Source organism: Rhinatrema bivittatum, chromosome 8 (genome assembly GCF_901001135.1).
Source record: "Rhinatrema bivittatum chromosome 8, aRhiBiv1.1, whole genome shotgun sequence".
NCBI lineage: Eukaryota > Metazoa > Chordata > Amphibia > Gymnophiona > Rhinatrematidae > Rhinatrema > Rhinatrema bivittatum.
The window spans coordinates 170775742-170919920 of record NC_042622.1 but is presented as its reverse complement, the minus strand read 5'-3'; the positions used below and the strand labels follow the sequence as shown (position 1 = coordinate 170919920).

At 49.2% G+C, this 144179-nt stretch overlaps 1 protein-coding gene and 1 long non-coding RNA gene across 2 annotated transcripts; one reads left to right on the top strand and one right to left on the bottom strand.

Moving 5' to 3' along the window:
* Positions 1–36962: 36962 nt before the first annotated feature.
* ASPA (aspartoacylase) lies at positions 36963–120649 on the top strand. Its single transcript, XM_029611356.1, has 6 exons — positions 36963–37379; positions 44101–44296; positions 65009–65102; positions 65768–65875; positions 93662–93771; positions 119465–120649. The coding sequence occupies exons 1-6, from the start codon at positions 37138–37140 to the stop codon at positions 119660–119662; spliced, it is 948 nt and encodes a 315-aa protein (XP_029467216.1). The 5' UTR covers positions 36963–37137; the 3' UTR covers positions 119663–120649.
* LOC115096569 lies at positions 67144–86705 on the bottom strand. Its single transcript, XR_003858105.1, has 3 exons — positions 86409–86705; positions 72791–72932; positions 67144–67276 (listed from the first exon to the last, which is right to left on the bottom strand). It is a non-coding gene; the product is annotated as an uncharacterized LOC115096569 (long non-coding RNA).
* Positions 120650–144179: the final 23530 nt, after the last annotated feature.

Sequence of the window (144179 nt, the reverse complement as noted above, 5' to 3'; positions counted from 1 at the left end):
GGTTAGAGATTCAGGTAGAAATAGGGAATTTAGATTAAAATCTTTTACTAATTGTAAAAGCATAGGTGTAGTGTATGTGGTACAGTGGACCTCATTTACCAATTTCACATGGGTACCGCCTGCGTTAATAAAAGGGGCGTTCCCATGCAAATGAGGCACTTTCCGCGCAGCAGGGATTCCCTGTACGTACCAGGATCAGTCCAGACTGCTGGGTTATGCCTCCCCTCCAGCAGATGGAGTCAGAGAAAAGCTGAAAAGCACCCCCTAGATATACCGGTGTGCCACCTGCGATCCCTCAGTATTTTCTCTGACTCCAGCAGATTGAGAGGCATAACCTGCGGTCCTGTTCTTGTTAGGATTTTCTTCTGGGAATCTGCAGGTTTTTCACCTATTTAATGTTTCACTGACTAGATCAACTGGTTTCTCCCTTATTTGGGGTTTTTCATGTAAAAAAAAAAAAAAAGATGTATGTTTAGTTTATTTTTTGGTGTTCTCAGCGCAGCGTGGAGGCAAGTTTGCTGGCAGGCATAGAGGGCACTGCCCTCAGACTTTCCCGGAGCTAGTGTGTCCCAGTAGGCAGGGGGCCGGTCACCCCCCCCCCCCCCCCAGTGGTACTATTCCAGAGTTTAATTCTCTGAAGGGGCTTGGAGTTTCTCTATTCAAAAAAAAAAAAAAAAAAAAGAGCCACTTAAGCCCTGTTGGGGACAGGCAGTGAGCTTCGTATTGCAGCCCTGGCCTGCCATGCTTGCTACTGCGGACTCCGGAGGGGATGGCTGGTTCACCCGGCGCGTAATAACTTTGAGGGCACTTACTTGCTCAGTTTTGGCACGCTTTTCTTCTCGCTGCATCGGGCGGCCCCTTCATGCCGCGATCTTCGGCCTACACGGCCTGCGGGGGGAGAGGGGGGCGGGAGCGCGACTCTCCCAAGAGAGTCTCTGCTCCCGATGTCTTCCCGGGGACGAGGGACCCTCTCGGGGGCCGAGCGCTGCCTGCAGCGGGTCTTCTCTCCCCTCGGCAGCGCGGCAAAGGAGAGTGCCGGGCTCCTGGTCTTCGGCCCTGCCTCCCATAGAGAGGGGGGCGACGGCCATCTTGGACACGCGGCAGGCAAAGGATTCAGCGTCGGAGGAGGAAGACTCCCCTCCTCCTTCACCACCTGACTTGAGTCCGCAGAGCACGCCCGATTTGGAGGCTCATCGGCCTCTCCCCTCCCTCCCGGCCCGAGGGGACAAGTTGAAAAGGTCAGTTCCTTTTTCCTCGAAGTTTGTGCTGCTAATGCACAAAGCTTTTTTAGAGGCAGAAGCAGGTTGGGAGGCGGAAGGTCCCTCTCCACCAAAGATCCCCAAGGCAGCTTTGGATCTGGGGAAAGCTGGGACTCGTTGCCCTCGCCCGCAGGGGGGTGCCGGAGGTCCGGAGGCACCGGATCTCACTCCGGACTCTCCGGGTGCGCCCGGAGTGGATGTTGCTGATGGGCAGGGACCTGTGGAAGGAGATGACCCTCAGGTGCTCCGAATGTTTGGTAAGGACGAGCTAAGCTTTTTAATCCTTCATGTCTTGAAGGAGTTGGAAATCACGGCTCCGCACCAGGAAGCTGACACTTCCACGGGGGATGTAGCTATGGCGGGCCTGCGGGCCCCTCCACAAACTTTTCCCTTCCATTCCAAGGTGTTCCAGATTGTGTCTAAGAAATGGGAGCTTCCAGAAGCCTCCTTGCGGGTTAGCAGGGCTATGGACAAGCTGTATCCCCTGCCGGCTGAATCCTTGGAACTTCTCAAGACCCCCTCGGTGGATTTGGCGGTCACGACCGTGGTTAAGCACACTACCATCCCAGTCACGGGGGGGATAGCGTTGAAGGATCTCCAAGATCAGCAGTTGGAGATCTTATTGAAGCGCATCTTTGAGGTTGCGGCATTAGGGGTCCGGGCGGCGGCTTGTAGCAGTCTCGTGCAGAGGGCCAATCTTCGTTGGGTCCAGCAACTGCTTACAGCACAGGAGCTTCCACCGGGCGAAGCGGAGCAGGCCAACTGCATGGAGGCTGCGGTCGCCTACACAGCGGATGCTTTATATGATTTGCTGTGGACCTCAGTTCGCATTATGTCTTCTGCAGTTTCCACCAGACGGCTGCTTTGGCTCCGTCGCTGGTCGGCGGATGCTTCCTCTAAGGCATGTTTATGTTCTTTTCCCTTCAGGGGTAAGTTGTTTGGAGATGAGCCGGATCAGCTCATCAAGGACCTAGGAGACAATAAAGTTTATAAATTGCCTGCAGATAAGCCCCAGAGCTCGTTTTCGGGGTCAGCGCTGGTTCCGTATGGTGGGATGGTTCCCTTCCCCAAAAACAGCAAGCGGCAAGGTCCCAGTCTTGGACTCCTTCCTTTCGCGGCAGGCGGCCCCAGCATTTGGGATCCTCGCAAGGTTTTACCCCCAACAAGACTGCTGCTCAATGAAGGCACGCAGGCCCATTCCTCCTTTCCGCTCATCGGGGGTCAGTTGTCCCGGTATTGGGAGGAATGGGTCAAGATAACTTCGGATCAGTGGGTCCTCGACGTGGTTCGTCATGGTTACGAATTGGATTTTGCTCGTCCCCTCCGGGATCTTTTTATGACATCACCCTGCGGTCCTCCGGAGAAGCAACGGGTTATCGCCCAAACCTTGGACCGATTGCAGTCACTGGGGACGGTATTGCCGGTCCCACTGGCCAAGCACAGGACTGGCCGGTATTCCATATATTTCGTGGTTCCAAAGAAGGAAGGCGCATTTCGGCCAATCTTGGATTTAAAGCGGGTAAACAAGGCTTTACGCGTTCCCCATCAATCGTCTGGAGACCAGAGCGGTACGTCTGGCTTTACGTCACCTCCTCCTGATGTTACGCAGTCGAGCGGTGAGAGTGCTTTCGGACAACGCGACCGCGGTGGCGTATATAAATCGGCAAGGAGGCACAAGAAGTCGTCCGGTGGCGACCAAGGCATCGTTGTTGATGGCCTGGGCAGAACGTCATTTATCCCTGTTAGCGGCCACCCATATTGCAGGCGTGGACAACATTCAGGCGGATTATCTCAGTCGGCAACGCCTAGACCCAGGAGAGTGGGAGCTGTCGGCCGAGGCGATGTTTCTCATAACCCAGCGTTGGGGGGTTCCGCGCTTGGACTTGATGGCGTCTCGACTAAATGCAAAGGCGGCGCGTTTCTTCAGCCGGAGGCGGGAGCACGGATCAGAAGGAGTGGATGCACTTGTGCTTCCGTGGCCTCCTCACATCCTCCTCTACGTGTTCCCTCCGTGGCCCCTAGTGGGAAAGGTGTTAAGGCGCATAGAATCCCATCGGGGACTCGTGATTCTCGTGGCTCCGAATGGCCAAGGCACCCGTGGTTCGCGGATCTTGTCAATCTGGCGGTGGACGGACCATTGCGCCTAGGTCATCTTCCGAATCTCCTTCGGCAGAGTCTGGTATTTTTCGATCTGGCAGATCGCTTTTGTCTGGCGGCTTGGCTTATGAGCGGAGGCAGTTGAGGAAGAAAGGTTACCCAGAAGCGGTCATTTCCACTCTCCTTCGGGCGTGTAGGTCTTCAACTACGCTTACTTATGCGAGAGTTTGGAAGGTCTTTGACTCCTGGTGTGGTGTCTTAAAGATCTCGCCACGACGGTCTTCTGTGGGGCATATCCTTACGTTTTTGCAGGATGGTTTGAAGAAGGGATTGGCCTACAGTTCACTTAGAGTTCAGGTAGTGGCTCTGAGTTGCTTGAGAGGTAAGATTGAAGGTTTCTCTCTTCCGTGCCACCCGGATGTTGCGCGTTTTTTGCGTGGAGTTAAGAACTTGCGTCCTCCTGTGAGGGTTCCCTGTCCTTCTTGGAACTTGAATTTGGTGCTCCGTGGTCTATGCGCGGCCCCTTTTGAGCCTATTAAGAGGGCCTCGCTGAAGGATTTAACTCTCAAAATGGTATCCTTAGTGGCCATTGCGTCTGTGCGTCGTGTTTCGGAGCTGCAGGCTCTTTCATGCAGGGAACCATTCTTGCGTATTTCTGAGTCGAGAGTCTCCTTCCTTCTTGCCAAAGGTGGTTTCAACCTTTCATGTTAATCAAACGGTGGAATTGCCTTCCTTTTCGGAGGAGGAGCTCCAGTCTTCTCAAGGTCGGGACTTGAGGCGTTTGGATGTCCGTCGTGTGCTCCTGAGGTATTTGGAAGTGACTAATGAGTTTCGGAGGTCGGATCACCTGTTTGTGTTGTGGAATGGCCCCAAAAAGGGCCTTCAGGCATCCAAGACGACTATCGCTCGGTGGTTGAAGACAGCAATCGCATCCACATACATTGGTTGCGGTAAGGCTGTTCCGGATGGGTTGAAGGCTCACTCTCTACGTTCTCAGGCGACTTCGTGGGCTGAAAGCCAGTTGGTTTCTTGCCAGGAGATTTGCAGAGCAGCAAATCCTTGCATACGTTTGCAAGACATTATCGCTTGGATGTACGTGGTCCGTCGTCTGAGTCCTTTGGGAGCAGCGTAATTCGAGCGGGACTCTCGGGGTCCCACCCCATCTAAGGCGGCTCGGGTACATCCCAGCAGTCTGGACTGATCCTGGTACGTACAGGGAAAGGAAAATTAGTTTCTTACCTGATCATTTTTGTTCCTGTAGTACCAAGGATCAGTCCAGACGCCCGCCCAAGTCATTTTTATGAGTCATTTTTATGAGAGTCCGCTCGTGTTTTCTACAGGTTCGGTTCACTCTGTGGCAGAGGTCTACTGTTTACAGGTTATACTTACAAGTGATGCGGCAGTTTAAACGGTAAGTTGTTTAGATTTGGTTTCTAGTTTTCTATATAGGTTGACAGGGCTATTTTCTGTCTTTCAGAGATGTTACTACTTGATCTGGTCAGTGGTGGTATCAAAAAAAAAAAAAAAAAGGGGGGGTTGTCGGCGGAAGTGATTATTTAGTTCCTTCTGCTTTGATATCGCATATACTGAGGGATCGCAGGTGGCACACTAGTATATCTAGGGGGTGCTTTTCAGCTTTTCTCTCACTCCATCTGCTGGAGGGGAGGCATAACCCAGCAGTCTGAACTGATCCTTGGTACTACAGGAACAAAAATTATCAGGTAAGAAACTAATTTTCCTTTTTTCGCGTCCCGCGACGGTTTCGCAAATCGCGAAAATGTTTTCGCAATTCGCGTTAAAATCAATGGAAAATCAGCGCGCTGCGCGATCTTTTCGCAGCTAGCAGTAAAACGTGAAACCAAGTACCGCGTCCCGCGATAATGTGACATGTATAAAAGGTCACTTCCTGCCCCTCCTCCTTTGAGGGTTTGGAAGGAGTTTTGGAGAGGAGGTAGGTGTTGGAGGTATAGAGTTTTGGAGGAGTTAGGAATTTGATTACTGAGTGCGCTCTCTTGTTATATTCACTGTTGTCATCTGTTTCCCTTTATCTGTGTCTTGTGTAATCTGTGTTGGAGTGAAAGATTGTCAGTTCCCTGTTTGTCCCTATCTGTGTGGAGGAGGAGGAGGAAGAGGAGTGTGGTAGTGGTAGTGGTGGTGCTGGTGAGAAGGAGGAGGAGTGTGGTGGTGGTGGTGGTGCCGGTGAGGAGGAGGAGGAGTGCGGTGGTGGTGGTGGTGCTGGTGTTGAAGAGTGCGGTGGTGGTGGTGGTGCTAGTGGTGAGGATTGTGGTGGTGGCAAGGAGGAGTGTGGTGGAGGATGGAGCGTGACAGGAGTGGGAGGAGAGGACAGAAGAGGGGAGTTGAGAGTAGGGGGAGGGAGAGGGGGAGGGAGGAAGAGGGACCTAGTGGTAGGTGTCTGAGGAGTAGGAGCAGGGACAGGGGTAGTGGGAGAGATAGGCAGGAGGGAAGTGATAGGAGGGTGGGGGAGGGGGAAAGGGTGAGGCAGGAGAGAATGATGGGAAGAGGTAGGGCTAGACAGGCAGGGCAGAGGGGAAGGGAGCAGGAAGAGCAGGGTCAGGTGGGGGGGGGGGGGGGGGGGGGAAGAAGGGAGTGGGGAATCCGGTGGGTTACACAGCTGACCCGCCACTTCCAGCTCCACACTGCATCCACCACCCAGGCATCCAACAGTCTGACAGCAGCAATCTCGACACAAAACACAATATTGCTGCAAATTCTGCAGTGGATTATGGAGCAGCGGGCGTCATCGTCCACAACCTCCACACCCCAACCAAATCCCTTAGGGTCCCGAGGCCGCAGGGGCCGTCCCCCCAAGAACATGCCACCTCCCACAGGACCAGCAGGACGTGGCAAGGGGCCCTGAGGGGACCATCATACACCTGAAACTGGGTAGCTCACTCACTCCCACCCGCCACTGGGATGGCCATCCCGCAGACTTGCAGTGCCGCCGAGATGGAAGAGGATGCATCACTGCCTGCTCCCCGCAGACTTGCAGTGCCGCTCAGATGGAAGAGGATGCATCACTGCCTGCTCCCCGCAGACTTGCAGTGCCGCCCAGATGGAAGAGGATGCATCACTGCCTGCTCCCCGCAGACTTGCAGTGCCACCGAGATGGAGGTGGATGCATCACTGCCTGCTCCCCGCAGACTTGCAGTGCCGCCCAGATGGAAGAGGATGCATCACTGCCTGCTCCCCGCAGACTTGCAGTGCCGGCCAGATGGAAGAGGATACATCATGCAAAGCAGATGAGGCGCCACCTCCCACCCACCTGGTCAGCTGGCCCACCTGCATCTGCTGCGCCACTCTGCTGTGTGCCACCTGCATCCGCTGCGCCTCTCTGCTGTGTGCCACCTGCATCCGCTGCGCCACTCTGCTGTGGGGTGCAGTCTGTTCTCAAGAGCTGCAACTTCTGCCTGTGTGCTGTGGGATGACTTGTGTGCTCAAGGGCTGTCAAGGGTGGTTGTGGGGTGCGTTCTGTGCCTCATGGCTCCAAATGGCACTTGGGCTGTGTCGTCCTGGGCCTCCTCCTGCTGCCATGCCGCTGCTGTGTCGTCCTGGGCCTCCTCCTGCTGCCATGCCACTACTGTGTCGTCCTGAGCCTTCACTGCTGTTGCCATGCCGCTGCTGTGTCGTCCTGAGCCTTCACTGCTGTCGCCACACCCTTCATGTGTTCCCCTGCTGCCTACATGCTGCACTGCAGGATATCTTTTCTGCTGGCTGTACTTTCCCTCTGCTGGCGGGCCTCTCAGGCATTCCCCTTTCAGTGCACTCTTTCAACATGGACCGCCTGGGGCCCGGACTTTCACTCTGCTGGCGGGCCTCTCAGGCACTCCCCTTTCAGTGCACTCTTTCAACATGGACCGCCTGGGGCCCGGACTTTCACTCTGCTGGCGGGCCTCTCAGGCTCTCCCCTTTCAGTGCACCCTTTCAACATGGACTGCCTGGGGTCTATGCCAGTCAACACATTGTATACTGACCAGCGGTAATCTATGTATTGCAGTATCCAAGCTATTGGGGTGCCACTTCCTGTTTCTCTGTTCCTAGGTAATCATACTTTGCCAGTACTGATAACACCCACTACCTGCATATGTGTACATACTGCTTATGCTGGAGTGATGTAACATGTCATTATGGTGGAGTGATTTAACATGTGGCTTATGGTGGAGTGATTTAACATGTCATTATTTCGACGTTAAATAGTTAAATTGTATATATTATATTATATTTATCTATTACTATGTTAAATTGTCACCCGGTTATATTGTCCCATCTGTTCTATGGTTCTATGTAAAGCCCCTCTCTCTGTTGGGCAGTTCATCGTTTTATGTAAACCGGAGTGATTTGTAATTCTCACAAGAACTTCGGTATATAAAAATTAAAAATAAATAAATAAATGTAGCACGGAATTGGATCACTTTGGATCTATTAGCTATCTAGTACTTGCAGATAATGACTACCTAGGAAGTTCTAATGTATGCTTAAACTGCTGACCTAATACTTCACTATACCCTGCAGAATGTTGTCAGGAATAAATATCCTGTTTAGCCTGCCACCTGTTGTGTCCTCTTTATGTTCCTAATGTGCCCTTGGTGTACACCCGCCACACCTTGCATGCTGCATCACACGTTGCACCAATGCAGAGTTTCCCAACTGCCCCCTGTCTGCGGTTCAATATAGCAACATCTGCACCTGCCATTGACATACCTTACGGTTAGGTTCATGTACTAGGAGGGTGCTAAGAGGGACCCTGCAGAGTAAACATTAGGGGAGTACATGAAATGTCCCTCACAGTAGAAGAGGTACTGTTCCTCAGTACAGGGAATGCACAGTAAGGAAGCGTTCTGATGTATGCCTGCTCTCATGATCTGTGTGGAAAGGGGAAGGGGTGGGCAGCAGTCTATTACAATTGCAGTGCTCATGTCAGGCAGTGTTGGCGGTGAGGGGTCCAGACACGTATTTCTTACCAGTGTTCAGTATTATAGCTATCTCTGCCTGACAAACACCACATATGTGAGCCTAACCAAGTTAGCTTCCTTGATTGGTCTCTCACATGTGCAGGTAAACAGAAGATGTCTTCCACCAATGCTGGGTGACTGACAGACAGGTTGCCAACCTCTGGTGCTATGCAGGACATCCATGATAGTGGTGGCTCAAGCATACGCTTAATTTCCAGGCGCCATTGGCATACAATAGTGTGTAGCCATTCTCATCTGCACATGCTAAGCATGTACCCTGTGCATACTGATATATCAGTCTACAGCCCCACCATGGCAGCATGTCCATGGATTCGTTGTGTGGCAGGGAAGGTTTCCTATAGTTACTGTCTTAGCCTTAAGGTTGTGGGCCACTGAAAGGTGAGGCATGGGAAGGGTTATGTTGCTATCTGCATGCCGTGTATTAAAGGAGTTGCACAGACTGTCAGCGGCCAGGTAACTAGGCTGATGCTAGTCGTACGGAGAGGTGAAGATATTAATGCTAATGTGTCATACTCGTTTACATGGTGCAACCGGTGTAAGGCATGCTCAACAGACCTTAAGTGTGTTGATCTGGTTTCCATGTATACACAGATGTGGTGACTGCTGGTGTGCAGTCAGTGTTAATCACCAGTATATTAATTTGATGGCCAGAAAAGGGCAAGGGTTGCAAGAAGTGGTCACCATCCGTTGTGACACACATCCCTCCGGTGCCATCTTCCAGCTGTGGGGTGTGCATGGACCCTTTATAATGTTGGCCACGTCCACCATGTGAACACTGTCTGACGGCCAACACTGTGTGGTCCACAGTCCTACAGTGTCTTCACATATTTCACCTCGCCACACACACATATACAAGCCACTCTCCAAGGTTAACTGTCATTGTTGATAGCACATGTTGTTTGGACAACCAGTACAGTCTAGTGACAGGTATCTGTCAGTGTTGACAAATATTCGTTATACTTTACTGACTATTAACAGAACAACAATCATTTACATGCTGCAGAACCCCAGTGGACTTTCCTCTCTACAGGTGTGCAGTTCCGAAGGTTACAGGTAACCAATGTTGCTCACACATCATTATCAGCAGAGTATTAGTGTTTCCACATACTGTCTGACCTGTGTCACTATCACGTATTATACCCACCTCACCCCTGTTGTTCTACATACTCTGTCTTGAAGCTCCTGTACCTGCAAGCCTTTCTTGAGGGATATCATGTGAATGGGACGTATACCCTCCCAACGGAGCGATATGGGTGCATCTATGTCACTCGGAGGGATATGTAGGCCCATGGCTGGCCCATATTCCCTCTATTGTTGCACACAGCTCAGTTAGCAGTGACTGGAAAAACCACTGTCCGTCAGCTCCTGTGGCAATCATAGTTGGGCAGCGAGCTAAAGGGGTCTTCTCCACATATAGCCTATCAGGCATTGCCACAGGTCATACAGTATGTGGAAACACTAATATTCTGCTGATAATGATGTGTGAGCAACATTGGTTACCTGTAACCTTCTGAACAGCACACCTGTAGGGAGGAAAGTCCACTGGGGTTCTGCAGCATGTAAATGATTGTTGTTCTGTTAATAGTCAGTAAAGTATACCAAATATTTGTATCACCGGGTGTCACACACATGTGTACTCAATTATGAGTAGGTTTGTGCGGCCGTGGAGGACACAATCCCTGACAGATGGTCTGCCACTGTAAGTGGACATCCGGAAGCTCACAGCCGTCTACCTCTTGCCATACATGGTGTAAGGTGTTGCCTAGATGTCCAGCCCACTGTGTGGCCTGTGTACGTAGTGGTTCACAGGCCAGGTGCAACACTGAACACTGCAATGCTGTTTGTCAACACCCTTAGGCACATCTTGCTTCCCTGGCACATTCCCTGTACGTAGCCGGATCAGTCCAGACCATGGGTTAAGCCCCCGTTCCAGCAGGTGGAGACAGACCAGAGTTCTGAGGCTAGCCCATATAAGGACAGAACCTACCCAGGAACCCTCAGTATTCGTCTGTCTCCAGCAGGTGGAACATCTCACCCTTGGTTCCCTGTTTAGCTTGCCCTCTGGGTTTTTTCTTCTTTCTTAAGGGCAAGCTCACGCAAGTACCTTTTTAATTTGCTTTCTTAAATATCTAAAAATAAATAAATAAAAAAAGAGAAATTTTCTTTGTTTGTGTTTAGGGTAGACACTTTTGTCTCCCTCGCTCTTGGGGTTCCTAGAGGGGCTTTGCCCCTTGATATTTATCAGCCTAGGTTCCCTTCCCGGTGACCTGTGTGGGTGATACTGGTGGTGCCAGTCCCTCTCCCCACTTACCTGCTGCTGTGCCCCGAGATGCCCATTCCTCGGTTGTGCCTTTCAGGGACGAGTTACATTCCCCTGACTCTGTGATTTAAAATAAAATATTTCCTACTTTAAACTACTCAGAGACTTTTTTATTTATTTATTTTTAGTTTTTCTATACCGAAGTTCCTGTACGGATACAGATCACACCGGTTTACATAATAACAACAAAATTCGCTTAGGAGCGTTACATATAACAAATAACAAAGAAGGCATAAAAATATGAAAAGAATTTTAACTTAATATATAGTAAGCAGTACATATTCTATCATATCAATTAACTTCTCATAAATATGTATCGGTGGAAAGCTTTGGAGAGGTGGGTGGGAAACAATGTGTGAGCCAATTACAGTAGAAAGAGAGGGGGAATAAACAGTCAGAGGTTGCAAGAAATAGGAGACTATAAAGGCTGGAATCTGGAGTATGGGAAGAATAGCATTAGGAGTCCGGGAAGGCTAGGCTGAATAGCCATGTTTTAAGTCTTTTTTTGAAGGAAGATGGACACTGTTCTTGCCTGAGGTCTGGTGGTAATGTGTTCCATTGATGAGGTCCTGCTGTCGAGGTCCTGCTGTAACCTCTTTCTTAGGGCTGAGGGCCCTAAGAAAGAAAGAAACTATACAGTTTCTTTCTTTTGATTAATAAAAAAAAAAAAAAAAGGAAACGTAAAGTGCAGCAGTTTTTATTTTGGTGAGGAGAGAGCGGGGTTCAATCTCCTGCCTTCCTCCTCTGGGGCTCCCAGCTCAGCTGATTTTAATTACATCGCGGCTCCCTCCTCATGCCGCGGCCACTCTGTTGTATTGCCTGTGGAGAGTCGGCCTCCCGACTCTCCCGCGAGGGTGTTTGTTCTAGGTGCCTTTCTGGGGGTGAAGGCTCCTCTTTCGATTCGCCAGCAATTCAACCACGGGGAAGGACTCCCCGACGTGCTGCCAAGCTGTTTCCGTCCCTGGATCGTGCGGCTGCGGCGGCCATTTTAAATTTTTCTGATCCTTCTCTTCCTGCTTCTTCGGGAGCAGGAGACTCAATTCCTTTACTTTTTCCCCCCAATTTGAGCCCAGTTCACTCTCGGGGTGCTGGCTCTGACCCCCCTCATCTCCCCCCCCCCCCCCCCCGCAAAAAATTCGGCCCGGGCCCATTTTCATCAGAATTTGTTCTGTTAATGCATGAGTCTTATCTGGCCAATCTGCAAAGGGAGGTGGACCCCCCTCCTGTTGTTCCCCCCCCTCCAATCCCTCCTAATTTTCCTAGGCCTTCCCCCAAGGTGGGTTTGGACCCTCAGAGCCCTGTTAGGGTTCGCTTAGTCCCTGGAGCCCCCCTCCCGCATCGGACCCACCTCCCCTGCCTTCTTTGGACCCACTTGATGTTGGGGATGATGATGATTCCACTCCCCCCCCCCCTTAGAGGGTGATGATCCGTGTGTCCTGCGTTTATTTCGGCGGGAAGAGTTGGAGCCTCTTATTCCCTTCATTCTTCAAGAACTGGGAATTGATGCCCCCCCCCACAGATGATTCTGTGGCAGCAGCGATGACACCAAACGCGGACCCGGTCCTGGCGGGACTTAGGGCCTTACAGCGTACTTTCCCTTTTCATCCTATGCATTGCTTGCTCCTCCTCAGGGAATGGGAATCTCCAGAGACGGGTCTTCGCGTTGGGAGAGCTATGGATAAACTCTACCCGCTCCCTGAGGACTGCCTGGACATGTTAAAAATTCCCAAAGTGGATTCTTCTGTCACCGCTGTGACAAAGCGCACTACCATCCCGTTGGTGGATGCTACAGCATTACGGGATGTACAGGACCGTAAACTTGAATTTTATTTAAAACGCATTTTTGAAGTCTTAGCTCTTGGTGTCCGGGCGACAATTTGCAGCAGTCTCATGCAGCAGGCAAGCCTTAGGTGGATGCAGCAGTTACTCAGCACCCAGGACCTCCCGTCTGCAGAGGCTGAGCAAGCTGAACGTTTGGAGGGTGCTATAGCCTATGGTGCGGATGCACTATATGATTTGCTTCGGGCTCAAGCTAAAGCTATGGTTTCAGTGGTATCTGCCAGACGTCTTCTCTGGTTGCGCAATTGGTCTGCTGATGCTTCTTCTAAGGCTCGATTGGGTAATCTTCCTTTTAAGGGCAAGTTGCTTTTTGGTGAGGACCTGGAACAGCTTATTCAGTCCTTGGGGGAAAACAAGGTCCATAAGCTGCCAGAGGACCGTCCCAAACAGTCGAAGTCTTTTTTCCCGACTCGTTCTTGCTTCAGGGGGAATCGCCGATATGTTAACAGAGCCCGTGGATCCTTCCCCAGGGGAGGGGTATCCAGGTCACAGTCTTGGTTCCATTCCTTTCGTGGCCGTCGAGGTTTCCAAAATGGCCATCAGCAGTCCACCACCTCTAAATCAGCTCCCCAATGAGATTCGGCCAGTCCATTCCTCCGCACGAAACTTAGGTGGGCTTCTTTCTATGTTTCTCGAGGAGTGGGCCAAAATCACTTCCGACCTCTGGGTCCTTGATGTGATAGAGCACGGCTACGCATTCGATTTTGCCAGACACCTGCCGATCTCTACATCGTTTCCCCTTGCAGCCGTTCCAAGCGGCCTGCAGTTTGTCACACCTTGTTGAATCTTCAGGAATTGGGGCAATCATTCCGGTTCCGGTACACGAAAGGGGCGCCGGCCAATATTCAATTTATTTCGTTGTTCCCAAAAAGGACGATTCTTTCCGTCCCATTCTGGATCTCAAAAGGGTCAATCAGGCCCTCAGTGTTCCCCGTTTCAAAATGGAAACCCTGCGGGTGGTAATTGCAGCGGTTCGTCCCGGGGAATTTCTCGCTTCCCTAGATGTGAAGGAGGCTTATTTTCATATCCCCATTCATCAGGAACATCAGAAATTCCTTCGTTTTCAGATCCTAGGTCAGCACTTCCAGTTTCGGGCTCTCCCGTTCGGTCTCGCCACTGCTCCCTGCACCTTTACCAAGATCATGGTAGTCGTTGCAGCAGCTCTTTACCGGGAAGGGATTTTGGTCCATCCTTAGCTGGACGATTGGTTGATCAGGGCCAAGTCTGTCTCTCTCTGCGCACACGCGTACTTTTGTTCGCGCACCAGGCGCAAACAAGAGTACGCGGGATTTTAATAGATACGCCAATTAACCTTGTATATTGGTTCTTTTTGTAACGCTGCCTGTTTGACTCTCCTCTCCTCTTCTTTGTATATCACCCAGTTAACCTCTCCCCTGTTCATTGTAATTTCCTTTCCTTTCTCAGTTATTTGTAAACCGACATGATGTGTCCTACGAATGCCGGTATAAAAAAGTTTTTAAATAAATAAATAAATAAATACGCGCGTAGCCGCGCGTATCCATTAAAATCTGGGGTCGGTGCGCGCAAGGCTGCCCAAAATCAGCAGCCTGCGTGCGCCGAGCCGCACAGCCTGCCTCCGTTCCCTCCGAGGCCGCGCCGAAATCGGAGCGGCCTCGGAGGGAACTTTCCTTCCACCCCCCCGCACCTTCCCTTCCCTTCCCTTCCCCTACCTAACCCCCCCCCCCCCCCCCCGGCCCTATCTAACCTCCCCCCTAACTTTGCGCGCGCCGGGCCGGCTGCCACACTCCATGTTCAGGTCCGGGGGCTAGTCTGGAGGCCGCGGCCACGCCCCCGGAATGCCCCCGGGCCGAAACCACGCCCCCGAAACGGTGCGTCACTCCCGGCACGCCTCCGAAACGCCCCCCGACATGCCCCTTCATGCAAGCCCCGGGACTTATGCGCGTCCCGGGGCTTGCGCGCGCCGCAGAGCCTATGCAAAATAGGCTCGGCCCCTATATTTTCATCTGTTGTGGGAAATCTTGGTTTTTGTATTGATTCTGACATGTATTTTTCAGATTTGGACTGTTTTGAAATCTAGCGTTTTTAAGCTCAAACTGCTGCATTACTTATAATATGTACTTTCTAGATCAGATTTTCAAACAATTGATTATGGTAACTCTCTATATTTGGGTATTCCAAATTGTCATTTGGAAGTACTGCAATCACTGTAGAATTCAGCTGTGAGATTCATGGTGGTGGTGGTGGGGGGTCTGTTCGCACCCGTGTTACCCCAATGTTATGCTTGCTTCATTTGCTACCAGTTAGATAATTAGTACAGTCTAAGTTGCTCTGCTTAGTAATCAAAGAGTTTGTTTTAGGTAAATTGGCTTGCTTGGTAGAATTGCTCAGTTTATATTTACCTCCTGATAAATTGCTGTCCTCAGGTAAACAAACATTTATTACAAGTACCCTCTCCTTTGTAGTCTTCACACTCTCAAGCTTTTTCTTTCATTGGCTCACAAAGATGGAATGAGTTGCCAGAAGAGTTGTGTATTTGCACAAATTATGTCCATTTTAGGAAGCTATTAAAACATTTTTATTTCCTCAAGCTTTGAGTTGTTAATTTTGTAGTTTGTGTGCCGTGGTGGTTTGTTTCTTTTAGTTTTTGTTTTAATGATGATTTATATATGTATTGGAGTCTGCTCAGCACATTGTTATCTTATCAACAGAATATAAAAATTGTGAAATAATAAAATATTCTTCTGCGTTTCCCATTCAAAATTAAGATAAAGTTTAAAGTCAATATTGCTAGAGCAGCTATGGCAATTTATTTTGTTTTTGTACTTAAAGTTTAATGTTTTTAAAATGTTTTATACTTAAGTGATCATAGATCACGTTGCGACATTTGTGCTTAATGATTTATATTACTGCATTAATTCAACTGGATTTAACACCTGAAAGGTTTGGAGTCATGGTCATGATGGGAAAGATTTTGACCTCACTCAATACTTTTTCAGTTTTCTGAGTTTGTTGGGACCTCATATTGTGCCTAACAATGCATATCAACTGTATGCCTACTCCATGGGGTTTGAAAATTGCCCTGACAGTGTTTAATTTACAGAACATGGTACACACTATTTATGTTTGGTTAGTAAAATTAGTAATGGGCAATGGAGAGTTAAAATTCCTCTGAAAGTTAAGGTCATAAGGGCACTAAAGAGATCTCTATTGCTCAACCACCTTATTTTCTCTAGTAAGGATTTTCATACCAGGCATATCAATTGACTGGTGGAGGAAGGAGGGTTTAGCCTTGTGGTCTCTCCCAGTAGTTCTTCCTTTCTTCTTCTAACTCAATTAGAACTAGTGCTGGTGCAGCAAGCCTTCATTCACAACTACCTGAGGATTTTTCTCCTACTTTAATAGATGCCTCCTCCCATCTTCCCACGCTTCCTAATCTATTCATTGCAACAGCAGTCCTGAGACCAAGAACCTGTATCATGGGCTCTAAATTCAGCCAAGTAGTATCAGTCTTATTAATTACCTCTCCTCCTCCCCCAAAGGGCTGTGATTGCTGTTTGCACAGAATCCACAACCCCAGGCAACCCAAGTTACAAAAGACCCAGGTACCTACTGGCACTTTCTGAATGGCAGTGCACAGCATTGCCAGTCAAGTACTTTGTTGGCTCAATACAGGCATGGCACAAAGGAGTAGCCTAGAGGTTAGAGCAATGGGCTATTAACCTGCTGCTACTCATTATGACCTTCAGAGTAAGAGCCCCCTGGGGACAGGAAAATACCTGAATGTCATCTGCTTTGAAGTGGCTGAAAGGTAGAATATAAATCAAATAATAAATAATTCTATATCTTGAGTTTTCAGTAAGTTGAGTGTACTCAAGTAATTATTTACATTAAGGTGTTGCGAGGTTAAAGAGCAGCTTGAGCAGAGTTGCTTTTCCTCTACTTCCTGTAGAAGTGCTGAGCTGTTCAAACTCCAGAAAAAGATTCAAAGGGCATGCAGTTAGTGATGATAATATGTAAATAGATTTGGCAGAATTACAACAGTGACTCAAAAGACAGTGCATGCTTTGACAGAAAAAGTTCCAGTTGTGTTCTCCAAAGTAATTATTTTCATTCAATATGAAGTCTTCCATTGTAGTGCATTAAAGGGGTAATTTTGTGTAAGTTACATGCCCTAAGTCCCACCAAATCTACCCTACACAATTACATCTGTTAAAATGTGCACAAATTTCTCAGGAATCCTTTTTAAAATACAAAAGTATGTATGTAAGTGAAATTCCTTCACAACCTTGCCCCCGGGAACACTTCTGCACAGTCCAGATAAATTTATGTGTGAGTTTCCCCACATATTTGCTGGATACATGCATTAATTTAGTCTTATATCAGGTGGGCAATTTTATAAAAGCACTGCTTTACCCGCAGAAATGCTTTTGAAATTAACCCCAACCAAGAGACCTAACCCACCCTCCCCCAACCCCGCATCTCCAAGAACACAGTCCTCGGCAACTGCCATCACCTGCAAGTGAAAACAGTCCCCCAAACCCACAGCCCCCCACCCCCCCATCTCTCTCACCCCCCCCCCCCTTCCGTCAAACTCAGCATACATTGTCCTGGTCTCCTTCCCCTCCCTTGCCTCCTCCCCCCTCCCCCTCTTTCCTCCAAGCTGCCCTCACCCCCCTGTCAAAACAGCTCCTTGTAAACTCCTCTTAAGCTATGAATCTAACCCGCTCCTAACCTATGTTCCCATTTTTGCAAGCCCCCAATTTTCCTGAACCCATGTACAATATGTATTATAAACTAGTTCCTTGTTAACTGTTCTAAGTTATACTGTAAAATAAGCAGCTCATGTATTATATTAAGCGCCACAGGTATTATAAGTAGTTCCTTGTTAACCGTTCTAAGTTATACTGTAAAAATAAGCAGCCCATGTCTTATTTACTGTTCAGTTTTATGTGAACCGATGTGATATCTAGATCAAATGTCGGTATATAAAACCAAACAAACAAATAGATAAATAAAATGTTATGTCTAAGGTTCTGATTCACAGATGGTAACTTTCAAATGGCACTCAGCCAGATACCTGTCAGTTTTATATTTTGCGCGCACATGTTATAAAAAAACCTCTGGTCTGCCTAATTTTAAGCTTGTGCGTGCACAGCCATATAATGTCTGGTTTGAGCCACGTAAGTAAAAGACTTTTATAACAGGCGCGCATCCATGCCATGACCAGATTCACCAGTTCATCTACAAGTTTGCCCAGACTATAGCTATGTTCTCCAAACCCCTGGTTCTTTAGCCTGTACTCCCCCAGTTAACCCAGACCCCTCAAACACCTCAGAGATGTCTAGAAATTGTTTTATTAAGACTTATATCTCCTCTAAAGCAGAAATCAATTTGTGGTCAAATATACCTGGGCACGCACTCAGGTGTGTAAGTATTTGTGCGCACATCTCTTGGCATTGCCACGGAATGCCCATGTCCCACCCACATTCCTCCCCTTTTTTTTCCCCGATGGGAGATATTCACACATCAGGACTTGTGCACGCACATGGACAGTTCATAAAATCCGGTGGACACGCGCATGTCTTACATGTGCACCCAGCTCCGATTTTGTTGCGCACCTGGCTTTTAAAATTCACCTTTAAGGCTTCCATTCTGATTCTATGGGAAATAGCTTTATGAATCTGGCCCCCTAACTGCATTGTACAGTGTCTTTGTAGATTTATTACTGTACATATTTTGGTGCAGAGAAACTTCCCCATGCCTGAGAAATGGTTTAAGATATGGGACTCCTTATAAAGTGTTTTCTCCTTTCTTAAAAGTCATTCCCTGTACGTACCGGATCAGTCCAGACTCCTGGGTTTTGCCTCCGCACCAGCAGGTGGAGACAGAGCCAAACTTGTCAGGCTCCGCATAAATACCAGGGTGCCACCCACAGCCTGTCAGTATATCTCTGTCTCCAGCAGGTGCTTAACCCACAGTCTCTACTGATCTGGATTGGTTTGTTAGGAGAGGAAGGGATTTAGTATCTAAGTTGTTTATTCCTTCTATCCTGTTAGTAAAGTTTATAAAAAAAAGTGAAGATAATTTTTTCTTCAGAACAGATGTTACTTGGATGGGTCTGAGCCTCCCAGGGGGTTGCCAGGTCCCGAGGGGATCATCCCCCCTGGTTGCCAGGCGGCTGTGGCTTAGGGTCGAGGACCCTGTAGGTGAGAACCGGCCCAGCAGGGGTGATACCGGGGAGCCCGGCTCACTCACCCCAACCAGGCCATTTCAGCACTCGCCGAGGGACAGCGTCGCTTAAAAAAAAAAAAAAGAAAGAAAGAAAGGTAAGCAGGTTTCCTTTGCTTCTTGCGGCGGTGGTCCGACGGCATTTTTTCCTTCTCCTCTGGGCCGGGCTGTGTTCAGACAGATATTTTTGGTTGCTTTTGCTAGCGAGGCAGCGCGGGCCGACCCACGATGCCACGTGGCTCGGCCTGCGGGTCGGTGCACGCGCGGCTGTCCAGGGATGGGCTTTGTTCAAGCACCATCCCTGGCGACGAGGGATGGTAGTGAAGCGGGGCACCATGGCCGTGGCAGTCGGGCCTTCCTCCGCGCCTCCCCCCAAGTCAGTGCAACCAAGTGCGGCAAGAGCCGCCATTTTGGCGCCAGGCCCATTATCGATCCCGATCGTGGCGGGGCTATCGGGGGGGGGAGAAATTCGCCGCCCCCCCCCCCCCTGTCCCCTCAGTGGTCCCTCCCGCGACCAGCCTCACCTGCGGGACCCTCGGGGAACGGAGCAGGGGACATCACTGGTTCAGATTCGGACGTCTCCTGCTCCTCTTTTTCTTCAGAGTTCATTTGGGCCATGCACAGGGCCTTTAAGGCCCGTAAGACACGCAAACGATCCTCAGCGTCGGCAAGTGGACCCGAGGGGCCAGATACAGCGAATAAGGTACGCCCCCGGCAGGGGGCCCCAACCGAAGCACCGCGGGCAAAGAGGTCCCTGAGGGCCCTTCCCCCACAGGAGGATCCGGATACATCGGAGGATACATCAGACCAGGAGGACTTGGAGGGTCCGTCCCCACACCCAAGGGGGGTCCGTCCCCACACCCAAGGGGGGTAGAGGGAGACGGGGACCCATTGCCAGCTCCCAAGCGACAGAGTCAGGCTTCCGAGGGCGAGGAGCCCAGGGTCATCCGGCTATTCCGTAGGGACGAACTGGGACCCTTCCTTCCCGCCATCCTGGAGGAGTTAGGGATCGCCACTCCTCCAGAAGAGTCTCGGATAGGCTCATGGATCCAGTGTTGTTGGGCCTGAGCGGCCCCCCTACGACCTTCCTCTTCCATTTTTCAGCTACGGATTTGCTGTTTCGGGAATGGGACACCCCGGACTTGGGGTTAAAGGTCTCGAAGGCGATGGACAAGCTTTACCCATTACCGGAGGACGCCTTGGAAGTCCTGCGTGTTCCTAAGGTGGACGCAGCTGTGTCAGCGGTCACGAAGCGCATTACCATCCCAGTCACGGGTACCACAGCTCTGAGGGATCGCCAGGATCGGAAGTTGGAGATTCAGTTGAAGAAGATCTTTGAGGTCTCGGCCCTAGGGGCCTGGGCAGCAATTTGTAGTAATTTTGCGCTCAGAGCCGGGCTAAGCTGGGTCCAACAGCTCCTGGCCAATGAGGGTCTGTCGGAAGAGGAAGCTCGACAGGCCAGACGCCTGGAGGCGGTAGTGGCCTACAGTGCGGACGCCCTCTATAATCTGTTGCGAACCTCTGCACTCTCCATGGTCTTGGCCATCTCCGCGAGGCGGCTTCTGTGGTTGTGGAACTGGTCGGCAGACGGTGCGTCCAAGTCCAAACTGGGCTCCTTGCCGTTTAAGGGTAAGCTGCTGTTCGGAAAGGAGTTGGATGATATGATTCAGCTACTGGGGGAGAATAAAGGCTATCGTCTTCCAGAGGACAGATCACGTTCCAGGTCCTCCTTCTCCTCTAGGTCTTGTTTCAGGGTAAAATCGGAGGACTTGCACCTCGCGCCCAAGTACTCCTCTTCCTTTCGCTCGGGGGGGGGGGGGGGGGAACGTCAGCAGACTCAGTCCTTTTGGGGCAGGCGTTTTGGCAGGCCTAGTTCCTCCCAGTCCTCTTCCAGTGTTAAGCCCGCACAATAATGTATGGACGGCTCATTGCTCGGTACTCAGGGTAGGGGGCAGATTGTCTCTCTTCTACGAGGAATGGGCCAGGATCACGTCAGATCAATGGATACTTTTGGTAATAAAACACGGCTACGCCTTAGATTTTGCGCGCTAGCCCCATCCACGATTCTTCCCTTCTCCTTGCAGAAATGCAGACAAGCGCCGAGCGGTCCGACTGCCCTTGGACAGGTTGCTCGTTTTGGGAGCAATCGTGCAGGTCCCGCCTCAGGAACAACGAAGAGGACAGTACTCCATTTATTTCGTAGTGCCAAAGAAGGACGGAGCTTTCCGACCCATACTGGATCTCAAGGGTGTCAACAGATGTCTGTGGATCCCATGCTTTCGCATGGAGACGTTACGGTCCGTCATAGCATCCCGGGAGGATTACCAAAGACATCTCCGGTTCTACGTCCTGGGGAAGCACTATCAGTTCCAGGCCTTGCCCTTTGGGCTGGCCACAGCTCCCCGAACCTTCACCAAGATCATGGTGGTCATAGTGGCACAGCTTCGGAGGAAAGGATTGCTGGTACACCCATACTTGGACGATTGGTTGATTCAGGTGAAGTCCGAGTCCCTCTGTCGGTCAGCGATCACTTGAGTAATGCAGTTGTTGCATTCCCTAGGCTGGGTGGTGAACAGTGCGAAGAGTCATCTCATTCCCTCTCAGTCTCTGGAGTTTTTGGGAGCGCTGTTCGATACTCGCCAAGGGGTGGTCTTTCTTTCGGAGCGTTGCTGCAATTGCAGGGGCAGGTGTGGTCTTTACTCCTGAAACAACCGCCGACAGTTTGGGATTATCTACAGATGATAGGTTCCATGGCTTCAAAACTGGCCCTGGTCTTTCGCGCACATGCGACCCTTACAGTCTGCGTTGCTCTCCCGTTGGAGCCCGGTGTCAGAACAATTTTATCTCCCCTTACCATTGACAAGGCCGGCTTGTCTCAGCCTCGGGTGGTGGCTCTCCCCGACCAACCTTCTCCGGGGAGTGCCCCTTGTGACTCCCGAATGGACGGTGGTCACCACGGATGCGAGCCTCCACGGTTGGGGGTGTGTCTACGGAAGTCGGTTCAAGGCAGCTGGTCCGTGACCGAGGCGCACTGGTTGATCAATCGGCCGGAGACCAGGGCGGTACGTCTGGCTTTGCAGGCATTTCATTCCCTGATCCGGGGAAAGTCGGTCAGGGTCCTCTTGGACAACGCGACAACGGTGGCCTACATCAACCGTCAAGGGGGAACCAGAAGTCAACCGGTGGCCCTCGAGGCCTGCCTGCTGTTCCAGTTGGCGGAGCGGCACCTGTCCAGTATAGCGGCGTCCCATATAGCAGAGGTCGACGATATTCACGCCGACTTCTTGAGCCGCCATCATCTCGACCCAGGAGAGTGGTAACTGTCAGACAAGGCCTTCCAACTCATCTGCGACAGATGGGGCACGCCGGCCATGAATCTGATGGTGACATTTCAGAATGCCAAGGCCCCAAGGTTTTTTGCCCGCCGAAGAGAACCGGGGGCAGAAGGGGTGGACACCCTGGCGTTACCATGGCCCGCCTCGATTCTTCTGTATGTCTTTCCTCCTTGGCCCCTGATTGGCAGGATACTTTGGCGCATCGAAGTTCATCCGTCCGAGGTCATTCTGGTGGCTCCCGAATGGCCACGACGGCCTTGGTTTGCGGATCTCCTCAACCAAGCTGTGGAGCGACCGCTGCAGTTTCAGAACCTTACGGATCTCATCCATCAGGGACCCGTGTGTTTGATCAGGTAGATCGCTTTTGTCTAGCGGCATGGCTTTTGAAAGGCGTCGTCTGAAGAGCAAAGGCTATTCTGACGCGGTGGTTTCTACTTTGTTGAGATCGCGTAAGAAGTCAACGCTGCCAATAAACCTTGGCGGCGTTTCTCCCCCCCAACTACCACATCTACACGGGGCTAACCTTCAGACGGCCAACACAACAACCTCCACTATAACAGACATTCAGCCTCTCTACAACAGCTCTACAACAGCCTCACATTAACAGTCCCTGCGGACCTACTCTCTTCATACTCTCAGCCAATCCTCTACCATCCCCTTCCAGCTACCATCCTATACCTCCATTCTTGTCCACCACTCCTGCCAGCTCGACTATACAGAATCATCCAGTTTTCCCAATCCCGATGCTACAACACTGCCTATCATCGATAGGGAAATCAACCAGGCAAGCCCAACACCGCAATGTAAAAACCCTCACTCCGATTCTGATTACACCGATCACCCAACTCCTAGGCTTCACTCTATTTTCTCTATCCTTATTCAATGCGCAATCATTAACTAAGAAATCACTGATCCTTAGTGACTATCTCACCGACGCTAACCCGGATATATGCGCAATAACTGAAACATGGCTTAAGCCGTCAGACACGACTATAATAAACCAACTACCTACGCTGACCTATGACATCTTCTCCCTTCCCAGACAGATAAAAAGGGGAGGGGGAATTCTTTTAGCAACCAAAAAAGATTTAAGATTCTCTCAACACCCATTCAATTCAAACTCTAAACTAGAATTTGGCTTGTTCACATCAGACCAACTTGAAATCCTCCTTGTCTATGCCCCTCCGGGCCTCCTGGAAACAGATGCCACCCCCATGGTGGAAATAACCACAACTCTCCTCAACTTGGACGCTCCAGCAATAATCTTAGGAGACTTTAACCTGCACGTAGACAACCCCACACGTTCAACTAGTTGTGAAGCCCTTCTCACAGCCCTCTCAGCAATGGGATTCAAACAGATAGTGAACAAAGCTACACACAAAGCCGGTCACACGCTGGACCTTATCTTTGTCAACAAAGGCATCAAGCCTGCATCTCTCCTCAATTGCAAGAAAGTTCCTTGGTCAGACCACACTGTTATCTCTACTTCATTCTCACTGAAAGAAACCAACACCCCCATGTACCCTCACCCTCATTTCCTTACAGAAAATCATGCTCCTCAGAAGACCTTAATAATCTCCTGGCCTCACAACTTCCCCTTATAGACCTCACCGATGCGAACACTGCTCTCCGTTCCTGGAACGACACCACAGAATTTATAGCTAACAAGCTCTGTCCACTAGCAACAAAAAGATCTCACTCAAACGCTTCCAAAAGACAACCATAGTTCACTAATGAACTTAGAAAGCTAAAACAAAGTTTAAGACAGAAAGAGAGCAAATGGCGCAAAGCCCCATGCGCCAGTACACTTTCCGCCTACAAATTTACCCTACACCAATACAAGTTCTCAAACTTAAGATCAAAAAGGGACTTTTACGCGTCTAAGATCCATAACCTGGTCTTCGACGCCAAAGCTCTCTTTGCTTACGTATCTAGCCTTACACAAATCAACCCCCCAGAAATTCCCAGCAATCTAGCTCAAACCAAAGCAGAAGAACTTGCTCTATTTTTCCGAAACAAAATTACCAGCCTTCTAACACAGCTGCCCTCCAACACCTCCTCCCACTCGACTTCACTTCATCCCTCCTTCAAAACCATCCGTCTTGAAGCTTTCGAACCCATCTCTTCCACGGAGATACAAGTAGTATTATGGAGAATGAAACCTTCCTCTCATCCTGCGGACCACATCCCCACCAAACTCCTCTTGACAATTCCTGACTCCATCTCCAAAACACTGGCGGACATCATTAATTGCTCTCTTTCCCAAGGATTCTACCCAGATGACCTCAAACTGGCTTCACTCAAACCCCTACTAAAAAAAACCTAATCTTGATCCTAAAGACCCTAATAACTTCCGCCCGATCGCCAACCTTCCCTTCATAGCAAAGATTATGGAAAAATTAGTGAACACTCAACTATCGGACTACATAGAAGATAACAAACTCCTATTCCCCTCCCAATACGGGTTCCGCAAAGCTATAAGCACAGAATCTCTCCTCATTTCCCTGACAGACTACCTCATCATGGGCCTCGACAAAGGTCAATCTTTCTTACTGATTCTACTGGACCTTTCGGCAGCTTTTGACACTGTCAATCACTCCATCCTCATAAACCAGTTAGCTTCCATAGGAATTACCGGCACCGCACTTAATTGGTTTAAAACTTTCCTCAACAATAGAGGCTACAAGGTTAAAATCTAAAACAAAGAATCATCACGCTATGACTCAACCGTAGGAGTCCCACAGGGTTCCTCCCTGTCTCCTACGCTCTTTAACATCTATCTTTTACCGCTATGCCAGCTCCTCACCAGCCTCAATCTAAAACATTTTCTATACGCAGATGATATTCAGATCCTGATCCCCATTAAAGACACCTACTCGAAAACACTAGATCATTGGGAAAACTGCCACCAAGAAATCAAACGCCTCCTCACCAGCCTAAACCTAGTATTAAATTCCACCAAGACCGAATTCCTGCTAATCTCTCCAGAGAACAGTAACATCACCTCTACTCATCCAGGCAACCCACCAACCACTCAAGTGAGAGACCTAGGAGTGATAATTGACAACTGGATGAACTTGAAAGCTTATATTAACAAAACTACCAAAGACTGTTTCCACAAACTCCAAGTGCTGAAAAGGATAAGACCTCTCTTCCACTCTCAGGATTTCAGAACGATCCTTCAGGCAATTGTTTTCTCAAAGATAGATTATTGCAATTCTATCTTACTGGGTCTCCCTTCCTCCTATACCAAACCACTTCAGATGGTACAAAATGCGGCAGCACAAATACTGACAAACACCAGGAGGAGAGACCACATCACTCCAATCCTAAAAAGCCTACATTGGCTGCCAGTTCACTATAGAATCATCTACAAGTCCATTTCCTTTATATACAAAATCATCCATCAACAAGCAACAATTGACCTGCAAATACCTCTCCTCTTACACATCTCCTCAAGACCCACCAAAGATGCATACAGAGGATCTCTCCAGGTACCCCCAACCAAAGCCACTATACATATTACCTTAAGAGACAGGGCCCTCTCTACAGCTGGTCCACTATTATGGAACTCCATCCCTCCCGATCACAGACAGGAGCCCTGCCTCCCAACCTTCAGGAAGAGACTTAAGACTTGGCTGTTCAAACAAGCATTCCCGGACTCCAACTAATGTCCCACAACATCAACATTCATAACACAGCCAGCTCAATTTCAGCTCTTTGTAATTATTTTTAACTACTGTTAACCTTTTCTTTTTTCCCTCCTCTCCAAGTTTATTCTTCCTTGTTATTTGTAACTGCTTTCTTCTGCACTATAGTTCTTGTTTGAAGTTTACTATGCACCCCTGTTTAACTGTAAACCAGCATGATGAGAGTATATCATGAATGCCGGTATATAAAAACCTTAAATAATTAAATAAACTTCATTGGCGTACGTACACGTGTGGAAGGTCTTCGAATCGTAGTGCGTTGAGCATTCAATTCATGCTACCCGGGCATCCGTTTCAGCTATTTTGGCTTTTCTGTGGTTCTCTGAGGGTGCAAGTAGCGGCTCTTGGTTGGTTTCGGGGGTCTCTCGAAGGAAGGCCCCTGGTGGCGCATCCCGATGTGAACCGTTTTCTGAAGGGGGCATCTCAGCTGCGTCCGCCCTTGAAGTTTCCTTGTCCTTCCTGGAATCTGAATGTGGTTCTCAAGGCTCTGTGTGCTCCTCCTTTCGAGCCTCTAAAAAGGGCAACCCTTAAGGACCTTACTTTAAAGACGGTGTTCCTGGTGGCAATTTTGTCTGCCAGACAAGTGTCAGAGCTTCAGGCTTTGTCCTGTAGGGAGCCTTTCTTGCGGATCTCGGAAGCAGGGGTTACGCTGCGCATGGTTCCCTCATTTCTCCCGAAAGTGGTTTCTTCGTTTCACTTGAATCAGTCGGTGGATCTTCCTGCCTTTGGGGATCTTCCGAGGGCGGATTCAGTGTCAAGGGAGCTGAAGAAGTTGGATGTCCGTAGATCTCTTCTACTGTACTTGGAGGTGACTAATGACTTTTGATTAACGGATCACTTTTTTGTGCTCTGTCAGGGTCCAAAAAGGGGTAATATGGCTTCCAAGACCACCATTTCTCGCTGGTTGAAGGAGACCATAGGTTCCTCATATTTACTCTGTGGTAAACCTGTCCCGCAGGGTCTCAAGGCCCATTCAACGCGTTCCCAGGCAGCTTCCTGGGCGGAGTGTATGCAGATTTCTCCGCAGGAGATCTGCAGAGCTGCAACTTGGAAATCCTTGCATACATTTGCGCGTCATTATCATCTGGATGTCCAGGGTTCACGGGAAGGCAATTTTGGAGCAGGCGTTTTAAGAGCAGGCCTCTCCGGATCCCATCCCAAGTAATCTCAGCTCTGGTACATCCCAGGAGTCTGGACGGATCCGGTACGTACAGGGAAAAGAAAATTAGGTCTTATCTCCGATAATTTTCGTTCTTGTAGTACCAAGGATCAGTCCAGAGTCCCGCCCTCAATAATTTCTCAGTTTCGGAGAGTCCACTGGTTTGTTAATTGCGAGGATATTGGGGGATTTCTTTACACAGATCAGTTGCTATATGCTTGGTTCTCTTTTGGAGCAGGTTGCTATATGCTTGGTTCTCTTTTGGAGCAGGTCAGTGAGCCCAGGGTTCTCCAGTTAATCTCCTGGGGGTTTTTAGTTAGTGTTCAGTTCAGGGTTTTCTGCTTTGATATTACGTTATACTGACAGGCTGTGGGTGGCACCCTGGTATATATGCAGAGCCTGACAAGTTTGGCTCTGTCTCCACCTGCTGGTGCAGAGGCAAAACCCAGGAGTCTGGACTGATCCTTGGTTCTACAGGAACGAAAATTATCGAAGGTAAGACCTAATTTTTTTTTAGTCAGCGTATGTCTAGTAGCCCTGTAGAAAAGATAAGTTTGAGGAGGTACTCACTGGTACTGTGTAGGATTCGTGGACCCTTGGGCCGATCGGAACTGAAGGATGAATTGCTGAAGGTGGTTGCAGCAGTGGCCCCGACCGGGAGGCGGCAAGGACAGACTCGTGGATGGCCGAAGGAGGGACTCTGGAAGCCCTATGCGACCAAGGGCCTTGGCGAGGAAGAAGGAGACGATGGAGCTGGAGCAGCAGTGGGAAGATCTTCGCCCTGGAAGCCGATCCTCCCCCGAGAGGAGCTCGTAGGAGTTCGGCCGCTGGGACTTAGGAGATTCACCCTGGAAGCCGGAATTCCCCCAGGAGGAGCCCGTAGGAACCCGGCCGCTGGGACTTAGGAGGGCCCGCGGGGGCCGAGTCAGATGGAGTCCAAGGTTGAGTGCCGGAGGGACGTCGCTCGCCAGTCCAGAGTCAAGAACCAAAGGATCACCGTCAGCCAGTCCGAGGTCAGGAGCCAAAGAGTCAACGTAAGCCGGTCCGGGATCAGAAGCCAGAGAATCACCGTAAGCCAGTCCGGGGTCAGGAGCCAAAGAGTCAACGTAAGCCAGTCCGGGGTCAGAAGCCAAGCAGAGCCAAATGACACAGGAACGCAGCAACTGGAGACAGGGAAACCCTGGGAACCTCGTTGCAAGGCAGAGAAGAGGGGCAACTGCAGGGCTTAAGTAGCCCTGCAGCGTCTGACGTCATAGGAGGCAGTCCCCGACTTTTCCCGCGCTGGCCCCTTTAAATCGGAGGCAGAGGCGCGCGCGTGCGCCTAGGGGGCGGGACCAGCCACCGCGGGACGCCGGCTGCTCCGGCGAGGTGGAAACGCGGCGGTAGGGAAGCCTGCAGGCCCGGGTGAGGTCGGCCGACGGGGCTGCGGTGGCGGAGGTCCCTGGAGGCCCGAGGAACGCGGGCTGGTGCCGGGGCCGCGAGCGGGTAGGCGCCGATCCCGGGGCCAACCCGGGATCGCAACAGTACCCCCCCTCCTACGCCCCCTCCCGGGGGGCCGCGGCTTGTCCGGGTGCCTGGAATGAAACTGGCGAAGGAGGTCCTTATCCAGGATGTGTGACGAGGGCACCCACGAATTCTCCTCAGGACCATACCCCTCCCAGGAAAGGAGGTATTCCCAGTGATGGCGATGGAACCGGACATCCAACACCTCCTTAACCGTGTACGTGGCTCCAGGATCAGAAGCGACATTAGTGGGCTCCGGAGGCAAAGGCCGAAAGCGAGAGAAAACCACCGGCTTGAGGAGAGAGACATGGAAGACGTCATGTATCCGCAGGGTAGAGGGAAGACGTAGGCGGTGGGAAACCGCGCCTACGCGTTCGGCTACTCGGAAGGGTCCAATGTAGCGAGGCGCTAGCCTCATGGAAGGGATCCTGAGCTGGATGTTCTTAGTACTGAGCCATACCTTTGATCCGGGCAGAAACACTGGAGCGGGTCGCCGGGACTTATCCGCGTAGGCTTTGAACCGGGCGGCGGCGCGGTGGAGCTTTTCTTGTGTGGTGTGCCAGAGCTGATGAATCTGGTTGGCCATCAGTTGCGCCGCTGGCGAGGAGGTAGACCCTGGTAACGGTAGCGGAGGCTTGGGAACCTTTCCATAAACCAGCTGGAAGGGAGACTGTAGCGTGGCGGAGTGTCGATGGCGATTGTAAGAGAACTCGGCCCACGGAAGAAGAGCAACCCAGTTGTCCTGCTGCTCCCCTACAAAGGCTTGGAGGAATGCTTTCAGAGTTCGATTCGTGCGTTCAACTTGGCCATTGCCCTGGGGATGAAACGCCGTGGTCAAGTCTAGTTGAACCCCGAATTTCCTGCAGAGCACCCGCCAGTATTTCGCCGTGAATTGGGGCCCTCGGTCCGAGGCAATATGTAGAGGCAAACCATGCAGTCGGAAGATATGCTGGATAAATAGTTCTGCTAACTCAGGAGCCGTCGGTAACTTGGCAAGTGGCACAAAATGAGCCATCTTCGAGAAGCGGTCAACAGTGACCCAAACCACAGTCTTACCCTGGGACGGGGGCAACTCTACCACGAAATCCGTGGAGATGTGAGTCCACGGTTCCGTGGGTACAGGGAGTGGCTGGAGGAGACCCCAGGGGCGGCCTGGTAACGGCTTTTGCTGCGCGCACGTGGGACAAGACTGGACATAAAGACGAACGTCCTCTTTTACCCGGGGCCACCAATAGAACTCGGTTAGTAGCTCGAGAGTCCGGGCGATCCCGGGATGGCCAGCCGTCAGCGAGTCATGTGCCCAAGCTAGGACCCTCTTCCTTGAGCGGACAGGAACCACCGTCTTTCCTGCGGGTGCAAGTTCGGTGGCAGACAATTGGACCCTCGCCGGATCCAGAATGTACTGAGGGGTCTCAGCGGTGTCCTCAGGCTCAGTGGTGCGTGAGAGGGCATCTGCCCTAATATTCTTGGCCGCCGGTCGGTATCGAAGGGAGAAGTTAACCGACTGAAAAAGAGGGACCAGCGTGCCTGTCGGGGATTGAGCCTCTGTGCTTGGGACAAATACTCCAAATTTTTGTGGTCCGTATACACTATGATTGGATGTTGAGCCCCCTCCAGCCACTGGCGCCATTCTTCGAAGGCCAGTTTAATTGCCAGTAGTTCCTTGTCCCCGATACCGTAGTTCTTCTCGGCAGGCGAAAACTTACGGGAGAAGTAGGAACATGGCCGCGCTCTACCGTCCTTGGAGATCTGGGACAGGACGGCCCCCACCGCCACGTTGGAGGCATCCACCTCTACTATGAACGGGCGTACGGGATCCGGGTGTCGGAGACAGGTGTCTTGAAGGAAGGCCTCCTTAAGATCCGGGAAGGCCTGCACGGCGGTGGGAGTCCAGTTTCGGGCATCGGCACCCTTGCGTGTGAGGGCTGTTAGAGGGGCCACCAAGGTGGAGTACTGCGGGATAAAGTGGCGGTAAAAGTTGGCGAAGCCTAAGAAACGCTGGAGCGCCTTTATTCCCATCGGTTGTGGCCAGTTCCGGATAGCGGCGACTTTATCGGGATCCATGCGGAAGCCGGTCGAAGAGACGATGTACCCCAGGAAGGGCAACGATTCTTCCTCGAACTGGCATTTCTCCAGCTTGGCATACAGGCGGTTCTCTCTTAGCTTTAGCAAAACCTGGCGCCCATGTTGACGATGTTCCTCAAGGTCCCGGGAGTAAATCAACACGTCGTCCAGGTAGACAATGACTGAGGTGTACAGGAGGTCGCAAAGCACCTCGTTCATTAAGTTTTGGAATACGGCTGGGGCGTTGCAGAGACCAAATGGCATGACGAGGTACTCATAATGGCCGTCCCTGGTGTTAAAGGCGGTCTTCCACTCGTCTCCCGGCCGGATTCGTACAAGGTTATACGCCCCTCTAAGGTCTAGTTTGGTGAAGATGCGGGCCCCCTGCAGACGATCCAGGAGTTCCGGAATCAGAGGCAACGGATAACGGTCTTGTCGGGTGATCTGGTTCAGGCCCCGGTAATCGATACAGGGCCGAAGAGACCCATCCTTTTTGCCCACAAAGAAGAAACCGGCTCCTGCTGGGGAATTGGATGGTCTTATAAACCCTCGGTCTAGATTCTCCTTAATATAGGCAGAGATGGCCTTGGTCTCCGGCAGGGACAGAGGATAGACTCTACCACGAGGTGGCGTGGTATCCGGCAGCAACTCAATCGCATAATCGAAGGGACGATGCTCAGATAACAGTTCAGCTTTTTCTTTAGAGAAGACATCCCGGAAGGCCTGGTACTGTGGTGGCACCGTCAGCGGGGCTGCCAGAAGCGGAAGTGTCTGAAGCGGGCGAGCGGGAAGACAACGATGAGAGCAGGCTGGCCCCCATGACGTGATCTGAAGCGAGTGCCAGTCTATCACTGGAGAATGTTTCCTTAGCCAGGGCAGTCCTAGGATGAGCGGGTGAATGGATTTCTCGAGGATGAGGAAAGAGATCTCCTCCTTATGAAGAAGCCCAACCTGAAGCTGGAGAGGGTGCGTACGGGTGGTGATGGACCCTGGAAGGGGAATCCCCTGGATAGATGATACTCGCAAAGGTGGCTCCTGAGGCGAGACCTTGAGTTGTAGTTGTTGTACCAGATCTCGGAGGATAAAATTCCCCCCGGACCCGGAGTCGAGCAGTGCCAGGGTATCGAACCCTCCTCCAGGAAGACAGAGTCTCGCCGGGACGGTACATGGGGAGTTCGGAGAGGTACTGCCTAGAGTCAGCTCCCCACTAGACTCTAGGTTTGGCCATTTCCCGGACGCTCTGTACAGCGAGCCAGAAAGTGCCCCTTACCACCGCAATAGAGACATAACCCCTGCGAGCGTCGAAGCCTCCGTTCTTCGGCCGAGAGAGGACCCCGGCCCAATTGCATGGGTTCTTCAGGCGGAAGGGCAGCTGCCGCAGGAGGTGAAGCTCGGACCCGAGGTGGCGTGGTTCGACGAGCAGCCGGCCCCTGGACGGGCCTTCGCTCCCGGAAGCGGCGCTGGATGCGTCGGTCCACTCGTCCAGCCAGTTCTACGAGCCCTTGGAGGTCATCCGGAAGGTCCCGAGCCGCGAGTTCGTCCTGGAGCCGTGGGGAAAGACCCTCCAGGAATATCCCATGCAGGCTGTCCTCCCCCTAGGCCAATTCGGTGGCAAGGGTCTGGAACTCCATCGCGTATTCCTCTAGGGGGCGATTGCCTTGTCTCAGCTGGAGGAGTTCTGAGGCAGCTGTAGAGGCACGAGACGGTTCGTCAAAAATCCTCCGGAAGGCCTTGACGAACTGTACGAGGTTATTCAGTCGGGAGTCTTGGCGCTCCCAAAGGGAAGAAGCCCAAGCCAGGGGTCTCCCGTCCAGGAGAGAAATAATGTAGGTCGTCTTGACCCGGTCTGTAGAGAACTGCGCAGGCAGAAGGTCAAAGCGGATATAGCATTGGTTGAGGAATCCCCGACACGCCTTCGGATCTCCAGAGTACCGTGGCGGTGATGGCATCTGTACCGGGGCAGGGGAACCCACATTGGCCTGAGACGAGGATGCTGAGGGGCGAGCTGCGGAGGCCCCTTCCACATGATCCGCCAGGCGTTGAACGGTCGACATCAAGGTATCGAGGCAGGACTGTTGTTGTTGCAGCTTCTGGGCTATGCCTGGAATAGCCTTGAGGCCGGCAAGGTCCGCCGGGTCCATGGCCTTGCAATCTGTAGGATTCGTGGACCCTTGGGCCGATCGGAACCGAAGGATGAATTGCTGAAGGTGGTTGCAGCAGTGGCCCCGACCGGGAGGCGGCAAGGACAGACTCGTGGATGGCCGAAGGAGGGACTCTGGAAGCCCTATGCGACCAAGGGCCTTGGCGAGGAAGAAGGAGACGCTGGAGCAGCAGTGGGAAGATCTTCGCCCTGGAAGCCGATCCTCCCCCGAGAGGAGCTCGTAGGAGTTCGGCCACTGGGACTTAGGAGACTCACCCTGGAAGCCGGAGTTCCCCCAGGAGGAGCCCGTAGGAACCCGGCCGCTGGGACTTAGGAGGGCCCGCGGGGGCCGAGTCAGATGGAGTCCAAGGTTGAGTGCCGGAGGGACGTCGCTCGCCAGTCCAGAGTCAAGAACCAAAGGATCACCGTCAGCCAGTCCGAGGTCAGGAGCCAAAGAGTCAACGTAAGCCGGTCCGGGATCAGAAGCCAGAGAATCACCGTAAGCCAGTCCGGGGTCAGGAGCCAAAGAGTCAACGTAAGCCAGTCCGGGGTCAGAAGCCAAGCAGAGCCAAACGACACAGGAACGCAGCAACTGGAGACAGGGAAACCCTGGGAACCTCGTTGCAAGGCAGAGAAGAGGGGCAACTGCAGGGCTTAAGTAGCCCTGCAGCGTCTGACGTCATAGGAGGCAGTCCCCGACTTTTCCCGCGCTGGCCCCTTTAAATCGGAGGCAGAGGCGCGCGCGTGCGCCTAGGGGGCGGGACCAGCCACCGCGGGACGCCGGCTGCTCCGGCGAGGTGGAAACGCGGCGGTAGGGAAGCTTGCAGGCCCGGGTGAGGTCGGCCGACGTCGGGGCTGCGGTGGCGGAGGTCCCTGGAGGCCCGAGGAACGCGGGCTGGTGCCGGGGCCGCGAGCGGGTAGGCGCCGATCCCGGGGCCGATCCGGGATCGCAACATACTGAGTATTATCACTTTTTCCTTCACTTGCTTGATTTGCCCTGTGGTCCCTCAAAAAAAAAATTCCACATGCATCCTGCATGTGAGTACTGGTACCTTTTTTCCAGAAAGAAAGCATTGATAAATATCACAACTATATTTGTTTCCTTTTTTGACAATTTTTATGACCATATCACTGTTGATTATTTCATATCCCGTATGAGATTTTAGTGATTTATTTGATTTTATTACCTACGATATTAATAGTTTAGGTTTTTCTTTCTTTTACAGTACGTACTTTTTATTTTTTGTTTGAAATATGAGCATGAGTTTATTATTAATACATAAGAGGTTCTTAATTTTTGTTGCTTAATTTATTACATTTTATTCACTCTTGATTTTAATTTCCTTTATTGTTCTTTTATAACATTGATATCTTTGTTATAATTCATTGATTTATTTGTAAACCAATGTGACAGTTATTCCAAACACCGGTATATAAAAACTTAAATAAATAAATAGTAATAGCAGTTGGTGTCTAAATGGAATGGAAGATAGAGAGGGACTGAATTTTGGATCTTGCTCTACAACTGGATTTTAACAACTTAAAAAAGCAAGGTTAAACTAAGACTTTGATCAGAAAGAATTATGGGGTACATTTTAAAAAACAGTGCGCGCGCGTACTTTTGTTTGCGCAACCGGCGCGAACAAAAGTATGCCAGATTTTAAAAGATACGCGCGTAGCCACACGTATCTTAAAATCCGGGGTCGGCACACGCAAGGCTGCGCAAAACCGGCAGCCTGCATGCGCCGAGCCACGCAGCCTGCCTCCGTTCCCTCCGAGGCCGTTCTGAAATCGGAGCGGCCTCGGAGGGAACTTTTTTTGTCCCCCCCAACCTTTCCCTCCCTTCCCCTATCTAACCCCCCCCCAGCCCTACCTTGTTCGATGGAGTTACGCGCGCCGGCTGGCCAGGCCCCGACACAGGCCGCTGTGTCGGGGCACTCGGCCATGCCCCCGGACCGCCCCGGATTGCAGACACGCCCCCGGACACCCCCCCGCACCGCAGACACGCCCTCCCGGACCGCCCATTTTAGCAAGCTCTGGGACTTAAGCGCGTCCCGGGGCTTGCTAAAATGGGCCCTGCGCGTGTAAATCCCAGGAGGATTTACGCGCGCAGGGCTTTTAAAATCTACCCCTAATTGTATTTTTCAGTTTCATAAAATTGGAGAGACCTTGATTAGAAAGACGTAATTGTATTTTTCAGTTTTATAAAATTGGAGTGTGACTTCAAATATGTAGCATTTTAAATGTATACATTTTTGAATGTTTTTGTTGTGTTGAAGATCCAGACAGAGCTAAAGAATGTGGCTTTGAAAGTTTCATTACTATAGTTAATATTGCAGAGGAAGCAGGGTCAGAGTCCTCCCTATCTGTGTGACTCATTCCTTCAGAAACATGTCTCCTACTGTTGCAGATGGAAGGCAGACAGCAGCAGGAGCAACACAGGGACCAGAGTTATACGTCAGACAGTGCTGGGTTTTCAGTGGGGGGCCACCTCCTCCATATAGCTACTACATAGCAGCTGCCTTGAACATGAACAGCTATAATGTGGTGCCCATTTGGTTTGCTGAAATCAGATTCCTAGATAATTTTCACATTCCACATTAGTACCTCCTAACTATAAGGTTTTTCTATCTAACATTTTAAAATAATCAACTATAATATAATATAGTCTGTAGTAATTTACCTCAACAAAAAAACCTTTAAATGATCCTTGTAGTATAAGATATAGAAAAATATTTTACACATTTTTAGAACATTTATGTAAAATTTTTGGCACAAAATTAAAATAAATTTTGCAGGCTATGTTTTAGGCAAATAGACTAAGGGCTAGATTTTAAAAGCCCTGTGCGCCGGCGGCCTATTTTGCATAGGCCGCCGGCGCGCGCAAAGCCCCGGGACGCGCGTAAGTCCCGGGGCTTTGTAAGAGGGGCGGGAGGGGACAACAAAGGTAGGGGGGGATTTAGGTAGGGCTGGGGGGTGGGTTAGATAGGGGAAGGTGGGGGGATGTGGAAGGAAAGTTCCCTCCGAGGCCGCTCCGATTTCGGAGCGGCCTCGGAGGGAGCGGAGGCAGGCTGCGTGGCTCGGCGCACGCAGGCTGCCGATTTTGCGCAGCCTTGCGGTGCCGACCCCGATTTTATAAGATAGGCGCGGCTATGCGCCTATCTTATAAAATCCGGCGTACTTTTGTTTGCGCCGGTTGCACGAACAAAAGTACGCGCGCGCATACTTATTTAAGATCTACCTCTATGTTTTCATTTATATTCCACCTTTTGATGCTTCAAAGCAGATCGCATTCAGGTACTGCCTATCCTCAAATGCTCACAATCTAAGGTATTTTCCCATAGACACAGAATGGGAGAAAAGTCAAATAGGTGAATTTTCAAAGGAGTTACATGTGTAAATGTAACTACTATCGGAACAATTTTCAGAAGTCATTTACTCAAGTAAAGTGCCCTTACGCGAGTAAATCCTATGGACAATTCGATGGCATACATTTTAGCAATTTTCAAAAGGCTGCTTAGTGGAGTAAAACCCAGTTTTACATATGTAAATGCTTTTTAAAACCAGGCCCTTAGTGAATCAGGCAGTAAATTTGTACCTGAGGCAATAGAGGGTCAAGTGACTTGCCCAAGGTCACAAGGATTCCTCCACTCTGTATGCAAAATGCTGAATTATTTGTGTTTAAAACTGGGAAGAGAATATGCATAATATGTAATTTGCACAGTCTGATTATAATAAATGTAATATAAGTAAAATTCATCCCTGTGGGAGGTACATGATATCTGAAAAATATGACATTTGACAAGGTAACTCTAGTTTTAGTTGATGATTGTTGTTCCTACAGCATATGATGTTTTTAGCAGAAGGGCTCAGAACAATTTAAATATCCTGTTCCTGCCCCAGCACCTCTAAGAATTTAGTGAAAAAAGCTTTAGAGTCTAACTTTTGCCTTTCATTATCCTTTGCCCTTTTCACATTTTTCACTCTGCATGTAAGAATGCAGATTACTAACAATATGATATGAATGACTTTGAGGTGTAACATTTATTCCTTGCATAGATTCATTCATTAGTTTACAATAATAGAGATTAGGAATTCATTTCAGCTACAGTAAAGAAATATAGCTATTAATTTACAGAGAAAATGCATGTTAAGCAAGTAATGATGGCAGTGCACTGTATAGTCCCTCTGATTAACATAAAAAGTATAGGAGGCGCGTCTGCACATGGTTCTGTAACTTTGACTAATGTGTGTACATTACTACCCAAACATGGTAAGGGAAGGGCTGGCTTCCAGTAGGAGTGCCACTTTGGTAACGCCCATGCACAGTGACGAAATCTCCCAAGAGTTGTTAGACAACTGTAAACATGCTGTAGTTCACTTCTGACTTTGGCAGAGCAGTCTGTTGGAGAGAAATCCGTACCTTTTTGTTTCTGATGTCTCCCAGAAGCAGTCGTTCAAGACCATTGCTGGTTTGGTTTGCAACACTTCCTTAAAGACCCGTAGTGCGATGGCCTCCTGCCATGCTGATCACGAGCTCGCTCCTGTGCGAAGGGTTGCTATCTTTGGAGGGACTCATGGTAATGAGTTGTCTGGAGTGATGCTGGTTAAGTACTGGCTAGAGAATGGAGCCGAGATCCAAAGAGCAGGCATGGAGGTGAGACCTTTTCTCACCAATCCAAGAGCAGTGCAGAAATGTACTCGGTATATTGACTGTGACCTGAACAGAGTGTTTGACACTGAAAATCTTAGGTAAGAAATACTCTTCTTTCAGATATTGTTTTAATGTCAAAAATGCTAATTTCTTTGAGTGCTACGAGATGACAAATATTTATGTGCATCAGAATTTTATAATGTCAGTGTGGGGGTTATTTTCAAAGCCATTTACCCACATAAAGCCCAGTTTTATGGGTGCATATGGCTGTTATAAAATTGACCTGCGCTCAGTGTATGTTAAAGCACACATGTAACTCGTTTCTTTTGTGCACTTTTTCCACGTACTGAGGACAGGTGTTCTGGGAGGCAGCAAGTGGCACTTGCATTATTTTAGGTTTTAAAAAGTTTGCACACATAACTTACTCCCTGCAAAGAGGAAGTATAATTTTACACCAGTGAATGTGTGTGTGCACTCAGCCAATTACTCGACGAGTTTCAAAGTGAATTTATACATGCAAATTTGCTTTGGTCTGTGTGCAATGTACACTAGGGATGTGAATCGTTTTCTGACGATTTAAAACAATCGTCAGATATATTTTAAATTGTCAGAAATCGTTAAGAGTCGCGATACAATAGAAATTCCCCCGATTTATCGTGAAAAATCGTAAATCGGGGGAGGGGGAGGGCGGGGAAAACCGGCACCCCTAAACCCACCTCGACCCTATAAAACGAATCCCTTACCTTCCCCCACCCTCCCGAACCCCCCCCAAAGCTTTTTACGAGTACCTAGTGGTCCAGTGGGGGCATGGGGACCGATCTCCCGCTCTCGGTCCATCGGCGCCATTTTGGCTGCCACTCAAAAATGGCGTCGATGGCCCGATAAAAAAAAAACCCACCCGACCCTTTAGAAACTACCCCTAAGCTTCCCCCACCCTCCCGAGCCCTGCAAAACATTTTAAAATTACCTGCTGGTCTAGTGGTGGTCCCGGGAGCGATCTCCCGTTCTCGGGCCGTCGGCTGCCACTCATAAAGATAGCGCCGATGGTCCTTTGCCCTTACCATATGACAAGGTACCTGTGCCATTGGCCGACCCCTGTCACATGGTAGGAGCACTGGCTGGCCGGCGCCATCTTTAAAGATGGCTGCCAATGGCATCGTAAAGATGGCCGCCGCCATCTTTAAAGATGGCCGCCGCTGTATTTAAAGATGGCGCCGGCCATCCAGTGCTCCTACCATGTGACAGGAGCTGGCCAAAGGCACGGATACCCTGTCACATGGTAAGGGCAAAGGGCCATCGGCGCCATCTTTATGAGTGGCAGCCGACGGCCCGAGAACGGGAGATCGTTCCAGGGACCACCACTAGACCACCAGGTAATTTTAAAATGTTTTGGGGGGCTCGGGAGGGTGGGGGAAGCTAAGGGGTCGTTTTTAAAGGGTCGGGTGGGTTTTTTTTTTTATCGGGCCATCGGCGCCATTTTTGAGTGGCAGCCAAAATAGCGCCGATGGCCCGAGAGCGGGAGATCGGTCCCCGCGCCCCCACTGGACCACCAGGTAATCGTAAAAAGTTTTGGGGGGGGGGGGTTTGGGGGGGGGGGGGAAGGTAAGGGGTTAATTTTAAAGGGTCGGGCCTCACTAAAAAAAAATAACGATGTGAATCGGAACCAATTCCGATTCACATCACCCACGATCAGATTTTTTCCCCCCTCTAGCCGAACCCGATCGTTAAGACGATCGGGCACACGATTCACATCTCTAATGTACACACAGAGGGTGATGTTCAGATGATAGATAGCTAGATAAGTAGGCCTTATCCAGCTATCTAGCAACAATTGAATATCCGGTTATATTCAGCAGCCACTCTGTTAGCCCGATAAGTTGTGGGTGGGCAATGGGTGGATTGGAACAGCGCTATTTATAGTAATATTCAGCCTTAGATGGATAACTTATCCATCTAAGTAGCAATTTCTATGGGGATATTCAGCAGCATTTTTCTGCTGCTGAATAACCCATCTAAGCCAGATTTGTCAATCCGGTTAACTTAGATAATCAGCTATCTTTTGAATATCTACCCCCTCCCCCGAGTTGACTCTCTATGAAGGTAATTTTATAATTTTATAATAGCTTAGGGATATAGATATATGATAGAGGTGTCTAAAATCATGAGAGGTCTAGAACCGATGGATGTGAATCCGTTATTTAGTCTTTCAGATAATAGAAAGACTAGGGGGCACTCCATGAAGGTAGCATGTGGCTCATTTAAAACTAATCGAAGAAAGTTCTTCACTCAACGCACAATTAAACTCTGGAATTTGTTGCCAGAGGATGTGGTTAATGCAGTTAGTGTAGCTGTGTTTAAAAAAGGATTGGATAAGTTCTTGGAGGAGAAGTCCATTACCTGCTATTAATTAAGTTGACAAATAATAACCACCGCTATTACTAGCAATGGTAACATGAAATAGACTTAGTTTTTGGGTACTTGCCAGGTTCTTATGGCCTGGATTGGCCACTGTTGGAGACAGGATGATGGGCTTGATGGACCCTTGGTCTGACCCAGTATGGCATGTTCTTATATTCTTATGTAGGGAGGGCCATACTTTGTTTATCCTAAATTTTCAAGGCAGACTTACGTACATAAAATGAGGTGACAGAAATAAGTCTGGGAGCCGGGACCAAAACCCCCAATCTGTTCTGACTACCTTCCTCCAGTTTGATCATGGCACGAAATTATACAAGTCTCAACAAGATTAATTCTTGACTTTTCCACTATTACTGTCCCTTTTACCTTGTTCACCCAACTGACAGACCCTGCTTAAAATGTTACGATTTATTGCAACAAGTTTTTTATCTGACTCAGTTACTGTTAAATGTTTACTGTCAAATGTAATTGGTTGTTGTACATGTAAACCAGGGTGAAGGCACCTAGCCATACCTCGGTATAAAAAAACCTTTAAATAAAATAAATAAATAAATAATTGGCAGTACAAGTTGCAGCTTTATTCAAACAACAATATATATATATCAGTTAAAAAAGTTGTACCCGAGCTGTGTAATCAGTACCGGGGGTATGTCCCCAATTTTTGCCACCCACCGTGAAACCGAGCAAGGCCACGATCCTCTCCAGCCAGCCTCTTGCCTTGCTACCAAGCAAGTGAGTCACACGTCTGAAGCATAACCAAACCCTCCATTCGCCATAAAGGTGTTCCCTTGTCAGCCACCACTATCTTGTTACCACTATTAGCTCGGGTACCTGCCCTTGCTGTGACAATATAAATGACAAGTTATCGTCTAACAAACATTGCATTTTGTCAAGAAAAAATGACTGTATACAAGGACTGGCTACCCCCATGCAACTGAGGAAAAATCATACCCAAACTCCACCAAGCTTTAAACATCAGACATTTAGCAAAATGTTATATAATTATATGAAACCATATGGGTGGGTGGGGAAAAGAAGGGAAAGCGCGCTGGACCATGGATTAAATAGCGCTCAAGGTGTCATCATACCTGCACCAGCATCCCCCACTGCTCAAGTCATCCATTGCTCCCAAAACATCACTGGCACGCTGGGCAACGAAGGAGGCCAAAGCCATCAGAATGTATCAGTGTGGAGAGGGAGTCCTGATGACACCCATGCCCGTCCCCAGGTTGGTTGCGGGGCTCCATGCACGAGCCCGCACATTTTTAGGTAGATTTACTTCGAATTTAAGAATGTTTGCTAAACAGAAAGTTCAGTTAGATTCTGAGCAATATGATTGGTATTCTTGGAAGATAATGTTTATGCTGCCTTTTTTTTTATAATACATAAATTAAAGTATTTAGCTTCTCATAGTCTTCACAGTGGATAAGATATTTATTGTCAGTGGATAACCCTGGCACATTAACTATTGGCTAATGCCCTATCCATTATGGATAATTGCTCAAGTCCTCCAAAAATTTTTTAGGAGGGTTACTGCAAATCTAAAAAGATCATGTTACCTGCAGTAATTCCTGAAGAGATTGTAGTGTGTCCTATTCCTGTCAAACTGCTACAAGCCCAGATGGCACTCAGGGATGTCTGTTTGTTTTTTCTAAAAATCTTACTTCTTCCCTTGCACCTCACACCAGAGAACCATCATGCACAGCCTCCAGTATTTTTCTCAGTTCCATCCCAATTGCATCTCTTTTGTGTATGCCAAGATCTGTAATGATCTCTTGTAGTTAAAAAAGCAGGATGCAGCTCTCAAACTCATTTTTATTGTCTGATATGATGTTATAAGCTGCTCTGGATCCTTTTAGGAGGAGGGTGGAATAGAAAAATGTAATGTGAATATGAACATAAATAAACACTGCAGTAACCATAGGAAGCCATTATTTTGGAAGGAGGAGTAGTCCAGTGGTTAGAGCAGCAGACTGAAAACTAGGGAAGCCAGGGTTCAAATTCTGCTGATGCTTCTTGTTTCTTTGGCCAAGTCACTTCACTCTTTATTGTTTTAGGAACAAACTTAGGGCCCGATTTATTAAAGCTTTTTCTTCCATTCTGTGTCTATGAGAAAAAAAAAACTTTGTAAATTATACTGTTAGATTGTAAAACTTCTGGGAACAGAGAACCCCAGGGTTCTGAAAAAACAAAAAAAAATTAAATTTAAGACCTATTACTAGTAATTTAAATTCTATTATTAAAATCGTTCATAGTATCTGAGAATTGGAGGGTGGCCTATGTAACTCCGATATTTAAAAAGGGCTCCAGGGGTGATCTGGAAAACTATAGACTCGTGAGCCTGACTTCAATGCCAGGAAAAATAGTGGAAACTATTCTAAAGAACAAACTCATGGTTTAATGGGACACAGCCAGCATGAATTTAACCAAGGGAAGTCTTGCTTCTCAAGTCTGCTACATTTTTTTGAAGGAATTAATAAAAATGGGGCAGATTTTTCTTCTTACGCGCGCGGGGTACATTTGTGCATGCTACCCTGCGCGCACAAATATACACCCGTGCGCATATTATAAAATCCAGGGTCAGTGCGTGCAAGGGGGTGCACACTTGTGCACCTTGCATGCGCCGAGCCCTAGGGGAGGCCCAGAGGCTTTCCCAGTTCCCTCCGAGGCCGCTTCCTTCCCGTATCTAACCCTCCCCCCAGCCTTACCTAAATCCCCCCCCCCTACCTTTTGTCGCTGCCAGTGCGCGAACCTCCAGCAAGGCCACTGTGCTGGAGGATTCGGGATCGCCCCTGGAATGCCCATTTTTGAAAGCCCCGGGACATACATGCATTCCGGGGCTTGCGCGCACTGCCAAGCCTATGCAAAATAGGCTCAGCGCATGCAGGGGTAGATTTGCAGATAACACAAAATTATTCAGAGTAGTTAAATCACAAGTGGATTGTGATAAATTGAAAGAGGACCTTGTGAGACTGGAAGATTGGGCATCCAAATGGCAGATGAAATTTAATGTGGACAAGTGCAAGGTGATGCATATAGAGAAAAATAACCCATGCTGTAGTTACACGATTTTAGATTTCATATTAGGAGTTCCACCCAAGAAAAAGATCTAGGCGTCATAATGGATAATGCATTGAAATTGTCAGCTCAGGGTGTGGTAGCAGTCAAAAAAGCAAACAGAATGTTAGGAATTCTAAGAAGGGAGTGGTGAATAAGACAGAGAATGTTATAAAGCCTCTGTATCGCTCCATGGTGAGAACACATCTTGAATACTGTGTGCAATTGTGGTTGCTGCATCTCAAAAAAGATATAGTTGCACTGGAGAAGGCTCAGAGAAGGGCAACCAAAATGATAAAGGACATGGAAGGCTTCCCTATGAAGAAAGGCTAAAGAGGTTAGGACTGTTCAGCTTGGAGATGAGATAGCTGAGGGGATATATGATAGAGGTCTATAAAATCATGAAGGGATTTGAATGGGTAAATGTGATTCGGTTATTTACTCTCAGATAATACAAGGACTAGGGGGAACTCCATGAAGTTATCAAGTAGAACATTTAAAACAAATTACTACTTTTACATATCAGAGAAAATTCTTTCACTCAATGCACAATTAAGCTCTGGAATTCATTGGGGCACTTTGATTCAGGGAGAGTTAACTCCTCTTGTTAGAATTTATCACTTATAAGGTCTAAAATTCTTTAAATGATGTCAATTTTACAATGAATATTCCTGAATGTTTCTGTAACACCACCACCCAAACCCCAACCTACCTCCCGAAAACTCACCCCAAATCAAAGTGTCCCCTTAGAATGGTGCATATATTGAGTGTCAGGCTGAACTCGCCCTCTCTCACTTGAGATGAGTATTTTAAAACCCATGCACATACTTTATAAAATAGTGTGTATCTTTGCGCACGGCGAGATATGCACATTTATTGGGATCTATTTAATGTTTGGGTTCTTGTAACCTGGATTGGTCACTGTTGGAAATAGGATGCTGAGCTTGATGGATCAGAACTTTGAAAATACAGTGGGCGTGTGTAAGCTGACTTGTGCGCTCATCCCCTAGTTGATGCACACTCCAGGCATTTAAAATTCACTTTTTTGATTTATTTTCCATTCTGTATCAACAAGAAAAAAGTTTAGTAGATAAGTCTAAGTTTTAAAACACATGCTGGTCCCCAAACCATAGCTTCCTATGACAAATTATTTATTTATTTATTTATTTTTATTTTTTCTATACCGATGTTCCTGTATACAATACATATCGCACCGGTTTTAATACATATTACAGGGTTTAAAAAAATATACAACAGTTGCCTTTTAATTCTATATTCCATAAAGAAATATCCAAGAGAAAACTGGTCTGGTTAATTATTGTCTTTTTTAACCAATGTTAATAGTAAACAAGTGACTGAAGATATGTTGTACGAGGTAAGAAGGGCCCAGGAAATCAATTCAATATTTGGCCCCAAAGGTAGTGATGATGCCTATGACCTTATATTTGATCTACACAACACAACTTCTAACATGGGTGGCACTCTTATTCTTGAAGATTCAAATGATGACTTCACAATCCAGATGTTTCATTATATCAAGGTAAAGTAAGAACTTATCTAAAGTACTTGTCCAATTTACAGCTGTTTTTGTACTGGAGGAATACTCGCAGAGAAACAGCAAAGGGAATTGCTCAAAAGTCAGACCTCAGAGTTCCCCTTTTTGCTACAGTAATCTTTGGCTTTATTTTGTTGAATAAATCTATGGTTTACTGCAGGGGTCGGGAACCCGTGGCTCGCGAGCCAGATATGGCTCTTTTGAGGGCTGCATCTGGCTCGCAGACAAGTGTCGCCATACTTCGCGGTTCCCCGCTGACCCAGCTGCTCCCCGGTCCTCCGCCGCCCGGGCTTAAAATGCTGTCAGCCCGGGCGGAACACGGCAGGACAGCTGGAGTCAGCGGCACCGGCGTTCTCTCTTCTCCCCCCCGCGGCCCGGAAGAGGAAGTGGAGAGCATCGGGTGCCTGCGCGGGAAGAAGAGACTACACTAGCGTGGTCTCTTCTTCCGCGCAGGCACCCGATGCTCACCACTTCCTCTTCCGGGCCGCGGGGGGGAGGAGAAGAGAGCACGCCGACTGGAGTCATCCGGGTGCCTGCGCGGGAGTCATCGGGTGTCAGCCGGGTGCCAGTGCTGGAGTCATTGGGTGCCTGCGCGGGTCTTCCCGCGCAGGCACCCGATGCTCTCCACTTCCTCTTCCGGGCCGCGGGAAGAAGAGAGCACGCCGGTGCTCTCTTCTTCCCGCGGCCCGGAAGAGGAAGTGGAGAGCATCGGGTGCCTGCGCGGGAAGACCCGCGCAGGCACGCTAGTGTCCAACGGGAAGAAAACTGCAGCGCGGCTCGGAGGAAAATGAAAATCTTCAACCGCGGCCGATGGGACTCCGCCTTCGCCTCCGCGAGGGCTGAAAATGAAGGAGGTTAGCGTTGGGAGGTGGCTGCTGCTGCCGCGAGTTCCCGGGGGGGGGGGGGGGGGGAAGGGAGAGAGAGAGTGAATGAATGAGCGAGCAAGCATGTGTGTTTGAGATCCTGTGTGTGTGAGTGAGAGATTGCATGTATGTGAATGATTGAGAGCCTGTATATGTGAAAGAGAGTATGTCTGTGATTGAGATCCTGCCTGTGAGAGAGAGAGCATGAATGTAAGTTTACCATTGGGAACCTGTATGTGTAAGTTTGTAATTGAAAACCTGTTTGTTTGAAAGAGTATGTGTGTATGATTGAGATCCTTTGTGTGTGAGAGAGATCATGTGTATGTATGATTAAGAGCCTGTGTGTATAAGTAAGAGAGAGATCATGTGTGTCTGTGTCTGATTGACAGCTGGTTTAGGTGATGGAGCATGTGAGTATGTGATTGAGAGCCTGTGTTTAAATGAGAGAGAGAGACCATGTGTGTCTGTGTGATTGAGAGCTGATTTAGGTGAGGGAGCATGTGAGTATGTGATTGAGAGCCTGTGTTTAAATGAGAGAGAGAGACCATGTGTGTATGTGTGTGATTGAGAGCTGATTTAGGTGAGGGAGCATGTGAGTATGTGATTGAGAGCCTGTGTGTAAATGAGAGAAAGAGAGGACATGTTTGTAAGCATGTGAATGAGAGTCTGTGTGTGAGAGAAAAAGACAGCATGTATTTATGTGATTGAAAGCCTGTGTGTGTGTAAGCGTGAAAAGATAGACAGCATGTGTGTAAATGTGTAATTAAGAGCCTATATAAGTGAGAGAGAAAAAACATTTGTATATGTGAGTGACTGAGAGCATGTGTGTATAGGTGTGTCATTGAGAGCCAGTGTGAGAGAGAGCGCTGGTATGTGACTGAGAGAGGAGAAAGTTCCAAGCAAACCACCCCACCTCCTGCTAATTCAGAACAATCTCAGGACACCTGGATATCAAACGTTCCCAGGTATGCAGAGCAAAAAAATTTTTGTATCCTTATTATTTTTCATTACTGGATCTTTGTGTCTGCTATTTTGAAATATTTTGTTGGTATCTGGAAATGTTTTATATGAGTTTTTAATTATTGGATATTCCACTCATCAGCTGTTTCGAAATATGTTCTTTTTGTTAGTACAGTTTTACTGCTGATGATTTTATATTTCTTGATTTGTTTTATAAGGATGTGTGATGTTTCTTTTTTCCTTTGTTACACTGCATACAGAGACTCTGGCTTGTTGCAGTTTCCAATTCAGTTTTTGTCTGCATGCTTCTTGTTATGCGTTTTGGTCTCTTTATTCTATGTTAGGTGAGGGACAGCACGTGATTCAGGTGAGGTTTTCTGCTGGCGTGTAGTTTCTGTGTAGGACTCTATAGCAGCCTGACTTGGTCCGTTTTCCTAATAGGAGATGTATTGGTGTCTTAAGGCCTGGTGTAATATTTTCAGAGACTTATTGTACTTTAAAAGTGTGATCTTACATAAAATGCACACATTTACTTGTATTTAGTTTTAAACATATTGTATGGCTCTCATGGAATTACATTTTAAAATATGTGGCGTTTATGGCTCTCTCAGCCAAAAAGGTTCCTGACCCCTGGTTTACTGTATAACTGCTTCCATTTCAAAGTGCTGAGCCAACAAATGTGCAGGTGTGTTACTTCGCCAATTTTGATTTGATTTTTTTTTAATATCCCACTTTTCGGCACTTCAAAGCGGATTACATTCAGGTACTTTAGGAATTTCTTAGACAAAGGTCTTTCTCATTGGCTTATTTTGCCTTGTGTGTGCCTGTCTTCTTTAGCTTGTGTCATGTGGGAGGGAATGTAGGTGAGATTGAACTGCAGATAAGAGTTTGCATCTGCTCAGCAGTGGAAGTGAGGTTGCAGTATAGGCTAATAGATTGCAAGGCACTTTCTATATATATTTCCCCACTAGTGTATGTTTTGTATGTTTATGAGGTCATTTTCAAAGCTATATCAGGGTAACACAGTGCTTTTCTCCCAGGACAAGCAGGATGGTGGTCCTCACATGTGGGTGACATCAGGATGGAGCCCAGTTACGGAACACTGAGCATGCCCCTCACCCTGCATCCAGCAGGGGTCCCCCTTCAGTCTCTTTTTTTCCGCGCAGCAGTAGCCTCGTGGATCTTGGAACTCTGAGAATTTCGCAACTTTTTCCTCATGGAAATTAACTTTGAAAATGTAAAATTTTTACCCTATCCCGGGATCCCCCATCGACCACTGATACCCATTGATGCCGGTAAGTTTACCTCATCCCTCGCGGTCGGTTCCTGGCAGTCCATTTTCATCGGTGCCTGATGGCCACCGACCGTGCGCTGCCTATATTTTAAAAAAATTATGGCAACCGGGTTCCGTAAGTGCCCAAGCACGATGTGGATTACGGACCCTCACGATGTGTGTGTTTTATGTTTAGCACCGTTCACAATGTCCAACAGTGCACTAACTGTGCCCAAATGACGCCAAAAGGCCGCAGGGCCTGCTTGGAAAAGATGGAGCTTCTCTTTAAGCGAGTATCTCCATCTAATCCAGCTAAAGCAACACAGAGTCGTAAGTCCTCATCGACTCCGTCGAAGTCTCAGCAACATCGAGTCAATGACTTTCCTTCACCATCCTCAGTACGTTCGAAGGCATCAACGTCTTCTTCTTCGGTGCCGGAGAAGATCCAGACGGAGCATCGAGAGAACCAACGTTACCGAGACATTTCGATTGATGCCTCCACCAGCAAGCCATTGACATCGAAGGAACCACCGACAAAGAAGTCCCGGGGAGAAGGGGCCCCATCCCCTTCTGAACCCAGGACATTGAGGTGTTCCCCACTGGCATCGGTGCTGGGAGCCGAGACTCCACTAATACATGTGGACCCTCTGGCAATGCCTTCTGAGCCTCCACCCCCAATAGCTGTGCCACCGATGCCAGCTTCTAGGGAGGAATTGGACAGGATAGTCCAAGAGGCAGTTCTCCAGGCACTTCGAGGATTCCAGTCTCCACCGGCACCAATGCCTACCATGCTGGCATGCTGGCTCCGTTGTTTGACCGTCTCGATGTCCTTATTGGTGCATTGCCATCTGCACTGCTTCCTGCCATGCCATTGGCACCTCCGAGATCACCGATACCGATATCCTCCGATGAGGAACAGAATTTACTGATGCCGGAGCCAGTTCCAGGACCATCAGGTCTCCTGCCATCCCGACGTCCATCAAAAGCACCGATGCCATTGATGCCTTCATCGCCTCCATCCTTTCCATCGGTGCCACCTCGACATCCGGTTGGATTTGGACTAATACCTCCATCTAAACGCCCTCAAGATGCTGGAGATGCACCTTATGATCCATGGGGTGATTCCTCTGACACTCAAGACTCGGATGAGATCCTGTCAGAGCCTTCACCCCCAGAAGATCTTACATTTGCTAACTTCATCAAGGAGATGGATGAAACCATCCCTTTTAAATTACAAATGGAGGAGGATGCCAGGCACAAAATGCTAGAGGTGCTACAATTTGTCGATGTACCTAAAGAGGTTATGGCAGTTCCAATTCATAAGGGGCTCCTTGATCTGCTACAACGCAACTGGGAACACCCAGGCACAGTTCCACCAATAAATAGAAAAACTGATGCCATCTACTTAGCCAAGGCAGCACTGGGGTTTCAAAAAAGCCAACATTCCAACCAATCTGTTGTTGAGTCTGCTCAGAAAAGGTTCAAAAGATCTTGACCTCATACTTCTGCCCCTCCAGCTAAAGAACAAAAGTCCTTGGACTTTTTTGGACACAGTTTTCCATGGCTCCATGCTATTGACATGGATAGCAGCTTATCAGCTTTATATGATGTAATACTCCAGGAATCTTTGGAAAAAGGTCCAGGAATTTTCTGAAAGCCTACCGGATGAGTATCAAGAAGGCCTTAACTCCATCCTTCAGAAAGGTCTAGATGCTGAAAAGCATGAAGCAAGGGCAGCATATGATGTTTTTGACACTGCCTCAAGAGTGCCAGGCGCTGGGCATGGCTCAAATTGGACCTATGCCAGGAAGTCCAAGAGAGGTTATCAGACCTTCCATGTACCAGAGATAATTTGGTGACAAAATCCAAGAGACAGTTACACAATTAAAACACCATCATGACACTTTGCGTCAACTCTCTTCTCTTCCTTTGGAATTTCCAGCCAAGGCCAAAAGGTCTTTCAGACGTGATCCTAGAAAATTTTCCTATAAACATCGGTACTATCCGCCTCCGTCCCATGCTCGGCAGACCAGAGCTTCCCAGAGAGGCCAGCCTAGACAACCCAGGGCTCCAAAAGCCCAACAGGCCCGCAGGTGGGTCCATCATCGGGTTTTTGACTTTTCTACAGAGCAGAAGCCAACCTTCAAATTTCCACCATTCCAGTAGGAGGGCGCTTGTACATTTTCCACAACATATGGCGCACAATTACTACAGACCAGTGAGTCCTTTCTGTGGTGAACCAGGGTTACCATCTAAACTTCCTCACCCTACCACCCAACTCCTCTCCTTGTCCGGTGGTAGCTTCCATCAGTCACTCTCTGCTTCTCGAGACAAAGCTCTTGACTTATGCACTCCAACGCCGTGGAACCGGTGCCTCGACTGCAGTGGGGTCAGGGGTTCTACTCTCGGTATTTTCTAATACCAAAAGAATCAGGAGGCATTCGTCCTATTTTAGACCTGCGTGCCCTAAACAAGCACCTTTGCAGAGAAAAGTTCAGAATGGTAACCCTGTCTCCTACAACAAGGAGATTGGCTCTGCTCTCTAGATCTCCAAGAGGCCTATGCCCACATTGCCATATACCCACCTCATTGGAAATATCTAAGGTTTGTAGTAGGCCACCATCATTACCAGTACCGGGTGCTACCATTCGGACTAGCGTCAGCACCCCAGGTATTTACGAAATGCCTCGCAGTCGTCGCAGCTCATCTCCAACAGAACGTTCACATTTATCCATATCTAGACGATTGGCTCAGAGGCCCATCCTGGCAGGAGGTGCTCCACTCCCTCCATTTCACCATCCGCCTACTTAGGATTCCTAATCAATTACCAAAAATCACATCTGTCTCCTTCACGCACCCTTTCATTCATAGGAGCAGATCTAAACACTCTCCAAGCCAAAACGTTCCTCCCAAACAACCGAGCTTGCTCATTAACAACCTTGGCCAAAGAGGTGCAGACGCATCAAACAACCACAGCTCGTCTTCTGCTAATCCTCTTGGGTCACATGGCATCTACAGTTCATGTCACGCCAATAGCTTGACTGGCCATGAGGATAACACAGTGGACTTTAAAGTCCCAGTGGTCCCAGTCAAGTCAACCCATGTCCCACATTGTCCAAGTCACCAGCCAGCTATGTCTCTCACTAGCTTGGTGGACAAGGGAGTCCAATCTTCAGACAGGATTACCCTTCCAGTCGCCAGAACCTCAAGTTACTCTAACAGATGCATCCAATCTGGGTTGGGGAGCACATGTCAACAACCTCCAAATCTAGTGAACCTGGTCCAAACAAGAAGCAAAGCACAAGATACATTTCCTGGAGCTTCGAGCAATTCGATATGCCCTACTGGCTTTTCTCGATTGCCTCTCCAACAAGGTAGTTTTAATTCAGACCGACAACCAGGCAGCGATGTGGTACCTCAACAAGCAAGGGGGCACAGGCTCCTTCCTTCTATGCCAGGAGGCGGCACAGATCTGGGCCTGGGCTCTCTCCCACTCCATGCTACTAAGAGTGACATACCTGGCAGGCGTGGACAATATGATAGCGGACAACCTCAGACGAACCTTTCATCCCCACGAATGGTCCCTGGACCCCACTGTAACAAACAAAATTTTCCACAAGTGGGGCCGCACACATAGACCTCTTTTCATCAGTTCACAACCACAAAGTGGACAACTTCTGCTCTCTACACCACAGCCACAACACACCACCCCGAGATGCCTTCACCCACTCGTGGACAATGGGTCTTCTGTATGCCTATCCTCCACTTGTCAGCAAGCTTCTCGTGAAGTTACGACAGGACAGAGGCACAATGATCCTCATAGCCCCTCACTGGCCATGTCAGGTTTGGTTCCCCATCCTCCGCAATCTCAGTCCAGCAACCAATTCGCCTGGGCACAGATCCAACCCTGATAACTCAGAACGGGTGGTTGCGTCATCCGAACCTTCGTGCCCTATCTCTGACAGCTTGGGTGTTGAAAGGTTAATCCTGCAATCTCTCAACCTCTCTGACAGTGTGTCCCAGGTCCTCGTAGCTTCACGAAAGCCTTCTACTAGGAGATCATATTGTTCCAAATGGAAAAGATTCTCCATATGGTGCGCTACTAAGGAAATAGATCCTTTTTCCTGTCCCATTCCAAAGTTCCTGGACTATCTTTGGTATCTCTCGGAAGCTGGCCTACAGACTTCCTCCATCTGTGTACACAGCGCCATTTCAGCTTACCACAAAGATATAGGAGATGCCCTGATCTCAGTGCAACCCCTGGTTGGGCACTTTATGAGAGGATTGCTACAACTAAAGCCTCCATTGCATCCTCCTGTTCCAATGTGGGACCTTAATGTTGTTCTAGCACGACTCATGCGACTGCCATTCGAGCCTCTGCATTCCTGCGAGCTTCGACACCTCACTTGGAAAGTACTCTAACACATCAGCTCGCAGAGTTAGTGAACTACATGCACTGGTAACATACCCACCATATACCAGATTCCTTCAAGATCATGTGGTACTCTGCACACACCCTAATTCCCTGTATCTACCTGGATCAGTCCAGACCATGGGTTGAGCCTCCTGTTCAGCAGATGGAGACAAACCAAAACTGTGAGGGTATCCTATATCAGGACAGAGCCTACCCTACACCCCTTCAGTATTCGTCTGTCTCCAGCAGGTGCAGGCAGCTGAACCTATGGTTCCCTTTCTTCTTGTTCCCTTAGTTTTCCCCGAGGGGATTTTCTTTACTTTTGGTCTGGATCAAGCAAGTATTAAATTCTTGTTTAAAGAAAAAAAAGGTACGAGCAGGGCTATATTTGTTACTAGGGATGTGAATCGTTTTTGAATGATTAAAATTATCGTCAGAGAATTTTAAAATCGTCCTAAATCGTCAGAGTGCACGATACAATACAAATGCCCCCGATTTATCGTCATAAATCATCCTAAATCGTTAAATAGGGCACGGGAATTATTTGGGGGAGGGCGGGAAAACCGGCACACCAAAACAACCCCTAAACCCACCCCGACCCTTTAAAACCAATTCCTTACCCTCCCCCACCCTCCCGAACCCCCCCAAAATGTTAAATTACCTGGTGGTCCAATGGGGGGGGTCCCGGCGCGATCTCCCGCTCTCGGGCCATCGGCGCCATTTTGGCTGCCACTAATTAAAATGGCGCCGTTGGCCCGATAAAAAAAAAAACCCACCCGACTCTTTAAATCGACCCCCTTAGCCTCCCCTACCCTCCCGACCCCCCCAAAACCTTTTAACATTATCTTGTGGTCCAGGGGGGCCTCTGGGGACGATTTCCCGTTCCCAGGCATCAGCTGCGCTAAAATAAAATGGCGCCGATGCCCCTTTGCCCTTACCATGTGACAGGGTATCCATGCCATTGGCCGGCCCCTGTCACATGGTAGGAGCACTGGATGGCCGGCGCCATCTTTACTCATCAGCCACTCTATAATAGGGGCTGATGAGTAAAGATGGCCGGCCATCCAGTGCTCCTATCATGTGACAGGGGCCGGCCAATGGCACGGATACCCTGTCACATGGTAAGGGCAAAGGGGCATCGGCGCCATTTTTTTTTAGCGCAGCTGATGCCTGGGAACGGGAAATCGGCCCCCGAGGCCCCCCTGGACCACCAGGTAATGTTAAAAGGTTTCGGGGGGGTTGGGAGAGTGGGGGAGGCTAAGGGGGGTCGATTTAAAGGATCGGGTGGGGTGTTTTTTTAGCGGCGCGGGCCTCCCTAAAAAAAAAATTAGCGATGTGAATAGGAATCGGAAACGATTCCAATTCACATATCTTAACGATCAGATTTCCCTCCCCCCCCCCCCACCAGCCGAACCTGATCGTTAAGACGATCTGGCACACAATTCACATCTCTATTTGTTACTTGTATTTGTTACTTTAAGAACTGTGGACAGCTCTGGCTGCGTGCAGAGTTCAGTCGCTGCCTCTGCTAACCGACGTCAGCCCTGCACAGTTCAGCTGTTTTACTTTAGCGATTTTTTTTTCTTCAGCGCTGATGCCCCATTCCAGCACCTATAAAGCATGTGGAGAGTCTGCCACACGTTTTTCCCGCGGAGGCCTCTGTTCAGGGTGCCTACCGGGTGGGGAGGGTCCCTCATCAGTCCCCTCGCCCACAGCGACCCGGGGGCGAGTTTCCCGCCGCGTGGCCAGGCCGTTCCCGGCCCAGAAAACCACAGGAACAGCGGCCATCTTGGAAGCAGGCTCAAATGCAGAATCGGATGTGCAGGAGGAAGGTGAGCCCGATTTTTTAGTTTCTCCTCTGGATTTGAGCCCCCCTCATGCCCCGGAGGGGGTGCCTGACCTTTCCCTAACCCCCTCCTACCCCTCCCCCCCGGGAAGTCTAAGTCTTAAGAACATAAGAACATAAGAAAATGCCATACTGGGTCAGACCAAGGGTCCATCAAGCCCAGCATCCTGTTTCCAACAGTGGCCAATCCAGGCCATAAGAACCTGGCAAGTACCCAAAAACTAAGGGGCGGATTTTCATACTCCGCGAATAGGCCTACTTTTGTTTGCGCTCCAGGCGCAAACAAAAGTACACTGGATTTTAGTAGATACGCGCGGAGCCGCGCGTATCTGCTAAAAACCTGGATCGGCGCGCGCAAGGCTATCGATTTTGTATAGCCGGCGCGCGCCGAGCCGCACAGCCTACCCCCGTTCCCTCCGAGGCCGCTCCGAAATCGGAGCGGCCTCGGAGGGAACTTCCTTTTGCCCTCCCCTCACCTTCCCCTCCCTTCCCCTACCTAACCCACCCACCCGGCCCTGTCTAAGCCCCCCCCTTACCTTTGTCGGGGGATTTACGCCTCCCAGAGGGAGGCGTAAATCCCCGCGCGTGAGCGGGCCTCCTGCGCGCCGGGACGCGACCTGGGGGCGGGTCCGGAGGGCGCGGCCACGCCCCCGGGCCCGCCCCCGGAACGCTCCCGACACGCCCCGAAAACACCGCGCGGTTCGGGCCCTCCCCCGACACGCCCCCCGACACGCCCCCCCCGAAAACCCTGGGACTTACGCGAGTCCCGGGGCTCTGCGCACGCCGGTAGGCCTATGTAAAATAGGCTTACCGGCGCGCAGGGCCCTGCTCGCCTAAATCCGCCCGGTTTTGGGCGGATTTAGGCGAGCAGGGCTCTGAAAATCCGCCCCTAAGTCTATTCCATGTAACCATTGCTAATGGCAGTGGCTATTCTCTAAGTGAGCTTAATAGCAGGTAATGGACTTCTCCTCCAAGAACTTTTCCAATCCTTTTTTAAACATAGCTATACTAACTGCACTAACCACATCCTCTGGCAACAAATTCCAGAGTTTAATTGTGCGTTGAGTAAAAAAGAACTTTCTCCGATTAGTTTTAAATGTGCCCCATGCTAACTTCATGGAGTGCCCCCTAGTCTTTCTACTATCCGAAAGAGTAAATAACCGATTCACATCTACCCGTTCTAGACCTCTCATGATTTTAAACACCTCTATCATATCCCCCCTCAGTCGTCTCTTCTCCAAGCTGAAAAGTCCTAACCTCTTTAGTCTTTCCTCATAGGGGAGTTGTTCCATTCCCCTTATCATTTTGGTAGCCCTTCTCTGTACCTTCTCCATCGCAATTATATCTTTTTTGAGATGCGGCGACCAGAATTGTACACAGTATTCAAGGTGCGGTCTCACCATGGAGCGATACAGAGGCATTATGACATTTTCTGTTTTATTCATCATTCCTTTTCTAATAATTCCCAACATTCTGTTTGCTTTTTTGACTGCCGCAGCACACTGCACCGATGATTTCAATGTGTTATCCACTATGACACCTAGATCTCTTTCTTGGGTGGTAGCACCTAATATGGAACCTAACATTGTGTAACTATAGCATGGGCTATTTTTCCCTATATGCATCACCTTGCACTTATCCACATTAAATTTCATCTGCCATTTCGATACCCAATTTTCCAGTCTCACAAGGTCTTCCTGCAATTTATCACAATCTGCTTGTGATTGAACTACTCTGAACAATTTTGTGTCATCTGCAAATTTGATTATCTCACTCGTCGTATTTCTTTCCAGATCATTTATAAATATATTGAACAGTAAGGGTCCCAATACAGATCCCTGAGGCACTCCACTGTCCACTCCCTTCCACTGAGAAAATTGCCCATTCAATCCTACTCTCTGTTTCCTGTCTTTTAGCCAGTTTGCAATCCACGAAAGGACATCGCCACCTATCCCATGACTTTTTACTTTTCCTAGAAGCCTCTCATGAGGAACTTTGTCAAACGCCTTCTGAAAATCCAAGTATACTATATCTACCGGTTCACCTTTATCCACATGTTTATTAACTCCTTCAAAAAAGTGAAGCAGATTTGTGAGGCAAGACTTGCCCTGGGTAAAGCCATGCTGACTTTGTTTCTCCGCGGAGTTTGTGCTTCTTATGCACATGTCTTATTTAGCCAGCTTACAGCAGGAGGAAGATCCATCCCTGGACCCCTCCCCCACCAAAAAACCAGCAAATTTCTCCTCCACAACCTCCGAAGGTGCCGGAGGGCTAGGGTTCGGTTAGGGTGGTCCCAGGGGTCCCGCTGCCTCCGGATCCACCACCGGTCCATATTCCAGATCCGGATGTTGACCTGCTGCTTCCTAACCCCCCCCCCTCGAGGGGGACGATCCTCGGGTGCTATGCTTATTTCAAAAGGAGGAACTAGAACTGCTCATGCCCTTCATTTTGCAGGAACTGGGAATTGAGTTGCCCCCGGTGGATACGGTTACGGCCGCAATGCCTGCCAACATGGACCCGGTCCTGGCGGGACTTAGGGCTCTTCCATGTACTTTTCCTTTTCACCCTATGCATAAGCTGATGCTCCTTAGGGAATGGGAGTCCCCTGAGGCGGGACTCCGAGTGGGGAGGGCTATGGACAAGCTCTACCCCCTTCCTGAGGACTGCTTGAATCTACTTAAAATGCCCAAGGTAGATTCCTCTCTCACAGCGATGAGGGCTCTAAATGATGTCCAGGACCGCAAGTTGGAATTTTACCTCAAATGCATATTTGAGTTCCTGTCCTTGGGAGTTCAGGTGACAATCTGCGACAGTCTCATGCAGCGGGCAAGCCTCAGGTGGGTTCAACAATTACTCAGCACCCAAGACCTCCCGTCTGCAGAGGCGGAGCTGGTGGATCACTTGGAGGGAGCGATTGCTTATGGGGCGGATGCCCTTTATGATCTTCTGCGAGTGCAAGCCAAGGCACTGGTCTTCGTGGACTCGGCCAGGCGCCTCCTCTGGCTGAGAAATTGGTCTGCGGACGCCTCTTCCAATGCGCAGTTGGGAATCCTTCCCTTCAAGGGCCAGTTGCTTTTTGGTGAGGACCTAGAGCAACTTATCAAATCCCTGGGAGAAAATAAGGTTCATAAGTTGCCGGAGGACCGCCCGAAAAAGTCTAAGTCCTTCTTACCCTCTCGCACTAGATTTAGGGGGCAAGGCCATTTTTCCACCAGGGCAAGGGGCTTGTTCCCCAGGGGTAATGCTTCCCGATCTCAATCCTGGCCTCATTCCTTTCGGGGACGTCGGCCTTTCAGGGATAGTAGCCAGCAACACTCGGTCACCAAGTCCTCCTCTCAGTGAGATGGGGCCGGCTCATTCCTCTGTTCGAGACTTAGATGGACGATTATCTCAGTTTCTTGGGGAATGAGCCACCATAAGGATGGACCAGTGGGTCCTAGAGGTGATAGAAAAAGGCTACGCGTTAGAATTTGCTCGAGACCTACTGGATCTTCACCTGATCTCCCCCTGCTGAAGTCAAAAGAGGCCTGCGGTCAAACAAACAGTGCGCAGGCTGCTGGAACTGGGGGCTATAGTCCTAATCCCAGTGGAAGAACAAGGATCAGGCCAATATTCCATCTATTTCATCGTGCCCAAGAAGGAAGGCTCCTTTCGTCCAATTTTGGATCTCAAGCACGTCAACCGGGCTCTTAAGGTTCCCCATTTTCGGATGGAAACCTTGAGGGTGGTGATAGCGGCAGTTCGATCCGCGGAATTCTTGGCCTCGCTCGATCTGAGCGAGGCCTACTTACACATCCCGATTTGCTGCGATCACCAGCAGTACCTTCGGTTCGAGATACTGGGCCAACATTTTCAGTTTTGAGCACTCCCCTTCGGCTTGCCCGACACCGTGCACTTTCACCAAGGTAATGGTAGTGGCGGCCACCCTGTGTCGAGATGGAGTCCTAGTCCATCCTTACCTGGACAATTGGCTCATCTGGGCCAAATCAAAGTCTCTTTGCCAGCTGGTGGTCAGCAAAGTCCTGTCATGTGTCATCAACTTTCCCAAGAGCAAGCTTCAACCCTCCCAGACATTGGAATTCCTGGGGGCGCGATTCGCCACTCGAGTAGGCAAGGTGTTTCTTCTGGAGGACTGATCGCTCAAACTCAGGGGCCAAGTGCGCAATTTTCTCTCTCTTGCCTGCCAACGGCCTGGGATTATCTCCAGGTTCTGGGGTCCATGGCCTCCACCATCTATCTGGTCCCCTGGGCTTTTGTGCATATGCGTCTGTTACAGAAAGCCTTGCTATCCCGCTGGAAACCAGTATCTGAACAGTTTCAGACGCCCCTGCCGCTCTTCGAGTCTACTGTCGCAGAACTGCAGTGGTGGCTATTGCCTGCCCGTCTTCAGAAGGGGATGTCCCTTCTGACACCGCAGTGGATCGTGGTAACAGTGGATGCCAGCCTCTCCAGCTGGGGAGCTGTATGCCAGACCCAGTCTGCTCAGGGGTCTCCGACCCAATCTCGCAGGCACATCAAGCGACTGGAAGCTTGAGCGGGCCGACTGGCTCTCAAGGCCTTCCTTCCCCTACTCCTCCACAAGGTGGTACGGGTCCTGTCAGACAATTCCACCACTGTAGCCTACATCAATCGACAAGGGGGCACCAGGAGTCGCCTAGTTGCTCTGGAAGTCAGCAGGCTCTTCGCATGGGCGGAACATCACCTAGAGTGCGTAGCGGTGTCCCATATTGTGGGGAAGGAGAATGTTCAAGCAGATTTCCTCAGTCGCCAGAGGTTAGATCCAGGCGAGTGGGAAATGTCAGATGCAGCGATGAACCTGATCATCCGCAGGTGGGGTCCCCCTCACTTGGATCTGATGGCCACTATGACCAATGCGAAAGCTCCTCAGTTCTTCAGCCACAGATGAGAACATTGCGCAGAAGGGGTGGATGCCCTGGTCCTTCCCTGGCCCCGCAACATTCTTCTGCACGTGTTCTCTCCCTGGCCGTTAGTGGGCAGTGCTCCGAAGAATCAAACTTCATCACGGGCCTGACATTCTAGTGGCTCCGGAATGGCCTCGCAGACCATGGTTTGCGGACCTCGTGAATCTGGCCACGGATGGTCCCCAACGCCTCAGTCATATTTCCCATCTTCTTCAGCAGGGTCCCTTATTTTTTGATCAGGCGGATCGCTTCTGTCTAGTGGCCTGGCTTTAGAACGGCAGAGATTGAGAAAGAAGGGATGTAAGTAAGAAGTTATATCGACTCTATTGTGGGCCAGGAAGCCGACTACCCCGCTTGCTTATGTCCGAGTATGGAAGATTTTTGAAAATGCGTGTGTTGCCTCAGGTATCTCGGCTTGTAAGGCTCGGCTTGTAAGGCTTGTACGTTTCCCAGGTCCTTTTTCTCCAGAACAGTCTCGCCAAGGGGTTGTTGTTCAGTTCCTTGCGAGTGTAGGTCTCCGCTCTCGGTTCCCTCTTAGGCACCATTGATGGTTATTCAATGGCAGCTCATCCGGATGTCGTCCGTTTCCTCAAGGGAGCCAAGCACTTGAATCCTCCCGTCCGGGTTACTTGTCCTTCGTGGAGTCATAACTTGGTTCTCTGGGTTCTCTGCGAAGCTCCTTTTGAGCCCTTAAGGAGGGCTATGCTCAAGGATTTGACTCTCAAAACCGTCTTCTTGGTGTCCATTTGTTCAGCCAGAAGAATCTCAGAGCTCCAAGCATTGTCGTGCAGACAGCCTTTTCTATGTTTCTCAGATTCAGGTCGTGTCTTCTTTTCATGTCAATCAGTCCATGGAACTTCCGGCTTTTTCTTTGTCAGAAGTAGCAAATACAGCTGGGGTGATCTGCGGTGCCTCGATATGAAACGGGTCTTGCTGCGTTACAAATGAGTTCCGGGTCTCTGACCACTTGTTTGTTCTGTGGAGTGGGCCAAATAAAGGGGTAGATTTTCAAAAAATGCGCGTTCGCGTACTTTTGTTGGCGCACCAGTCGCAAACTTTTGTGACTGGCGCGTATCTGCTAAAATCCAGGATCGGCGCGCGCAAGGCTGCCGATTTTGGACAGCCGGCGCGCGCCAAGCCGCACAGCCTGCCTCCGTTCCCTCCAAGGCCGCTCCGAAATCAGAGCGGCCTCGGAGGGAACTCGCTTTCGCCCTCCCCTCACCTTCCCCTCCCTTCCTCTATCTAACCCACCCCCCCGGCCCTATCTAAACCCCCCCCTACCTTTGTCCGGGGATTTACGCCTCCCGGAGGGAGAAGTAAATCCCCGCGTGCCAGTGGGCCGCTAGCGTGCCGAGACGCGACCTGGGGGCGGTTCCGGTGGGCGCGGCCTCGCCCCCGGACCGCCCCGGGCCGAAACCATGCCCCGGGCCCGCCCCCGAAACGCCGTGTCTCGCCCCCAAAACGCCGCGTCGATCGGCCCCGCCCCCGACACGCCCCCGACAAAAAACCCCGGGACTTACACGAGTCCCGGGGCTCTGCGCGCGCCGGCAGGCCTATGGAAAATAGGCGCGCAAGGCCCTGCTCGCGTAAATCCGGGCGGATTTATACGAGCAGGGCTTTTAAAATCCGCCCCAAAGGTAATAAGGCTTCCAAGGCCACTATCGCACGTTGGCTAAAGGAGGCCATTGCGTCGGCTTACATCTGTAAGGGTCGGCCCGTGCTGGAAGGCTTAAAAGCTCATTCCTTAAGGTCTCAGGCTAATTCTTGGGCGGAGAGTCAATCGGTCTCTCCGCAGGAAATATGTAGGACATCTACTTGGAAATCCCTGCATACTTTTACTCGTCATTACCGTCTGGATGTGCAGGCTCCAGTTTTGGCTCCTTCGGGCGGCAGGTTCTTCGAGCGGGACTCTCTCGGTCCCAACCTGTTTAGGGAAGCTTTGGTACATCCCACGGTCTGGACTGATCCGGGCACGTACAGGGAAAGGAAAATTGGTTCTTACCTGCTAATTTTCGTTCCTGTAGTACCACGGATCAGTCCAGACACCTGCCCGTACTAGATCTGATACGTCCGCTCGAATGTTCTGTCTTTTTCTACAGGTTTTCTCAATTATCTGATTTGTTATCTACTATTACTAAAGGCACCGGAAGCATCTAACAGATGAAAATAAAAATTGTATGCAAGAGCGTTTTTATTCATACAGAATCCTTTCAATTGTTTACTTGTTCAATTTGTTAGTTTTTTCTTATTGCTTGCTTGATCTTTGGGAAGTTATATCTGCTTTGAAAGTACTTTATACTGAAGGGGTGTAGGGCAGGCTCAGTCCTGATATAGGATACCCTCACAGTTTTGGTCTGTCTCTACCTGCTGGACAGGAGGCTCCACCCACGGTCTGGACTGATCCGTGGTATTACAGGAACGAAAATTAGCAGGTAAGAACCAATTTTCCTATTCTTGCCAAAAGTAGTGTCAGATTACACTTGAATCAATCAATAATACTTCCCACCTGTTTTCCAAAGCCTCACACACAACCAGGTGAGCGGGCTCTGCATTCCTTGGACTGTAAACGTGCTCTTGCCTTTTATTTGGACCACACTGCAACCCATAGGAAGTCCACCCAACTGTTTGTCTCCTTTGATAAAAACAAATTGGGAGCTTTGGTGGGCAAACAGACCCTGTCCACCTGGCTGGCAGACTATCTCCTTCTGCTACCAAAAAGCAGGCCTTCCGCTACAAGAACGCATGAGAGCGCATTCAGTAGGAGCTATGGCAACGTCAGTAGCACACCTACGTTCTGTACCTCTTGCTGACATCTGCAAAGCTGCAACATGGAGTTCTCTTCATACTTTTGCAGCTCATTACTGTCTCAACAAGGCTGGCAGGCAAGATTCCATCGTCAGCCAGTCTGTCCTGCATAATTTGTTTCCAGTTTAATAACCCAACTTCCTTCCAGTGATCCAACATGAAATTCAGGCTGCCCTCTTAACAAAAACCACCCCAGTTGTTGTGCCTGTTGCACGTCGTTGGGTGTTTTTGGCTTATATTCGGGCATCCTGTAGCTCGCTACTCACCCACATGTGAGGACTACCATCCTGCTTGTCCTGGGAGAAAGCAGAGTTGCTTACCTGTAACAGGTGTTCTCCCAAAACAGCAGGATTTTAGTCCTCATGAAACCCGCTTGCCACCCCATGGAGTTGGGTTCGCTTACGTTTTCTTATTTTATTTTTCGCTCGTACTTTTTACTACAAACAAGACTGAAGGGGGACCTCTGCTGGATGCAGGGTTAAGGGCATGCTCAGTGTGCCAGTCAAAGTTTCTAGAAACTTTGACAAAAGTGTTCTGTGATTGGGCTCCATCCTGATGATGTCACCTACATGTGAGGACTAACGTCCTGCTGTCCTGGGAGAACACCTGTTACAGGTAAGCAATTTTGCTTTCCTGCAGAAATGGCCTTTTAGAAAATTGCCTTCTCTGTAGGGCCGATGCAATAAAAATGCACCGAAAGTGGGCGCTGAGGGTTCAGCGCCATTTTCCTAATGCACGCCCAGGTACCTTTCCTGGGGGCACCATGCAATATTTAAATTAGGGGTTGCACTGCCAAGAAGGCGCTAGGGTCGATTGTGCGCTGCTAGTGCCTCCTTGGCAGTGGGAGCCCAGAAGAGGTCGGCTGTCCATGGGTTAAAAAAAATCAGATGCTGAATTTATCGGTGTCCATTTTCCTAACCGGTGTATAGCCACGGGTTCGGAAAATGGATGCTGGTTAACTGAGCATCCATTTCCCTAACTTGACCACCAGCACTCTTTTTTTTGTTTAATTTTTTTTTTAATTTTAAACTTTTGTTCCTCTGACTTAATATTGTCATGATATTAAGTCGGAAGATGTACAGAAAAGCAGTATTTTCTGTACAATGTTTTGGGGTGCTCAGAAATTAATGCCTGATCTGGGCAGGCGCTAACTTCTGAGTGTAAAAATGTGCAGATTGGACACACATTTGTTTTTGCATGTGGGGTGAATAACTAATAGCCTCATCAAGATGCATTTGCATGTGATGAGCGCTTTTAGTTTTGCGGTGTGTTGGACGCGCGTTGTGGAGGCGCTAATCCCCTTATAGTATAAGGGGCTCTGGGTGCGCCTACAAAAAGTGCGGCCAACTGTGGGTTAAACAACGTGCTCGGCTGAGCACACTGTTTTGCATTGGCCTCTGTATGGGTAAACTTACACACAGGGAGGATAACTTTCAAACAACTACATGTGGTACGTATTTGCGTTTATGTGGCCGCACATACTTTTACCATAATATTTTATAACATGTACATATCACATATGTGCATATAGGTGCAGATTTTCAAAGGGTTAAGCGCGCAACATATGCACGTAACCCCTGAAAAGCTGCCCTATGCGCGCCGAGCCTACCTTGCATAGGCTCGGTGGCGCGCGCAAGCCCCAGGACGCGCGTATGTCCCGGGGCTTCGAAAAAGGGGCGGGAAGGGGGCAAGTCTGGGGGCGGGACTGAGGCCTCCTTCGTTGCGGCTGTGCCGGGGAATGGCGCGCCGGCAGCTGGCCAGTGCGCGCAAGTTAACTTCTGCAACAAAGGTCAGGATGGGGGTTTAGGTAGGGCTGTTGGGCGGGTTAGGTAGGGGAAGGTGGAGGGTGGTGGAGGGAACTGGGAAAGCCATCTGGGCTCCCTTAGGGCTTGGCGCACACAAGGTACGCAAGTGTGCACCCCCTTGCACGCGCCGACCCTGGATTTTATAACATGCGCATGGCAGCGCGTGCATGTTATAAGATCAGGCGTAGATTTGTTCGCGCCGGGTTGCGCAAACAAATCTACGCCCACGCGTATCTTTTAAGTTCTGGCCCATAAAATACACATGTTATCACGCAACATACATGTGTATGTAGGCCAGCACGTGAATACATGCAATGCATTGAAAAAATGTATTTCAATGCATTGAATGCACATACTTTACCCACTCATTTTTAAAATATACATGCATATATTTTCCATGCAAAAATAAAGTACAATTTACTCGTGTGAAATTACCAGTTTAACAATTAGTCCATCAGTTCACCCAGTCTTTCTCCCTGTCATCGAGGTCCTCCTGGTTCTTCAGCCTCAACTCCATCAGTTCACCTAGCCCTCTAATCCAATCAGTACTACACAATAACCATGTTCGTTATCACTTACACCAGATAATTAGCAGGTGTAAAAATAAGTGAGTAAATTGGAAAATATACACAGGCAAGTGTCTTTTAAAATTGCAACTTAGGATGGTAACTTTCAAACAGCTGTGCAGGCATACATGTCCATGTGTGTGCCGGCTCACCCCAGTGGATGTGACCATTTTATAACATACACGCATATATGTGCACATGGTATAAATTCAGCTGTACACGCATGCATAATTTTATATGGACGCCTGCATATGTACGCAATTGCTGGTTCTACAGTGTTAGTGGAGAGGGTTTTAAAAACAACCTGTGCTGACGCAATAGCCCCTGTTCCCAGTTTGTCCAGTTAATGGATCGAATTTCCTAATCCCTCCTGCTATTTAGCCTCCCTTTTAACCCAGACCCTTAAAACCCCACTGACTTGCCTAGTTGTTTTTATTTTAATACTTACACACCATCCATAGCAGAAGTAAAGTTACGCGGTAGGGGACCCTGGCACACTTGTGACTGTAAATACTTTGCACAGATTTCAAGGCAACTTTCTGGAAATGTTCTGCTCATGCTCTGCTCAGACATCGCTCCATTTTGAAACTTTTTGATTTGTGCGTGTACCGGGAGATATGCACATACTCGCAATCTTTTTAAAATCTGCACAGTGTGCGCCAGCCCCTGGCACATGTATCTCCCAGCTTTGGAATGTGTAGGGCATTTAAAAATCAACCTTTTTGCGCATAACTGTTGGCCCCACCTCCTCTTTTTTTATGTGTGTATATATGTGTGTGCAAAAGTGAAAATACATGTGTATTTTGGACTGTTCTAAAATACAGAATACATGAGTAGCGGCTTCTTACTCACGTATCTGCCAATTTTTACACATGTAACATTTTGAAAATTCACCTTTAAGAGTAACTACCTACAGTGAGAAGAGCCATTCCCAGGGCTGGGATAGGGAGGACTTTGCACATGTGCACATTCTTTTTCTCAGAGAAATTAGGAGGTGTAAATGTGTGCGGTACTTTTCCTGGGATAATTTTCAAAGTGAAAGTAGGTGCATATTTTCACTTTGAAAATTGGTGCAAAATTCACAGAAAAAAATTTACCTGTGGAATTTGTACCAATCCAGTCAGAAAGTTACCCCCTTGAAGTACTGTTATGCCATTTGTGATGCTCATGTGAATATATATTCTTTTATTGCTAAAGCAAAATGCATTTTAAATGATAGAAAAACTTTACCAATTTTTCCTAGCTTGCTTTGTCCCCAGCATCTTGTCCTGTGTTACTGATTGAACATCCCAACCTGAAATATGCAACAACTCGATCTGTAGGAAAGCATCCTGTTGGTAAGCAGACATGAATATCATTATCATCCCTTTGGCTATGTTGTTAGAATATGAGCACCCTTTTGCTTTCTGCAAGGCCCCATATTGCATTTGATACATCTTCATATTGTGGAACTACAGTGAAGATATGAATTCTTCATATAGGTCTAGCTTGGCTTATATGGCTGCCCAAATTTTTGAAAAGGAATGGGTGAATGGAAAAATGTGGAAGACAGAGCTGTGATGTCAATTTGTTGCTCACAAATCTTTTACAATGGAAACATGCCATGTAAAAGTGGACTCAATGTGATGCCCACATTACAGCTTTTGGAAATATGGCAAACTTCATTGTTTGTATGTCATGATACCTTTTATTGTATTAACATTAGAATAATCTGCAAGTTCTCATGTCCATACAGCTCCTGTATTCAGATATCAAAGGATTTTCTCCTTCAGGTGTCTTTGGAAGAAGGGACCTGTGTGATCTTTAACACACATTTATTACAAGGTCTATGGAGTGTTCTAATATGACCCAATAAAAGGTTTCTCAACCTACCAAAAATCCAGTTTTATCCAAGACCAATAAGGCTTCTAGAGGTTCACCTTACTGAACTATGGTGAAAAAAGACATAATTTATTCTACACACGATTCTACTGATGCTGTTTTTTTCATCCTCTGAACACAGGTATAGAAGTTGGTCCCCAACCCCAAGGAGTAATCAGAGCTGATATTTTGGACAACATGAGGAGGATTATCAAACATGCCTTAGATTTTGTGCAACTATTTAATTGGGGTAGGTGACAAGTAAGAATAGTCTTTTATGTGGAAGATCTAGGTTTGCTCCCCGAGTTGGCCAGGGCTGGGGATGCTGCAGAAGGTTGGAAGAGGGTGTCCTAAATATTGCTTAATGGTGGCACTTAATGGCTGGATCTAGAGTGCAGCAACTCTCATGGCGATGGCTGAACTAGGGAAGGTATAAAAATAAAGGGGGTAGATATTGAGAAGCCAGCCAGCTTACTGGGAGATTTTTCAAAATGTTATAAACAGAGTGGAAATATGGCAAGTTAAGCGCTGAGATAAAGGCATGGCAATATACACACACACACACACACACACACAGGCTTCCTGTAGCTGCCACTTTGAGGGTGTATCGAGGCGTGAGTTAGAGGAGAAGATGAGTTGTAGTTTAGTGGATTAGGAGTTCTTATAGTGATTTCTCCCAGGACAAGCAGGATGATAGTCCTCATGGATGGGTGACATCAGATGGAGCATGCCACTAACCCCATAGCCACAAGGGGGTCCCCTTCAGTCTCCTTTTCCCCCATCTCGGGGTCCCCCTTCGCGAATTGATTCCTCTGGTGTTCAGTAGGTATTTTTTCACATTGTTGCGGTCGGTTCCCAAGCGTCTACCTGCTGGTGGCCACCAATCATGTGCCACCTTATTTCAATGGGCCCAAAAAACAAAGAGGAAGACTCTAGAAAAGCCGTGAGGAATAAAACAAAGAATAGCCGGAAGTCCTTCTAAATTCTTTTATTAATTGCCCGACTCTAGGCCTGAGTTTCGCCCATCCAGGGGCTGCTTCAGGGGCTATAAAAAATGATAAATAATAAATAGTAATTAAATAATACAAACAATTATATAATTTAAAAAGATTAAAAATCAAAATAAAATATAATTAAAAACACAAACGCAAGAACAGCTCAACTTAGACATTAAAATTAAATAGTAGTGAAACAATAAAAAACCAGTTCAATTCTGAGAACAGGATAAAGGAGGACATAAAGGCAAAAAATAACAGCAAGATAAAATCACAAAAGGCCTTAATGATATCAACCCAAATCATTTAAACCAAATCAATTAAATGCGTCTAGCAACTTCATAGAAGAAACATACCTTATTAGAATCTAGACTGGCATGTTCATAAGTGTGCTTTATCCATGGAGAATCATCATGGACTTAAATGTAAAAAGTATTATTAGTATAAAAATAATATTAACAATAATTAAAAAAGAAGATAACGAAAGGATAACAGTATTGTAAATTATAATTACCTCGCATAACCGCAATCACAATCACTGGGCTCTCTTGTTCATACTGTCCAATTTACTGCACAAATGGTTTGTATCTTTCAACACCAAAGATTCTCAATTATGGTTAGAACAACCTCAGATGGGAGTGTATATATGTTAAAACCTAAAATGGGTGATCAACATTGTCAGTGGGTGACCAGCATTCTCAATCTTCTAACCGTATTAGAAAATAAATGACTAATAATAAACCAACGTATGTGCCACGGGTATAGTTATTAAGAGTGGTATGCTACTGCATTTGAATGTAGCCATACGTGCTCAGTATATAATGTTTTATTAAAACAATATATTTTAATTGCTGACCTGACATGAAAAAGAGTACTGAATATCATAGTTAGAGACAGCACAACCACTTGTATATTAATGATAATAAGTTAAAATATAAATAAATGATCTTCGCTAACCCAAAATACATATTACGAAGCTCTCAAAGGCAATTGTTTGACCGTGATGATATTTTTACTATAGTGCAGGAAAACAAAGTGAAGTAGTTTGACGACACTAATGGTAATATATTTAACAATAAATATCCTCTGTGTACATTAAATTACTGACTAACCTTTTAGTAATTAAACAATTAAATAATCGTATATAAATAGTCATTTCCAGTTTTATGCCGTGCCCGAAGCAAATAGTGACAGATTGGGTGCACTGTCAGCGCTATGCAAGAACCCTTTGTATATAACTTATTCACCTTATTTCAATGGCAACCGGTTTTAGGAAGTGTCCGCAGACTATATCCATCACAGACCCACACAAAGTCTGTGTTCTGTGTCTCCAGCCTTCCCACGATGTCCCAGTTGTGCTCAGATGACCCCCAAAGGCCGGTGCGCCCGCCTGGACAAGATGGAGCACTTGTTTGGTTCCAAGCAATCGATTCCAGTACCGGGTACGTCAAGTTGCGGGGATCGATCTGACTCAGGACCTTCGCCGCTCCACCACAATGATCCAGGGGCAGGAGATCACCCCTCACTGGCATCAGGACATTTGAAGGCTTCTGGATCGGATCGTCTTCCTCTGCGTCGGAGAAGGACCTGGCCAAGCACCATGGGAAACCAACACCAGCACTGACGGTCTTCACTGTCCAGTGCTGGCACCGACACCAGAGGTGTTTTGGCCTCAGTGGAACCCCCTCCAAAGAGGCCCTGAGGGGAGGAGGCTAAGTCCTCCTCCAAGCCCGGGAGCCCAGGGCGTTCCTCACCGATATCGGTATCAGGCACTAAGCCTCTGCAGACTCCCATGGATGCTCCCGTGATGCCCAGCCTGCCTCCTCCCAGGTCAGTATTGTCCACACCCACATTTAGAGAGGAGTTGGACTAAGTGGTTCAACAGGCAGAGCTAAATGCCCTTCAGGGTCTCCAGCAGCCACAGACACTGGCCCCCATACTGGAATCTGAACTGGCACCCTCCATATTGGCACCTCTGCTGGAAAGGCTGGACCTGCTGCTCGGCGCCTGCTCCTGAAGTGGCTGGGTCACAAGGCGTCATCGGTATGCATCACCCCAATGGCCCACCTGGCCTTAAGGGTTTCACAGTGACCTCTGCAGTCTCAGTGGCACCAAGCCTCTCAAGAACTCTCTACACTGATCCAGATAACTGATGGGCACAGGAATCCAACCTGAGTGTCACATTTCCACCAGTCTGTGAACTCCCAACTCCGTCGTTTCCAGGGTCCAGTCCCTGAAAGAGCTTTCCAGGCCACTTGAAAACTCAATTAGAAGTTATATGTAACTTTCCTTTACAAATCCCCAGGCAGGGTTTGAACTCTCCCAGTCTGGTTGGAAGGCCAATGCCCTCCCCACTGAACTAGCAGGTGAGCCAACAGCTGTCCTCAGCCAGTTCTCCTTTAAATCTTTGCCTCTGCTTTTTTTTCAGTCTTAGAGAAAGATCCTTGCAGAGATTCCATAGGTTTTTATAAAGTCCAAAAGTCTCACCCCAAGGGCCTAACTGCCACCTCCCACTGTATCTCTGGGATATTTAGCTTACCCCCAATAGATACAACCACCCTGCTGGCAGTCTCTCAAAATAATATCTTTTTAGGTAGGTACATCTGGATAGTTAACAACATCTTTATCTACCAGCTCACCTTCCTGGAAGTCCCACCAGCCGTCCATCTTCCATCTAAGCCGAAGCACCAAAGTTCCAGTCCATTAGAGTAGCCAGTAGCATGTTCCTTCTCCTTCAGTCCCCAGCAGGAGACTAAAACTGCTGGGTTAGGGAGTCTCTTTTATACTTTGTAAACTCCTCCTCCTCTGCTAGCTGATTGGCTCAGGAAGTTCCACCCTCACTTTGGCCCTCCCCTTGAAGCCAAGGATTGGTCTCTATAGCTCCACCCTTAACTTCCCACACCTGTGGTTCCTCTGTCTTTGTAACATCTGGGGGAAGGAACCAGGGGATGTCCTTAGCGTGGTGTTGCTGTGTTTTCCTTCCCCCCTTCTCTTGGATCTTTGGTTCAGGGGCTTTTAACTGACCTCTCGGGTTTGGAACATAGACCCCGTCACACTGAGCAAGGGACTTCCTTTTCAGCCCCTGGCTGCTCAGATGATCCCTATCATGGATGCTCCATCCTAGGCTTGGGGGCCCATGTCAATGGCCTCTGCATGCAAGGGGTGTGGTTGAGGGGAGGTGCCAGATAAACGTCCTGGAACTCCAAGTGATGCGGTATGCACGCTACGCATTCCAGGACTACCTGTCCAACAGGGTCATCTTGATCCAGATAGACAACCAAGTGGCCATGTGGCACGTGAATAAACGGGGGCACAGGCTCTTATCTCCTCTGTCAAGAGGCAGCACAGATTTGGGCCTGGGCCCTGTCACGTTCCATGCTCCTGCATGTGATCTACCTGGCAGGGATGGAGAATGTGGTAGCGGACCTCCTCAGTCAGATATTCCACCCCCATGTGTGGTCCCTCAACCCCACTGTGGTGGACAAGATCTTCTGCCGGTGGGGTCAGCCGGACATGGATCTCTTCGCGACCTCACAGAACCACAAGGTGAACCGCTTCTGTATACCCTCCAATTCCGCTCATAGGCAAGACACTCGTGAAGCTACAACAGAACCGAGGCTCCATGATCCTCAAAGCCCCGTATTGGCCACTTGGGCACCTTGCCCGACCTCATCACACAGGATCAGGGCAGGCTATGCCACCCGAACCTCCAGTCAATGGCCCTCATGGCCTGGATGTTGAAAAGCTAGTGCTGCAGTCCCTCAACCTTTCGGACAATGTCTCACAAGTCCTGGTAGCTTTGCGTAAGCCTTCCACGCAGAAGTCCTACCAAGCAAAGTGGAGGAGGTTCTCATCCTGGTGTGTGGAACAGGGTCTTGACCCTTTCACTTGCCCAACACTTAGGCTTTTGGACTACCTCTGGCGTCTCTCGGAGTCTGGGCTACAGACTACCTCAATCTGGGTACATCTGAGTGCCATCAGTGCCTTCCACTATGGAGTGGGTGACACTCCGGTCTCGGTGCAGCCCTTAGTGGGACGTTTCATGAGAAGCTTACTTCAACTGAAGCCTCCACTACATCCTCCTTTTTTGGCCTGGGACCTCAATATGGTGCTGGCATGGCTCATGCAGCCTCCGTTTGAGCCCCTGCGCTCCTGCGAGTTGAAGCCTCATCTGGAAGGTCATCTTCCTAGTGGCAGTTACTTCTGCTCGCAGAGTCAGTGAACTGCAGGCCCTAGTGACCTTCCAGGTTATATGAGGTTCTTCCATGACAGGGTGGTATTGCACACTCACCCTAAGTTCCTGCCAAAGGTGGTGACTAACTTTCACCTGAATCTGTTCATCATGTTGCCCACCTTTTTCTCGAGGCTGCACTTTCACCCAGGTGAGCGGGCTCTGCACACCTTGAACTGCAAGCTTGCTCTTTCCACCCAACAAAGAGTTGGGTGGACTGCCCACAGGCAGTCCACCCAACTCTTTGTCTCCTTTGACAAGAATAGACATGGAATTGCGGTGGGCAAGCAGACCCTGTCCAATTGGTTGGCGGTCTGTATTGTTTTCTATTATGAGCAAGTGGGCATTCTGCTCGGAGGCCGAGTGAAAGCTCACTCAGTAAGGGCCATGGCAGCGTCAGTAGCACACTTCCAGGCAGTCCCTATTGCTGAAATCTGTAAGGCCGCGACATGGAGTTCCCTCCACACCTTCGCAGCCCATTACTGTCTGGCAAGGATGGTCGACAGGACAGCATCTTTGGCCAGTCTGTCCTCCGCAACCTATTCCCATTGTGAGAACCCAACTCTCCCTACCTAGGTTCAGTCATCCCAGTTGTTGCCAACAGCACCCCTGTTGTTGTGCCTGTTGCACGTTATTGGGTGCCAGTTGGCTCAGTGTGTTCCGGGGGCAGCCTGCAGCTTGGTATTCACCCATCTGTGAGGACTACCATCCTGCTTGTCCTGGGAGCAAGCAGAGTTGCTTACTTGTAACAGGTGTTCTCCCAGGATAGCAGGATGTTAGTCCTCAGGAAACCCGCCCGCCACCCCGTAGAGTTGGGTTCGTCTGCGTTTTGTTATTTTATTTTTTCGCTTGTTCTTTCTGCTGTGATACGAGACTGAAGGGGGACCCCGTGTGGCTATGGGGTTAGTGGTATCCTGGGCATGTTCAGTGTGCCAGTCAAAGTTTCTAGAAAAGTATTACGTGATGGGCTCCATCTGATGATGTCACCCATCTATGAGGACTAACATCCTGCTGTCCTGGGAGAACACTGTTGCAGGTAAGCAACTCTGCTTTCTGAATGCGTTGTCCTGTTCTTTACTGTTTTTCCTTGTGTTTACCTTTACCTTTCTCTTTTGTCTATCTGTGTGTGACAATTTTTGTATGTCTATCTAGTTTGTCACTGTCTTTTTGTGTGGAGGAGGGAGGAAGAGTGGTGGTGGGGGAGTGAGGAGGTGTGCAGAGTGGAGGAGTTTGGAGTAAGAAGAGGTAAGGTGGAAGAGTGAGGAGTGCGGAGGAATAGTAGTGATGGTGGTCGTGCAGAGGACTGAGGAGGCAAGATGGTTGTGTAGAGAATGGAGTGTGAGAAGCTGGGGAAAGAGAAGAGGAGAGGTGTGAGGAGAGGAGGAGGGAGGACGAGGGCAAGAGTGCTAGGAGAAGGAAGAGAAGGAGTAGGAGTAGAGACAGGGACAGAGACAGGAGTAGAGATAGGGAAGGGGGAAGGGATAGGAGAAGGCGGGAGGGGAAGGGGATAGGCAGGCGAGTCCGGTAGGAGGCAGACAACAGGGTAGGGATAGACAGCAAGGGCAGAGGGGAGGGGAGTTAGTAGGTCAGGGCCAGGAGCGGGGGAGGAAGGGAGGGGAAATGGGAGTGGGAGCAAGAGTCAGGAAAGGGAGGACACCTCTCTGGAGGGGGAAGTGGCACCCCATTCAGGCAGGCAAGCAACAGGGGGTGTTAGTCTGAGGGCCTTGAAATTCAGTGTCCAGGAGTCCTGGAGAATTACGCCATGCTGTTTGGCAACTGGGTGGCCAAGACCTCAAAGGTCTCCAAGAACCAGATCTGGTATACCACCTGCTCACCAGGCGCAGCGGCATGAGGCACAGTGGTTAGCAGCTGGCCCACAGATACAGGGACATAAAAGCCCAATTCAAGATAAAGGTGGGCAACAGAAATAAATACCTACCAAACCGGAGGAGAAGCCTCGTGTCCTGTTGTCCTCACACCGATGGAGGTGCACCTCATGGAACGTCTGGGACCAGATGTCTTCGAGGGCATGGCTGAGCAACTGGACACCACTTGAGCCGCAGCAGGTAAGCTCACCTCACCTGTAAATAGCAATGCTGCAACAGTTGGTAACATCATATGGCATAAGATGCTCACATTGATCGAGATACTAAGTGCACCTCTAATGCCAAATGCTACATGTCAACTTTGCCCATTGATACTTATGTCTTCTTCTTTGTTTCCACAGCTCTAACCCACGAAGCTGCCAGTCCCGGCCATCAAGGCCCAGGAACCAGCTCAAACATTATGTTGCGTTGGAGGTGGACCCTTAGCTCGAGGTGGGGTTGACGCTACCTACAGGGCAAGCCCTATGGGTCCCCACTGTCGGGAGGCGGAGCTGGCTGGAAGATGGAGGCCGACTGGAGCTTCGCCAATACCAGTCCACGTTCCCCGCAGGTTGAGCCCTTGGGTGCCGGGGCCGGCTGGTCTTAGGCGGGCCTCCATCAGACGACTCCCAGTTGAAGAAGTGGTTGGTTACCAGGGACCAGCAGAGGAATCAGGTGGACCGAAGCAGGTTCAGACGAGGCAGGGATCCAGAGACACGAGCGCCAAGGAGGGCCAGGAACAAAGATGAGTGACGCCCGGGTAAAAGTAGGCTGGAGCCTGAGAGGCCAAGTCCAGGAAGATACTGAAAGGCATAGTGAAGAACAGGCTGGTGTCAGGGCAGGCAGCTGAATAGGCGAGGTACGGAGTTCAGCAAAGTGAAGGTGAGGTACGGAGTTCAGCAGAGCGAGGGTCAAAAGCCAGGGTTTAGTCCAAAGCATAGTCCAAAATGTAGCAAAGATCAAAACCAGAGATCAGTCCTGAGAGTGGTCCAGATGTAGCAAGGGTCAAAGCCGGAGGTCAGTCCTGAGCATGGTCCAACACGTAGCAAGGGTCAAGCCAGTGATCAATCCAAGCAAGGCTAGGAAGGGACCAGGAACAAGTCAGGAACAGGAACCAGGAACAAAGTCAGGATCAAGCAACGAGCACACGACAAGCATGGAGACCTGTTGCCAAGGCGAGGAACTAGTGGTGGATCTTGCCTTAAGTAGCAGGACCCAGTGACATCATCATCCGGGGCCACGGGTTAGTTTCTCGCCACGGCCTCTTTAAAAGACGGCAACAGAGTGTGTGCCTAGAGGGCAGCAGGACGCTTGATGGCGGATCTCCCTGCGGGAGACGTGGGGAGACCCACCGGGAGCTGGGGAGGTCTGCGGTGGAGCCAGGAACAGCCGAGGAGGCAATGGAGGCTCGGGATCGTAGGCGGCTGCCCACAGCCGCGAGAGAGGATGGGCCAGGACTGGAAGCTGAGCACCGGAGGTGAGTAGGCCCGGTTGCGGGCCTGCCGCGGACAGGACACACAACACATTACAGCTGTACTGTAGCTATTGGGGTGCCACTTACGCTTTCTATGGTCTTTGCTGCAATCATGATTGTGCCAAAAGGATAAGATGCTAAGCCTGGTTATGTAATGTTGCCATTTCTATAAATGTATGTACTGGTCTACACTCATTGTGCTATTAATTTCAATTACAATGTCATGTGCTATATGAAATCTTTTCCTTGCTGATTGTGATTACCAAAGACTTTGACTTACTTTGAATCTGTTGATGACAATTGTTGTGTAATAAAGTGGTCACAGGTTAAGAAAAAGCACTTTTTGGTTGTGTCTTTTTATTGTGTGGTTTTTCTCTTAAGGGTTGAGTAGGTCAAAGGTGTGGCCACCACATGACCTTGCTTGCTCGAGTGCCCTTATACATTCCAATTAGGCATTTATCTGGCCACCCAGATCATAGAGCCACTCCATGAAGTTAGCATGGGGCACATTTAAAACTAATCGGAGAAAGTTCTTTTTTACTCAATGCACAATTAAACTCTGGAATTTGTTGCCAGAGGATGTGGTTAGTGCAGTTAGTATAGCTGTGTTTAAAAAAGGATTGGATAAGTTCTTGGAGGAGAAGTCTATTACCTGCTATTAAGTTCACTTAGAGAATAGCCACTGCCATTAGCAACGGTAACATGGAATAGACTTAGTTTTTGGGTACTTGCCAGGTTCTTATGGCCTGGATTGGCCACTATTGGAAACAGGATGCTGGGCTAGATGGACCCTTGATCTGACCCAGTATGCCATTTTCTTATGTTCTTATGTTCTGGTGTCCCCTTGCGGGCCACCGCAGAAACAGCAGGTGGTTCTGCAGACTCTAGCACGTTTGAAGGCGCTGGGAGCAGTTGTGCCAGTTCCTCCATCAGAACGTCGGACCGGTCGTTACTCTATATATTTCGAGGTGCCCAAGAAGGACAGAACCTTCCAGCCAATTTTGGATCTCAAGCAAGTCAACAAGGCCTTACGGGTACCTTGTTTTTGTATGGAAACGTTAAGATCGGTTATTGCGGCGGTCCACAAAGGAGAGTTTTTGGCTTCTTTGGATCTGACGGAAGCTTATCTCCACATCAGAATCCAAAAGCACCACCAGCAGTTTCTGAGGTTCATGATTATGGGCCAACATTACCAGTTTTGTAATGTTGTAATGGCGACTGCTCCCCGCGTGTTCACCAAGGTGCTGGTGGTGGTCGCTGCGAGCTTGAGACGAGAAGGGATACTAGTTCATCCCTACTTGGACGACTGGCTCATCCGGGCGAAGTCGGAGGAACTCTGCAAGGCGGTGGTTCGTACGGTTGTGTCTTGTCTTCATTCCTTGGGCTGGATGGTCAATTATTCAAAGAGTCAGGTGACAGAGTTAAGAACATAAGAACATAAGAAAATGCCATACTGGGTCAGACCAAGGGTCCATCAAGCCCAGCATCCTGTTTCCAACAGTGGCCAATCCAGGCCATAAGAACCTGGCAAGTACCCAAAAACTAAGTCTATTCCATGTAACCATTGCTAATGGCAGTGGCTATTCTCTAAGTGAACTTAATAGCAGGTAATGGACTTCTCCTCCAAGAACTTTTCCAATCCTTTTTTAAACATAGCTATACTAACTGCACTAACCACATCCTCTGGCAACAAATTCCAGAGTTTAATTGTGCGTTGAGTAAAAAAGAACTTTCTCCGATTAGTTTTAAATGTGCCCCATGCTAACTTCATGGAGTGCCCCCTAGTCTTTCTACTATCCGAAAGAGTAAATAACCGATTCACATCTACCCATTCTAGACCTCTCATGATTTTAAACACCTCTATCATATCCCCCCTCAGTCGTCTTTTCTCCAAGCTGAAAAGTCCTAACCTCTTTAGTCTTTCCTCATAGGGAATTTGTTCCATTCTCCTTATCATTTTGGTAGCCTTTCTCTGTACCTTCTCCATCGCAATTATATCTTTTTTGAGATGCGGCGACCAGAATTGTACACAGTATTCAAGGTGCGGTCTCACCATGGAGCGATACAGAGGCATTATGACATTTTCCGTTTTATTCACCATTCCCTTTCTAATAATTCCCAACATTCTGTTTACTTTTTTGACTGCCGCAGCACACTGTACCGACAATTTCAATGTGTTATCCACTATGACACCTAGATCTCTTTCTTGGGTTGTAGCACCTAATATGGAACCCAACATTGTGTAATTATAGCATGGGTTGTTTTTCCCTATATGCATCACCTTGCACTTATCCACATTAAATTTCATCTGCCATTTGGATGCCCAATTTTCCAGTCTCACAAGGTCTTCCTGCAATTTATCACAATCTGCTTGTGATTTAACTACTCTGAACAATTTTGTGTCATCTGCAAATTTGATTATCTCACTCGTATTTCTTTCCAGATCATTTATAAATATATTGAAAAGTAAGGGTCCCAATACAGATCCCTGAGGCACTCCACTGTCCACTCCCTTCCACTGAGAAAATTGCCCATTTAATCCTACTCTCTGTTTCCTGTCTTTTAGCCAGTTTGCAATCCACGAAAGGACATCGCCACCTATCCCATGACTTTTTACTTTTCCTAGAAGCCTCTCATGAGGAACTTTGTCAAACGCCTTCTGAAAATCCAAGTATACTATATCTACCGGTTCACCTTTATCCACATGTTTATTAACTCCTTCAAAAAAGTGAAGCAGATTTGTGAGGCAAGACTTGCCCTGGGTAAAGCCATGCTGACTTTGTTCCATTAAACCATGTCTTTCTATATGTTCTGTGATTTTGATGTTTAGAACACTTTCCATTATTTTTCCTGGCACTGAAGTCAGGCTAACCGGTCTGTAGTTTCCCGGATCGCCCCTGGAGCCCTTTTTAAATATTGGGGTTACATTTGCTATCCTCCAGTCTTCAGGTACAATGGATGATTTTAATGATAAGTTACAAATTTTTACTAATAGGTCTGAAATTTCATTTTTTAGTTCCTTCAGAACTCTGGGGTGTATACCATCCGGTCCAGGTGATTTACTACTCTTCAGTTTGTCAATCAGGTGTACCACATCTTCTAGGTTCACCGTGATTTGATTCAGTCCATCTGAATCATTACCCATGAAAACCTTCTCCATTACGGGTACCTCCCCAACATCCTCTTCAGTAAACACCGAAGCAAAGAAATCATTTAATCTTTCCGCGATGGCCTTATCTTCTCTAAGTGCCCCTTTAACCCCTCGATCATCTAACGGTCCAACTGACTCCCTCACAGGCTTTCTGCTTCGGATATATTTAAAAAAGTTTTTACTGTGAGTTTTTGCCTCTACAGCCAACTTCTTTTCAAATTCTCTCTTATTTCAAATTCTCTCTTAATTTTTTTAGTTTTTGGGGGCTCGGTTCGATACCTTGTTAGGCAAGGTATTGCTACCAATCTCCCGCATGGACTGGTTGATGTCTCAAGTGCGGCGGCTGCTGTCACTTCCCTCCCCTGTGGTGTGGGATTATTTGCAGGTTCTTGGATTTATGGCATCCACCCTGGAACTAGTACCTTGGGCCTTCGCACATCTGAGACCTTTACAGAGAGCTTTGCTGTCCAGTTGGGATCCCAAATCAGAGGAGAACCAGATTCCCTTGCCACTGCTCGAGCCTGCCAGATCCAGTTTGGACTGGTGGCTCAATCCGGTTCACTTGCTACAGGGGGTGAATCTCGAGAGTCCCCAGTGGGTAGTTGTCACGACCGATGCCAGTCTCTCTGGCTGGGGGCCGGTGTGCTGGTCAAGGTCGGCTCAAGGTCTTTGGATGCTGTTTCAAGCCAGGTGGTCTATCAACAGGTTGGAGACCAGGGCAGTCTGCCTGGCTCTGCAGCGCTTCTTATCAATGTTACGCGGCAAAGCGGTGTGGATTCTGTCCAACAATGCGACCACGGTGGCCTACATAGACAAGGAGGCACCAGAAGTCATCTCGTGTCCGACGAGGCCGACAAGCTGATGAACTGGGCGGAATGCCACCTGGACAGGATTGCAGCGTCTCACATAGTGGGGGTCGATAACGTTCAAGCGGACTTCCTCAGTCGGCAGCAATTGGATCCCGGGGAATGGGAGCTGTTGGAGGAAGCGATGCGAATGATCTCGAGACGTTGGGGAGTCCATCACCTGGACCTGATAGCGACTCATCTGAACGCAAAGGCAGCTCATTTCTTCAGTCACCGGCGAGACCACGGATCCGAAGGGGTGGATGCTCTGGTTCTACCTTGGCCGCCGCACATTCTTTTTTATGTGTTTCCTCCATGGCCACTTGTCGGAAAGATACTACGACGCATAGAGTCTCATCCAGGACCGTTGGATTCTAGTGGCTCCCGAGTGGCCTCGAAGACCGTGGTTCGCCGATCTGGTCAACCTAGCAGTGGACGGTCTGTTACGCTTCAGTCACCTGCACAACCTTCTCCGGCAGGGTCCAGTATTTTTAGAGCAGGCCGGTCGATTCTGTCTAGCGGCCTGGCTTATGAAAGGAGGCGGTTAAGAAAGAAGGGGTAATCGGAGGCAGTTATTTCTACCCTTCTGCGTGCCCGAAAGACATCTTCTTCTATTACCTACGTTCGGGTATGGAAAGCCTTTGATTCTTGATGTCGCGGAGTAAACTTGTCATCGCGCAGGACTACTATTGTTCACATACTGTCATTTTTACAGGACGGTCTACGGAAGAGCCTGTCTTACAGTTCGCTCAGGGTTCAGGTTATGGCCTTGGGCAGCTTTCGTGGTAAAGTTGATGGTATTTCCATTGCGGCGCACCCGGATGTGGTCCGATGGGGCCAAGCACTTAAAACCGCCGGTACGTGCGGTCTGTACGTCCTGGAGTTTGAATTTAGTGCTTCATTGCCTTTACAGGTCTCCTTTTGAGCCCTTGAAGTGAGCGACAATTAAGGACTTGACGCTCAAGGCTGTTTGTCTCATAGCTATCTGTTCAGCCAGACAGGTTTCGGAGCTACAAGCCTTGTCATGTCGAGAGCATTTTTTGCGTATTTCTGATTCGGGTATTTCTCTTCGCACAGTACCCTCCTTTCTGCCCAAGGTAGTCTCGGCTTTTCATATCAACCAGTCAGTCGAGTTACCGGCCTTTTCGGCTGAGGATAAGGATCTGAAGAGATTGGATGTCCATAGGGTCCTCTTGCGATACTTGGAGGTTACTAATCCATTTCGTTTGTCTGACCACCTCTTCGTTTTATGGAGCGGTCCTAAGAAAGGGGCTAAGGCTTCTAAAACTACTATCGCCCGATGGTTAAAAGACGCTATTGCTTCCGCATACATTTGTCACGGTCGCCCAGTGCCGGGGCGGCCTTAAGGCGCATTCTCTTAGATCTCAGGCGGCTTCATGGGCGGAAAGCCAGTGTGTCTCACCACAAGAGATTTGTCGGGCGGCCACGTGGAAATCCTTGCACACATTTGCTAAACACTACCGGTTGGACGTACGGAATCCAAAGGTGGATTCCTTTGGCAGTAGTGTGCTTCGCGCGGGACTCTCCAGGTACCACCCCATTTAGGGCAGCTTGGGTACATCCCAGCAGTCTGGACTGATCTGGTATGTACAGGGAAAGGAAAATTAGTTCTTACCTGTTAATTTTCGTTCCTGTAGTACCAAGGATCAGTCCAGATGCCCACCTGTACACAGGAGAGTCCAGTCAACTGTTTTTATATTCTCTTGGCAGGTTCTGATGCCAGTCAGTGTCTTTTTGCAGAACTTTCTTAAGTACAATTGTTCCTCTTACACGTTCATACATGTTCTACCTGGTTAAAAGGTTCAGTTTTAACTTGGTCTAGTCATTGTTTGATAGAGCGTGTTTTTGCGCATAGTTCAATACATGGAAATTGTAGCAATGGCCATTCATTCTGCTTTGATATCAATGATACTGAGGGATCGCAGGTGGCACCTTGGGTTATGTGGGAGGTGCTTTTCAGTTTCTCTCTGACTCCATCTGCTGGAAGGGAGGCATAACCCAGCAGTCTGGACTGATCCTTGGTACTACAGGAACGAAAATTACAGGTAAGAACTAATTTTCCTTTGGTGCACCAATATGCATATGTATGGGCACACGCATCCTCGTTTTAAAATTATGTTTTATATTTTTAAAATAGGTAGAAAAAGTATGCATGCTCAGTGCATTGATATACAGTATGTGCATGTATTGCATGTATTCACATATAAGCCTACATACATGCATACAGGTGATTTTTCAAAGGAGTTATGTATATAAATGTAACAGATGACCACAGCAATTTTCAAAAGCCATTTAAACGCATTGGGGCAGATTTTAAAAGGGTTACATGCGTAATATACGCGCATAACCCTTTTTAAAGCTTCCGCTCGCCGAGCCTATTTTGCATAGGCTCGGCACGCACGCAAGCCCCAGGACGCGCGTAAGTCCTGGGGCTTGAAAAAGGAGGCTGGGCGTGGGTGGGGCGGTCCGGGGTTGGGGACGGAGCCTCCAGGCACAGCGGCCATTTGCCGCTATGCCCGGGATCGCGGGCTGGCCGACGCCAGCGCGCGCAAGCTACGCCTGACCGGAGGCAGGCTCAACTTCATGAACAAAGGTAAGGGGTGGTTTAGATAGGGCCGGGAGGGGGGCGGGTTACATAGGAGAAGGAAGGGGAAGGTGGGGGGTAGCAGAAAGAAAGTTCCCTCCGAGGCCGCTCTGATTTCGGAGCGGCCTCGGAGGGAACAGGGAAAGCCATCGGGGCTCCCCTAGGACTCTGCGCACGCAGGGTGCACAAGTGTGCACCCCCTTGCGTGCGCCGACCCTGGATTTTATAACATGCGCACAGCTGGGTTGCGCCGGGTTGCGTGCACAAATCTATGCCCGCGCCTAAGTTTTAAAATCTGGCCCATTGAGTGCACTTAAAACAAGTAAAAACCTATTGACAGTTCAATGGCATGTATTGTAGCAATTTTCAAAAGCCCTCTTACACTGGGAAAGGAACATTGGTTCTTACCTGCTAATTTTCGTTCTTGTAGTACCATGGATCAGTCCAGACCCTGGGTTATGTCACCAAACCAGCAGAGGGAGGCAGAGAAAGCATTCTAATGACTCTGACATATACCATGGAGCACCACCTACAATCAATCAGTATTGACCAGTATCAAAGCAGAAATTTAACTACTAACATATTAACTAGCTATCTAAATAGGAGAACGAATTTCCAACTCACAAATCCTAAATGGAAGCAGAATCCCCCCAAAAAAATCTTGGGAATAAACAAGAAAATATTAAGAAAAATAGACAGCATGAAAGGCGGTTTAATCGCCCAAAAAGTGAACGAGCAGACTCTCCGAAAAGACAAATATAATACACAGACATAAAGGGTGGGCGTCTGGACTGATCCATGGTACTACAGGAATGAAAATTAGCAGGTAAGAACCAATTTTCCTTTCCCTGTACGTACTTGGATCAGTCCAGACCCTGGGATGTACCAGAGCTGATTCAATTAGGGTGGGACCCAGAGAGTCCGGCTCGGAGAACACTCTCTCTGAAGGCTGCCAAACTTGGAGCGTGAACATCCAAGCGGTAATGACGAACAAAAGTATGCAACGACTTCCAAGTCGCTGCTTTACAAATCTCCTGAGGAGAAACTAACTGACATTCTGCCCAAGAGATAGCCTGTGACCTAGTAGAATGAGCTCTCAACCTTTCAGGAAGGTCACGACAAGCTAGAAGATAAGCTGAACAAATTGTCTCTTTTAACCAACGAGCAATCGTAGCCTTCGAAACCTTATGACTTTTGCGAGGGCCACTCCACAAAACAAACAAACGATCAGACTATCGAAAATTGTTTGTAACTTCAAGATAACGCAACAGAGCTCGTTGTACATCCAATTTTTTAAGATCCCTAGAGGAAGGATCCAAACGATCTAAAGACGGAAAAGCCGGAAGCTCTATGGACTGATTTAAACGGAAAGAAGATACTACATTAGGTAGAAAAGATGGTACAGTCCGTAATGTAATTCCTGTATCAGAAATTCTAAGAAAAGGCTCTCTGCAAGACAAGGCCTGCAACTCTGAAATTCTACGAGCTGAAGAAATGGCCACAAGAAACACCACCTTCAATGTGACATCCTTCAAAGTCGCATGATTGAGGGGTTCAAAGGGAACCGAACACAGAGCCCTAAGAACCAAATTCAAACTCCAAGCAGGACAAGGATTCCGAAATGGAGGATGTAGATAATGCGCATCTTTGAGAAAACGTGCTACATCTGGATGCGCAGCCAAGGATAATCCCTGAACCTTTCCACGAAAACATCCAAGTGCTGCTACTTGTACCCGTAAGGAACTACAGGACAAACCCTTTGCTAAACCGTCTTGTGAAAAAGATAAAATATCGGATACTGAAGAGTGAACTGGATCTACTTGATGCTCATTACACCAAGATTCAAAAACCTTCCACACCCTTGCATAAGCCAAAGATGTAGCAGGTTTTCTAGAACGCAATAAAGTAGTCACTACAGCATCTGAATAACCTTTATTCTTTAACCGACGTCTCTCAAAAGCCATGCCGCTAGAGAGAAGCATTCGACCTCTTCCAAACAAACCGGACCCTGAGACAGAAGGCAGGGAAGATCTCGAAATCGAAGGGGACCGTCCAGTGCTAGTCTGACCAGGTCCGCGAACCACGGACGGCATGGTCACTCTGGAGCCACTAAGACAACGTCGACTTGTTGAACTTCTATCCGACGCAGAACCTTGCCGATTAGAGGCCAGGGAGGGAATACGTAGAGAAGAACATCCCTTGGCCAAGGAAGTACCAGAGCATCTACTCCTTCCGCTCCTCTTTCCCTCCTGTGGCTGAAGAACCGAGGGGCTTTGGCATTCTGAAATGTGGCCATGAGATCCATTGCCGGAGTGGACCATCTGTTGCATATCATTTGATAGGCTTCCTCGCACAGTTCCCACTCGCCTGGGTCGAGATGATGCCGACTGAGAAAGTCGGCTTGAATGTTGTCCACCCCAGCATTGTGTGAGGCTGCGATGCTGAGCAGATGTTGCTTTGCCCAGGCGATCAGCTATTGTGCTTCCTGAGCTACCAGGAAGCTTCGGGTTCCTCCCTGACGATTGATGTACGCTACCGTGGTCGCATTGTTGGAAAGAACTCGAACCGACTTCCCGCAAAGGAGAGGTTGAAGAGCGATTAAGGCTAAATGAACCGCTGTGGTCTCTAAAAGATTGATCCCTGAACAGATGTATTCTGACATACCGCTCCCCAGCCTGAAAGACTGGCGTCAGTAGTGACCACAGTCCATTCCGGAATCTCTAGTGGTACACCTCGTTGCAGATTCGCTGTCTGTAACCACCAATCTAGGCTGAAACGAGCCGTCTCTGTAAGAGGAAGGGGAAGGTGGTATAGTTCCGAAACCGGATTCCAGCTTGAAAGCAATGCAGACTGAAGTGGTCTCATGTGCGCAAAGGCCCAGGGAACCAACTCCAGAGTAGAGGTCATTGAACCTAAAACTATCAAATAATCCCGCACACAAGTCTCGAATTTGTGATTGAATCTTGAGAAGGCGATGCTCCGGAAGGAACACTATCCCTTGACGAGTGTCAAACCGTGCACCCAAAAACTCCAGAGATTGGGAAGGTAATAGGTGACTCTTGCCTTCGTTGATCACCCAGCCTAGAGACTGCAAAAGGCTGATTACCCTGTTGATTGTATAATAACAAAGAGATTCCGACTTCGCTCGAATCAATCAGTCGTCCAGGTACGGATGTACCAACAGGCCCTCCTTCCTGAGTTGAGCGGCCACCACAACCATTATTTTGGTAAATGTTCTGGGAGCTGTGGCTAGTCTGAACGGGAGAGCCCTGAATTGATAATGTTGCCCTAGAATGCAAAACCTGAGAAACTTCTGATGATCGGATCGAATGCCGATATGAAGATAAGCTTCGGTGAGGTCGAGAGACGCTAGAAATTCTCCTCTGTGAACCGAAGCTATGACAGACCGAAGAGTCTCCATCCAGAACTTTGGAATCCTTAGACAACGGTTGACCCTCTTGAGATCGAGAATGGGACGAAAGGTTCCTTCCTTTTTGGGAACGATGAAGAAAATTGAATAACGACCTTTCCGATGTTCTGATGTTGGAACTGGAACTATAGCTCCTAGGTCGCTTAAACGCTGTAGCGAGTCTTGGATTATGAGACGCTTTTGTAGGGAAGAACACGGTGAAATTAGGAACAGGTGGTGAAGTCGCCGAACAAAATCTAAAGTGTAACCTTGATTTATCACTGATAGAACCCATTGATCCGACGTTCATCTGGCCCATTCTCCGTAAAACAGAGACAGCCTGCCCCCTATGACGGGAACCAAGAAAGGACCAGCCATATCTCATTGGACAGACTTTGTGCCTCTTGAGACTTGGGAAGTTCCAGGTCTACCAAAGCGGCGGCCACGAAAGGACTGAGACCAATTCTGTTGTCTACCTGAAGACTGTTTAGCTGGAGAAGCCAACGGACGAGAAGAACGAAATCTTCTGTTAGACCGAAAACGAGAGCGAGATGAAAAAGAGCTTCTAGGCCTAGGACGGTCCTCTGGCAATTTGTGAATCTTATTTTCCCCTAGGGACAAAATTAAATCTTCCAATTCCTTACCAAATAATAATTTTCCCTTAAAGGGTAAAGCCCCTAATTGAGCTTTGGAGGATGCGTCTGCAGACCAATTCCTCAACCAGAGAAGTCTGTGAGCCGATACAGAAGCAACGATAGAGCAAGCCGAAGTCCTAATGAGATCATATAAAGCATCTGTACTATAAACAACTGTAGCTTCCAGTCTACCAGCCTGAGCAACTTCTTCTTCAGAGAGGGAAGAATTGTTTTGTAAAGCCTGGACCCATCTTAGTCCAGCTTGCAAAGCCAAGCTACTACACATGGCCACCCGCACACCAAGAGCAGAAACCTCAAAAATTCGCTTAAGCTGAACCTCCAGCTTACGATCTTGGAGATCTTTAAGAGCCGTAGCCCCAGTTACTGGAATAGTTGTTTTCTTAGTGACGGCTGAAACAGCGGCATCCACCTTAGGAAATTTTAAAATTTCCAAAGCTTCCTCAGGTAATTGATACAATTTTTCCATGGCTCGTGCTACCTTAAGCCCCAACTCAGGAGTATCCCACTCCCGGTACATAAGGTCAGTGAGAGAAAGATGAAAAGGAAATGATGTCGTGGGACCTCTAAGGCCAAGCAACACTGGGTCAACGTCACCCATCCGAGAATCCTTTACTGGAACCTCAAGACCCAATTCCAGTAAAATAGCTGGAATTAAGGGACTAAGTTCCTCTCTTCTAAACAGGCGGACTACTTTGGGGTCATCCCCATCTGCAACATGAGGGTCTGAACTAATACTCAAAGCAGGGTCTTCATTTAAATCCCTCTCCGGCAAGGATTTGTCCGGGATAGGTAAAGAGCCATGCTCAGAATCATCTGAAAAAGAAAAAATTGTCTGATCCGGACCCTGACGAAGGGGACGCTTCGGAACTGACCCCACTCCCAAAACCTTGGGACTAGCCCTTTTTGAGGAACGTGGCTTTAACCTCTGTTCAGATGAGAGACTCTTATGTCTCTTATGAAATTTCTTAGATTTGTAAGCTTTGCGAAGAAAACGAAGAAAATCCCCTGAAAAGGTAGAAGAAGAGGAAGAAGAATCTGAAATCTCCTCCAGGCTTTCAGCCGATAAATATGGCCCTGTTTCGCGCGGCTTGCCCCCCCAGGGACCGCCGGCTGCGGTGACAGCGGAGGCGGGTCAGAAGCACCCTGAATAGCTTGTTGTGTTGCCACCCTCAGAGTAGACAGGAGCGCCTCAGTTCCCGCAGCTATAAGCTATAAGAGTCCGGGGCAGGAGAGCAGCTAGGCCGAGATTTTGGTGCCGCGCGAAGTGGCCAAGTCCCTTTTTTTATCGGCAAACTTGATGAGCCTTCTCCCCCGGGGAGACAGGATGAACAGAGACTCTTCCTGGAGAGACGCACATGCGCATCTCCACAAGTGCGGCAGGCAACGCCTCGCGGCATTATAAAGAAAAAACGGCGCGAAATAAAAAGTATGAAATAAACTAAAAAACTAAAAGAAACCCTGGCGAAAAACAAAGGAACGGGCCCACTGAACACCAAAAGGTAAGTAAACAACAATTCAGCTGACAAGAATTATTATTATTTTTTTTTTTTACCTGATCGAAACGCCGCAGCCCCCAGGAGCTGCTCTCAAGTAGGGTGAGTGAGCCAGGTCCCCCAGTATCACCCCTGCCAGGAGTGGTTGCTGGGTACAAAACCTCCCTAACTCCGGCAGCCTCAAAAACCAGGAGGGATAGTCCTCCCAGGACTTGGCAACCTCCCGGGAGGCGGTGAAATGGCTGTGAAGAAAAAATAAAACCTCTTTTTTTTTTTTAAATAACTTAAATGAAAAGAACAGGCTCTCTTCAAAAGAAAAAGAAAGCCTGCAAAAAATTAACTCCTAAACTACCTGACTAAAAAATAACAAACTACCACAGACTGCAGGGGTTAGGGACGCCCACCTCTGCGGAGAGACAGAAAAATACTGATTGACTGCAGGTGGTGCTCCAGGGTATATGTCAGAGTCATTAGAATGTTTTCTCTGCCTCCCTCTGCTGGATTGGTGACATAACCCAGGGGCTGGACTGATCCAGGTACGTATAGGGAAAGTGTACTTACACATTTAAAATCCAGTTTTAAGACTGTAAATGCTTTTGAAAATCAGGCCCATATGGTATGAATATTTTATAAAACATGTGTATAACATACACGCGGGTCCTAGCGTAGATCTACTTGTGATTACATATGCACATATATGCCATTGTGCACATTTCTTTGAAATTTAAAGGTGAATTTTACAAGCCGGTGTGTGCATTAATTAAGGGATGTGCGAATAAGTCGGGCTTGCATGCGCCGAGCAAATTTTAAAAGCTAGCATGTATTTCCCACAGCGTGAACATCTAGAAAGTTTTCAAAAAGACCCAGGGTGTGAGCGTGGGCATGGTCTGAGCAGCAAATGGGCATTTCAGGTTGTGAATCTGAGATGTGCACATAAATACTTACACGATCTGGCACACGACAAGGCCCCCTGCCACGTAACTTTACTTCTGCTATGGATGATGTGTAAGCTAAAAAAATAAAGAAAAATAGGCAGATCTGCCGGGGTTTAAGGGTTGGGGTTAACTGGGGAAGTGAAGGTTATAATTTAGGGGAATTTGGAGAACCTCTCTCTTAACTGGGAAAACTGGTAAAACTGGGAATGGCATAGATGCATACCCCTTTTAAAATTCCCCAATTTATGCAGTAGAAGCGGGATTTGCGCACCCACTTAAAATTTGGTGCACATGTACATGTGGCCAGGCTGTTTTATTACATGTGGCATATACTTGCACAAGTTATTAAATAACCACCTCCCTGGGTGCGGGCTGATGCATGCACATATGCACCTGTGCGCCAGTTTGAAAGTTACCATCCCTTTCTCTTAGCATCTCATTTGCATGTTTTAGTGTTAGTTTGCAGAAATACGGACTAATGAGAGAGATCTTCCTAAATCAGCTTAATATATGATACTCAGCCTTAAGGGCTCCTTTACTTAGGATTTAATTGTAGTTTGTTCAGTCTTTTATAACCTTTTCTCACAGGACAAGCAGGATGGTAGTCCTCACATATAGGTGACATCACAGGATGGAGCCCTGTATGGAAAACTTTTCTGTCAAAGTTTCTATCAAGCTTTGACTGACACTGGCACACTGAGTGCACTGCGCATGCTCAGCCTGCTATTATCCCTGTGACCACAGGTGTCTCCCTCAGTCTTCTTTTTTCCGCTCTGCAGTAAGCATAGCGGTTAGGAGCTCTGTGAGAAATTCTAACACTTTTTTCTCATGGAAACACTTAAACTTTTAATTCACAAACACTTTTTCCCTGCACAGGTCTCCCTTCGCATACATTTATTCGACGCTCAGTGAGTACTATGCCCTGTTTTTCGGTCGGTTCCTGTCACCTCCCTGGCCTGCCAACCGACTGCGGCCTTCCCTCTCCCTATGTTTTCAGTTAGCCACACATAGCCTGCGAGTGTCCCTCTGTGACACTCTGCCTGGTTATTAGCACTAGTGGGACAAGGACTTCCACGGTTTCCATTGCCGCCAGAGCCCCTGTCAATTTCAGGTCCTTCGATTTCCTCGGTACCCTCACGCAGTCAATGCCCCCATCGCTACCGTCGGTACCCCCTTTCAGACCGTCCTGGATTCTTAGATGCCATCGGTACCCCTCCGCCCCGCGGTACACTGATGCCATCGCTCCCTGCATCATTTCTATCAGTGCCATCCATGTTTTTCATCCATGGCACTGCTTTTTCCTTGGGTTTCATCGGTGCCATCATCGCCCAGGTGGATGCCATCGACGCACACCTTTGTATCGTTGGTGCCATCCATGCCCGGGTCGATGCCATCGTCGCTCAGGGCACTTCCATCGATTCCAGGGTCATTCCATCGATGCCTTCGTTTATTTTATCGATATCATCGATGCCCAGGACATTTCCATCGATGCCATGGTCAATTCCATCGATGGCATCCATGCCAGGGTCGATTCCATCGAGGACATTGATGCCAGGGTCAATTCTGTCGGTGGCATCGATGCCTGGATCGATTCCATCGATGATATCGATGTCCAGGTCAGTGGAATCGATGCCAGGTTCAATTCCATCAATGCAATCAATGCCAATGTCAGTTCCATCGATGCCAATGTCGATTCCACCAATGGCAACGATGCCAAAGTGGATTCCATTGATGCCAATGTCAATTCCATCGATAGTATCCATGCCAACATCGATTCCATCAGTGACCATATCAGTGCCATCGATGCCCATGTCGGCATCGACGCCATTGGTGCCCGAGTCTATCCAATTGATACCGTCGACACCCGTGGCCATGCCTTCGATGCCCGTGGCCATGCCACCGATGCCGTCGACGCCCGCCTCCATACATCGATGCCGTCGACACCCACATCATTTCCATCGGTGCCTTCGATGTTCCTATCGATGCGGTCATCAACTCTGTTGATGCCGGTATGATTTTTCCGATGCCAACGATGTTTTTCGATTATTTGATGCCACATTGTTTCCATAGATACCTACGCCGATGCCGTCAGTGCTTCCTCCACGGTCATCATTGCTCTGCCCGGGTCATCGATATTTTTTCCTATATATTTTTGACGATACTCTCGAGGCCGCTTCGGCCGCCATCGACACCGTCAATACTGACATAGCACCTCTACGTAATGCCCTCGCCTAAACACAGTGCTCAATGCTTTGGGTTCTTATTAAAGCCCCATATTAGCCTATGACACTACATAGTGCCAGGAGCAGTGCAGGCATGCTGACAGTCCGTCATTATTCGCCATCCAAGACAGTGAGGGCATCCACCTCGGCGCTGGGAAAAGACCGGGCCGAGCACCATGGCATTCATCGTCACCGACACAGTGACCGTCCACCACTGACGCCATCCAGCACATCGGTGCTATCCATCTCAGTGCTGGAGAATGCCCGGGCCGAGCAACATCACCACTGCCATCGCCACTGTTCTGCACAGTGCTGGCAGTCCTTGGTGCTCCAGAAACACCGGAATGAGTTCCAAAGAATTCTGCACTGGTGTCACTAGACATTGAGCCGCTGCGACGAGGGCCGGGTTCACAAGCCAAAGATGGCTCCCCTGTTCCCGAGGCGTGCCCCACCGACATTGGTGCGGGATTGTAGCCCTCCACAAATTACTGTGGTAGCGCCAGCCACGCCCAGCCTGTCTTCTCTATACCTGCACCACCATACCAGGTTTCAGAGTTGAGATGGATGTCTACGTCTGACAGGCTACCCCTCGATGACTCCTGAAATCCACGGAGCCAGCAATCTTCACCGGCTCATCCTTCGGTGATCCACATTGGATGGTAAGTACTCTAATCCCTCTTCTGCGGCATTCCCATTGAGATGTGTTCTCTAATTCGGGCCACATGGTTCGAAAAGTTCTAGGTTATCTACCTTCCAGGAACCGTATTAGTGTCACATATTGCTATTGCCAGCTATGTCAGCTACAATACCAAGAGAATCTCTCTATCATCTCTTTGGGATTGCATCAGGACATCCTCCCGTTTTCAGCAACGGGACTCTGTACTGATTAATACTTTGGCTTCTAGTTCCTAATTCAGAACCAAAGTTCCAGATGCATTCACTGATCTGCTAAACATGAGATCCAGCAAATACTGCCTCAAGTGCAAGTCCACCTCGAAGCCTGACGACAGGTCTCGAATTTTCCTTGTACAGAACACAGAAATGCGGGTAAGACTTTACCGCTCACACTCCCGTGGGAGGTTACATGATATCCAGATTACATCAGCCCCGCCAGTTGGACACCTCCTGGTCTCCCAACTGGCCGGATATCAGAGTGGCCACCCCACTTTGTACCAGGGTTCCTGGTACACTCCCCCAGACGCTACATAGCGCAGGAGGGAGGGGGGTTGGGGAGTTTTAATTACACTATTCTTTCTTTCAACAGAAAGTAGCTACTCTCCGCCCATCCTGGACCTCAGAAATACCAGCTTTCTTCAGAAGGCACAGGTAAAATGGTATCTCTTGTCACCATGCTTCCATATCGTAGTAAGTACATTACCTCTAATCTTTCTATGTGCTTCATGGTGAGTCAACAATATTACAATCCCAAGCTCTGCCGGTTGCACCAGCTCCGGCAACTGGAATATTTCATTGAATCACTATCAATCACTGCTGTTTCTCTACGGAGTACAACACCATTCACACTTTTCCTTGCATGGACAGCTGCATAATTACAGTCAGTCCACGCACGGAGCTCTAACTTCTTCATGACTCACTATACATTTACTACCTGGGATTACTGTCACTGCCATAAATCCCTTATACAACACTTCTGGACACGGTTGCTAGACAGTCACAATGACCTTCCTGTCCAGTAACTGCGCAGACATTCTAATAAATTCCTACATGTCCCTGCGCGCATATTCCATAACCTCAGCCCCTCAATTCTTCATTGTTGGGCCATGGGGTTTTTCACTATGCACTTTCCTCATAGATCCGAAACTGCTATGGGTTAGATTCAGTGAAATTCCATTATCAGTGGGTCTAAGCTGTTCAACAGCTTTTGTCCCTCATCCATATTGCAGATCTAGAACCAAAACCTAGTCTGATCCTGCTCATGCTCGTATTTACTCAGGGTTGTAAAGTTTGACCTAAAATCTTCTCAACCCAATATGCGTCTATTCTGCTCCAGGCACAGTTTCACATGAACTTCCTGGAGCTTGTAGCCATACCCTTATGCCTTCCAATACTGCCTCTGCAACAAATCTTTGTGCAAACAGACAGACAGCATAGGGACAATATGCTTTCCAACACACAAGCACGCACAACCTCTTAGCTGCTCTGCAAGGAAGTTGCGCAACTCTACACTTGGCCCTTACTCACTCCATGCATCCTCGGACACTTATCTAAGAGACTTACCGAACGCACTAGCAGACCTTCTCCACATAGATTTCCATTCTCTCTAATGGTCTCGAACTACGTGTGTAGCAAGAAAAGTCTTCTAGCGCTGAGGTCAACCTTAACTTGCCCTCTGTGTCCGAATCGAACCATACGGTGCACAGATTCTACTCCCTAAACATGTTTCCAATGCGTTCCCATAGACACCTTTCTTCCTTCAAGGGCCTCTTAAATGTGTCTCTTCTGCTGCCTCTCATAGCCAGCACTCTTCTAATGCTGAACTAGGACGGGGTTCATTGTTCCTCAGACCCACGTCCTGGCCGAGATCAGTATGCTTCCCATACTTCTCAATCTATCACACCAGTAACCAATTCGCCTTCTCACAAGTCAGTCTCAAATCGTAGACTCACTGATATTCTCAGGTACTGGTAGCATCACAAAACCTTCCACACATAAATTCTACCATTCAAAATGGCATGATTTACCACATGATGCATACGAAAGGGTATTACCCTTTTTCTTTTTTCTACACCACTCTTTTCTCTTGCTCCCTCCGATTCTGCTCCCCAGACATCCTCCACATAGGTACACCTCTGTTCCAATTGGTGTATCGTTTGGGAGTGGGAATACCCGATTAACGTTAAACCCCTTCTGAGTCAGCTTACCATGGATTATCCACTGATCAAGCCGCCTCTATTTTCACTAGTCACGGAATGGAACCTATATCTCATCCTTATAAGTCTCATACGTTCTCCATTCGAGCCTTTCCATTCCTCTCATTTCACAGTTTGGCATGGGAAATTCTTTCCCTCATAAATGTACTTTCTGCCAGCAGAGTCAGTGAGTTACACACCTTGTACATATCATCCGACCCTGTGTTCCTCCGTGACCAAGTGGTTTTACGTATTCAACTTCATATCCTTCTTAAGGTAGACGTTGCATCTCACCTTACTCAGAATATACTCTGCCCATTTTTCCCAACACCTCTCACCAAAGCGAGAGGGTTTTTCCACTCCTTGGACAGTAATAGTGCACTTGCATTCTATCTAGATCGCACTACACTCCATAGGAATTACACCTAACTCTTTCCTTCTGTGGCAAGAGTCAAGCTGCGAGTTCCAGTGGGCAAACAGACCTATTCCTCCTAATTGACGGTCTGTATCTCTTTCCTACCAACAAGCAGGTATTTCCCTACAACACTGTATGTAACCACACTCTGTTGCATCCGTCCCAGCCTCAATAGCTTCCCTTCGGCCGGTGCTGCTTGTACATATTTATCAGGCTGCAACCTGGAGCTCTCTCCATACCTTCACAGCCATTATTGTTTAGATACGACTAGCCGGCATGCTCCATGTTTGGCCAATCTGTCTACTCCTATTCTTTTTGGTTTAACTACCCAACATCCTTCCACCAACCCTTTAAGCGTTTGAGGATGCCCTCCGTTCCAAATTCCACCCACATCATTGCGCCTTTTGCGCGTCTTGGGTGCATTTGGTGCACTCTCAGGCATCCTCAGCTCAGTACTCACCCATATGTGAGGACTACCATCCTGCTTGTCCTGTGAGAAAGCAAATGTTGCTTACCTGTAACAGGTGTTCTCACAGAACAGCAGGATGTTAGTCCTCACAAAACCCACCTGCCACCCCGCGGAATTGGGTCCGTATACGTTTTTACTTTATTTTATTTTAGTTTCGCTTGCGCTTTTAGCTATATGACGAGACTGAGGGAGACGCCTGTGGTCACAGGGATAATAGCAGGCTGAGTATGCTCAGTGCACTCAGTGTGCCAGTGTCAGTCAAAGCTTTATAGAAACTTTGTCAGAAAAGTTTTCCGTACAGGGCTCCATCCTGTGATGTCACCCATATGTGAGGACTAACATCCTACTGTCCTGTGAAAACACCTGTTACAGGTAAGCAACATTTGCTATCTTCTTCCTAGGAAAAGAATTTCCACCTTGCAGCATTGAGGTGCACAAAATAGTGGAGAAAATAGATTATCCCAGAAACGAAGCTGGTGAAATTTCTGCTTTTATCCACCATCACCTCCAGGTAAGATCTACTGTTTCTTTATCTACAATTTCCCTGTATGTACCAGGATCAGTCCAGACGGTGGGTTATGTCCCCCGTCCAGCAGATGGAGTCAGAACAAAGCTTCAGAGGGTGCTGCTTCATAAACCAGAGCACCCTCTGGGAAACCTCAGTATCTTTCTGACTCCAGCAGATAGGAGTAGGGGAACCTTGGCTTCCCCTGTGTTGAAGAGAGATTTCTTCCTTCTCCCTTTTCTCTCTTCTGTCTCTTGTGTTGATGGATCAAGTTCGTTGAAAAAAAAAAAAGAGTTAATTAGTAATACGAGAGCAACTATTTCCTTTGCTCCCAACTTGCAGACAGTTCTACTTTTCTCTGGGGCTGGTCTGTTCCTTTCCTTCTCTCGGCGCATGCCTGGGGTAAGTCTGTGAATTTATTCCTATATCTTAGGTATCTTTGAACCAGCTGTCCCTGGGGGACAGCCCCTCCCCACCTGGCCGCGGCCTGACCCTCGGCCCCGAGATGTGCATTCCTCAGAGCTGCCGATCGCAGAGAGGTAACATTCCTCTGCTAGCAGGCTAATTATTTCGGGGTCGGAGCTTCAAGCGGACACGTTTTCCCACTGCCCGCAGCACAGGTTTCCTCGTGGCTTCCCCTCTCTTCTCTCTTTGCTCTCATGCCGAGAGTGCACCAATGTGCAGCGTGCGGGGAGCCGGGATCATGGCTCTCCCGTGAGGAGATTTGTACGAGGTGCCTCCCTGGTGGGGAAGGCACCGTGCAGCCAGCTGGATGGCTCCATCGCGCGATCAAGCATGCCTTCATAAAGCTGGGGCGGCCCCGATTCCTCCTCGAGCAGGAACGCGGCCATTTTGATTTCTGAACCAGCCATGCCATTGCCTGCGGGGGAAGAGCTGGAGGATTTTTCGGACATGCAGCTACCGGTTTTAACTCCGGTGCAGCCCTTGGGACCCTATTTCCAACCTGGGACTCCTTCTACCTTGCCCCCCTGCCCCCGGGCCCCTCCTCATTTACGACGGATTTTGTGCTACTTATGCACAACGCTTATCTGGCAAGAATGACCCAGCCCCCAAACCCCACGACAAGACCCCTGCCCCCCAAGGTGCCCAGGGCGGCAGATAACTCTGGGTGAGCCCTCCAGGCAGTCCAGGACATGGGGGGGGGGGGACATCAGGGGCCCTCCAAGGGGCCTCCCGGGTGCGGCTCGCACTCCCCCCGGTGGAGGGAGTTGCTCCAGCGCCAGATCCCGGACTAGATGATCCACTGCTCGGTCTGGATGACCCACTCCTCGTTGCACAGATGGAAGGGGACGACCAGAGCGTACTACGGATTTTCCAGAGGGACGAGTTGGATGCCCTCATTCTGCATATCATCCAAGAGTTAGGCATCGAGGCCCCCCAGGATCCACCGGGACCCTCTACCTCGGGAATGAAAGGGGACCCAGTATTAGCGGGGATACGCCTCCCGTCAAGAGCCTTCCCTCCCCATCCTACCTTCCTACAACTGTTAGCCAGAGAATGGGACGCCCCCGAAGCTTCACTGAAGGTTAGCAGGGCGATGGATAAGCTATAACCTCCTCCCGAGGACTTCTTTGATCTTCTTAAGGTCCCGCAGGTAGACTCTGCAGTATCAGCTGTCACAAAGCGGACGACGATTCCTGTCACAAGTGGCATGGCCCAGCGGGATATACAGGACAGGAAGCTGGAAGTCTACCTCAAAAGGGTATTTGAGGTCTCTGCTCTGGGGGTGCAAGCGGCCATTTGTAGCTCCCTCGCCCAAAGAGCGGGGCTCCGTTGGGTTCAGCAACTCCTGACTTCTCAGGGACTACCGCCAGAGGAAGCAAGTCAGGCAGACCGCCTAGAGGCGGTCATTGCCTATGGAGCGGACGCCCTGTACAATCTCCTGTGAGTTCTGGCGAGGTCAGTAGTCTCGGTAGTCTCGGCACGCCGCCTTCTCTGGCTCCGCAACTGGTCGGCGGACTCTTCTTCCAAGTCACGGTTAGGATCTCTCCCTTTTATAGGGAAATTTCTCTTCGGGGAGAATCTGGACCAGATCATCAAGCTACTCGGGGAGAATGCGGTACATCGCCTACCTGAGGACTGACCACGATCTTCTAGATCATTTAATCCCTCTAGAAGTAGGTTTCACACGCAACGACGCTCCCGCACCACCAGACAGACGGTGCCTCGGACACCCTCTTCCAGATCTCAGTCGTGGACAAGTTCCTTTCGAGGCCACAGACCAACTAGGAACGGGGTGGCCCAAGGGGCTCTCTCCAAGCCCTCTCAATGATGCCAGACTCACCCACTCCTTGACCCCCAGGATTGGGGGGCGAATTTCTCTCTTCTTCGAGGAGTGGGCCCGCATCACCTCGGATCAGTGGATCTTAGACATCCTAAGGCACGGTTACGCATTGGATTTTGTTCGACCCCCAAGAGACAGGTTCCTCTTTTCTCCCTGCGGGACACCTCACAAGCAACTCATTGTTTTCCAGACCCTCGACAGACTCCTAGCTCTCGGGGCCATCATTCCAGTGCCTCCCGAGGAGGTGGGCTTAGTACATTATTCAATCTACTTTGTGGTCCCCAAGAAAGAGGGATCCTTCCGCCCGATATTGGATCTCAAGGTGGTCAACAAGTCTCTCAAGGTTCTTCATTTCCAGATGGAGACTTTGCGTTCCGTGGGGAAATTTCTTGCCTCGCTGGACCTGACGGAGGCTTATCTTCACATTCCCATCCTCAAAGCGCATCAGCGTTTTCTCCGCTTCAAGATACTGGGTCAGCATTTTCAATTCCAGGCCCTCCCGTTCGGTCTGGCGACCGCCCCCCAAATATTCACGAAGGTAATGGTGATGGTGGTGGCGGCAGCTCTCCGACGCGAAGGGATCCTAGTTCACCCATATCTGGACGACTGGCTCATCTACGCAAAAACACTGGCACAGGGTCATGCGGCGGTCACCCGGGTGGTACAGCTTCTTCAATACCTCGGTTGGGTTGTCAACTTCGCCAAGAGCAGTCTTATTCCATCGCAGTCTTTGGACTTCCTGGGTGCGCGCTTCGACACAGCCAGGGGCAAGGTCTTCCTGTGACCGGATCGGGCACAGTCACTCCGGGAGCAGCTTCATCGCTTCTCTTGTCTCCCCTATCCCACAGCCTGGGATTACCTACAGATCCTGGGATCCATGGCATCCACTATCGATCTAGTACCTTGGGCATTTGCACATATGCGACCGCTACAACAGGCGTTATTCTCTCGCTGGAAACCGGTGTCACAGGAGTATCAGCTCGTCCTCCCACTTCCCCAGCTCGCCAGGGACAGCTTACTTTGGTGGCTAGACCCGCTCCACTTGGCGCAGGGCATGCCCCTCGAAATCCCAGACTGGGTAGTGGTCACCACGGATACCAGCCTGGCCGGCTGGGGGGCAGTCTGCCAGACGAGTTCAGCACAGGGTCGGTGGACAAAGGCTCAAACTGCGTGGCCCATCAATCGCCTGGAAACTAGGGCAGTACGTCTGGCACTGGAATGGTTTCTTCCTCTCGTTCAGCATCGGGCGGTCAGGATCCTCTCGGACAATACGACCACAGTAGCGTACATCAACCGCCAGGGGGGCACGAGGAGTCGACATGTCTCATTGGAAACAGACCACCTGATGTTATGGGCGAAGATCCATCTCTCTCACCTCGCAGCCTCCCATATTGCGGACATGGACAACATTCAGGCGGACTTCCTGAGTCAACAATGTCTGGATCCCGGGGAGTGGGAACTTTCCGAGGAGGCGATGCAGCTCCTCATTCATCACTGGGGGACCCCTCACCTAGATCTCATGGCCACTTTTCACACCACCAAAACGCCGCGATCCTTCAGTCGCAGAAGGGACCACGGCGCAGAAGGCGTGGACGCACTGGTCCTTCCTTGGCCACGTCATCTCCTCCTCTACGTGTTCCCACCGTGGCCACTAGTGGGCAATATTCTTCGGAGAATAGAGGCCCACCTGGGTCTGGTGATCCTGGTCGTACCAGAATGGCCACGTCGTCCTTGGTTCTCAGACTTAATCAACCTCGCGGTGGACGGCCCTCTACGCCTGGGCCACCTGCCATGCCTACTGTGCCAAGGCCCAGTATTTTTTGACCAGGCAGAACGCTTCTGTCTTGTGGCATGACTTTTGAAAGGCGGCGACTCCGACGCCGGGGATACCCGGAGGCTATAGTCACAACTCTCCTGAAGGCTAGGAAAACATCAACCTCCATCGCTTATGTACGGGTCTGGAAGGTCTTAGAATCCTGGTGCCTTTCTCATTCCACACAGCTGAGATCGGCTTCCGTGCCTCAGATCCTTGCCTTTCTTCAGGACGGTTTGGAAAAGGGTCTCGCTTACAACTCCTTGCGGGTCCAAGTCTCGGCTCTTGGGTCCTTGGTCCACCTGCAGGGGCACCTTCTGCTGTCTTCTCACCCTGACATCGTTCGGTACCTCAAAGGGATAAAACATTTGAGGCCCCCGGTCCGGAATCCTTGTCCCTCCTGGAACCTCAACTTAGTGCTCCGGATCCTGTCTGGACCTCCCTTCAAACCTCTGCGCTCTTCCACTCTCAAGGACCTCACTCTCAAGACTGTCTTTCTGGTGGCCATTTGTTCTGCCCACCGGGTCTCAGAGCTACAAGCACTGTCATGCAGGGAGCCCTATCTCCATTTTACTGATTCTGGGGTCTCCTTGCACACAGTGCCCTCATTCCTGCCCAAGGTGGTCTCGGCCTTTCATCTGAACCAGACGGTGGAACTCCCGTCCTTCTCTACCAATGATTCAAGGGAGCTCCGAAAACTGGATGTTAAGCGCATACTGATTCGTTACCTGGAGATCACCAATGAATTTCGTCTTTCGGACCATCTGTTTGTCCTCTGGTCAGGTCCAAAGAAAGGCTACAAGGCGACGAAGACAACCATCACTCGCTGGCTGAAGAAGGCGATTGTAGCGGCATATATAGGGGCGGGTAGACAACCCCCTCTGGGGGTCAAAGCATATTCTCTTCGATCTCAGGCGGCGTCCTGGGCGGAAAGCCAGGCTGTCTCCGCTCAGGAGATATGTTGTGCAGCGACCTGAAAATCTTTACATACATTCGCAAGGCACTATCATCTACAGCTCCAGTCGCCGGTGTCCGGTTACTTTGGCGACAGTGTCATTCGAGCAGGGCTTTCAGGGGCCCACCCTATGTAGGGAAGCTTTGGTACATCCCACCATCTGGACTGATCCTGGTACGTACAGGGAAAAGAAAATTATTCCTTACCTGCTAATTTTCGTTCCTGAAGTACCATGGATCAGTCCAGATGCCCTCCCTAAGAAATTTGGGGATTGGGGTTTACTGCTCGACTTCCCTTCTGACTTCGCTACTCTGTTTACTCTATTCAGCTGTTAACCTCGATGTTTAAGGGGCTGTTTTCCATAGTTCTTTTTGCAAGTTCACTTCAACACCGGTTTTGAGGTATCTGTTCTATATATTCTTATTCCTTCATTCATTTATTTATTTATTTATTTAAGGTTTTTTTATACCGGCATTCATGAAATCGTTCACATCATGTCGGTTTACATAAAAACAGGGGTGCGAAGAAACAACCAAGAACATAATAAACGTGATGAAGAGATGCAGTTACAATTAACAGGGGCTAATGAACTGGGGTTGGAGGAAATAAAGAGAGATAGAGGAGGTTAATTATATACAAGTGTACAATATATATATAGAGTCCAATATATACGGCTTCTGTGTGGAGAATTTATTGATGGTGCGTGTTAGGTGGAGTTCGGGAAGGCTTGCCTGAATAGCCATGTCTTGAGTCTTTTCCTAAAGGTTAGGAGGCATGGCTCATTTCTGAGATCTGGGGGGATGGAGTTCCATAACGGTGGGCCTGCTGTGGACAGGGCTCGGTCTCTTAAGGTGCTGTGATTAGTGGTTTTGGTGGGTGGAACAAGGAGGCATCCTCTGTAGGCTTCTCTGGTCGGTCTTGTGGATTCATGGTCATATCTGGTTGTTAGCTTGATCCATCCTTCTCTCTCTATGGCTTTGATATGCTATATACTGAGGTTTCCCAGAGGGTGCTCTGGTTTATGAGGCAGCACCCTCTGAAGCTTTGTTCTGACTCCATCTGCTGGATGGGGGACATAACCCACCGTCTGGACTGATCCATGGTACCACAGGAACGAAAATTAGCAGGTAAGGAATAATTTTCTTTTTTTTCACTAGATAACAAAACTATATTTCTCACAGGACAAGCAGGATGGTAGTCCTCACATATGGGTGACATCACAGGATGGAGCCCAATCACGGAAAACTTCTGTCAAAGTTTCCAGAACTTTGACTGGCCCCTACTGGGCATGCCCAGCATGACACTAACCCTGCAGCCAGCAGGGGTCCCCCTTCAGACTTCTTTTTTCCACGCAGCAGTAGCCTCGCGGTTAAGGAGCTCTGCAGAGATTCCTGACAGGAATTTTCCTCACGGAATTACTAAAAGTTCATTTGCCCCACAGGGGTCCCTCCTCTAACTTTTTCAAGCCGCAGTACTCCGGTAGGTTTTTACCCGTGTTTCCATCGATTACCGTCGAGTTTGGCCCTCTCCGCTTACTGGCCGTCGACCGTACCGCGGCTCAATTTTTTCCATGGCCATGGCGTCAGGGTTCCGTCTGTGCCCAAACTGTAGTCGGACCATGTCCATCACAGACCCCCATAAAGTCTGTGTAATATGTCTTGTACGAGAGCACGATGTCTTGACCTGCACAAAATGTGCCTTAATGACACTAAAAGGTCGCAAGGCCAGAATGGAGAAGATGGAATTTCTATTCCGTGCTCAAACCCTGACTCCGTCCATTGCATCGACGTCGTCAGAACTGGCACCATCAACTTCGCGTCAGCATCGTCCACCGACCGGTGACCGTCTGGCATCGACGACATCTTGGCCTTCGACACCCTCTACTCCCCCTCAGGACCGAGGGGATCGTAGAGACAAACATCGCCATCGGCATAGAAAGTCTCGGACCATCGAGGGAGCGAAATCATCGACCTCGCCATTGTCCAAGCCGCCGTCGAAGAAGCCCCGTCCAGAAAAGGCACCGACCTTTTCGGCGACCAGGTCACCGAGGCAACCTTCCCCCGATAGGGCATCAGGAGCCGCGACTCCGCCTTTAATGGTGGTCCCTTCGGCTATGCCTCTGCCTCCTTCTTCTGTTCCGGAGCCGGGGCTGCTTGCTCCAGGTCTCCGAGAAGAACTGGACCGGATGGTTCAGGAGGCCATCGACAAGGCGATGCAACGACTCCAGGTTCCTCCGGCACTGACACTGGTACCGATTGCGGAACCGATCACCGACCAGATTCCAGCAGTGTTGGCACCGCTGCTGTCCAGGATGGAAGCACTCATAGCCGCTTTTCCACTGATGGACCCTGGGTCACCAATGGCACCGGTGCCCTCCCCGCTCACTCTGTCATCGGGAGGAGAAACACCATTTCTCATCCCTCCTTCGGGAGTTCTGCCTCAGCCATCAATGCCGATACGTCCATCGCCACCAAGCCATCCATCGATGCCCTCGATGCCTGCGCCAGTGCCCTTGATGCCTTCATCAGTGCCTCTGATTATTCCTTCGATTCCTTCGGAGCCTAGACCAGGACCTTCAGGTATCCCACCATCCCATCCCCCTCTACATCCTGGAGGGGCAGGTGCTGATCCCTATGATACCTGGACTGATGATTCCTCACCAGACACCGATGATTTGCCTTCACCACCTTCACCCACTGAAAGTAGGAAGTGTTCTCCTCCAGAGGACCTTTCCTTTATAAATTTTGTGAAGGAAATGTCTGAATTGGTTCCCTTCCAATTACAGACTGAACAGGATGATAAACATCAGATGATGGAGTTGCTCCAATTCCTGGATGCTCCCAAGGTAATAACCTCCATCCCTATCCTCCAGGTTCTTCTGGATCTCCTGAAGAAGAACTGGGAACATCCTGGCTCCACTGCTCCAGTCCACAGAAAAGCTGACACTACCTATTTGGTGCAGTCAGCTCCAGGCTTTCAAAAACCACAATTGGATCACCAATCTGTAGTGGTAGAATCGGCTCAAAAGAGAGCAAAGAGGTCAAAGCCTCATACTTCTTTTCCCCCTGGCAAGGAACAGAAGTTTCTAGATGCCATTGGCCGCCGAGTCTACCAAGGATCAATGCTCATCTCCCGAATTTCCGCTTATCAGCTCTATATGACCCAATATAATAGGGTCATTTTCAAGCAGATACAAGACTTGACAGACTCCCTGCCTCAGCAATTTCAAGATCAACTCCAAACTCTAGTAAACAAGGGTTTTGAGGCAGGCAAGCATGAGATCAGATCATCTTATGATATCTTTGATACTGCTACAAGGGTTTCTGCAGCTGCTATTTCTGTGAGAAGGTGGGCCTGGCTTAAGACTTCTGACCTTCGCCCTGAGGTACAAGACAGGTTATCCAACCTGCTCTGTGTAGGAGATAATCTGTTTGGCGAACAGATTCAGCGGACGGTGGCGGAACTTAAGGACCATCATGAGACCCTAAGACAGCTCTTTCTGATGCCTTCTGATTATTCTTCCAAACAACTCTTCAAAAAGGACTCTAAAAAGTCATTCTTCCGCCCGAAGAAGTCCTACCTGCCACCAACCAGATCCCGTGCCACGAGACCTTTTCAAAAAGCACAGTCTCATCAAACAAGTAAACAAAAACCGCAAGCAGCTCCTCAGCCAGGGCCTGCTTCAGGTTTTTGAATTCCACCTAGAGAGCAGCAGCCAGCTTCCATTGCCTCTTATACCAGTGGGAGGTCGATTGTGCCACTTCCACAACATATGGCACTCAATCACCTCAGACCGATGGGTACTGGCGATAATTGCTCAGGGTTGCCATCTGAACTTTCTCTCCGTGCCACCAGACTCCCCACTTCTACCGACGTGGAGAACATCCAATCACTCCGTCCATCTGGATCAAGAGGTCTCCCTCCTTCTCCAGTCCAAGGCAATAGACCCCGTACCTTACTCTCAGCAAGGTCTAGAATTCTATTCCCGGTACTTTCTAATCCCCAAAAAATTGGTAGGCGTTCGTCCTATTCTGGACCTATGGGCCCTCAACAAGTAACTCCAGTGAGAGAAATTCAAAATGGTAACCTTAGGCTCACTTCTTCCTCTTCTACAAAGAGGAGACTGGCTCTGCTCTCTTGACCTCCAGGACTCATACACTCATATTACAATAACTCCTTCTCATTGCAAATACCTGAGGTTTCTAGTAGGCCCCAAGCACTATCAATACCGAGTGCTTCCATTCGGCCTAGCATCTGCGCCATGAGTCTTCACAAATTGCCTCGTAGTAGTTGCAGCCTTCCTCAGGACCCAAGGTGTTCATGTCTACCCCTATCTAGACGACTGGTTAATCAGGGCTCCCACTCAGCTAGCTGTTCTGTCGTCCCTCAATCTAACCTTACACACTCTAATTTCATTAGGATTTCTCGTCAACTACAACAAATCCTTATTACGTTCTCCTCCAGAGGGGAGGAGTTAGCAATCTGTTATCGCTCACCCCGCCAGGAGGGCGGAGTTGGCAATCTATTCTGCTTTTCTTCTGAAAGGGGGAGGAGTTAGCAATCTGTCATGATCTGCTCCTCCAGAGGGGAGGAGTTAGCTATCTGTAGTCCTTACCCCGCCAGGAGGGCGGAGTAGTAATCTGTTAGCAAACTGCTGTAGATGCTCCTGTAAGAAAGGAGATTGCAGTCTGTAATGGATCAACTCCCCAGGAAGAGGAGTTGGCAATCTGTTCAGTGATACTCTTCTGAGGAGAGGAGCTAACAATAGGTATATTGTACTTTGCTACAGAGATAGCAATCTATCATGCCTCCACTACGGAGTAACAATCCGTTATATAAAGCCTGCTGGTAAGTCCCATAGAAAGAGAAGGTAGCTATCTATATAATACTTCCGTAAGCGGTGTTAGTGGTCAGTAGTGGTTGGATCCCACAGAGTGATAGTAGTGTAAGGAATGACCACTTGAAGGAAATGGTGAATCCCTGGGCGGATGGCAGATGACAGTGCCCCCAGGAGGAGATCCTGGGAGGAACCACCGGCTAGGCTAGAATATGAGATAAACACAATAATTCTTTATTAGGCTGGAAGCTGGACCACCAGAGGTGGCAGTAGTGAGTCGATGTGTTCGGCAGGGCAGAAGTCTCTCTGATACTGGAATATAATCTCTGGGTCGCTGAGCTGTAGAGAAAGACTAGAAGTAGTGTGTAGACAGGGTATACTGGATACAAGATGGTACACTCACAATAGTAGATGTCTGCAATGGTCTCTATGCCACAGAGAGTCTTCAGTACATTAGGAACAGGAGCCATAGGCGAGCACTGGTTCCTACAAACAGTCTGTAATAAGAACTCACAATAGCTGTATATGGAATGGCTTCTAGAGTAGAAGAGAGTCTGTAAAGGATTCTAGGAACATGGGCCCTCGTGGAGCGAGTACTGGTTCCTATCTGCAATCTTGCCAATAGAACTCTCGGACTCTGTACCTGCGATAACGTCTTGGACGGAAGGGAGTCTTCAGAGCTATAGGAATGTAGGCCCTCGTGGAGCGAGTACTAATTCCTATCTACAATAGAACTCACTGTGTTCACGTCTGCGATCGCTTCCAGGCAATGAGGAGTCTTCTGAGTATTCAGGGACGTAGGCCCTCGAGGAGCGAGTACAGGATCCCGTCTTGGCAATCTGAAATCAAGAAGAGAGAGCGGAGCCCCCGTGGAGCGGGTACTCCTGGTAAGTTTGAAAAGGCTGAGCAGTGGAGAAGGATTCCCCTAGCTGACTTGGATCGTTGTTGCAAGTATCGTGGACTGCCGAAGCAAGTCCTGTTGGAGTTCCTTGCTAACTCATTAGAGGTTAGCAAACAAAGACCTTTTAAAGTGGAAATGGATGACGTCACTATGGGGAGACACTCCCGAGGTTCGCGCCATTGCTGGTTCAAAGTCTGGAGCGCGCGCGTGCGCCCTTACGTCATCAGGAACATGGCGGATCCGTAGCGTCAAGCCAGCCCGGGGATACCGGGACCAAGAGGCAGAGAGAAGCCGTGGCTGCATCTGTCCGTCAGAGCCGAAGGGAGTCGCTCCCAAGGTAGAGAGGGTGGAGCGAGAGGCGAGAAGAGGCACGAACGCAACAATCCTACTTAGTCCCATCTCAAAACTTGTCGTTCATTAGGTCAGACTTGGACACCTTGCAGGCAAAGGCTTTCCTGCCTCGACAGCGAGCCCTCACTCTCGTGTCTCTTGCGCACCAGCTGCGGTCTCAGCACTCCGCGACTGCACGCCACTTTCTCATCCTCCTGGGACACATGGCGTCCTTAGTTCAGGTCACACCAATAGCCCGTTTGGCCATGAGAGTCATGCAGTGGACTCTATGTTCTCAATGGACTCAAAGCATTCAGCCCCTGTCGACCATTGTCCACGTAACTGACTCACTCTGTCATTAGCCTGGTGGAAAAATCAGATCAATCTCCTCCAAGGCTTGCCTTTCCAGGCTCCAGATCTTCAAATAATTCTCACCACCGATGCTTCCAACCTCGGATGGGGAGCCCATGTGGCCAATGTGCAGACAAAAGGCTCTTGGTCTCCAGAGGAAGCCAAACACCAATTCCCTGTACGTACCAGGATCAGTCCAGGACACCTGGGTTGTGACTCCGCACCAGTAGATGGAGACAGAGCAAAACTTGTGGGAGGAGCCATATATGACCCTGTGCCAGCCACAGCCCCTCAGTCTTACTCTGTCTCCAGTAGATGGTGCAGGTGCAGTCACAGCCTCTGCCTGCCCTGAGTCTGTTTTTGGTAGTCAGTCAGGTTTGATTGTGTTGGTATTTAGTTTAAATTGGTAGTTTTTATTAGAAGGTTAAGTCCCGTCCGCCCTGCCTCCCGGGGGGGTTGTCAGGTTCTGAGGGGACCATCCCCCCCCTGGTAGAGGCCGCGGCTAGGGTATAGGTGCATAGCTCACAGCCTGGATATGGAACCTGTTAGAGTCCGTGGGCTAGCATATTTTTTAGAGAGATAGGCAGCATTCCTAGTCTTACTGTTTCTCTCTTGTTGCTGTTTCAATTAAGTTTGCAAAAAAAAAAAAGGTTGTTAGTTTCTTTTTCTTTCAGGGAGAAGAAACGGTCAGAGCTCCCAGAAGGCTGTCAGGCCCTGAGAGGGCCATCCCTTCTGGTAGAGCAGATTGCTGGGGCTAGGGGTTGAGGACCCCACCTTCAGAGCCCAGCCGGGGTGATACCGGGGAGCCCGGCTCACTCACCCCAAATCGGACCGTTCCAGCACCGTCGGGGGCAGCTCTGGTGAGTCTTTAAAAAAAGAAAAAAAGATAGTTTTGCTTTGTTTTTCTCCCTCGCGGCGGTGATTCTCCGGCTCTGTTTTCTATTCTCTCCCCCTCCCCTCTATCCCTCGCGGCCGGCGTTCTTTTTTTTTTCGCGGTTCTTTTCCTCAGCGTTGGCTAGGCCGGCATGCCTCGTGGCGCGTTCTTTTTTTCGCGGTTCTTTTTTCCTCAGCGTTGGCTAGGCCGGCATGCCTCGTGGCGCGGCCTGTACGGCCTGCGGGTCCGGGTGCGCGCGCGCCTCTCCCAGGATGGCCTGTGTTCTGCTTGCATCCCGGGGGGCGAGGGGACGTCGGGGGCGCTTCGGGGGCTCTTGGTGCGGCGCACTTCTTTAGCGATCGCGGTGGGAACGCGTTCTTCTTTGGATCCCAAGGAAGCTAGGGGGAACGCGGGAACTCCCGCCATTTTGCCGCCATCTTCCGCGGTGTCTGGGCTGTCCGGGGAGGGGGCTGGGGATTCTTCCCCCCTCTCCCCGCAGCATCCCGTTCCCAGGCCAGTTTTCCCCGTGGTGCCCGCGGGGCGGGGGAGGGGCCAGGATACCGACTCGGACTCAGAGGGATCCTGCTCCTTTTTTTTGTCAGATTTTATTCCGGCCATGCATAGGGCATTTAGAGCTCGCAAGGCCCTTAAGAGGTGTCTCCCTCAGATCGAACCTCAGGAGGTCCCTCCATCGGCACCTAAGAATCCCCCGCGGATGGACGACACGCCGGGCCCCCACCCAAGGCCAAGCGGCTGCGGGCTGTCCCGCCCTGGGATGATTTGGACACTTCGGACACGTCGGAGGACCTGGAAGACCAGGAGGCTCCATCCCCGCCCCCGAGGGGGGCAGAGGGAGATGGTATGCCCGTGCAAGGGAAGGCACGACAGGGTCAGAACTCAGCAGGCGACGACCCGAGGGTGATTCGCCTCTTCCGCCGTGGCGAGTTGGGCCCCCTCATTCCAGCCATTTTGGGGAGTTGGAGATAGCGGAGCCCGTCGAGGAGTCTCGCATCGGCTCCATGGACCCAGTGTAGTTGGGCCTGAGTGGCCCCCCACGGCCTTCCCCTTTCATTTTTGGGATACCCCAGACCTGGGGCTGGAAGGTCACGAAGGCTATGGATAAACTTTATCCCTTGCCGGAGGAAGCGCTGGAGGTTCTGAGGGTACCAAAGGTGGACGCAGCGGTTTCGGCAGTGCGAACCGGACAACTATCCCTGTCACGGGTACCACGACTCTGAAGAGCCTTCAGGATCGGAAGTTGGAAATCCAAGAGCCCGGGCGGCGATCAATTGAAGAAGATTTGAAGTCTCGGCGCTCGGAGCCCGGGCGGCGATCTGCAGTAACTTCGCCTTGCGGGCTGGACTCCGTTGGGTCCAGCAGCTGCTAGCTAATGAGGGCCTTTTCCGAGGAAGAAGCCAAACAGGCCTGGCGCCTTGAGTCGATAATAACATTCTGTGCGGACGCCCTACATGATCTCCTCAGAACCTCGGCTCGTTCCATGGTATCCGCTGTCTCGACCAGACGTCTCCTGTGACTGAGGAACTGGTCGGCAGACGGGGGCCTCTAAGTTTCGTCTGGGCTCCCTTCCCTTCAAGGGCAGGCTGTTGTTTGGGAAGGAACTGGTTGACATGATACAACTCCTGGGCGAGAATGAGGGTTATAGACTTCCGGAGGACAGGGCACGGTCTAAGGGATCCTTCTCTTCTGGCTCCCGATACCGGAGTAGCCGGAAGCCCCAGACTTCTCGCCCTAGTTCTTCTTCTCCTCTTTTCGCTCGGGAGGCGGCAGACAGCAATCTCAGTCCTTTCGTGGCAGGCGATTCGGCAGACCAGCTTCCTCCTCTTCCGTACCCAGTGGTAAGTCGACTCAATGATGTCCGGCCGGTCCATCCCTCGGTTCCAAAGGTAGGGGGCAGGCTGTCCCTATTTTACGAGGTTTGGACCACAATCACAACAGACCAGTGGGTGGTTTCTGTGATAAAACACGGCTACGAAAGTGATGGTAGTGGTGGCGGCGCAGCTACGCCGGTCAGGACTTCTGGTCCATCCTTACCTGGACGATTGGTTGATTCGGGCGAAGTCCGAGGGTCAGTGTCGGCTGGCAGTGGCCAGGGTCCTACAGTTTTTGCAATCTCTAGGCTGGGTAGTTAACTTCAACAAGAGTCAGCTAGCACCCACCCAGACCTTGGAATACCTTGGAGCCGTATTCGACACGAAACAGGGCAAGGGGTGCCTATCTCAGGAACGGATATGCAAGCTACAAGCTCAGGTGAGGCGGTTATTGTCTCTCCGCCGACCACGGGTCTGCGATTATATGACGGTTCTGGGTTCTATGGCTTCAACGCTCGCGTTGGTTCCCTGGGCGTTTGCTCATCAGCGGCCATTGCAGTCATCCTTGCTATCCCGCTGGAAGCCGGTTTCAGAGGAGTCCCACCTACCGCTTCCACTCGCGGGCCAGGCGAGATCCAGCCTGCTCTGGTGGCTGGATTCCAGTCATCTGTCCTGTGGAGTGTCCCTTCTAGTGCCCAATTGGACGGTGGTGACCACGGATGACAGTCTCTCCGGTTGGGGAGCAGTTTGCCTAGGGAAGTCGGTTCAAGGCCTATGGTCACCGTCTCAAGCCCAGTGGTCTATCAACCGACTAGAGACCAGAGCGGTCCGTCTGGCACTGCAAGCCTTCCTACCGCTGGTACGGGGAAAGGCGGTCCGAGTGGTGTCTGACAACGCAACCACTGTGGCCTACATCAATCGCCAAGGAGGGACGAGGAGTCCGCTGGTGGCAATGGAAGCTCAGCTCTTGATGGCTTGGTCGGAACAGACCCTCAGCAACATTGCAGCGTCTCCCATGGCCGGAACCAACAACGTCCAAGCGGATTTTCTCAGCCGTCATCGCCTGGATCCCGGGGAGTGGGAGCTGGTGGACGAGGCGTTTCTTTTCATCTGCAGAACGTGGGGGGTGCCCCACATGGATCTGATGGCCACGTGGCATAACGCGAAGGCTCCGCGATTTTATAGTCGACGTCGAGAAAGGAGAGCAGAGGGCGTCGACGCGTTGGTGCTTCCCTGGCCGACGGATGTCCTGCTGTACGTGTTTCCCCCGTGGCCCAGGATCGGCAAAATTCTCCGGCGCATAGAGTTGCACCCGTCCAACGTGATCATGGTAGCACCGGAGTGGCCGCGCCGTCCGTAGTTCGCAGACCTCGTCCAGCTGTCGGTGGCGGAACCCCTCCGTCTCCAGAGGGTCGCGGGGCTCCTCAGACAGGGCCCCGTCTGTTTGGAGGAGGCGGATCACTTCTGTCTCGCGGCATGGTTTTTCAGAGGAATCGGTTGAAGAGAAAAGGTTACTCAGACGCAGTGGTGGCCACGCGGCTGAGATCCAGGAAGCAGTCTACTCCGTGTCTGGGTGGTCTTTGCGGAATGGTGTGTGAACCGCGGGTTGGATCCCACTTCCGCTTCGGTATCCAATATTCTGGCGTTTCTCCAGGCTGGTCTGGTCAAAGGGTTGGCGTGCAGCTCGCTGCGCGTTCAAGTAGCAGCGCTTGGTTGTTTGCGGGGTAAGGTTCAAGGATCCTCCCTGGTGCTTCACCCGGATATTTCCCGTTTTTCTTCGCGAGGCTAAACATCTTCGGCCTCCGTTGCGGTTGCCATGTCCGTCCTGGAATCTTAATTGGGTGCTCTCCGCCTTATGCTCGGCACTGTTTGAGCCCTTGAAACACGCAACTGTCAAGGATCTCACGTTAAAGACTGTTTTCCTGGTGGCGATTGCGTCGGCTCGCCGTGTGTCGGAATTGCAGGCGTTGTCCGGTAGGGAGCCGTGTTTGCGCATTTCCGATTCGGGGGTTTCCTTACGGACGGTCCCTTCCTTCCTGCCTAAACTTGTGTCGGCTTTTCATTTGAATCAATCGCTTTCGCGGTTGGGGAGTCTTCGGACCCGAAAACGAGAGAATTACGAAAACTAGATGTGCGGAGGTCTCTTCTTCGCTATCTAGAGGTCACTAAGCCTTTTCGGGTGACGGATCATCTGTTTGTGCGGACTTCGGGCCCAAAGAAAGGTTCTGCGGCGTCCCGCACGACGATCGCCCGTTGGCTCAAGGAGGCCTTTGGCTCCGCGTACATAGTACGGGGAAAACCACCGCCTGTGGGTCTTAGGGCTCATTCGACGCGGTCTCATGCTGCGTCTTGGGCGGAATCTTCTCAGGTGTCGCCTCAAGAGATTTGCAGGGCGGCTACCTGGAAGTCGTTGCATACCTTCATTCAACATTACCGGTTGGGTGTTCAGGCTACGGAAGCTGGGGGTTTTGGGGAGAGGGTACTCCGAGCGGGACTCTCTGCTTCCCACCCTCGGTAAGTTAGCTCTGGTACATCCCAGGTGTCCTGGACTGATCCTGGTACGTACAGGGAAAGGAAAATTAGTTTCTTACCTGATAATTTTCGTTCCTGTAGTACCAAGGATCAGTCCAGGATCCCACCCGCAGTGCTACGCTAAAGTAACGGAGAGTCCGCTCATCGTTGTTTACGTAAGCTAACCGCTTGTTTGTTCGCTCTCCCGGTTGGGGAGTCTGGTTCCCCTAGGGGTTTTTTGGAATTATTTCCGTTTCCATAGCGAGTTTGTCTAGTTAGCTATGGTTGCCTTATGGGATTTCTACTTTGACATTACGTATGACTGAGGGGCTGTGACTGGCACAGGGTCATATATGGCTCCGCCCACAAGTTTTGCTCTGTCTCCATCTACTGGTGCGGAGTCACAACCCAGGTGTCCTGGACTGATCCTTGGTACTACAGGAACGAAAATTATCAGGTAAGAAACTAATTTTCCTATAAATTTCCTATGCTCTCAGGGCATTTCAGGATCACCTCTCAAATCAAGTTATCCTGATCCAGACAGACAACCAGGTGGCCATGTGGTACATCAACAATCAGGGAGGCATGGGCTCTTTCCTTCTGTGTCAGGAAGCTGTACAGATATGGGCGGAAGCTCTCTCCCATTCCATGTACCTCAGGGCCACCTACTTGCCGGGAGTGGACAATGTGTTGGCAGACAAGCTGAGTCACATCTTTAATCGCACGAGTGGTCTCTCAACCCCTCGGTAGCGAACTCCATCTTCCAACAATGGGGACATCCTCAGATAGACCTCTTTGTGTCTCTTCAAAATCGCAAAGTAGAGAACTTCAGCTCTCTCATTCGCAGCAAACACTCTCAGCCCAGAGACGCATTCTCCCTCTCGTGGGCAACCGGTGTACTCTACGCATTCCCTCCACTTCCTCTTCTCTCGAAGACTCTCGTGAAGTTACGTCAGGATAAGGGAACCATGATCCTGGTAGCATCTCACTGGCCACACCAAGTGTGGTTTCCAATACTGCAGGATCTCTCCATTCGCAGGGACATTACCTTGGGAAAGGACCCGCTTCTGATTACTCAAAACGACGGGTGCCTTCGCCATCCCAATCTTCACGCCTTGTCCCTGACGGCATGGATGTTGAAAGGTTAATCCTTCAGCCACTTAACCTTTCTGAATCAGTTTCCCGTGTCTTGATTGCTTCACGGAAGCCTTCCACAAGAAAAGCTTACTCTTACAAATAGAACAGATTCACGTCATGGTGCTCTTCTCAGTCCCTTGACCCCTTTACCTGTCCAATCACGAAATTTTTGGACTATCTCTGGCATCTATCAGAATCAGGTCTAAAAACTTCTTCCATCAGAATGCATGGCAGTGCGATAGCCGCCTTCCATAAAGGTATCGGGGATGTTCCTATATCAGTACAACCCCTTGTAATACATTTTCTGAAAGGCTTACTTCACCTGAAGCCTCCACTGCGTCCTCCGGCCCCTTCTTGGGACCTTAACCTGGTTTTGGGTCAGCTCATGAAACCATCAAATTCGAGCCTCTTCACTCCTGTGAACTTCGTTCCCTGTACGTACCAGGATCAGTCCAGGACACCTGGGTTGTGACCCCGCACCAGTAGATGGAGACAGATTAAAACTTGTGGGCGGAGCCATATATGCTCCTGTGCCAGTCACAGCCCCTCAGTCTTACTCTGTCTCCAGTAGGTGGTGCAGGTGTAGTCACAGCCTCTGGGTGCCCTGAGGACTGATACTTAGTTCTTAGTCAGTGTTATTTTACTTATTTTGGTTATTTTAAGCTCAGTTGGTAGTTTTTGATTCTACTTCTGCTTAGAGTAGTTTAAAGAAGCTGTCCGTCCTGCCTCCCAGGGGGGTGGGAAAGTTCTGAGAGGACCATCCCCCCCTGGTTGAGGCCGCTGCTGAGGGTCGAGGACCCGAACTACTAAAGCAGCAGCGTCGGGGGTGACACCGGGGAGCCCGGTTCACTCACCCCCAACAGGAGCAGGAACCCCAGGACCTTGGACAGCGGCAGGTTTGATTTAAAAAAAAAAAAAAAAAAAAAAAAAAGTGTTTTTAAATTCTTTTGTTTGTGCCGGCTCTCCGTTTCTTCTTCGCCGGGGGGGGGGGAGAAAAGGTCCTCGGTTCGGCAAGGGGAGGGGAGTTCTTTTTTTTCGGCATTCAATCTTTAATTTTATTTTTCATTTTTTCCTCACTTTTTCCCGCCGCGGCCGCGAGAATGCCTAGAGGCACAACTTGCCGCGCTTGCGGCTCTGCGCGCGCGCGGCTCTCTCGTGAGGGAATTTGTTCTGCATGCGTCCCGGGCGGGGAGGGACCCTCTAAGTCAGGTAGGGGGGTCCGTTCCCGGTCGGTGCGGTCGCCGTCGTGCACTCTCGCCGCTTCTATCGCGCCAGCTGACTCCTTCCCGCTTAGTGCAGGAGCGGCGGCCATCTTGGCATCAGTTCACGAAGTTGTGCAGGAACCTGCAGGGGTTTCTGCCGCGCCTCCCGAGTTATCTCCTCAACAACGGCCTTCGGGGGGGGCTTCCGCTGGGGGGGCTGAGTCCCCGGATGAGGCTGGCGAGGAATCGGACTCCTCAGATTCGGGGTCGTCTTTTTCGGCGGATTTTGCCCTCCTGCTGCGAAAAGTTTTAAAATATAAGGGCCGCAGGCGCAAGGAACTTCATGGACACTCTAAAAAGGATACTCCAAGGAAGAAAAAATCTCGGGATGACCCTGCGACAGGATCTCGGACACCAAGAGGTATCCCGCAGGATACAGAATCAGAGTCCACCTCACAAGATGAGGTAGATCCGCCCGACGAGCCCCTGATGGGAGCCGATGGCGCGTCAGGGGACAATTCTGCCCAAACAGGGCTGAGCAAACCTTCGCAAGCCGGTGATGGGGACGACCCAAAGGTGGTACGCCTTTTCCGAAGGGACGAGCTGTCCCCGCTTATCCCGGCAATCCTCAGCGAGTTAGGGGTTGAAGCCCCACCGACAGTCTCGCGCCCCGGAGCAACTATGGACCCGGTCCTGCTAGGACTCACTGGTCCAGCGGTAGCCTTCCCATTCCATTTCTCGGCGTCTGACATTTTGTTTCGGGAGTGGGATACTCCTGAACTAGGTCTGAAGGTATCTAAGGCAATGGATAAGCTCTACCCTTTGCCAGAAGACGCACTGGAACTTCTTCGGCTTCCAAAGGTGGATTCAGCGGTGTCGGCGGTAACTAAACGTTCCACGATTCCAGTCACTGGGGCCACAGCCCTTAGAGACATACAGGACAGGAAGCTTGAGGTGCAGCTCAAAAAGATCTTCGAGGTCTCAGCGTTGGGAGTCCGGGCTGCCATTTGTAGCAACTATGCCATGCGGGCTAGTTTGCGCTGGGCCCAAGTTCTACAGGCGAATGCAGGTCTTTCTCCTGAAGAGGCCACGCAGGCGGATCGCCTAGAGGCTGCCATTGCTTATAGTGCGGATGCTCTCTATGACCTACTACGTACTTCAGCAAGATCCATGGTCTCTGCAGTCTCGGCGCGTCGCTTACTTTGGCTTCGCAATTGGTCGGCGGATGGATCCTCCAAGGCTCACCTTGGAGCCCTGCCCTTCAAGGGGAAGTTGTTATTCGGCAAAGAGTTGGATGATCTCATGCTTTCTCTTGGAGAGAACAGAGCTTTTAAACTCCCAGAAGACAGGTCCAGAGCCCGATCCTCCTATCCGTCCAGGTCCCGGTTTCGAGGTAACAAGAGATCTCGTCCTCAGAGGTCCTCGGCTCCTTCTTATCGCTCGACTTCTTCCCGGGCCTCTTCGTGGCCACAGTCCTTTCGTGGGAAACGTTACGGCAGACAGGGAGGCACCCCGTCCGGCACGGGTCCCAAAGCCTCTCAATGAGATACGGCGGGTCCATTCCTTAAGGCAACCAAGAACCTCCGTTCCAAGCGTAGGGGCGAGGTTGACTTTATTTTTCGAGGAATGGACCAAAATAACATCCGATCAGTGGGTCCTCAATGTAATAAGGCACGGTTACGCGTTAGATTTTGTACGGACTCCAACGGACAAGTTCCTGATGTCGCCCTGCAAGTGCCCAAAAAAGACCATAGCAGTGCTCAGCACTCTCAGGCGTCTGGAGGACTTAGGAGCAATCGTCCCCGTACCTCCCGATCAGCAAGACGCAGGTCGTTATTCCATCTACTTCATCGTGCCAAAGAAGGACGGCATGTTCCGGCCAATTTTGGATCTCAAAGGGGTAAACAAATGTCTGCGCATTCCACACTTCAAGATGGAAACAATTCGGTCAGTAATTGCCTCAGTTCGTCCAGGCGAATTCATGGCCTCTTTAGATCTCACGGAGGCGTACCTCCACGTCGGAATTCAGCCGTCTTTCCAGAGGTTCCTCAGATTTTGCATCTTGGGCAGACACTACCAATTTCGGGCTCTTCCCTTCGGCCTCGCCACAGCTCCGCGAACATTTACAAAGGTAATGGTAGTAGTGGCGGCTCATCTTCGACGAGAGGGGTTCCTGGTACACCCCTATTTGGACGATTGGCTGATTCGGGCCAAGTCCGAGACCCGTTGCCGTCAGGCGGTGGCCAGAGTCCTCCAGTTGTTGCAGACCTTAGGTTGGGTTGTCAATCTCAACAAGAGTCAGCTTGTTCCTACCCAGTCCTTGGAATACCTGGGAGCTCTTTTCGACACGAAGCAGGGCAAGGTTTTTCTGTCCACGGATCGTGCACGCAAGCTTCAGTGTCAAGTGCGTCGATTATTAAGTCTTCAGCTGCCGCTGGTTCGCGATTATCTGACGGTTCTGGGATCTATGGCGTCCACACTGGCGTTGGTTCCTTGGGCTTTTGCTCATCTGCGACCATTACAATTTGCGTTGCTCTCCCGATGGAAGCCGGTATCAGAAGAGTTCCACCTACCACTTCCACTCACGACTCAGGCGCGGGAGAGTCTTCACTGGTGGCTCGATCCGGGCCATCTCTCTTGCGGAGTGTCTCTGTTGGTCCCCGACTGGACAGTGGTGACGACGGATGCCAGTCTCTCCGGTTGGGGAGCGGTCTGCCTAGACAAGTCGGTACAGGGCCGATGGTCCTCCGTCCAGTCGCAGTGGTCCATCAACCGTCTGGAAACCAGAGCGGTGCGCCTGGCTCTGCAGGCCTTCCTCCCGTTGGTACAAGGGAAGGCGGTCCGTGTGTTGTCGGACAATGCAACAACAGTATCATACATCAATCGCCAAGGAGGGACAAGAAGTCCACTTGTGGCGGAAGAGGCAAAGCTTCTGATGAGTTGGGCAGAGTGCCATCTCAACTCCATAGCAGCATCTCACATAGCCGGGGTCGACAATGTTCAGGCGGACTTCCTCAGTCGACACCACCTCGACCCCGGAGAATGGGAGCTGACGGAAGATGCCTTTCATCTCATTTGCGATCGGTGGGGGCTGCCCCACATGGACCTGATGGCCACGTGGCACAACGCGAAGGCTCCTCGGTTTTACAGTCGTCGTCGGGAGCGAGGTGCCGAGGGCGTCGATGCACTGGTTCTTCCTTGGCCAACCAACGTGTTGTTGTACGTATTCCCTCCGTGGCCAATGATAGGCAAGATCTTAAGGCGCATAGAGTTGCACCCGTCCAACGTGATCATGATAGCGCCGGAGTGGCCACGGCGCCCTTGGTTTGCGGATCTCGTTCAGCTGTCGGTGGATGCTCCCCTTCGGCTACAGGGGTTTCCGGGGCTTCTTCGTCAGGGCCCCGTTTGTTTGGAGGATGCGGATCACTTCTGTCTCGCGGCATGGCTTTTGAGAGGCAACGTCTAAAGAAAAAAGGCTATTCAGATGCGGTGGTAGCCACGTTACTGCGGTCCAGAAAGCAGTCTACGTCCTTGGCTTATGTACGTGTCTGGGTAGTTTTTGAGGAGTGGTGTATCAGCCGAGGGCTAGATCCCATTTCCGCTTCCGTCTCTGATATTCTGGCTTTTCTTCAGGCCGGTCTAGCCAAAGGGCTTTCTTGTAGTACCCTTCGTGTACAAGTGGCGGCGATTGGTTGTCTGCGGGGTAAGGTTCGCGGTTCCTTTCTGGCCCTGCATCCTGATGTCTCTCGTTTTCTTCGGGGGGCTAAACATCTTCGTCCACCACTACATCATCCATGTTCCTCCTGGAATCTTAATTGGGTCCTTTCTTCTTTGTCTACGGCTCCGTTCGAACCCTTAAAACGGTCTACTATTAAGGATCTTACTTTAAAGACCGTTTTCCTGGTTGCGATTACCTCGGCTCGGAGAGTCTCGGAATTACAGGCTTTGTCTTGTCGGGAGCCATTCCTGCGGATTTCAGATACGGGAGTTTCCCTGCGGACGGTTCCGTCTTTTTTGCCAAAAGTGGTGTCACCGTTTCATTTGAACCAGTCTATTGAGCTTCCTGCTTTCGCAGGTGCTGAATATTCGGACCCGCAATGGAAAGAATTGCGGAAGTTGGATGTGCGGAGGGTTCTCCTCCGTTATCTAGAAGTCACTAACCCTTTCCGGGTGTCGGATCATCTCTTTGTTCTATTCTCGGGCCCAAAGAAAGGAGGTCCGGCTTCCAGGACGACAATCGCATGGTGGCTTAAAGAGGCCATCGGCTCAGCGTACGTGTTACGAGGAAAGCCTATTCCGAACGGTCTTAAGGCTCATTCGACAAGAGCTCATGCTGCGTCTTGGGCGGAATCTTCTCAGGTTTCGCCTCAAGAGATTTGTAGGGCAGCTACCTGGAAGTCCTTACATACCTTCATTAGACACTATCGGTTGGATGTTCAGGCTGCGGATTCCGGGGGTTTTGGAGAGAGGGTACTCCGAGCGGGACTCTCTGCTTCCCACCCTCGGTAATTTAGCTCTGGTACATCCCAGGTGTCCTGGACTGATCCTGGTACGTACAGGGAAAGGAAAATTAGTTTCTTACCTGATAATTTTCGTTCCTGTAGTACCAAGGATCAGTCCAGGATCCCGCCCGTGCTGTTGTGAAGAATCGGAGAGTCCGCTCATCTCTTTTGTTAACTATTCCGGTTATTGCTTTGCTCCCTCGTTTTGGGGTTCTGTTCCGGTTTGGGGTCCTTGAATGGCTCCCTGTTAAGATTAGTTATTTAGTTTAGTTGTTCTGTTTTTTGTCTACTTTGACATTACGTATGACTGAGGGGCTGTGACTGGCACAGGAGCATATATGGCTCCGCCCACAAGTTTTAATCTGTCTCCATCTACTGGTGCGGGGTCACAACCCAGGTGTCCTGGACTGATCCTTGGTACTACAGGAACGAAAATTATCAGGTAAGAAACTAATTTTCCTATATCTCACATGGAAAGTGATTTTCCTTTTGGCAATCACTTCAGCTCGCAGAGTCAGTGAATTACAGGCCCTAGTTACCTATCCGCAGTACTCCGCACTCACCCTAAATTCTTACCCAAGGTAGTTTCGGATTTTCATCTAAATCAATCCATCATACTACCTACCTTTTTTCCCAGGCCCCATTCTAATCCAGGAGAGCAGGCTCTGCATACCCTTGACTGTAAACGGGCTCTAGCATTCTACCTAGACCGTACAGCTGCCCACAGGAAAAGCACTCAATTGTTCGTCTCTTTCCATCCTAACAAATTAGGGCAGTCTGTGGGTAAGCAGACTCTCTCCTCCTGGTTTGCGGACTGCATATTCTTTTGCTATCAGCAAGCAGGCATTCCATTTCAAGACCGTGTTAAAGCACCCTCTGTGAGGGCCATGGCGACTTCAGTAGCACACCTACGATCGGTGCCGCTTTCTGACATTTGCAGGGCTGCCACCTGCCGGAAGACAAGATTCCATCTTCAGCCAGTCTGTGCTTCGTAACCTGTTTACAACGTGCAGTACCAATACCCTTCCGTCTGCCCGGTGGGGTTCAGGATGCCCTTGACCAAATTATATCCTAATCCTAGTGCCTTGTGTACCTGGATACATTTGGTGCATTTCTCGGATATCCTCAGCTCGGTACTCACCCATATGTGAGGACTACCATCCTGCTTGTCCTGTGAGAAAGCAAATGTTGCTTACCTGTAACAGGTGTTCTCACAGGACAGCAGGATGTTAGTCCTCACGAAACCCGTCCGCCGCCCCGCGGTGTTGGGTTTGTTATGTTTTCTTATTTTATTTTTTGGCACTGCCTGTAGCTTTTAAACAAGACTGAAGGGGAACCCCTGCTGGCTGCAGGGTTAGTGCCATGCTGGGCATGCCCAATAGGGGCCAGTCAAAGTTCTGGAAACTTTGACAGAAGTTTTCCATGATTGGGCTCCATCCTGTGATGTCACCCATATGTGAGGACTAACATCCTGCTATCCTGTGAGAACACCTGTTACAGGTAAGCAACATTTGCTTTATAAAAATGTGCATATTAACTTGCTTTTAACAAATGGAATCTTTGTCCTTCATACTATGTGTTTGTTAGACAAGTCAAATTCTGCCATAATTAATCCAGTCTCAGCCTGCCTATTATAAAGAAAGACTACTACATCTTGCATTGTGTTTTAATTATTTTTGGATCCTGATGCAGTAAATTATATTTCCTAGATTTTGTTTTATACTAAGTTTTTTATTATTGTATTTTTATAGTGATCTTCTAAATATTGAAAAGAAGGTGTTTGCTCGGGGCAGAGTTTAGGACTGGGAATCAAAAGCCATGGGCTGTGGTCCTGGCAGTTAAGAGCAAGGTTGTTGTTTCCAGTGTCTAATTTATCTAACTGTAATTTTGAAATCACCATGCAGTGCTCATGCCCAGGGCCTCTGAAGAACTGTGAACTGCAAAGATTACTGGAATACTTTTTATTAATGAAAAATCCTAGCTATTATAATTTCTTCATTGCGCACTTGTCAGTGACATAGATTGAGTGGGATGGATGCCAATAAGACAAGTTTAGAAACTTTTGAAACATGATCTTTGGCTTCTAAATTTTCTTAAATGCCTTATGTGAAGGAAGACAGAAATTCTTTAAAATGTATATATTTTTTTGAAGGATCAAGACTGGCAGGAATTGAGACCGGGGGACCCTGTATTCTTTACTCTCGATGGGAAAGCCATTGTCTATGAAGGGGATTGCACAGTTTACCCAACATTTGTGAATGAAGCTGCTTACTATGAGAAGAATCAAGCTTTTACCAAAACCATGAAAGTAACATTAACTGCAAAACATATTCGATCCTCTGTGCATTAAAGCAGGGATAATTTTCATGAAGATTTTTATATTAGCCATTTTATTAGCATAACTGTTTGGACTTCTTAAAATATACTAAAAGTAAATCAGGTATAGTACAGTGGTCTTTCATAATAAACCTTGCTCTTAACATCTGAGATTGTGTCCCCCAAGGTAAGTTTTATTCAGTGCTTCTTATAGCCAAGGCCCCCAGTTTTCCACGATTCTATGGCTACGGAAAGGGTTACAAAATCTGCCTCTTCCTGCAGAATTTGCTGGTCCCTGCAGAATCACTGCGGGAGACGAGAGCCCATCCACTGTGCTGGTGAAGGGTTGCTGTATTGCGCCAGCACTGCCAAACACCTTCCTGTTCTCCCCTCCCCATGCACATGCTGATGACATCTGTCTCTCATTCCATGCACCCTGGACGCTGACAACTTCAGTTCTCTCTCTCCCTGACATGGGTTCAGTATGGGTTTAGTATGGGTACCTGGGAAGGGAGAGAGAGAACTGAAGTTGTCAGTGTCCAGGGTGCTCGGAATGAGAGACAGATGTCATCAGCATGTGCATGGGGAGGGGAGAACAGGACTCAGACATTCTTCTCAATTATTTGTCTCCTTCAATCCAAACAGTCCGGGTCAATCAGTATCAAAGAGAATGCTTTCAAACTGACTTACTGCCTGTATCCAATACTGTTATTCTACAAGAGCAATACCTCTGACTGGTCCTGTGAAAGCTCATCAGATTAGAGCCACTGCAGCTTCTATAGCGCACATTCAAGCAGTGCCTATCCAGAACATTTGCAGACCTGGTCGTCTATTCATACATTTATATCACATTACATTACTTCAGCAGTATGCTTCAGATTCCTTCTTGGGATCTGCAATTCTAAAAACCTTTTCATAGTATCGATGGCTGTCCACCTTCCATAGGTTGCAAAAAAAAAAAAAATATATATATATATAAAATAAAATAAAATTCACTCAATTCAAAGATTTTCCTTACTGGCAATATCTGTTCGCAACCTATGTGCTTGGGATTCCCACTATGCTTGGCTAAATGCGCTGCTTATCGATGGAAAAAAGCATGTTTGCTTACCGTAAAGGGAATGTAGCCATGCACCCACCCACCTCCCTGGAGAGCCTTCCATCCTCACAACGCCTACATCAGTACTTAGCTTGGAAAACCAACTGAAGAGGAGCTCGAGGAGCATGGGAACCCGAGGTCATGCGCACTTCAAAGCTCTTCGAGCTAAGAGAGTAGCTCCGCCTTCGTGACATCACGGATGACGTCACCCACTATGCATGGCTAAATTCCCTGCTATCTACGGAAAACACCGTTTACGGTAAGCAAACTTGCTTATATACAAATAGATATAAAATCATGCAGTGGTACTTCATAATTGCCATAGAAATTTGAAAAATCTGCCACAGGAAACCGGAGGCTCTGCTTATAGCTGTCAAATTGTCTTATAACTAATCCTCATTATAATAAATAGTTGGACTTCTACTCCCTGTGCTATAAAGAGAGACCACTATACTTTTTAAGTTGTTCCTGAAAACATCTTGTAGAAAACTTGATATTATTACAACTCAAAGAGAGCATTTGAATAGACATTTTTTTACATATAGATTTTAGCATTTTCAAAAGCTAAACTGCTATGTTACACGTGTTTGGATTTTATGAAAAGAGTTAAAACGTCACACTTAAAAATATATGTAGGTAATAGTGTTATAAAATCTGGGGTCGGCGCGTGCAAGGGGGTGTACAATTGTGCACCTTGCACGAGCCGCGCTGCCTTCTCCCATTCCCTCCCAGGATGCCCTGAAATTGGAGTGGGCTGGAAGGGAACTTCCCTTCCTCCTAACCTGACTTTCCCACCCCTTCCCCTAACCTTTCCCCCTAGCCCTACTCTAACCCCCACCCCCCTCCGTCCTTTGTCTTATCTTTTGCGCCTGCAGGTAGGCTGCTGGCACGCGATCCTCCGACACAGCGGCAATGGCCGCTTTGTTGGAGGCCTCTGGCCCCACCCCCGCCCCTGTTGTAAAGCCCCGGGACTTACACACGTCCCGGGGCTTTACGCGAGTCACCGGGCCTTTTAAAAATAGGCCTGGTGCTCATAAGACAGGTTCTCACAGGACAAGCAGGATAGTAGTCCTCACATATGGGTGACATTATCACCCATATGTGAGCCCAATCACGGAACACTTTTGTCAAAGTTTCTAGAACTTTGACTGGCACCACTGAGCATGCCTAGCATGGTACCAACCCTGCATCCAGCAGGGGTCTCCCTTCAGTTTCTTTTTTTCCACGCAGCTTTTGCCACGCAGACTTAGGAGCTCTCTCACAAGTTCCTGACAGGAGTTTTTTTCTCAGGAATTTCTTTGCAAATTGCAAAAATTTTTACCCACTTGGGGTTTCCCTTCTTCGCCGTCGATAGCCGCATCTGTCCGGTAAGTTTTTACCCGTTTTTCGGTCGGTTCCCATCATGGACCACTATAGGCCTCACAGGCACTGACCACGACCAGCCTAAATTTTCGACAGCAGTGATGGCGACGGGTTTTCGTTGGTGCCTTGAATGTCTTAGGACAATGTCCATCACAGACCCTCACCAGGTTTGTGTACTTTGTCTGGGCCCGACACATGAGTGGACTCGTGTACCAACTGCGCCCAAATGACCCCGAAGGGCCGCTGGGCTTGGCTAGAAAAAATGGCTTTGTTGTTCCACACAAAGCAGCGTCCACCATCCCACTCTTCCATGTCATCAGCACCATCACCGATGAAGTCATGTCATTGGTCGGATACCAATGACTCTCGGTCGATGTCGAAGACTACTACTTCACCGTCCTTGGTGCCAGACACAGGTAAGGCTGAGCACTGAGCGAAACATAGGCATGGGCACCGCAAGTCCATTCCATCGACGCCAAATGCACTGGTGCCTTCAACTTCCAAGTCTTTCGAGCCACTAAAGAAGCAGCCCCATGCTGAGGAGCCCCGAAACTCCTCTAAGCCGGGTGCACTGAGGCGTTCCCCGCCTTCCGTGGGCATGGCAGCCGAGACTTCACTGGGACCAGTGGACCCTCCAGCGATGCCCTCCATGCCTCATGCTCTGGACCTGGTGTTAGCTGCACCAGCGTTCTATGAGGAATTGCACCGGATGGTGCAAGAGGCGGTGGTACCAGGCCATCCAGGGCCTTCCGAAGCCATCGACGCCGATACCGGTTCCCGTGCCGGCTCCAGAACCAATGCCACCGATGCTTCTTCCACTCCTCGACAGGCTGGACGTCCAGTGGCACCAGGGAAAGCACTGATACCCCTCGGTCCCTCGACGCCCATTCATCTTTCCTCAGACGAGGAGGGTTCATTGAGGCCGGAACCGATTCAAGGGCCTTCTGGATCATTTCCACCGAGGCATCCACCGAGATGCCCCTTCATCCTTCACCGATGCCGCATCTGAAGCAGTCGATGCCGGCACCAATTCCCTCGGTGCCCAGACCTCCTCTGGCCGGAGCAGGTCCCTTTCTACCGTCTGACCCACAATTGGGGGATGGGGATCAGCCTTACCAACCGTGGTCCGATGACTCATCTGATTCCCAGGACACCGGAGATATCCCATCTGAGCCTTCACCACCTGAAGAAAGATGCATGTCTCCACTGGAGGACCTGTTCTTCATTAATTTCATTATGGAAATGTTGGAGACTATACCTTTTGCCCTGCAAACTGAAGAAGACTCCAGACACAAAATGCTGGAGGTCCTTCAGTTTGTCGACGCACCAAAAGAAATGTTTATCCCGGTGCATGATGTTCTGCTTGATCTTCTACAGTGCAACTGGGAACATCCTGGTATGGTCCCTCTGGTCAGCCGCAAGACTGATGACACCTATTTGGTCCAGTCGGTACCTGGTTTCCAAAAAACACAATTGGCTCATCATTCAGTGATGGTAGAGTCTGCCCAGAAAAAGGCCAAGAGACCAAGGCCTCATTCTTCGGCACCCCCTGGGAAGGAGCAAAAATTCCTTGATGCTTTTGGGCGTAGAGTTTTCCATGGCTCAATGTTGATTTCTCGTATTGCGGCATACCAACTTTATATGACCCAATTCAACAGGAATTTATTCAAGCAACTACAGGAATTTTCTGAGTCTCTCCTGGATCAGTTCCAAGACCAACTGAACTCCATTGTAAAAAAGGGCTTTGATGCAGGTAAGCATGAAATCAGGTCAGCTTACGACATTTTTGATACGGCTTCCAGGTTATCAGCAGCCGGAATAAGCGCAAGGAGGTGGGCCTGGCTAAAATCTTCAGATTTATACCCAGAATTACAAGACGCTTAGCGGACCTCCCCTGTACAGGGGACAATCTGTTTGGAGAAAAAATCCAAGAAACTGTCGCACAACTCAAAGATCATAGTGAGACGCTGCAGCAGCTTTCCGCTGTACATGCTGACTTCTCTACCTCTTCTAAACGGCCGTTCAGGAGAGAGACGAAAAGAACTGCTTACAAAGCACGAAGATACTACCCTCCACCAGCTCGGTCTCGTCCATATAGACCCTATCAAAGGCCTCCACCTCGACAGCCCAGGCCTCAGAGTGTACAGCCGCCTGTGCAACCTGGTCCTGCCTCGGGGTTTTGACTCCCCCCTAGAGAGTGATTGTCATCTTCCCCCTCTGCCATCTCGGTCGGTGGCCGGCTATGCCACTTTACCACCATGTGGCTCAAGGTCACCACGGACCAGTGGGTCCAGTCGGTTGTAGCTCAAGGTTACCATCTAAACTTCCTCTCCATACCGTCGGACTCTCCATCTCGGCCGAGGTGGACTTCCTCCGACCACTCTCAACTCCTGCAGGGGGAGATAGCTTCCCTTCTGCAATCCAATGCCATAGAGCCAGTTCCTCCTTTACAAAGGGGACAGGGCTTCTACTCCCGATACTTCTTAATACCAAAAAAGACGGGAGGCATTCACCCCATATTAGACCTTCGTGCTCTGAACAAACATCTACAAAAGAAGTTCAGAATGGTAATCTTAGGCTCTTTACTCCCTCTTCTCCAACAGGGGGATTGGCTTTGCTCTCTAAATCTAAAAGACACGTACATGCACATAGCAATTACCCCATCTCATAGGACGTACCTCTGGTTCCTCGTCGGAAACCAGCACTTTCAGTACTGAGTACTTCTGTTCGGCCTAGCTTCGGCCCCTCGTGTCTTCACAAAATGCCTGGCAGTAGTAGCTGCATACTTAAGATGACTAGGCCTTCATGTCTATCCTTATCTAGACAACTGGTTACTGAGTGCTCGGTCTCCAGAGGCGGTTCTTCACTCCCTCCGTCTCACTGTGTGTCTCCTACTATCATTGGGATTTCTAATCAATTATTAGAAGTCCAATCTGATTCCGTCTCAATCCCTCTCCTTTATTGGAGTGGATCTCGACACTATCCAAGCGAAAGCTTTCCTTCCCAGGGACCGAGCTCATACACTGGCAGTGCTTGCGTGCACTGTACAGTCTCGCCGAACCATGACTGCATGTCATGTCCTCGTCTTGTTGGGACATATGGTGTCCTCGGTCCATGTTACCCCAATGGCTCGACTTGCCATGTGAGTAATGCAGTGGACATTAAAATCCCAGTTGTCCCAGGCACACCATTCAATGTCCAACATTGTCCATGTCACCAGGCAGCTTCGTCTCTCACTGGCTTGGTGGATCCAAAAGTCCCACCTGCTCAAGGGGCTGCCGTTTCAGGCGCCAGAATTTCAAATAATTCTGACAACTGATGCTTCCACTCTCGGTTGGGGAGTGCATGTAAACCATCTGCAAACTCAGGGAACCTAGTCTGCAGCAGAAGCGCAACATCAGATAAACTTTCTGGAGCTCAGGGTGATCAGATATGCACTTCTAGCCTTCCAGGATTGCTTATCCAACAAAACAATCCTAATCCAAACAGACAATAAAGTAGCGATGGCAGGAAGTAGTGCAAATTTGGGCCTTAGCTCGCTCTCATTCCATGCTACTGAGAGCGACCTACCTGGCGGGCGTGGACAATGTTCTAGCGGACAGACTCAGTCGTACTTTTCAACCCCACGAGTGGTCCCTGAACCCTGCAGTCGCGGATCACATATTTCAGAAGTGGGGGTATCCGAGCATCGACCTCTTTGCATCGGTTCACAATTGCAAGGTGGAGAACTTCTGCTCCCTACATCGCAGTCAAAAAACTCCACCAAGGGACGCCTTCATCTGCTCCTGGGCAACAGGTCTCCTGTATGCCTACCCACCACTTCCTCTCATCAGCAAGACTCTCGAGAAGCTACGTCGGGACAGGGGTCTCATGATTCTCATAGCCCCCTACTGGCTGTGTCAGGTATGGTTTCCCATCCTTCGCGACCACTCAATCCATCCTCAAATTTGCCTGGGCACAGATCCGTCTCTGATATCTCAGAAGAACGGACAACTGCGCCATCCCAACCTTTAGGCCTTGTCACTGACAGCTTGGATGTTGAAAGGCTAATTTTGCGGCCTCTCAATCTCTCGGACTCGGTATCCCAGGTCCTGGTAGCTTCACGAAAGCCTTCTACTAAAAGATCTTATTATTGCGACCGTCGCTGCTCGACATCCTCACTCCGCCCTCTTTACCTCTGTGGCAACTCCCTCTGGGTTTGATGGACGGCTGGCTGCTGCGGTATCTCCATGCCATCTCCCTCTGGCATCCCCGGACCGGCTCGACGTTGCAGATCCGCCATGTTGCCTGAAGACCTAGGGCATACGTGCACGCGCTCTGATTGAAGTACCAGCAAGGGCGCGAACCTCAGGGGCGTCCCCCTGAGATGTCATCCGCCTCCAATATTTAAAGGTCTCTATTTCGCTATCTAATTGAATTAGCAAGGGAAGGAAAGGATAAGGATACAGAACGGATAACATATACAGATTCCTCCAAGCTGCTCTGCCTCCTCGGACTTACCAGAAGTACCCGCTCCTTGGGGGCCTTGCTCTTTTTCTTTACTTTCAGATTACAGATAGGAACCGGTACTCGCTCTTCAAGGGCCCATGTTCCTGGACACTCTGAAGATTCTCTACTGCCTGGAAGCTATCACTGCTACAAACAATTGTGAGTTACCATCGCTCTCTCAGAGCTTTCTCTGGATCCAGGTACTTGCTCCTCGAGGGCCTAAACCTTTCCAGCTCCTGAGCTTCCTTGAGACCTTATGTGAGTTTTGTCATCTAGTTCTGTTCATGAACTCTATCTACTCTGCCTACTCACTTTCTAGTTTCTCAACAGCTCAGCCATCCTGGATCGCTGTTCCAGTACCTGAGGGACTACAGCCCTGCCGGGCATATCAGCTCACCACTGCCACCTCTGGTGGTTTCAAAAACCTGTTTAATAAAAGAACTGTGTGTGTCTGTCTCCATACTCAAGCCTAGCCAGTGGTCCCTCTCGGGATATTCCCCCAGGGACTTGGTCATCTGCCACAGGCCCAGAGATCCACCCACAACTATATCAATTCCTGAACAGATTGCTAAGATGATATTTGAGACACTACAAGATTGCTGACTCCTCCTTCTTAGGAGCCAATATTAACAGATTGCTACTCCACAGTCTAACTAGTAACAGATCTATAACAGATTGCTACTCCTATCTGATTGCTCCTCCCATCAGGCATCAGATCACTAACACTTATCATTCTAAATGGAAAAGATTTTCATTATGGTGCACTTCAAAGGAGTTATATCCTTTTACCTGCCCCCCAACAAAGTTTTAGACTACCTCTGGCACCTCTCGGAGTCAGGACTACAAGCTTCCTCCATTAGAGCACATGTCAGTGCTGTGGCAGCCTTCCATAAGGGTACAGGGGATGTCTCTATTTCGACACAACCCTTAGTAGTGCGCTTTATGAAGGGCTTGTTTCACCTCAAGCTCCCTCTCCGTGCCCCGGCCCCTGCTTGGGACCTTAATGTGGTTTTAGCGCGACTCATGAAACCTCCGTTTGAACCTTCGCATTCCTGCGAATTACGGCATCTCACGTGGAAGGTGCTCTTCATTCTTGCTTTGAACTCTGCTCGCAGAATCAGTGAGCTGCAGGCGCTGGTTACGTACCCCCCTTACACAAAATTCCTTCGTGATTGGGTGGTCCTTCGCAATCATCCAAAATTTCTACCGAAAGTAGTCTCTGAGTTCCATTTAAAGCAATCTATTGTTTTACCTACTTTCTTTCCAAAACCCCACTCACATCTAGGTGAGCGGACTCTGCATTCCTTGGACTGCAAGCGTGCGCTAGCTTTTTATTTGGAACGCATTGCAGGCCATAGAAAGTCCACCCAGCTATTTGTCTCCTTCGATAAAATTAAGCTGGGTATCCCGGTGGGAAAGCAGATCCTGTCCTCCTGGCTGGCAGACTGTATTTCCTTCTGCTATCAACAGGCAGGCCTTCCGCTACAGGGACGCGTTAAAGCACACTCTATTAGAGCAATGGCAATGTCGGTAGCACACCTTCAGTCTGTACCTCTTGCTGACATCTGCAGAGCTGCTACATGGAGTTCTTTCCATACCTTTGCAGCCCATTATTGCCTGGACAAAGCTGGCACACAAGCTTTGTCCAGGCAATATATTCTCAGCTTAATACCCAACTTCCTTCCAACACCCCGCTGGGAATTTCAGGCTGCCCGTTATCCAAAATCACTCCTGTTGTTGTGCCGGTTGCACGTCTTTGGGTGCTTTTGTCCTGTGAGAACCCTCACGGAACCCACCCGCCACCCCACGGAGTTGGGTACGCTTGCCATTTATTTTATTTTTCGCATGTACTTTTTGCTATACACGAGATTGAAGAGAGACCCCTGCTGGATGCAGGGTTGGTACCATGCTAGGCATGCTCAGTGGTGCAAGTCAGAGTTCTAGAAACTTTGACAAAAGTGTTCCGTGATTGGGCTCCATCCTGATGATGTCACCCATATGTGAGGACTAACATCCTGCTGTCCTGTGAGAACACCTGTTACAGGTAATCAACTCGGATTTACGCGCGTAAATCCGGCCCATTGTCTGCAACAGTGTGAATGCCAAGATCTCTCTGCAAATGCGAGCAGCAAATGTTTCTTGCCTGCCAAAAGGGTATTTAGTTAAGCTAGGAAGCTAAGGCACTGTACATTATATATGAGTCTGTGGCACCTTTGTAAGGTGAGTCAGATGACTGTAGCCTTGTTTCGTTCAAATTCAAACCTCACAGCAAGACATAATCTTACAGCAAAAGATCTGATTAAATAAATAAATCTTTATTTTGAATGAAAAGTGACAGTGCATGTGAATTGATTCGCAGTATTCCTCTTGTGGCTTTTCTGAATAGGACTGAGCATCAGATTGGAGTCCTTGACTGCAGGGATAGGCACGTTCATTTCAATAATACAAGTATACAGTGAAAACAGAAAGAAGCATCTTTCTTTCAAGTATAAAGGCATTACAAATAAAAACAATCATTGTAGTTAGGGTTCAAATGTTATCAAATGAATACTGTAATAATTAAATTAAAAGTACTCCATAATTTCTGGAATTTCAATATAGCAAATATCTTAGAACAAAGAATTTTACATTAAAAAATTTTATACTACATATCTGTAATATTGAGGTATTTTGGTTGTTTTAGAAAATAAAATTCTTAGTTTATGAGGTACAGAGTAAATTTAAATTACTTAAATTACTTTTTATTAAAAACTGTAAAAAACTAAAAATTATTCTCTTTCTCCATAGGAAAATGCATGCCACATATTGGGCACAGTTACATTGTTGAAATGGCACAAGTTTTACATGTAAACAGTAAAACTTTATAAGACACAGTAGTATCATGCTGTCTATTTCTTTTCTGCTATGTAGTTGTTTCTTATGTATAGAAGTATAGGACCTATACTCACATCTTCTAACTAAAAATACAAGTCGTATCCATAGAATCAAGTCACATCCTTACATATCTGTAAGAATTTGAAATAAAATGTAGAAATGCAATATTTTCCAATTCAAAATCAGAGCATAATTTCAATACCATATATTTGTGTTGTCACAACTGGTTTTTTTTAAGGAATTTGATAGTGTCAAAGGGCTGAATAATCTTAGAGTCCCTATAAATCAGACACATATTGGGACAATGGTAAGTGTGGAGGGCTGAGTAATCTCAGGGTCCCTGTGGGGCAGTAGTAAATTGCCACCTGTAGCAGTCTTGCACAGTATGTGAATGGAAGCTTTCACTCTCCATACTATATAAATCTTTCATATAAATATAAGACATTTTTTATACATAATATTCATATTATTGCTCTGAATACTATAAAAGTCTAGAAAAAAAACACATAAAAATATAGAAATAACAATGTTTTACAAATACTGAAATTATAAATATAGGCAAATACAGTACTTTATAGCCATCTGAAACCTAAAATGGAAGCATTGGCTAAAGAATTGCACAAGTTAGTTTGAGAATGAAAAAGACAGGCAGCAGGACTACATCATACACATAGTATCATATACACTGGTGTATGTGGGCCTGCATCACACATACAGTATCACATACACTGCTGTACATGGGGCTGCATCACACACTCAGTATCACAAAAGCTGCTGTATGTGGGGCTGCATCACACACAGTATTTACATACACTGCTATATGTGGGGCTGCATTACACACACACAATATCAAATACACTGCTGTACATGGGGCTGCATCACGCACACAGTATTCACATATACTGCTATATGTGGGGCTGCATCACACACACAGGTTCAAATACACTACTGTACGTGGGGCTGCATCACGCACACAGTTTTCACATAGACTGTTGTGCATGGGGCTGCATCACATGTTCAGTATCACAAAAGCTGCTGTACGTGGGGCTGCATCACACACAGTATTTACATACTCTGCTATATGTGGGGCTGCATCACACACACAATATCAAATACACTGCTGTACATGGGGCTGCATCACGCACACAGTATTCACATATACTGCTATATGTGGGGCTGCATCACACACACATAGTTCAAATACACTACTGTACGTGGGGCTGCATCACGCACACAGTTTTCACATAGACTCCTATACATGGGGCTGCATCACACGCTCAGTATCACAAAAGCTGTTGTATGTGGGGCTGCATCACACATAGTATTTACATACACTGCTGTATGTGGGGCTGCATCACACACACACAATATCAAATACACTGCTGTACATGGGGCTGCATCACACATTCAGTATTCACGTACACTGTGTATGTGGGGCTGCATCACACACATATACAGAGAGTTTCAAATACACTACGTGGGGCTGCATCACACACACAGTTTTCACATAGACTGCTGTACATTGGTCTGCATCACACAGTATCACAAAAGCTGCTGTACGTGGGGCTGCATCACACACACAGTACTTACATACACTGCTGTATGTGGGGCTGCATCACACACAATATCAAATACACTGCTGCATTTGGGGCTGCATCACACACACATAGTATCAAATACACTGCTGTACATGGGGTTGCATCACGCACTCAGTATCACAAGCGTTATTGTACATGGGACTGCATCACATAATCAATATCACATATGTTCCCTGTACGTACCCAGATCAGTCCAGACAGTGGCTTATGTCCCCCTTCCAGCAGATGGAGTCAGAGCAAAACTCAAAGGGTGGCCTCTTATAAGCTGGAGCGCCCTCTTTGTCCCTTCTGTATTACTCTGACTCCAGTAGATGAAAGGTGGCAGGCCCTTCGGTCCCCTAACTTGATTCAGAAAGAAAGATAGATTTTCTTTACTTTCTTTTTCTTTTGAAGTATTTCTGTACTTTGGATGGATCACTTTGCTTAAAGCTTAAAAAAAATGTTTTTTTTTCTGAAGTAATACTTTAGTTTTGAATGTAACTTACAGGAACAGCTTCCCTCAGACTTTAGGCTCTGGCTCCTAAAACTTACACAAAGCCCGAGGTATTTTTTCTTTGGGGGTAACTGCTGTTATTTCTTATTACTTGCAGGTCCTGTTTTCTTCTGAATTGATTTTAAAGGCTTAGGGGTGAATGCTGGTGGTCCAGCCTCTCCCCCCCCCCCCCCCCCCCCCCCCCCCCCCCCCCCCCCCCCCCCCAACGACATAGTGCTTTGCCCTGAGAGGTCGCTTCCTCGGGGCAATGTTACCAGAGAAGCGTTATTCCTCTGGCTCCAGGCTGTTCAGCCTTGTCGTTACTCTATCAGCGGCCGTCCTTTCCTTACCCACTTCTGATGGCCTGAACTCTGCAGTTTGCCAGCTCCACTGAAATCATGCCGCGCCTGTCTCGTTGCTGCGCCTGTGGAGAGCCAGGATCGCGGCTCTCCCGGGAAGGAATTTGTGTGAGATGTCTCCCCGGCGGGGAGGGTTCCTCACGGGCGGCCGGACGACTTAATGTGCGCTCATAGGCGCACCTTGTGGCGAGGCCAGCCCTGTTCCAGTCTAGCGTGGGAACGGTGGCCATCTTGAATTCCTTGCCAACAGCTCCCGCGCACCCAGATGCTGACTCGGACCCCGATTCTCCATCGGATCTTTCTCCAGTGGCTTCACCGGAGCCGCAGCCTCCTCCACCACAGCTTGTGGGCCCCCCCCCCCCCCCAAGTGTTTGCTCCTTCGGCTCCTCCCCCTGGCCCATTTTCAACAGATTTTGTTCTATTGTTGCATAGCGCTTACTTGGCCAATATGAACCAGCTGCAGGGCACTGCCGCAGGCCCTCTGCCTCCCAAGGTGATCCTGCTGTCAGATCCTGGTAGCGGTCAGCTTTCTGGGTCCCAGGATAACATTGCAGACCCACAGCCTGTGGGATCCTTGGGAGCCACTCAGCCTCCAGCACCCCCCTGGTGCAGGGGGCAGCAGCCAGTTCCCAGGATAAGGATAGTGCCACCTGTCACCTCCCAGAATGACCCAGAGATGGATGACCTCTCTTCTTCCATACAAATGGAGGATGACGACCCACGGGTCCTGAGTGTCTTTCAAAGGGATGAGTTGGATCCCCTCATTCCTCACATCCTGGCCAAACTGGACATAGAGACCCCACCGGAGCCCACTGCTCCTGTTACATCATTCCGCAAAGGCGACCCAGTTCTAGCCAGTCTGCGTCCACCTTCGTGAACCTTCCCTTTTCATCCTATGCTACTGCAACTGTTAACTAGGGAATGGGACCCGCCGGAGTCTTCTCTCAAGGTGGGAAGAGCTATGGACAAGCTATACCCTTTGCCTGAAGAGTTCCTGGATCTCCTCAAGGTCCCTAAGGTGGACGCCTCTGTGTCAGCGGTTACAAAACTAACTACGATTCCTGTTACTGGTGGAACAGCCCTAAAAGATCTGCTGCACCGCAAGCTGGAAGTTTACCTCAAACGGATTTTTGAGATGTCTGCCCTAGGGGTCAGGGCTGCCGTCTGCAGCTCCCTTATTCAGCGGGCAGGGCTCTGCTGGGTCCAACAAATGCTCAGCGCACAGGATTTACCACCCGAGGAAGTTCAGCAGGCTGAGCGCCTGGAAGCAGTCATTGCGTATGGGGCTGATGCTCTATATGATCTTCTGCGGGTTCTTGCCAGATCCATGGTTTCCGTGGTCTCAGCTAGACATCTGCTTTGGCTTCGCAACTGGTCGGCGGATTCGTCTTCCAAGGCACAATTGGGATCTCTTCCATTCAAGCGAAAATTGTTGTTCGGCAAGGATTTGGAACAACTGATCAAGTCACTCGGGGAAAACAAAGCCCATAAGCTACCCGAGGATCATCCACGGACCTTTAGGACCTTCAGCTCTTCGAGAACTTGCTTCCGAGGACAACAACGGTTTCGTCAGACAAGGTCGCCAGCACAGAGACCTCCTTCCTCACGTTCACAGTCCTGGACTCCTTCCTTTCGAGGCCAGAGAGTGGTCCGAGACAACCTCCCTCAAGGGGCATCTTCCAAGACTTCCCAATGAATGCTTGCTGACCCACTCTTCCATTCCCAGGATAGGCTGCCGCCTGTCTCTTTTTTACGAGGAGTGGGTCAAGATCATGTCAGATCACTGGGTCTTAGATATTCTAAAACACGGCTACGCTTTAGAATTTGCTCAGCCCCTATGACACAGATTCCTCCTCTCCCCCTGCGGAAGCCTTCAGAAGCAAGCTATAGTCCAACAGACGCTCAATCGCCTCTTGGCCCTAGGGGCTATCCTACCAGTACCATCGATGGAACAAGGATTAGGCCATTATTCCGTCTACTTCGTAGTTCCCAAAAAGGAAGGCTCCTTTCGTCCCATCCTGGACCTCAAGATGGCTCTAAAGGCGCCTCACTTTTGTATGGAGATCTTACGTTCAGTAGTGGCGGCGGTACACCAGGGAGAGTTCTTGGCCTCCTTGGACCTGATGAAGGCTTATCTCCACATTCCCATCCTCAAGGTACATCAACGTTTTCTGCATTTCAAGGTCCTCGGTCAGCATTTCCAGTTCCAGGCCCTACCTTTCGGGTTGGCGACGGCCCTCCGCATCTTCACCAAGGTAATGGTCGTGGTGGCGGCTGCACTATGAAGGAATCTTAGTCCATCCCTACCTGGATGACTGGCTCATTCGGGCGAAGTCAGAAGATCTTTGTCATCAAGGGGTGGAACGAGTTCTCAACCTTCTCTGCTCCCTAGGATGGGTCGTCAACTTGGCCAAGAGCAACCTTACTCCTTCTCAAACACTAGACTTCTTAGGAGCACGTTTCGATACCAACGCGGGAAAAGTGTACCTCCGCCAGGATCGGGCTCAGTCCCTCGTAACGCAGGTCCACCGTTTTCGGAGCCTCCACTGTCACACAGTGTGGGACTATCTTCAGGTCCTCGGCACGATGGCTTCTACTACAGATTTAGTGCCGTGGGTTTTTGTGCATATGCGTCCCCTACAGAGAGCATTACTCTCCTGCTGGAAGCCAGTGTCGCAGGATTTTCAAGCCCTCCTGCCACTGCCAGACCTCGCCAGACACAGCCTGACCTGGTGGTTCAGCCTGGACCACTTAATGAAGGGAGTAGATCTGGGCATTCCGCAGTGGGTGATCGTCACCACGAATGCCAGCCTCTCTGGCTGGGGAGCGGTGTGTCAAAGGCAGTCTGCTCAGGGATGGTGGATGTCGGTCCAGTCCTCGTGGCCGATCAACCGACTGGAGACCACAGCGTCCGTCTGGCGTTACAGCGATTCCTCCCATTGGTTAGTCATCAGGCGGTGCGGATTCTCTCCGACAATGCAACTACGGTGGCATATATCAATCACTAAGGGGGGACAAAGAGCCAGCATGTCACGCAGGAAGTGGACAAGCTGATGGCATGGGCAGAGCTTCACCTTTCTCCCTCTCAGCGTCCCACATAGCAGGAGTGGACAACATTCAGGCAGACTTTCTAAGCCACCAACGCATAGATTCCGGCGAGTGGGAGCTCTCTGAAGAAGTGGTGGGCTCCTCTTCAACAGATGGGGGACTCCACATCTGGACCTGATGGCGACCTTCCAGAATGCGAAGGTTCCGCGCTTCTTCAGCCAACAAAGGGAACACTGCGCAGAGGGCGAAGATAAATTGCAGGAAGACCTTGTGAGACTGGAAAATTGGGCATCCAAATGGCAGATGAAATTTAATGTGGATAAGTGCAAGGTGATGCATATAGGGAAAAATAACCCATGCTATAATTACACAATGTTGGGTTCCATATTAGGTGCTACAACCCAAGAAAGAGATCTAGGTGTCATAGTGGATAACACATTGAAATCGTCGGTACAGTGTGCTGCGGCAGTCAAAAAAGCAAACAGAATGTTGGGAATTATTAGAAAGGGAATGGTGAATAAAACGGAAAATGTCATAATGCCTCTGTATCGCTCCATGGTGAGACCGCACCTTGAATACTGTGTACAATTCTGGTCGCCGCATCTCAAAAAAGATATAATTGCGATGGGGAAGGTACAGAGAAGGGCTACCAAAATGATAAGCGGAATGGAACAACTCCCCTATGAGGAAAGACTAAAGAGGTTAGGACTTTTCAGCTTGGAGAAGAGACGACTGAGGGGGGATATGATAGAGGTGTTTAAAATCATGAGAGGTCTAGAACAGGTAGATGTGAATCGGTTATTTACTCTTTCGGATAGTAGAAAGACTAGGGGGCACTCCATGAAGTTAGCATGGGGCACATTTAAAACTAATCGGAGAAAGTTCTTTTTTACTCAACGCACAATTAAACTCTGGAATTTGTTGCCAGAGGATGTGGTTAGTGCAGTTAGTATAGCTGTGTTAAAAAAGGATTGGATAAGTTCTTGGAGGAGAAGTCCATTACCTGCTATTAAGTTCACTTAGAGAATAGCCACTGCCATTAGCTATGGTAACATGGAATAGACTTAGTTTTTGGGTACTTGCCAGGTTCTTATGGCCTGGATTGGCCACTGTTGGAAACAGGATGCTGGGCTTGATGGACCCTTGGTCTGACCCAGTATGGCATTTTCTTATGTATGGCATTTTCTTCCATGGCCGCAAAATCTCCTTCTCTATGTCTTCCCGCCATGGCCCCTGGTGGGCAAGGTGCTACGCAGAATAGAGATTCATCAAGGTCCAGTAATTCTGGTGGCCCCGGAATGGCCGCGATGACCATGGTTTGCAGACCTAGTCAACTTAGTAGTCGACGGCCCCCTCCGCCTCGGTCATCTACCACACCTTCTACGACAAGGCCCAGTATTTTTCGACCGGGGAGATCGCTTCTGTCTTGCGACATGGCTTTTGAACGGCGGAGGTTGAGGAGGCGAGGCTATCCAGAAGAGGTCATCTCCACGCTCCTCCAGGCACATAAGATGTCTACTTCCATTTCCTATGTCCGGGTCTGGAAAGTGTTTGACTCTTGGTGCGCTTCAATGGATATCTCTCCACGTCGCGCTTCCATTGCTGATATTTTATCTTTCCTACAGCGTGGTCTGGACAAGGGCTTGGCATATAATTCCTTCAGAGTTCAAGTGGCAGCGCTAGGAGCACTGATCCATCTTCAGGAGGCAGCTCCTCTTTCTACACGTCCGAATGTTGTCCGATTTTTAAGAGGAGTAAAGCATGTCAAGCCACCGGTTCACTCCTTATGCCCTTCGTGGAGTCTCAACTTGGTCCTTCGAGTCCTCGCTGGACCGCCCTTCGAGCCCTTGAGGGGCGCGACTCTCAAGGATCTCACCATGAAGGCTGTCTTCCTAGTGACCATCTGTTCTGCGTGCAGAATCTCAGAGTTACAGGCTCTATCCTGTAAGGAACCTTTCCTCCGTTTTACGGATTCCAGAGTATCCTTGTCTACAGTTCCATCCTTCATATGAATCAATCTGTTGAACTTCCTTCCTTCGCTGCCGAGGAGCGTCGAGACCTTTGAAGACTTGATGTCAACCAAGTTCTTATTCGTTATTTGGAGGTCACCAATGAGTTTCGCTTATCAGACCATCTGCTTGTTCTGTGGAGTGGTCCCAGACGAGGGCACCCGGCTTCCAAAAACACTATTGCGCGCTGGTTGAAGGATGCTATTGCTTTAGCATACATTGGTGTCGGACGTCGTCCTCCAGAAGGCATCAAGGCGCATTCGCGTCGAGCTCAAGCAGCCTCCTAGGCTGAGAGTAGCTCTTTCTCGCCGCAGGAGATATGCAGAGCAGCTACCTGGAAATTGTTGCATACTTTTGCAAGGCACTATTGCTTGAATCTACAACCTCCTGGTTTGGGCTCTTGGCGACCAGGTCATTCGAGCCGGGCTATCTGGGGCCCACCCTATGTAGGAAAGCTTTGGTACATCCCACTGTCTGGACGGATCCAGGTACAAACAGGGAAAAGAAAATTATTCCTTACCTGCTAATTTTCGTTCCTGTAATACTACGGATCAGTCCAGACGCCCACCCTCAGAATCATGGTTTTGGGATAGTGGCTCTCTTACTGCTGTTACTACTGTTAATAACATTTGGTTCCCGTTGCAAGTTTTTTGCCTGTTGGCGTGTTTCTTTCAATTTTCTTCCACTGTTGCTATGTTCAGCACTTAATTACAGTTTCTTGATCCATCCAAACGTTTTTCTGTTGCTTTGATATTCTTAATACTGAAAGGACAGAGAGGGCGCTCCAGCTTATAAGAGGCCACCCTTTGAGTTTTGCTCTGACTCCATCTGCTGAAAGGGGGACATAACCCACTGTCTGGACTGATCTGTGGTACTACAGGAACAAAAATTAGCAGGTAAGGAATCATTTTCTTTTGCTGTACATGGGGCTGTATCACACACTCAGTATCACATATGCTGCTGTACATGGGGCTGCATCACACACTCAGTAGTCACATACATTGCTGTACATGGGGCAGCATCACACACACAGTACTTACATACACTGCTGTATGTGGGGCTGCATCACACACTTAGTATTCACACACTGCTGTACAAAGGTAATGCTATAGTAACTAAACAGTAGTTTCCAATCTCTGTTCTTCTGGCTCCTCAAGATTTATTGTGACATAACGATCTTTCTCAAAATAACTGTCAATTTCTTCTTCTCCATTTAGTGGTATTCTGTTAATGCCTATGGAAAAATTAATTTACATTTAATACCTCTTATTTTTTTTAAACATTCCTTTTTATTAAGGTGAAACAGCTACAAAAGCAAAGCAACCAAACCATCATCAACATTAGACACAGCATAATAAGTGAAAAGAATCTGTACAAGAAGATCACAAGATTCATCTTAGGTTCTGTTCACCCATTTCCATTTTGTACCTTTTAAGGAACACACACCAAAATTACATCCAGACTCGCACACCTTCCACAAACACATCCAATCCTAACATCCATCCCACACACAAAGAAGCAGCATACAAAACCTGAAAACAGTTCAGCACATCACCAACCCATGGCATATATCATCAGACATTATCCGCCCTCATAGTATTGAGGGCGGATAATGTCTATCCCACAAACAAAAATAACCCCTCAATTTTAAGAATGTTTTAAAGTTAACAATCTTTCTATGGTAGCATGATGTAACATTGCTTGCTTCCATTCTTGAACAAATGGTGCTTCTTTATCCTTCCAATACTGAAGAATTAACTTTTTCGCAAGTATTTATATACACTGCAATAAATTGTTCCAGTCTACAGAAACATCAAGTAAGCTTTCCACTAGATTCATAACTGATTTCCAAAAGGTTTGTAACTTGGCACATTGTCTAAACATATGACATAAAGAGCCAGGGCAGTGCTTGCATTTCAGACAAATATCCAAACTCCATAAATGGATTTGAACTCCTCTGGTTCTGGTGATATAAGTACGAATTATTACATTACCTTCTGCTCCACCAGTCCAGAACTTATGGAAGGGAGGCAAAACCCAGGAGTCTGGACTGATCCCTTTCCTGTTAATTTTCTTTCCTTTACTTCTGCTATATCAGTCCAGAACCCACCCTTTGTTTTTTGTTATTGCTAAATGTTTTTACTCATTGTTATTTTAAGTTGTTTCAGACTTATTGTTTGGCATTGAGAATTAATTCCTTCATATATGAATTGCGTTTCAGTTCATTTTAATTCTGCTTAGATTCAGCTTTTAGGCTGTGGTGTTTCATATTTAATATTTAGAAATTTGTTATTTAAGTATTTTCTAATATATTTTAATTGTTACTTTCCCTGTATGTACCCAGATTAGTCCAGACTCCTGGGTTTTGCCTCCCTTCCAGCAGATGGAAACAGAGAAAGTTTTGTAGGCACCGCCTCTTAACCCAGTGTGCCACCTGCATCTCATCAGTATTTCTGTCTCCGCAGATGGAGGTGGTGCAAAACCTGCTGTTCCGACCTGATCAAAAAAAATATATACTGTATATTTTTGACTTTTAGACTTTTTGGAGCAAGGTGCCTCCCAGGAGGTTGGCAGGTCCTGGTGGGACCATTCCTCCTGGTGGTAGGCTAGAATGAGCATGGTTGGGGACCCAAAATTTGCTTGGGTCTTGGCATTGGAGGTAATAGCCTGTGGTCTGGCTCCCTCCCTCTTCAGCACCATTGTCGGGGACACCACTGCCATTCTTCAGGAAAGTATTCAGTTTTATTAAAGTTTTATACAAAAAAAAAAAGAAAGGAAGACAAACTCCAGCCTGTGGCGCTTGTTCGTCGCGGCATCGCAGCAGCTCTTCAAGTTTTCCCTCTCCGGGAGGCTTGTGGGGAGCGGAACCTTTGGAGGCTGTCTTCCTCCCGCCACATGGGTGTCCAGCGCCAACCACGCGATTCCCGGTGAGACAATCATGCTATGTTCTTGCTGCTGCACAATGTGTGCTGAACTGTGCACGTGGCTCTCTCAGGCTGGGCTCTGTTCCTGCTGCCTCCCTGGTGGGGAGGGCTCCTCTCAGGACTTAGAAATTGCCGTTTCACTGCAGAACAGCCCTCGGCAGCCGCAAGCTGCTTCAGGCAGCGCGACTGACCCGTTCCTGCTCAGTGTGGGAATGGCAGTCATTTTGGAGACTGTCTCTGCCTGGGAGGATTGTGCAGCTGGGGGAGGGGATCTCCCGCCGATGCTGTGTCCCACAGATTCGAACCCCAGAGACCCCCAAGGTGGTATGAAGGGGCAGGAGGATGAGGAGCTGGATCCCCTGAAGGGGGATGGGCAGGATTTTCCCTCCTTTTCTCTGGATTTCATATTACTTATGCACCAGGCCTACTTAGCCCGGGGGTGGGGGCTTAAAGATCTTATCCTTTTCAAAGTAGATCCTCTGGGGGCACTCATTAAGAAATTTAAGGATCCGGACAGTCAAGGCGCTTGGGGACCATGGTGCGGCGATATCTTCCAAGGAGTTGGACCAGGGGGTGGCCCTCAATGCAATGCCTGAAGCTCACGAAAGGTCTTTCCTTTAGTTCCCTGAAGCTTCATGTTTCAGCTTTGGGATGCTTGCTAGGCAATGTCTGTGGATTCGCTCTGGTGGCACATCTGGATGTTATGCGGTTCCTTCGAGGAGTCAAACATTTGCGACCTTCCGTTCATAAGTCTTGTCCTTCGTGGAGTCTCAACCTCGTCCTCAGGAATTTGTGGGCTGTGCCTTTTGAGCCCCTGAAGAGGGCTACAGTTAAAGACCTCACTTTGAAGGTGGTTTTCCTGGTGGCTATTTGCTGTGCCAGGCGAGCATCAGAGCCGCAAGCCCTCTCCTGTGGAGATCCTTTTCTCCAGATTTTGGATTCTGGCATATCTTTATGAATGGTTCCCTCCTTTTTACCGAAGGTGGTGTCGGAGTTTCAATTAAATCAGTCCATGGAGCTCCCTGCTTTTTTGAATTTGGAGGCTGGCTCGTCTCTTGCCAAGGAATTATGCCATTTGGACATCAGGAGAGCTTTGTTACAATACCTGGAGGTCACTAACAGCTTTAGGTTGTCGGATCACTTGTTCGTACTCTGGACTGGTGCCAAAAAGAGACAGAAAGCCTCAAAGGCCACAATTGCATGGTGATTGAAGGAAGCAATTCGTTCCATTTACATCTGCTCTGGTCGTCCTATCCCCGAGGGATTAAGGGCCCATTCTACCCATTCGTAGGCAGAGTGTCAGCTTGTATCACCACAAAAGATTTGTAGAGTGGCTACCTGGAAGTCTTTACATACCTTTATCAGACACTATCAATTGGACGTTCACTCGTTGGACGTCAGTAATTTTGGTGAAAGTGTCATTTCCCTGTACGTACCAGGATCATTCCAGACTGTGGGTTATGTTCCCTGTCCAGCAGATGGAGTTAGAACCAAAAATTCCCAGGAGAGGACCTATATAGCCACGCCTCCCTTGCCTCAATTCTCAGTATAGTTCTAACTCCAGCAGATTGAACAGGGGACACGGTGGTCCCCAGCACTTTTCTAGTTTTATTTTCTCTTTGAGGAATCAATTAAATAATATTAGATAAAGGTTTTCTTCTAAGGGATAGGTTCTGTAGTGTTCTGACAGGACCACTCCGTTCAAAGAGAGGCACTGTTTTCCAGTCAGGAACTTGCTGACAGGCTGTGTTTTTTGCCTGTCACTTTATTTCTCTCTTCCTATCTCTTTGTTTTTTCCTCTTCCTTGCCTGGCTAGAGTGTGGTAAGTGTTATTTTTATTTCATTTACAGTCGTTGGTAGGAACAGGAATTTGTGAGGGGTGAAAGTCTGTAGTGCCGACCGCTCCCCCTAGCCCCGGAGTTTTCCTTTTCCCCTCCTCCCTTTCAGGGAGTGATTGGAGTTCCCGCCCTGCAGCTCTGTGATGACCCATTCCTCGGAGCTGCTCACCGTCGGGATGGCGTTTTTCCCCGACGGTCTCTTGGGGACGGTGAGGGGTCCGGAGGCCGAAGAGTTCTATTAATTCGCTACTTCAGTTGTTGCCGCACCCGCCCCTCCCCCTCCCTCCCGCCGCGATGCAGAAATCGCCGAATGGCTCCGGAGCTCGGCACAGGCTTCAGCAGACCTCAGAGGGATTTTCTTCAGCTTTTCCTGAGGGGGAGTATGGCTTACCTGGTAGGCAGCTTGGAGGAGAGTCGGACCGCGCTGGCAGGAAGCGGCATGCCCTGTTTCCCCTCAGCGCGGGAACGGCGGCCATTTTCTCAGCTGACTCGGAGGCAGCTCTCTCTGAGGAGGACGTCGATGCTCCTCTCCAGGTTTCCTCTAACAGTATGGAGTTTCGGAGCGCAACGGACCAGGGCAGGCAAGGGGACGATGTCTTGGGGGGCCCCTCATCAGCACTTCCCGCTTTTTAGCCAGAATTCATTGTTTTAATGCACAAGGCATTTTTACAGAGCAGGGATCCGAATCTTGGAATTTGGGGTCCCCCTCCCCCCAAACTGGCCTGCTTGACACAGCTTTTGACGGCAGACCCTCCCTTAGGGAGTGCTTCTTTGCCCACAGGGGGTGCGGGGTCCACTCAGCCCCCCTCCCCCCGTGGTTCCTATACCACTGCAACAACCGTCGGGGGATCCACGGCAAGATCCAGATGTGGATGATCCCTCCCTGGCGGCCCAGGTAGAAGGTGACGACCCGAGGGTCCTCCGTATTTTTCAAGCAGCGGAATTGGATGATCTCATCCCCCATATCCTCCAGGAAATGGACATTGACCCTCCTCCGGATCCTGTGGCTCAGGATCCGAAGATTAAGAAAGGGGATCCTCTCCTAGCGGGCTTACGACCTCTAGCGAAAGCTTTTCCCATGCATCACAACATCTTGCAATTGATTTCAAGGGAGTGGGATACTCCTGAGGCCAATCTTCGAGTCGGTCGAGCCATGGAAAAGTTATACCCTCTCCCCACTGATTTCTTGGAGATTCTTAAGGTTCCTGCTGTTGATTCAGCGGTATCCGCGGTCATGAAACATACTACCATCCCGGTCACGGGCGGGACGGCGTTGAAGGATGTCCAGGATCGCAAGCTCGAGGTTTACCTCAAGCGTATCTTCGAAGTCTCAGCGTTGGGGATGAGGGCTGCTATCTGCAGTTCCCTAGCACAGCGAGCAGCTCTGCGTTGGGTACAACAGCTTCTCACTTCCCAATCTTTGCCACAGGCAGAGACTATTCAGGCTGATAGACTTGAAGCGGTGGTTGCCTATGGAGCTGATGCTTTTTATGATCTGTTAAGGGTCCTCGCTCGTTCCATGGTGGCGGCGGTGTCCGCTCGTCGTCTTTTGTGGCTACGCAACTGGGCGGCAGATGCTTCGTCTAAGACGCGCCTGAGTTCCCTTCCTTTCAAAGGTGCCTATTTGGGGAAGATTTGGATCAGATCATCAAATCTCTTAATGAGAATGCGGTGCACAAGCTACCAGAAGATCGTCCACGTTCTTCTAGATCTTTTTATTCCTCCAGAAATAGGTACCGGAATCAACGGAGGTCGCGTCCTACTAGACAGCAGACACCTCGGGCTCCTTCTACACGATCACACACCTGGAACCGGTCCTTTCGAGGGCGCCGCCACGGTAAGGATACTCAAGGGGCAGGTCCTTCCTCGAAGGCTTCACAATGATGCCAGAAGGACCCAAGAGGGGATCCCCCACCTGGGGGGTCACCTTACTCTCTTTTACAAGGAATGGGCCCAAATTACGTTGGATCAATGGGTGCTGGACATCTTAAGACAAGGCTACGTATTAGATTTTGTACACGAACCCCAAGATCATTTTCTGTTTTCTCCTTGCAGTTCCCGTCTCAAACAATTAGCAGTCCGACAGACTCTCGATCGTCTGCTACAGCTGGGGGCGATAGTACCGGTAGCGGCCTCCGAACTGGGAAAAGGTCATTATTCAATCTACTTCGTGGTTCCCAAGAAAGAGGGCGTTTTTCGACCTATCCTGGATCTCAAGACGGTCAACAAGTGTCTCAGAGTTCCTCGTTTTCGTATGGAAACGCTCCGTTCAGTGTTAGCAGCCGTGCATCCGGGAGAATTCTTGGCCTCTTTGGACCTTACAGAGGCATACCTTCACATCCCGATCCATCACCATCATCAGCGCTTCTTACGCTTCAAGATTTTGGGACAGCATTTTCAGTTTCGTGCTCTCCCTTTTGGTCTGGCGACGGCTCCGCGTGTCTTCACCAAGAACATGGTAGTGGTGGCGGCGGCGCTCC

Bases quoted from the DNA above. Each gene is read 5' to 3' on its own strand.
- ASPA (XM_029611356.1), top strand. From the start codon at position 37,138: ATGGCCTCCTGCCATGCTGATCACGAGCTCGCTCCTGTGCGAAGGGTT. The intron at 44,297-65,008 runs GTAAAGTAAGAA...AATTTTTCCTAG, and splicing joins AGATGTTTCATTATATCAAG to CTTGCTTTGTCCCCAGCATC. The intron at 65,876-93,661 runs GTAGGTGACAAG...TCTTCTTCCTAG, and splicing joins TGTGCAACTATTTAATTGGG to GAAAAGAATTTCCACCTTGC.